We start from the raw sequence: 115,663 nt of genomic DNA, 5'->3' as shown, positions 1-115,663 counted from the left end.
GGGGGGGGGGGGGGGGAGGGTAGAAGAGCAGAGGCTGCGAGGGGCAGTCCTGGGCCACTGAAGATCTCCCAACACCCTCCTTCCAGACACCAGGAGTACTCACCCATTGCCATCCATGGGCTCAGGCCGCTGAGCAGGGGTCCCTAGCTCCTCCTCCAACACTAGCCCGGCTCCCATTTCCGTCTCCAGCAGAGGCTGTGCCTCCTCGGCCTTGCCCTCCGCTCCCTCCCCAGCCCTGGCCCTTGGGCCCAATTGCTCCTCCAGGCGGCCTGCACGACCTGCCCAGAGCAGCAAGGGTCAGGGGGAACCCAGCTTAGGGTCTGACCCCTCCTTCAAACTAACTCTGCCTCAATAAAAGCCAGAGCCCACCCCTTACTGAAGGTCAATTTCCCTTCCAGGGGCCTAAGTCTGGAACAAGAATCCCCACCCTTAAACCCATGACCTTCAGGGGTTCAGCTAGGCCACACACCGATAGATATCTCAAAGCTGATGGGCTGGGAGGCCAAGGCAGGGTCAATCATGGTGGCCTCAAAAAGCACACCGAAGAGCAGGAAATCTTGCAAGGGCGCCAGGGCATTCTGAGGAAGGAGGGTCAGACGGCAGTCAGCCCCCACCCACCCAGGTTGCAATCCGAACTTTGCTTGGCCACAATGCTGATAGAAAGACTGCAACCAAGACCTAGAAATACCACTACAAGTATCCTACCTCTCAGTGCTCAGCCCCCCCCCCCCCCCCACATATGTATATACACAAGAGCACATGTATACACACATTGCATTCTTTATCCAGGCCCAGAAATTCAGACTCCACCCCTGTGTTTAACGCCAGGGAGCCAGTTACTCCAGAGCTGAGAGTGACCCCCTCCCTTTGCTAAAACCCCAGCTCCCACCTCTGGCAGAGGCAGCAAGTCCTCCACCTCCACCTCCATGGCACCAGGAATCTCAGGACCATCACCACTGGGACTGGCATCCAGGTGCTGTGGGATCCCGGTTGGGGTCTGGCCCCCCCTGGCTTTCTTCTTCTTTCTCATGAGCCTGGACAATCTGGGTCCCTGTGGGGCCTGGGGAGGCTCAGGTTCAGCTCTCCCTTCCGATACTTCCATGGACACAGCAACCAGCAGGCGGCCGCGGAACCAAATGCCTTGGCCAAGTCCTTCATTGAGACTTTGAAGACCATCCCGGAGTCCCCCACTGGGGGGAGAGCCATAGAGAGGCACCCATGCCGGGCCGAAAGTGGGGTTAAACCCCGCTGTGGGGGACAAGAACAGCGTTTTGGAGGGAAGCACGGGGCAGATGGGTACTAGGTCAGTCTATGCAGCATACTCTTATCTCCTGCAAGTCCAAGGGGGCAGGGAGTCGGATTGGGCTTTGGCAGCTCTGAGAGGGAAGTCTGAGAACAGCTGCGGACCGACAGCTACGGACCAAAACCCGAGAGCACATCTAATCTACCCCGGCTCCCAAAGGCCCTTGGGACAAACAACCCGTAGCTCTACTGCGGAAGCCCGAGTTCTGGGGGTGGAGTCACGATTGGGGCGGAGCTATAGGTGATCCCGTGAGGGGCGGGGTGAACGCAAGATGTGAGTGGGTTTATTTTCTCTGCGTGCAAATCTTCAGGGAGAGCACAGCTGGCGCGGCTACTGGATATGCGGCTGTCCTTAGGTTTTTGTCAACAGAGGCAAACCGAGAGTGGGGTTTGTAGTCTGGGGACGACAGGTGAGGCCCCGAAGGGCGGGGACGGCTTGGTGCTGGGTGGAGGGGCGGAGCGGGATAGCAGGGCTGGAGTTTGCGGCCAGGGGAGGGACCCAGGGCGGGCAGGACCAGGCGGAGGCAGCAAACGCTGGCCGCAGGCGCTCACCCGTGCGGCCCGGGTGTGAGATCTGCCTCAGGTCTAGCACGTGCGTGGCGACGGCCATATCGACCAAGGGTGCGTCGTCCCGCAGCTGCAGACGGAGGCCGCGCGTCAGCGGCGGGAAGAGCTCCACGAAGCTCAGCTGCTCGTTCCACTCGGGCGCCGCCGCCTCGCCGCGCACAGACGTCTCGCCCTGGGGGCCGCGGCGGAGTGGGGTCAGCACGGCACCGGGGCCCGCGCCTCGGCCGAGTGGGGACGGGAGGGACTTACCTGCTGCCCCAGGAAAGACACCCGCACGTACGGGTCCATGAGGACGCGCTGGTCCTGCAGGGCGCGGGCCAGACTGCCTAGCAGCCCCGGGCGCAGCGCGGGCAGCCCCTCGGCCCGGTACACGCGCACGCGCAGCCGCGCCCACGGCCTCGCGGCCGGCACCCCGCGTGGCAGGAGCAGGTTCCTAAGGGAGTGGGGCGCTGAGGCCGCGGAACGCCGCGGTGTCGGGCTTCACCCCCCCCCTACGGCGTCCCGGAGGCCACGCCCCGTCTTATTCTTACCCCCACCCTCACCCCAGCTCACTTCTCGATGTCGGAACTGTGACCTGGGCCCGGGGCTGGTAGCGGAGGAGGCAGGTCCCCGCGCGCCCGCACGGACATAGTGACTTTGACGAAGCCTTTGGTCCCAGCACGGGTGTCCCGAGGGTCGTGCAGCGGAGCCCATTTCTGGTAGAAGTGGCCATCTGGGGGCGGAGGGGCAGGCCACGGGTCAGAGGAGACCGGCGGGCTGCACTGACCCGCATTCGTGTCGGACTCGGTAGGGAGGAGAGGCAGTACATGGAAGTCCACCTTCCCAAGAGGCTTCTCTCTCCGAAGTTAGTATCTGGGGATCAGTGTCCGGAGGGTCAGTTCCCCTTGGTGCAGGTGAGTCTAAAGCAGGAGAGGGTTCGCTACCTGGCTGGTCGAAGATAATGCCCAGGTCCATCCTGAAGGTGCCTATCTGGGAGGCCATAAAGGGGAGGGCCTGCGAATGGAAAGCCTGGGGGAAAATGGTGTTAGTTTTGGAGCTTCGGTATCCTCCGTTCTCTGGCGGAAACCCCTCATCCCTACCCGCCTTACCGTGATCTCCAGCAGTAAGTCTTGGAGGTGAAGCCGGGTCTCATGAAATTCGAACAAGAAGTACTAGGTTGAAGTGGGGAAACAAGAGAGGCGAAAGAACATTGGTTATATGCGAAGGGTTCACGCCAGCTGGCCCCTGCCTCTTGCAAAAAGAACGCCCTCCTTCCCCTGCTGGCGCCTCTTTGTACCCTCTCCTTCATCAAGCCCCTCTTGACCGCAGGCACTTGCTCAATTCCACCTAGGCCGCGTCCCCTCCGCGGACTGGGTACATGCTGGGTCTTTCCCATTCTCTTGTCAAGCCCCATTCTTCCTTGGTCGCACACACCTCGTTGTAGAAGGGGCAATTAGTCCCGCGTTGCGTGGCGGTCACTCGGCGCTGGTCCCCCACACGCACTGCCACATAGGGGTTAATGTTGACTCCAACCAGCTTCTGGGCCTCCAGCACTGTAACCCCTACCTGAAGGGTGCAGAAGGAGGAGAAAAGGAAGCCATCCCTGCCAAGTAAGGAGGAGGGCGGGGGAACCACGTGTGTGGAGAGTGAGTGGTATTCACCAACGGCTAGGGTCTAGAGGAAGAGTGGTACCTGGAAGTCCTGAGCTCTGGACATCTGGAAAGGATCCCCTCGAGCCAGGCCCCGGGTGCGACTGCCAGAAGTACAAGGTAAGCTCTCACTTCACTTCCTCTCCCCTATCACCTACGTACTTTTGCTCAGTGCTAGGGATAAGATCTCCTCTCTTCTGGATTCTGAATCCTTCCAGTCTGTCTTGCATCCATCTCAACCCTACACCCAGAATGTGACTCATTCCTGGAGCCCTGAAACCATTCATTCATTCAACAAAGATTTGTTGGGCACCTACTATGTACCAACAAACACTATTCTAGGTCCTGGGACACTGCAGTGAACAAAAGAGACAAAATTCCCTACCCTCCTCAAGCTTTCATCCCCTACATGGGCTCCAGAAGCTCCTATGTGTGCCAGTGTAACTGTGTGTGTGAATGTGGCAGTGTCTATGCCTTAACTCCAGGACATCCACTCCTCACCCATACCCTGGGGCTGTTTGTGAGTGTGGATGAGCATGGGCCTACACGAATAAGCGCCTGAGGTTGACACACTGGTGGGTATGGGAGCAGGTGTGGGTACAAGTTACCTCCTGAGGTGGCTGAACACAACTCCAGAAAGCTCCACATCAGGCTCATCCTCCAGCTCCAGCTCCAGCTCCAGCTCACCATCTTCATTGTCCTGCTGAGCTAGGCCTCGAACTAGCTTGTGGCCCAATGCCACTGCCTGCCGCTCCAGCCGGGCCTCCCCAGGCCTGATAGGAAAGGCCTTCAAGGGACATGTCTGGAACCTGTCCCTCATCTCTGGGCACCCTTGATTTCCCTGACCCTAGGACTGACCTCTGACCCTTAGGCTGACCCCACTATTTCCAGGACTGACCCCTAATCTGGGATCCCTAATTCCGGAATTGACCCCTGATTCTAGGACTGACTTCTCACCCTGGAATTGATCCAATACTGATCCCAGACGGTGGGACTGACCCCATATCACTGACTCCTAAATCCCAACCAAGACTGACTTGGTAACCCCAGACCATCCCCACATACTTACTCCAGCTCCTGGAAGCCCACGTTGGGGATGATCAGCTCTGAGCTAGAAGGAGGATAAATGAAAGGAGTGAGGGGCCAGCCTTGACTACAGAGCTGCAACCCAGGCAGCACAGGGCCAAGGGTCACCACATCCAGCAGATCCAGAGAGGAATTAGGTACCACTTCTGCCTTCCCAAGGCCTACCTGGGCTGGGACAATCAGGCCTTGCTTAGATTGCAGGGGGCAAGAGGTGGGGTACCTGTCCCGGATGGATGCTCCAAAGTCCTCCTCTGCCCAGGCTCCAGCTGCACCCTCTGGGGGCTGATACTTCAGGTCAAGTTCCACCTGGATCTGAAAACAGACACACAATGTGCCCTAGAGCCCCCCGAACTGTCTCGGGCTAAGAGAAGTCCAAGGACAATGCCTTTTACTCCACCTATAAACAGAGACCCTCCTGGCCTGCATCCGTGGTGACTTTGTGGTTCCTCTCTGGTCATTAATAATATTGACTAACCACAACCTATGAAAAACTTAGCATGAGCAAGTTACCTCTTGAAGAGGCCAAACATGACTCCAAAATTCTCTCGTTGCTCTTGGAAATTCATTACTGTGGCCCTCATAGCTCTGCATGGTCTGACTCCTGCCAACCCTTCCAGTCCTATCTAATATGGGGTCTGCTCCTGCCCTGCACCCCAGTTATGCTCTCTCAGAGCACTGGGATTTTGCATATGCCAGTTCTTCTGCCTGAAACCTTCTCCCCTCCCACTTAGTTAACTCCTGTCATCCTTCCATTCCAAGTTCAACCAGTACTTCCTCAGGGAATTTTTGCTGACCCCCATATAGGTTACATCCCTTGGTTATACCCTTTCCCAGGGTCCTACCAGCTCTTTTGTAACACACATCTGTGACAATTTTGCATTTATTTGTGTGAATATTTGTTTAATATTTGCCTCTCTCTTTAGATACAGAACTCTAAGAGGGCAAATCCTTATCTGGTTTTGCTCACCATTCAATCCTTATTGCCCAACACAACACACACGGCACAGCTTATAATCAGAGCTCAACAAACAACAGACTGATTGAAAAGTTCAACATTTCCTATGACTCCATATAAGGTAAATGAGGAAACAGTTTGGTGAAGCTAAATAGCTTGTTCAGGTTATCAGTAGGGAAATGGTGGATCTGAGATTTGAACCCAGGTCCATTCCTACCAGGTTAGATGACCTTCCATGAAACACTAGGAAAATTCAGTCAGGTTCATCTCTGCCTCCCACAAGAACGGAGTCTATACCGGGTAGGGAGCAGCACAGAATGGCTCTTGGCCCATGTGGGACTAAGGCAGGGGCTACAATGAAAGGAGCCCTGGCTGGGAGGCCTTGTTACCACTCCTGTCTGGATCTGGGTTTTCCTCTCTGAAAAATGGAACTCTCTATCTAGAAGGACACTCAAGCTTGAGGGTGGCAGGCTGAGGACTGGTGAGACTCACCGGGGATACCCGCAGATTCTCATCCACTAGGGCCTCCCGTAGCACCAAATGCCCAGTATGCTGTAGCTGCTGCAGGGAGATCACCAGGGTCCCCAGAGACCTGGGGATGTGGCATGGGGGTAAAAGAATGACCTAGGGGAATATCCCCTCTTACTATGTCCAGCCCCACCTGCATCCTTGGCTTCCCCAGGCCTACTCACCTGGGGCTGAACACACGGCTGCAGTTAACCACCTGCACAGACAGACATTCCGCAGCCAGCGGAGCCCCGTAGTGTGGCCAGTGGAACAGCTGGAGATAAGAGGAATCTTGTGACACACAATGCTGGACTTACCCTGACCCCCAATCCAGAGCCTATCCTAGCCAGGAGATAGGATCCAGCCCTCCAAAGTTGGAGCTTACTTGATGAGCAATGTCCCAAACCTGGAACAACCCCTCCCCCCAACACAGGATTGACTGCAAACTAGGGCTGATCTGAGGGTAACTACCAATCAAGAACTAATCCCCCCAGTCTTGGCTTCTCAAGCCTGAGAGACTAACCCCACTTCCTGAGAGCACAGCCCCCCAAAACCAGGAATATGCCCCCCAACTCATCTGAGGAGGGACTTACATGAGCACAGATCAATGTCTCCCTATCCAGGACCCAACCCCACTCACCTCACCAATATCTGCTTCTTGACCACAGTGAATTTTCCTTGTTTTCTGGGTGAAGCCTGCTCAGAATCAAAACTAGTCAGTTATCAGCCCCTTCCCACAAATCACACACATACACACCCAGCACAGGGTCCAGTCCCCCTGGGCTGGGCTTACCCATGGAGAAAGGTAGTAGATGGAGGGGAGAGAGGCAGAGAAATGGGCTAGAGGAGAGAAGAGACAGGCTGGAGAGATGCCTAGGCACTGGATTGGGGGACCTAAGGAGGAGGAATGGGAACCCTCCAGTTGCAAAAATCCTTAGAGCACCCCTACAAGCCTCACCCCGAAAGCTGAGCCTCACTTGTCGGTCATGGCTGCCTGGCAGCCCCATCAGTCGCCGCACACGCACAATCAGAGCCATTGTCCCAGGGCCACTGGCTCTCCCTCTGCCCGTCTGCCCTCCTGCCAACCTGCCTGTTCACCTGAATCACCTCTGACTCACTGGACTCACCCAGCAAGTTCAGCAATCCCTGCCCTTTAGTCAAACACACAGGCAGGCTTGGGGGGTCATGGGTGAAGAGAGAGCTGAAGGACTGAGAGAAGGAGGTAAGGTTGCTGTGGTCTGCTCTGTCCTCCCTGCCTCTTCCAGCTTCAGCCTCCACCCTGCATCCACCCTTGTGAAGTGGGAGCTGGGATAGGGTGGGGATGGAACCAAGGGGAAAGACAGGACCCTAGTTTGTCCCCACTAGCCAATGAGGCCTCAAGGGCACGGGTCTCATGGTGCTCCTTTTTCATCTCTCTGTCCTCAATGCCAAGCTCAGGGTCTGGTGCATGGTAGACCCTCAAAAAGCTTTTTAAATAAATGGGCGGATTGATAAATGAATCCCCGAGCCCCCAGCATTAGTACTACAGGCATTCAACACATTTGAAATAATGAGTGGTTGAATGTGTGTCCCTAGCTTGCACATAGCAGGTATTCAAAACACTTCCTAACCAGAAAACAGAGGTCCTTAACTTGGGGTCTTACATAGATAGGCTGCAGGGAGTCTGCAAACTCTTGAACTTGCCTATAAAATATTGAGTAATTGTGCATGCTGCGCATTAAGCTCCTCCCATATCCTTAAACAGATGCGCAATATTTTTACTGAATGAAGGAATGAATGTATCTGATAGTTTGAACCCATGTGTGATTGTAACTATGTGTTGAGTGTGTATCCTGGCCATCTATTTAGTTATTCTATTTAATGACACCTCCTATATGTAGGACTTGTGCTATGCTACCCTGTGGGGGAAGGGGTGCAGCCACAGCAGTGAATTGGACATGTTCTCTGTCTTCCAGTAGCTTCATGGACTCCAACATCAAACAAGGCCTAGAAAGACTGTAATTCCCATCAGAGCAGGAAAGGGTCAGGACTCAGGAGCTCAAGAAGAGGGAGGCCAGGGGTGCTTAAAATGGGCTTTGAGGGGGCACCTGTTTGGCTCAGTCAGTACAGCATACGACTCTTGATCCAGGGTGATGAGTTCAAGCCCCATACTGGGCATGGAGCCTACTTTAAAAAAGAGATAATAAAAGAAATAAAATGGACTTTAAGGACAGGAGTTGAGCAGAGAAGGACATCCAGGCAGTGGGAAGGAATGCAGGGTGTGTTTTGGGACCTGTGATTTGTCATTTTGACCTGTGTACGAGGAATGTATTAGGTGGCAGCAGACATAAAATTTAGACCATCAGAGGAGCTAGACCATCTTGTTGTGTGGCCTTAAGCCAGACATGATGCCTCCTTGTGCTTCAGCTTCTTCAACTCAATAGTGGGGTTGGAAAGCCCTGTTCTGTGTCCCAGGTGTTAGCTGCTCAATTGAGTTTTGAGGTCTATAAAACACCAAACAGGCATAGGTTGTTCTGTTTCTAAGCAAGGTCCAGGTTAGACCTCAAGATTCCAGATGTTGGGGGAGGGCTTCCCCTCCTCCGCTGATGTATGGGGGCACTGAGATCCAAAGGAGGCCAAAAGGGGGACCAGAATTCTTAGTTCACAGTGCCCTGGCCTTTCCCTCCCTTTACCCCTGAACTCTGTGACATCTAATCAAGCAAGGTATTGAAGCCACCCCTTCTGGAAACTAATGCAGGCACCTCCCCTTCTGGGCAGGAACACAACCTGGCAAGTTCTCGCTCCCCCCCCCCCCCCAAGAACTGACACTTCACTTCCTAACATTCCAAAGAAGATGGGATGTGGCAGAAAGAGTACTAGGCTCTAGGGCAGGATTTTGGAATTCTAATCTCTATCATGCACTGTGTGGTGTCTGGAAAGTCCTTTCCCCTTTCTGGACCTATTTGCCTAGCTATAAATGTGCATATGCACTGCATTACTTTCCCTCCCTCCCTCCCTCCCTCCCTCCCTTCCTTCCTTCCTTCCTTCCTTCCTTCTTCCTTTCTCTCTCTTTCTTTCTGCATTGCTTTTCAAAGTGTGGTCCTTAATGAGGATCACACATGTGGTTGTTAAAAATGCACATTCCTGCACCCACTCAAGAAATGCTAAAGTAGATTCTTAAATTGTACCTGCAAACCTGAATTTCTGTTCTGTTGCAGGAGTTCTGGGAACTCTGGTCTCCTGTCTGTGACTTTCTGTGATTCCTCATTGCATTTTCAGTATCTCAGATGGTTGGTTTGAGTGTGGGTATGGTGTTTGGTGCATACTGAATGAAGTCTTAGCCCACAGACCTTTGGTGAATATGGGTCTGGGAGAGGGAACCACGGATCCTAAGGTCAGAGTTTCCTAGCCTGATGACAAGGATGAAAAGAGGGGCCTGAAGGGTTTGCAGAGCAAAAGAAACTGAGTATTTTCTTAGATGTGCCCTGGGTGACATTCATTCATTAGGCCTATCTAGGTCCTGGGTATACACTAGTGAACAAAACAAAAATACCTGCCTTCATAAGTTTTTATGTTCTAGTGAGTGTGATAGGCAATGAAGAAATATATAAGTAAAATATATAGCATGTTGGTGATATGAGCTGAGGAGAAAAACAAAGCAGGAAGGGGGATAGAAATTCTTTCACGCCAAGTGCAGAAGATAGGAAGTTCTGGGAAGTGATGTGATGTCATCACTTGCTTTTTTTTTTTTTAATTTTCTTTTTTTTAACGTTTATTTATTTTTGAGACAGAGAGAGACAGAGCGTGAACAGGGGAGGGTCAGAGAGAGGGAGACACAGAATCTGAAACAGGCTCCAGGCTCTGAGCTGTCAGCACAGAACCCGATGCGGGGCTCGAACCCACGGACCGCGAGATCATGACCTGAGCCAAAGTCGGACGCTCAACCGACTGAGCCACCCAGGCGCCCCTGTCATCACTTGCTTTAACATGGGAAAGAATGAGACTGCCAGGCTCCCAGGGACGTCACGACTAGCTCTGTGACGCATCGTCAGGGAGTTCCGTAGAGATCACGGGCTCCTTTATGACGTCAGCAGCCGGGCCCAGATAACAGAGGAGGTTAGATCCCGCCGGGGGGCCCGCCGGCTGCACGCAGGGTCCGTGAGGTCTCCGCGGCGCACATTAGCTGAAGGAGGGCTGAGAGCCTTGGCAGCTGCGGCGGCGACTTTGGTGTCCGTGACAGGGTGCCCCGGGGTCAGGATGCGGCGGAGCCCCCGCCCGGGCTCGGCGGCGTCCCCGCATAAGCGCACGCCCAACTTCTACAGCGACAACAGCAACAGCTCAGTGAGCGTCACCTCGGGGGACAGCAGCGGGCACCGGTCAGCTGGGCCGGGGCCCGGGGAGCCCGAGGGCAGAAGAGCCCGGGGCTCGAGCTGCGGTGAGCCCATCTTGAGCGCAGGAGTGCCCGGAGGAACCACATGGGCTGGAAGCCCTCGGCAGAAGCCTGCGCCTCGGAGCTACAAAGGGCCGACCGCCTGTGGCGCGGCAACCGTGAGGGGCGGGGCCTCGGGTGCGGGCGGGGTCGAACCCGGGAGAGCTGAGGGAGGGGGCAGGTCATAAGGGGCGGGGCTTGGCACGGAATGGGGATAAATATCTGGGCACCTCCTAAGGGGCGGGGCCTATGGGGTGAAGAGGGGAGACACCAAATAAAATTCTCTAAGGGGCGGGATCTAGGTGTGATGGACGGTCCTGGGAAGGGGCGGGGAAAGTTTTGATTGGACAATACTGAGAAAGCGCGGCCTTGGTGTTAACATAAGTGGCTACCAGAGAAATGGGGCAGCACCAACACTTGTCTGGGGGCGGGGCCTCCGTTTGGCCGGGGGACTGATGTCTTGACCGAGCATCCCAGAGGGGCGGGCTCAGAGTGCTGAGCACACCTGGGGTGTGCATGCAGTGGGACCAATGCCGGTTGGGGGGTGCTGCCCCGCTTCTGGGCTGGGGAACCTGCGGCCTGGTCCCGCGGAAAGAGTGGACCTGCCTTGCGCAAGGCCCCAATGGCGCCCTTGGGCTCCCGCAGAACCGGCTGGCTCTCCCGTAGTCTCTGAGGAGCAGTTCGACCTTCTCCCGACCCTGGATCTGAGGCAGGAGATGCCTCCACCGCGCGTGTCCAAGAGCTTCTTGAGTACGGGCCAGATCAGCCCGGAAACTCTCTGACCTTCCAGCTGCCCTCTCTGAACTCCGGTTCTCATTTCTGAGACCCTGTTCGTTTTGAGTCCTTGGCCCATGTCAGTCTCCAGCCCCTTCCCTGAGCCCGATCCACCTTCTCTGAGCCTGAACTCATTCTCCGTGCCCCCATCTAATGCTCCTAGCCCACTCCCCTCTTCCTGAGCCTCTTCTGAACCTCGAACCCCACGCTTACCGAGCCCTTCTTCACCTCTTCCCCCTCTGAGGCCCCTCTCCTCTCCCCAGGCCTGCTGCTTCGGGTGCTGAGCGTGTTGTTGTCCCTGGTAGGAGACGTGCTGGTCATTGTGTACAGGTCAGAGGGAGGGAATGGGGAGCTCCAGGGACTGCTTTTTGGAGGGGATAGGGAGCAGAGCCGGGCCAGCAAAGGCTTGACCCTGACCCAGATCTGGCTGTTGAGTCTGACTCAGATCTGGCTGAGTCCTGTCGGCGGGAGCTGGGTCTAGTACCTTGGCGTGAGGGCTGTGGGGTTCACGAGGGTCTGGGTCCTCAGCTTCCCTCCGGTTCTTCAGGGAGGTCTGTTCCATCCGCTTCCTGCTCACGGCCCTGTCACTGCTGAGCCTCTTTCTGGCAGGTGAGGGGGTGGCGAATCCCCTGGGGCCCCCGCCCTGGATGCTTTGGAGCCAAACCCGGCACATTTTCTCCTGTATCCCTCAACACCCTGAGCACCTTCAACTGCTCACGGTCCCCTTCAGAGCCCCCTCAAGGCTTTTCTCTCCTCACTGTCCCTTTATGCCAAGGAAACCCTCTCCCTTGGCTCCCCCTGAGACTACCCCTCTTTCCCCAGCACTCTGGTGGGGGCTGCTGTATCTGGTCCCTCCTTTGGAGAATGTGAGTCAGGGCGTCTGTATCCTAGGGTGGGTGCGTGGCAGGGTGCGTGAACCTGGAGGTTTTGTGGGTCCCCTGGCCTGGTGGGAGGGGGACAAGTGCTGGAGGGTCGAATCCTAAGGAAGGGCTGGATATAGACAGATCCCTGAGGGATTGTGCCCAGAGGCAGCTGGGGGTCTCTGAGGGGTCCTGGCAGGTCGGGGGGTGGGGACAGTCCTCAAAAAGAAGGCCCTTTGAGTCCGGCTGCTCCCAGGCTGAAGTGGGAGAAGGGAGTGGGTGGGACTGAGCTGTGCTGTCTTTTGTGCCTCCCTCCCTCCATAGGAACCTAAGGAGATGCTGACTCTAAGGTGAAAGTGGGCACCTGGGGTGGGGAATTAGGGGGCGCAAAGGTGTTTCTGTGCGGGGCCTTACGGGAAGCGCCCAGGGGGACCGGGAGCCAACCCCACCCGTGCCGACCTCCCGCCTGCAGCGAGTATCACGAGCGCGTGCGCTCCCAGGGGCAGCAGCTGCAGCAGCTCCAGGCCCAGCTGGATAAACTACACAAGGAGGTGTCCAGCGTTCGCGCAGCCAACAGCGAGGTGAGCCCCGCAGCCCGCGGCTGTCCAGCGCACCGCCCCGTGTCTCGGCCCGCCGCTCAGTCCACCTCGGAAGCCCCCTGCGGAGCGCCGCTCCCTGGGTCGCAAGCCGTAAACCCCGCCGCCCCGGAGTCCCTACTTCGGAGTTTCTCCCAGGACCCACAAAGTCTATAGCAGAGAACCTAGCCCCAGAACTTTGCCTCCCTGTAAACCTGCCCGCTAGCTCCGTCCCTCCAGGCCCTGTCCTCCCTCTTTTCAGAGAGTGGCCAAGCTCGTATTCCAGAGGTTGAATGAAGACTTTGTGAGGAAACCTGACTATGCGCTGAGCTCTGTGGGTAAGACCCAGAGACACTGCGAGACTGAGACTCAGAGACACCGGAAGAGACGGAGACCTTGACACAGACAGACCTACGCACATGACCGGTCCGAAGAGACCGACCTCAGAGACCCTGCCCCACCTGTCGGTCAGGCCTGGGAGCCTGAATGATTGCTTCTCCCTGCTCCAGGGGCCTCCATCGACCTAGAGAAGACATCACACGACTATGAGGATGCGAACACTGCCTACTTCTGGAATCGCTTCAGCTTCTGGAACTACGCTCGGCCGCCAACAGTTATCCTGGAGGTGGGCCTGGAACTTGGATCCCAGAACGGGGCAAGGGACGGGTTGCTGGGGAAAGGACTCAACAGCTCGCTGGAGGTGGGACCCGGCTGAGCTGGGGGCGTGGCGATGGGCGGGGCCCTGCCTGAGGGAGGATGGGCCCGGCTGGAGGCGGGGCCTGGCGGTGCGAGGGGCTGGGACACCGGACAGGATCTGGCTGCATATAGACCCGGGTGGAGGACTGGGCGGGGCCGATGGAGGGGTTGAGCTGAGGGCGGGGCCTATCAGAACCAATGGCCAGGCTGGGAAGGGCCGCAGTCGCTCGGTACGTGGGTTCTGAAGGTCTACCTGCTCGCCTGCAGCCAGATGTGTTCCCTGGGAATTGCTGGGCTTTTGAGGGCGACCAGGGTCAGGTGGTAATCCGGCTACCGGGTCGCGTGCAACTGAGTGACATCACCCTGCAGCACCCACCGCCCAGTGTGGCACACACCGGGGGAGCCAACAGCGCCCCCCCGCGACTTCGCAGTCTATGTGAGTGAGGCTAGGGCTACGGGAGGTGGGGCGGATTTTGCCTAGTAAGCACCAGTCATGAAAATTGGTGTCACTGAGTCTTCGCTTGCTCATCTACATAATGGAGATACTACCACTCGCCTCTCAGGCCTACAGGTTATAAATAATTATAACCATATCCAAACTTTAGTTATGGCTTTATTGAGCCCTTAGTCTGTACTGAGTACTTTACATGGATCATCTTGCATCCACTCAACAACCTATGAAGTGCCCTCATCTCCCCCATCACTGATGAGAAAAGTAATGATCAGAAAGGCAATCTTATTTGCCAAGGTCACACAGCTAACAATTGGCCAGACTAAACTTTGCAACCTGGTTTCTTGGAGCCCACATTCCACACTACACTATCCTAAAACCAAAAAATAAAGGAGAGAGTGCAGCTATTGCACACCATAGTAGGTCCTCGATAAAGTTGCTTTCTCCCTCTTCCACCTGTGCCTCACTGTCCCCCCCCCCCCCCCCCCCGCTCACTCTTCACCTACCAGGGCCTCCAGGCTGATGATGAGACTGAAGTTTTCTTGGGGAAATTCACCTTCGATGTGGAGAAATCAGAGATTCAGACTTTCCACCTACAGGTGTGTGTCTCTGGGGGTGAGGGTGCTAAAGGAATAGGACAGTGAGGGAAGACTGGGGAGGAAGGCAGCCCTTGGGACAGCAGGCCTTGGCATGATCCATTTGTCTCCCCAGAATGACCCCCCAACTGCCTTTCCCAAGGTGAAGATCCAGATTCTAAGCAACTGGGGCCACCCCCGTTTCACATGCTTGTATCGAGTCCGAGCCCATGGCATGCGAACTTCAGAGGGAGCAGGGGACAGTGCCACGGGGGAACCCCATTAAACATGCTGATTGTTGGAGTAGAGTGCAGGTCTGTGCTGAAAGAAGCTGGAATCATACTGAGGTGTTTCTTGGGGGAAATCTGATTGCCTTTGGCCTATTGGTTGGGGGAGTCTACTTTCCAATGCACTCTCTTATTGGAGAAGTTCAGATCAATACAGTAGCAGCAGCTCATGTTTATGGAGTACTTACCACATGCAAGAGATGGTGCTCTGGATATTTTACACATCGTCTAACTAATCCTCACAACCGTGGAAGGGGAAACCACTCGGGTCAGGGAATGCTCAAGAACATACAGTTAGTGAGGAACAGTGGCACAGGATTCAAATCTACCTTCCCCCAGAGGCCACCCTCTTTAACTCAGAGCTGCCAGTCAGCCTGAAGCCATGTTTGTACAGCTCAATTCCTACCCCCAACCTCTGGGAAAGTCCCCTCAACTCCTGCTAGGTGCAGGTGGAGAGGTTAACTACTTTTTTTAGGTTAACACTCAAAAACTAAGGAGACCTGAGAACCTCTAGGAAGCATCTGAGAGTAGATGCAGGCCTGGTACCCCTACTCAGGTTGTCTTTACTGCTAGGCACAGGCAGTCTAGTGTTCAATCTGTCCCTGCCCTCAGGGAGCCCGGTAGGGGAGAGTGTTAACCTAAAAAAAGCCTATAAACAGGCTATTCAGAAGAAATATAACCATAAACACATGAATGATATCTAGCCTTCAAAATTAAATAGATCCAAGCTAAAAATGACAAATTTTTTTTTGCCTGTCAGATTAACAGAAAAGGGGTAAAAAAATTTAAAAAATTAAAAAAACCTGTTATGGAGAGCATTTTACAATATCTATTAAAATTTTAAATATTCTTATCCTTTGATCTAGCATTTCTACTTCCAGGAACCAATCCTTCAGAAATATTGCTGCACAGATAACTGTACAAGGATATTCATTACAGCACTTTGTAGCAGAACAAAATCGGATGGGACCCAAATCTCAATAATGGACTGGCTAAATAAGCTACAATACGCTCATACAAATAATACATAGGCATTAAAAAGAATAAGGTCACCAAAAGTTCTAATGGGCAAGACACCCAATATAACAAAAACAAGGTACAAAGAGTATGTATAATATCCTACTTAGAAAAAAAACGTCAGACTTAGGAAACACATGAACCTTCACCTCTCATTATCTATTTTTATATTTCAAATAATTTTGTAGTAACTAGCATACATTTTAAAGCATGTTAAAATAGTATACACGATATGATCCCATTTTTGTAAAATAAAAAACATGTATACATTATAAATCTGCATTATGGACTAAAAAATCTGTACCAAATACTTTATTGGCACATTGGAGTTTAGATGATAATATTTTTTGTGTATTTTTTCTCTTACAATGAATACACATATTAATTTTCTAGTAAGAAAAAAATAGCTGTTAAACATTTCAGGCTTGTGGTCTATCTTTAGGATTAGAACCACCACTGCTCTCTCCTGCAGGAAGTCTAGCATGATCCATGCACCATCATAAAACTCCTCCCTCCCCTCGCACTTTCCACCTTGTCTTCGTTCCCAGCTCAGCTCTGTCCTAAGGCAGTGCAGGCTGGGTGTTTGGCTTACACTTGATCCTTGTATTTTTTAAAAACAGAGTCAGTGTCTCTACACATCTAGCGAGGAATATCCAATTTCTTTGATTGGGGCTATGCTGTCAGAGGTATCCTTCATTCAACAACCCCTAAGGTGGACAAACTGAGGCTCAGGAGAAATAAACATGGTTAACAGCAGATTTCCACTTAAAAACACAGAGTGGTGGCAAAGCAGTGATCTTCATTGATTTTTATTGAATAAAGGACTCCAGGGGCAAGCAGGAGAGATCAAAAGCAACAATAGCAGGAACAAATATAAAAATATAAAATGTAAAGTGCAAGCACTGGGGAATGTGTGCAGGGTTGAGTTGTGTCCTTGGGGGACACAAGGCTGAGGACTAGCCACAGCCTACCCCCTAAAGGAATCTAGGTCTGAGCGGCCTGTGCAGGGCCCTTGGCTGGGGGTGGAAGTGGCTTGAATGGGGCCCAACCTTGGGCCTTGAAGTAGGAGACCAGTTGTATAGGTACCTCTGCGAGCACAGTCTGTGCCAGTGCCTCCCGAGGGGCCTGCCAGGAGAAGAAGGGCAAGGTCAGTGGTGGCCCCCTAAAAGCATCCCATAGTTTACATTTCATAGCAAAGAAAGGATACAAATCCCAACACCCAAACTTGCCCAGACTTAGATGAAAGGGTAAGTATCCCCACTCAGACAGAGGTGGAGGGGTAAGCTCCCAGATCTGATCTGCCCCCAAACTTGCCCCACTCACATTCTGGAAGCGACGGTAGGGCACAAACTGCACTATATCACGGGCAGCTGCCTCCCCGGAGCGCGTATGCAGGGGTCCACCATCAGCATCCAGCTGCTCCATGGCCTCAAAGTCAGCACCACCCACACCCACGATGATCACCGACATGGGAAGGTGTGAGGCACGCACCACAGCCTCACGTGTAGCCTCCACATCTGTCACAGCACCGTCGGTCAGCAGCAGCAGCACAAAGTATTGCTGGAGATAAGCCCATTCATAAACTGAGGCAGACCCTCCAAACACCCCAGCTACACATCCCCACATTGACAAGAAGTCCCTTGTTACATAGTCCTAAAGGGAGCCCTTGACCAAGACTGCCCACCACTACCTCTACCTCTCATGATCCTCACCGAGGCAGTCCTCTGATGTGCAGCCTGGGTTGCAAACCTGGCCACATGGTTGATAATGGGTGCAAAGTTGGTGGGGCCATAGAGGCGAACTTGGGGCAGGGCTTGGCGATAGGCATCCACAATGCCCTGGATGCCTAGAAAAGGAGGGCAAAAAAAAAAAAACCACACTAAAATACTGAGCCTCTTCAGGGTTGAGTCAGTCCTGACATCACCCCATCCTGGCCAAGGAGATTTGAGAACCTGGGTGCATTTCGTTTGGCCACCCCTATAACCCAAGGTACTTAACCTTATCCTACAGATGGAAAAATTAAGACCAAAGAGAAAAAGAGCACTTGCCCTAAATCACAACTTGAGTTAACACTAATTAAGGGGTCTCCTAAACAAATCTAGGACAGTTGAGCATCAGATTACAACCCACTTAATAATGAATTATAATCTAATTACTAAAATAAGAATCTATGTATATTAAATAATTACCGGGAAGGAAGAAGCTCTTAATTTTTTTTTCCAACCTCCCTCCTCCCCCCATAACTCAGTCTAAGAAGCTCTTAATAAATGTAGGAGGAATTACAAAATCATTTGGCAATCTTAGAGATAACTGATTCACGCAAAGATCAATATGAGCTAAACCCAGAGAATCCTAGTTAATGAGTAACTGGATATTTATATAGCCTCAAAGTATCTTCCCAAAAGATATTTATTAATCACAAATAGTGGAGAAACCTGGTAGTAGACTCTACCTTAACCAAGTGATCAAAGTTAACATGATTGGTAGTAGGATAAATCAACATCATGGGCCTTCTGACATGGTGTACTGAGAAGAACGCCCACCACAAGTACATAATTTGGATCTATCATAAGGAAATACCAGGTAAACCCAAACTGTGAGACATTCTACAAATTACCTAGCCTATAATCTTAAAAAATTTCAATTATCATGACAGACATGAAGAATTCTGGAAGACAAAACAAGTGAATGCATTACACGATCTGAGATTTTCTTTATGCTGTAAAAGACAACTGGCAAAACATGAATAAATTCTAGACTTGATAATAGTATTGATGTTAACTTGCTGATTTTGGGAATTGTACTGTAGTTACATAAGAGAATATCTTTGACTTTAGGAAACACACACTTAACTATTTAGGGATAAAGGGAGCAAAGTTGGTGGGGTCTCAGAGGCAAACTTGGGATAGGACTTATTCACTATAATTCTCAAAACATTTCAGGAAAAAAAATATGTGTGTGTTTATATATACAGACCACTTTAGTTTGTTGTCCATGTTGGGGGAGCCACGAGGTTTGGAACCTCTCTAGACAAAAGAGTTTGGGTAAAAGTATCCTAAAAAGAGCTGAACGAAGGCTTCCACTGATGCCCAGATAAGTACCAGTGAGCTTCCAGGCAAAGATGATAATAGAGAGCACTTGGTATTTGCCGAGGCTTACTTCTTCAAACTTGACATATATCTTCTCCTTAAATATTCAATATCTTATAGTATTTATCCTTTTTATGAAGCCAAAGCACACTGGCCCCAAGTCACATGGTTTTAGCAAGACGCAAGAGACCTAGCTCTAAAATCCACTCCTCTGGACAACAGGATCAGATACCTGCCTCTATTACCCCACACTCCCTTGTCTGCACAGGCTTGGCCCTCTAGGTGTGGACAGATCTGCCTTATGTTGGAGGTTGGAGGAACTTACCTGTGCAGTAGGGGTTATTGGGGTTGAAGTTCAAGGCAAATTCATGGGAGACCTGAAGGCAAGAATGAAAATGAGGTTCTTTCTCTATGGTCATATTTGTGTAAAGAAACAGGACATTATGGTATATGCCAAGCATTGTATAGGAACTATTTAGTCCTGAGTACTTGTTGTGCATATGCCTATAGGGATATATCCCTGCATCTCCACATAAAGCTGGGTGCCAGACAGCAAATCTACGTCATCCCCCCAAATCAGGACCCTGACACTGAAAATAGAGGAGTTGGGGAGCAGTGCTCACCTGCCAATCAGGGGGCACCTGGGCCCCAAATCCAAATGCTGGGAAAAGCTTGTCCCTGTGGAAAGACAGTGAGTTGGAGAAGAGGCAGAGAGGGGACTGTGACCCTAGAGGCTGAAACATCTGCAGGGAGGAGGGCGGGCAAGAGAACAAGTTACTCACGAATCATAGTCCTGAATCACGCTGCCCACACTCCACAGTGCTGTCAGGTACTCGTTGACCCCTGCTGGGCTCAGGTAGTGCAGGGAGTCCGGGGAGGAAGGGTCTCCATTGGAGCCTGTGAAGTCTATACCAACCTGGGAGGAAGGGAGGAGGGGAGCTGAAGGCCACTTTGAGCTCCAGATCTGTTCTGTTGCCCCTGATAAAGCAACTTACAGTGAAGTTGATTTGACAGCCTCCCATCACATAGTCCAGGAAGGAATACTGTGTTTCTACCTGTAGATGAAACCAGGGTCACAGCTGAGGTGAGGAAATTGGGGCTATGGAGCACAGGGGTCAGTGCCTGGGTCACATGGGCTAGTGTCTCACCTGGCAAATCTTGACACAGACAGTCCCAGAGTTCTTGTAGCTTTTCTTTTTCTGCTGTTTCTCAGGGTGGATGCATTCAAAATTGGCCTGGTGAGGAAAGAAAAACTAGGGTAGGAAACTCCCAGAGCATCAGCCAGAACTAGAGCTGCTCTGCCCTCCCTCCCTCCCTCCCTGGGGCTGCAGTCCTTTAGGCCCACCTCAACACCCTTGAGCTGGGCTGGCACTCACCGGGACTGCTTGCAGCTGGGCCAAGCTGGTGTAGAAGGTACCAATGAGATCATGTGAACCATCACTGTCATAGTCTGAGCATCGCACCTGAGGCAGGGGGAGGAGGGGGAGGTGAGTATGTATATATAGTGAGAATAAATCCCTCCCCAGGCTCTCTGCCCCTGGTCGGTCCATTCAGGAGGCAAACTCCTCACCTGGATGGGTATGCTGGGGTCTCCCCCACAGAAATGCTGAAGGGGAACAGAGAAGCGCTTCCATGTAGGGTTCAAGTTGTTCTTGATTACCTGAAGGTGGAGGGCAAAGCCTCTAGTAAGTTCTGGGCTGGCATATGGGGAGCTGTCATCCTTCCTTATCCATGTACAGTCTTGCTCTCCCTATGTTCCAAACCTTGATAATCACAAGCCCCAGGGATTCTCTCATAACCCACTCAGTCCAACACCAGGGGTCTCACACCTCAGATCTGTATACCAGGTGCCATTTCCCATCACTCTGACGGAAGAACTCCAAGAATGGATCTGATTTTCCCAGGAAGTCCTGTCAATGCCACAGAGACCCCAGTGTAAGACTAAGGGAGAGACAACTATACCAGTCCTCACCCCTGCCCCCCAACATACCATCCCTGTCCCCTTAATTCTTAAATCCCCAAGGCTGCCTCCTTCCAGACACACCTTCTTATCTAGGTTTCTGGCCTCCACCTCCATGGTCACTACACGACTATCCTTCATCTCCTGAGCTGATACCTAGGAAAGGGAGGCAGGAGACTGTATCACCTCATGAATTCCTCTTTGACGTAACCCCCTTCCCCCAGAGTTCTTCCTTACCGTGATGGTCCCCCGTCCAGCAGGTTTTCCAGGCTTCAGCATCAAGGGCAGAGTTATTATCTGGCTGGACACAATCTGGGGCAGAGCAGGGGTGGGTGAGAGAGCAAAATCTCAGACAGGGTTAGGTCTTGCTTGACCCCCACCTCCTCCATGTTCCAGACAGTCTGGGTGGTCTGTTAGGGCTCTTACTGAACATGTGTCTGAAAGATTTTAATCCCTAGCCCTACATACCTGTCCTAGGGAACACTCAGCCCCTCCTAGGAAGTCATCATCCCCCAGCTCAGGTGTCTTGTTGTCTATGTCATAGATGCCAAATCGGAGCTTCTGAACTGTTTCAAAGTGGTACTCAAGCTGCAGAGTCTTGGAGAACTCGGGGCTCGAGCAGTTCCGTACTCGCTCAGTTCGGCCAAGCTGTGGGCAGAGGCCAATTAGCGTAACAGTCATACACTCTTCAACCCCCAAAATAGTTCTAGCCTCCCTCCACAACCTTAAACCCACAGTCCTTCTCACCTCAGCCCAGTTGCCCCCTCCCACATCCTGTAAAAGGACGCAGAGTGGGTCAGACTTAGAGCCGATGTCCTTGTCAATGAGATGGTCACAGGAAATGGACAGCTGAACCAAGGTCACACAGTGGGCCATCTGGGAAGAAAGGACCTAAGTCAAGCACTGAGGGCCCTTTCCACCCTTCCCTGACTACAGGTCCCAGTTTAGGAAGGCCAGCAGGCTTCACCCAGGCAGGGCTGAGCCTGTATCCAGCTCCATGACACCCAAGGAAGAGAAGATCCTAGAGCCTCCATACTCCTCTAATTCCTTAGGTGAACTCCACGGGACAGGACATGGTGGGTACAACCAACCCTGGTATGATGGGAAGATGCAGAAAAAGTATACTGGCCTCCATCAACAACTTTGACCCCAAACTTGTCCTCACCCTAAAATCACTATAATGCTCCTAAGACCCAGAATCCAACCCTGATCTTCTCAGAGACCAATGAATCTCACTCTGACCCTCTTACTGGCCCCAGATCAGATCCTAATCCAAGTTCCAGTCCCAACATTGTCTCAAACATGACCATGATCCAGATACTACTCCCCAAAAAGTTTCTTCCTCCAATGATTTCTCACGAACTGTGGGGCCCTGCATCTTGCGATGGTGTTAGGATCCCCCCCAACTCAATCTCCTAGCCTAAAATCAGCTGCTCATGTCCAACTCCTCACTACTCTCACTGCCGCTACCCAGTCCAAGCCATCATTTGTCACCAGGCTTATCGCATTAGCCTCTTTAACTTGTCTCCCTTATCCTATGCCATCCCCACCTCCACCTCCATCCTCACGTTAACAGACTATTCCCAATACGGCAACCAGGGTGATTCTGTTAAGTCAGGTCATGTCACACCTCTGCCCAAACCCTCTAATGATTTCCTATTATTTAGAAAACATCCAAACTCTACCATGGTCTACAAGGTCTTGAAAGATCTAGATCTCTCTAACCTAATTTCCTAACATCTCTCTTGCTCATTCCATTCTGTTCACACAGGTCTGCTTGCCTGCTATTCCTCAAATAAGCTTGTTTCTTCCCTCATATTATCCACATGACTTGTTTCCTCACTCCCTCTAGGTCTTCATTCAAAATCATCATCTCCATTATGAAGAAAAAGGCTCTCCTTTTCTAGGTACTTAAAATTTTAACCCTACTAATACTGACATTGCATACCCTTTTCCTGCTTTTTCTCTTTAGCATTTATCAGTGTCTAATATACTATATATAATGTTTTCCCAACTAGAATGGAAACTGAGGGAATATAAACATGAGGGAAGGGATATTTGTTTGTTCTGTTCACTGCTGTATCCCAAGCACCTGGATAATAAATATTTGCTGAATGAAATCCAAAAGGCTACCTCCAGCCTTAGCTCCCAGCCCAGCCACCTCCAAACTGACTGGCAATCAAGGACCAAGTTTCTCCAATCCATCCATTTCCTCAGCTGAAACATTATCTTCTTGCATGGATCACCATGACTCCCAAGGAACCCCCTCCTCCTACAGTCCCCATAATAATTACCCTCAGACTTGTTACTACCTCTGTGTCCTTGCTGACCCATACACCTGCAGACCATCTGTACCAGCACTATACCCCAGGATGCCTCCAGCCTTAGCCTCCCCTAAACTGACCCTCAGTCAATTCTTCCCCCAACCTAGTTCACAGATAGTGCTGTTCCCATCTTGGTGCCCTGTGTTCTCCATCTGGAGTGCTATTATCAACTGATGTTGGAACAATTATTACACTTTAGCTTGCGTCACAAAGTGCCTGCCTATTCATATCATCTCAGTCCCTACTTGAAAGCATCCAATGATGGAAAACCCACCACTTTCCTAATCTATTTTTAAAAAATATTTTAGAGAAAGAGGCAGGGGCGGGGGGCGGGGGGAGAAAATCTTAAGTAGGCTCTAAGCTCAGTGCAGAGCCCAGTGTGGGGCTCAATCCCACGACCCTGGTATCATGACCTGAGCTGAACTCAAGACTCATATGCTCAACTGACTGAGCCACCCAGGCGCTCCTCTCTTAATCCATTTAGATAGTCCTGTTCCATAAAGTCCCACCCAAACCAACTCAAGTCTGCTGAATCCTCATTTCTACATATTTGTCCTGTATCTCCCCAGTCTAAATTTCCACAGGAAAGCCTTATTCCATCTCTCTCTGAGAACCCATCTGACCTGGAAGCAGTGAAACCCCCAGCTAATATCTGGAAAAAGAGCCCCAGTTCTTTTGAATGTTGCCCCTAGAATGTGGCTTGTAGACTCTGAGCAACCTGATCTTCCCTTTGAAATTTCCCCAAGGAAAACACACAGAGAACACATTCTCCCAAAGGAGTGGGACCACAACTTCCCCAAATCACAGTCTGACTCCATGCTTCTCACTTTACATGTTCTCTGCAGAGCAGAAACAAATGAAGGATGTTCATTTCACTATTGCTAAGAATAGTAAAACACCTGAGACAGCTTAAAGGTCTATTATGTACTAAGTAAACTATGATACATTAAAACAATGGAATGTTGAGCAGCAGCGGGTAAAATATAAGGCAGAACTATATTATATTGGTATTATATGAAAAAATGGTAAGAAAAGTAGGACTCCATGTTAAACTTCAATTGTATGTGTATATACAATAGATTTGAATATGTTGATAAAATACACACACACACACACACACACACACACACACACACATACACACACACGGAAAAGTGGACAACACACCAAAGAAATGCAACTTTTAGGTGTACCTCAGAGAAGTGGGATGAAGGTAAGGATTTTACATGATCCTTACACTTCTGTAATACACTTCTGTATTGTTTCCATATTTTAGTTTATTTTGTAATTTTTAAAGGGCTTCATTATTTTTTTTCCCCAAACCACAACTCAAGTCCTCTTCACTATTCAAAGCCCAAAGCCTCTACCTCCGGTTCAACAACTTGTACCTAAATCCAGAGTTCTCTTGCCTCCTCTCTGGCTTCTCCTAAAGCACTGCCTCAGCTAGTCTTCCTTGATGTCAGCTTCCAGAGTCTCCACCTTAATTAGAAGCCTTGCATAGCTGCCCACGGCCCTTAGATTCAGAGCCAAAATTCCTAGCAAGGTCACCTTAAGGCACAACTCCAGAGGGCACATCTACACAGAATGCAGTAGTTGTAACAATATGGTGCCCCTGCATCCCTAAAAATTCAACCTTCAAACCCCTTCCCAGTCTGCTCTACCTCCTACCATTCTACCACCCAACCAAGTAGTAATCCAAAGCTATTTCTGGTTCCTCAAACACACGCACAAGCTGATACCTCTGAGTTTCTGCCTAAAAAAATGTATTGTCATCCAAAGTTCTGCTATGACATCATTGCTTTATGAAGCCTCACCCACAATCCCAAAGTAAAATTTATCATCTCTCCTCTGGATGATTACATGGCTTCATCATCTTCCTGCAAGCAAACACACACACACACACACACACACACACACACACACACACACACACAGTGTTTTATTAACCAAACAGAAACTAGGTCATACCACTTCTCTGCTCAAAACTCTGGAATGGCATCACAAAACACTCAAAGTCCAAAGTTCTTACAATGGTCTATAAGGCTCTCCCTGCAAGACCTGACACTTATCTAACTAATCATCTAGCCACATAAGTATGTTCCAATCAGGTTTCACTTCTGACACACATACACATCAATCTCATTCCCTGTATCAAAGCTTTTGCATGGTCTTCATCCATATACAGAAAATAAGAAAGTAAGCTGTATTAGAGTAGGAACCACATCTGGTTTGCCTATTTCCAGTACCTACAACAGGACCTACCCTATGGTGGGTATTCAGTAAATTAAATATTAGTGATTTAACACTGAAACTGCCACCAAAATTTCGATTTTTGTCTGTCTACCCTCATAATCTATGGGCTCCTTGGAACTAGGACTGGGTATTATTTCTGTATCCCTAATATCAGTGGCTTAGTACATGGTACTTATAACCATTTGTTGAATAAATGGTAACATGCTTTTGCTCAACTCAAACTTTCAGGCCTTTTCCATTTGAACTACTGTCCAGCAGTAAATCTTCTCTATTCTTATCTTGTACAACTGAGCTTTAAAATTTAAATGCAGGACCCCTGGAACTCAAAACTAAGTGACAATTTAAAAATGGGCAAAGAATTTGATCAGATATTTCGTAAAAGAAAATATATGGATTGGAAATATACAAAGGAAGAGTGATCGACAGCACTAGTCATCAGGGGAATGCAAATTAAAACCACAATGAGATACTATCACATATCCACCACAACAGTTAAAAGTAGAAAAACTGACAATACCAAATGTTGTCAAGGATGTGGAGATCTCATACATCGCTAGTGAAAGCATTAAATATACCACTTTGGAAACAATTTGGCAGCTTATTAGAAAACCAAATACACATCTAGTCAAACAGCAATTCCACCCCCAGATTTTTATCCAAAAGAAAACGTTATGTCCACAAAAAGATTTATACAAGAATGTTCATAGCTGCTTTATTTATAATAGCCAAAATTTTGAAACAGCCCAAGTGTCCATCAATATGAGAATGAATAAACCTTAATATTTATACATGTAAGAGAAAACTACGCAATAACAAAAAGAAACTATTAATATCTGTAACATGGATGAATCTGAAGCATAAAATACATAGACTCCACTTACAAAGTTTTAAGGCAAGCGAAACTAATTTATAATGAAAAAATTCAGAATAGTGGTTATTCTTCCCATGTCCCCCAGGGGAGGGGCAGGTATTAACTGAAGAGAGAACTCTAGAGGGAATCGAAAAGTTCCTCATCTTGATAGGAATGTGAACCACAAATGCATTTTTCATTGCCATCTAATGATACACTTAAGATGTATACATCTTACTGTATGTAAATGTTACCACCCCCCCCCCAAAAAACCTATAAGAAATGATGAACTCAAGACATGAAGTGTGCTGATACTTGCAATTTCTTTTAAATCCACAATAAATAAATAAATAAATAAATAAATAAATAAATGGTATGTTGAATGGATATGTGGTAAAACAAATATAGAAACATTTAAATTGTAGAACTTAAATAGTAGATATATGGATATTTACTGTATAATTTTTTCAACTTTTCTGTATACTCAATGTTTTCACAATAAAATGTTGAGGAAAAGTTTAAGTGGAGGACTTATATTGGAGAACTACGGGTTTATCCCTGATACTTTGTTGAGAACTACAAAGTATTAGCAGTAATTATCTGTGGTGGTGAAGTTACAGGCAACTGGAGCTGCGGCCTTTTCCCTCCCTCCAGGGCTTCTCTAAGATCCCAGAGACAAAGAGGCTTTGGGGAAGACACTTTGGCAGTGGGACAGGCGCTTCTTCTTGTGCTAGGCCTCAATTTCTGGCAGATTAGAGCATTCTTTCCTAGTCTATTACCATTTGCACCCCTTCCCCACAGCTAGTCCTATTCTATCTTTTCTTAAGTTTCTTCTCTGACCAGACTAAAACCCCAATCAGAATTCTGTGGACCTACATGTGCAAATGGGATGGGATTCCATTTCTGAGAGTCAGAGCTTCCTGTGCTACCACAGTTGTTTTTCACAAATCCGCCCCCTTGGCTTCTCGTTGGAATAAGCAAATCCTTATAATGTGCCGTTTTCTATCCTTTGAATCACATTCCCTTTACATTATCTAATGCCTGGGAGTAGTATTCTCTCCCAAATCCTGTTGATCTCCTTTAAAATCTAGCTCCAAGCCTACCTGTTTGGAAATCTTACATAATTAAAACTCCTAGTTCATGTCACTCTTCTATTCCATATCCTTTGAACAGCTACATCCTTAAGCCAGACTCCTTTACTTTTCATCTGGTGCCATTATAATTAATCCCATAGGACTTTCAGCATCCTTTATAGGACTGAAATTTTATAAAACCATATTAAATATCACATTTAAGTGAGTCAATAAAAGCCTCTAAAACTTTCTCATTTATTTTTGTAAAAGAGGTCTAATATTTGCCAATATTCTGAACCAGCATATCTTGCCTGGATGTCTATAAGAGTCTGCATTTCTTAACTGGTCTCATTTCCACTCTCAGTTCAACAAAGTCAGAGACCTTCCCTGACTCCAACCCAACAATACCCAGCTTCTCATAAACCTATCAAAATGTGTAACTTGTTTATTTACTTGCTTATTATCTATTACCTCTAGTAGACTATAAATTCAACATGGGAAGAAACCAAATCTGTCTTGTTCCTATTCTAGTGACTCACACATAGCAGGTACTTTGTAAATATCTGTTGAATTAATACTAGGAAAGGAGTGATAATCCAGGGATCCTCAGAAACGACCCAAATCTAGTCCTAGCCTACTGCTTGAAACCATCAAGAAGAAATGAGCTTTCTAGAACACTCAACACAAGACTAGCTTATTTCTATGTGCCCCCAGCACCCCCAAGCCTTCCATTCTGTGCTAGTCAGGAACTGCAAACAGAAACAACTAAGTATATATAGCACCAATCTTTTCTTCCTTTGTCTTCTACCACTTGAAGCCTCCTTCTCTTGTGCTCTCCCCTGTAGGCTGCTTTCTTCTATTGACAGAAATAAAAAAGAACTGAGTGAGCATCTAATCCAAGTCCCTCAATTCAAGGCGGAGAGGTAAAATGTGATTTAGATAAGGCCACACACATCAGGTTCAACAAAATGAGGACCAAACTCAAATATTCTGACTTCTACATCGTCTAGAACTTTGATTTTTTTTTAACATTTATTTATTTTTGAGACAGAGTGTGAGCGGGGGAGGTGCAGAGAGGGAGACATAGAATCCGAAGCAGGCTCCAGGCTCTGAGCTGTCAGCACAGAGCCGGATGCAGGGCTCAAACCCACAGATCATGAGATCATGACATGAGCCGAAGTCGGATGCTTAACCAACTGAGCCACCCCGGTGCTCCTCTCCTCTAGAACTTTGGACTATAGTCATATCCTTCTCTTCTGAAGAACTTTCCTTCTTGTATCCAACAGCAACATGATGTAGTGGGCAAGAGTATGGGTTCTGCAGTCAAGAGACCAGGCTCCAAATACTGGCCTTACTCCTCTCCCTGGCCACAATGAGGTACTACTAATGCACCCACCAGAACAATGTCCTACCTATGTAATTTGGGCAAAATACTCTCTAAGGCTCAGGTTCTTCGAGAGTAAAGTGGGGGGTATAATCTTTTTCTAAAGCTGTATATAATGTATGCAAGGTGCTTATCACATCCTGCAACTATTATTACCAATAACTATTAGCTATTATTTATCCTTCAAGTCTACCTCTTATATGTTCTCTTTTTCACAATATTTCGATCACTCAACAACTTCTCACCCTGGACTACTATACTCAATCTACACCATAACTGTCAATGTTTCCAGCTCCTTGACTGTCCATAAAATAACAAACATCTGTAGAACAAACACTGCTTCAGCATCTCCTATTTCACACAGCACAGACCTAAGCACAGGACAGCAATTCAAAACACCTTGAGGGAGGCTTGTAGCAGTGTGCTGGAGCAGGCCTGTATGGTTTGCAAGAGATGAGTGGTACATATGACATAATTTTGTAAGTGAATTTGGTAAAGGTTTAGGTTTAAGCCACAGAGATGGGGCAAATCTTAAAAATCAGGGCTTCCCTTCCCGCAGCTAGCCAGTTTATTATTGTTGATAGGGAATCCCACTTTGCCAATAGGGAGTAACTTGTCCTTTGTTTTCTATGGCATCCCCTGCCCTGCCTTGGAGATTCTAACTCTGCCCTTCAAAATTCCAAGAACAGATCTGTTCTCCTGGATCCACCTGGATCCATTCAGTGCCAGTTGAGCACTCCTTCATGTTTAGGAACTACACTGCCCTCTTCCCTTCCCAAAGTCCTAACAAAGAAAAAAAAAAAAAACAGATTTCAATCCCATTTTCGGGCTTCGAAGAGGAGAATAGAGCACCAAAATGTATGGGTGGCAGGATCACTCCAACAAACCAAAGCCATGCTCACACTCCTGTTGCCTACCTTGGCATGCTGGAGCAGCTCAGATGCTAGATCAAGTCCTGAAAGCCAATCAGGAAATTCTCCACAGGCTCCCAATGGGCAGAACACCACGGATGGAATACTCCTTTCCCTTCAGATTAAAAAGACAAACTATGCCCACCACCACTGTTCCTTTCCTTCTCTGCCTCATCAAGAGACATGGATACAGTAGACAAGTTTTTCTTTAACCCCTGCTTCTCCTTCTGTATAACACAGAGATTTCCCAAATTTAAATTAGCAGCCCCAAAGACAGCCTCACAGGTCACAAACTGAACAAAATATGTAAATCCTTACTTAAAAATCCTTACTATAAAACTACACAGTCTTTATTAATACATATGACCATAGGCTACTCAAATTGTGTTTAAAACTAAAATGTTAAGCAATAATTTGGTTTAGATCCATATGATACTTAGAAGTCTGGTTGCCACTGTATTTGGCAATACTATAAAGCTTAAAATGTGAATGCCACACAAAAAGTGAAAAGGGGGGAAAATATGGTACAATAAACAGTCACAGGGTTTCTCCTGTGACTATATTCTGTGACAGTCAAAAAAGTTTGAAAGTCAAACTACATCAATATCCCCAAAAGACTTATCAAAAGTTGAACAAATACAACTGGTGTCCAACTATTCAAAAAGAACCTAGCTTGAGGAGTGAATTTGATAGGGGGGAAAGAAGCAAACTGAGGAAGAACACGTAGCCTTCAAGCAAAATAGGACTGTACTGGTGGGAGTTCTGTGCCCTAGGACTCTGATGTGTTTACACAAAGCCTCCAACTGCCTACTTCAAAATAAAGAGTATTGGAGCAAGGTCAGAGTCCCTTCCCCAGCAAGCTCAAGACCCCTGACAGAAGGGTGCTGCCAGTGGCCCTTCACATCTCCCAAAATAAGGGACAGGCACTAGTTAAAGGAGGAGCTCTGCCTCTGGAGTCATGCAGACAGCTTATGATTGAATATTATCTGCTTATCCTTACTATTAATGAAACTGAGCAAGTCACTTTGCTTCTTTTCCCCTGGATTTCCCCCAATTGTAAGGTGGGGATAATAACAATAGTGCCAACTTTACAGGGTTATTTTGAGGATTAAATGAGGCCAACGATGGAAAAGTATGCCCTGCCTGACACTAATACAGTAAGTGCCCAATAATGTGTTAACTGATCCTATTCTCAGTACTCATAAATGGATCCTTTTGTGGCATCATCATCAAACTTGTCGGTTCATGGGACAACCAAGAAAAATGTTGCTGGTCCACCTGCCCCAGAGGACCTAACTGGCAGGAATGAAGGCCCTCCCTACTTTTCTCTCCTAATGAAATTCTCAAGCTGCAGTGTGAGACTGCTGTCACACTCAGAAAAAGCAGCAGAGCCATCACCAGACCAAAATTTTGAGTTCCACTGGCCTTTCTTCAGTTTTAAGGTTCATATTACCTACAAACTTCCAGAAACAGAAAGGCTGGGTACACAGGCTCACAGAAGCTTGAAACTGGGTATAATCAGATTATCTAGCTTAATCTAATTTTCTAAAACACTAAGACCAGAGAAAGGAAATGATTAGCCCTGGGACACACGATAACTAATGAACCACAACCAAACTGCCTAAAAATGTGTTCTTTTCCACCCATTTTAGCAACAGCTCACACCTTGCAATCCAGTCCAATCTGAAATCCACCTGGCCACTCCACATGAGCAGTGAGACTCATGTGGTCTCTTCCCATGACCTGTACCAACTAGACTTATACACTGATGGAAAATAATTCTGCATCTACCACATGTTCTATTTGTCCATCAGGGCAGGAATACAGGAACTGCTAGACTCCACGTTTATAGGACTTATCAAAGAAATAAACTTTAAATAACAAGCACAAATTCTGCAAGGTAGAACTCAGGAAAATGTGATTTATACCAAAATTTACATAGAACACCTACTAGGCCGCCAATTCTGCCCACCAGCCCACAATGCTGGAATCTACATTCTTTTAATCTACCTTCTTTTAACGAGACTCCTGCCTATTGCCTGCATAGTGTAGAAGACAACAGTACTGGACCACCTTCCTGAGCAACTCCAGGAAAAGGGTATTGGTAAGAGCGAGTGCATTTCCAGTGTGCAATGTGAGGTATGGTATAAAGAAGCCGAGTGAACAGCAGCAGACCAGAGCCTTAGAAAAAGAAACCTACCTACTGTTCATAATGCAAGCACCCCTTACTGGAATAAATCCACTTGGGATACACAGGAGGTCTTAAAATGGGTTATTCTTCAGAATTTGTATGTTAGAGAAGTTGGGAAATAAAAGAGAGGACTTGAACAATAAGGAAACCACATTACAGACACACACTGATCTGCCCACTTGCCACTGTAGATGGGATGTAGGATGGGGTGGGGTGGGGAGAAGGGAAAAGATTCTACTTCTGCTGCTGGATTCTGATGCAGGATTAATAAGTTTATAATGTAAGACCTAGTTAGTCAGTGAAAAAGGTAACTGTAGCCCATAAAAATGTTAACTGAGGCAAATAAACTGCCTCAAAAAAACATGCCAACATAAGAGGAAGGGGAAAGGTTAGGAGGAACACAACAAAATTCAAATACTCAAAAGTAAACACACAGCTGAAAGAGGCAGCACAGCTAAGAGAAATGACAGGGGATAACTTTTCTTATATTCTAAATCTGTACTGTCCAAAAGGATGGCCTCCTACCCACAAGCGGATATTGAGCACCTGAAATATGCTTAGTTCAAATCACAATATGCTATAAAATACACATTAAAAATTTGGTAAAAAAACTCAATAATTTTTAGAGTATATACTGAAATGGTAACATTTCAGGATATACTGAGTTAAATAAAATGTATTATTAACTTGTTTTTTTTGTTTTGTTTTACCTTTTTCGTGGCTACTAGAAAAATTTAATTAGTGTAAGTGACTCTTATTTCTATTGGACAGTGTTGCCTAACATGGGGAATCTCCAAAGATCAGACATGGAAAAGCAAATTTTCTGTTGTTCTGTGAACGTAGAATTGTGCTGTTTGATACAGTAGCCACTAGCCACATGTGGCTTATTAAATTTAATACTAGCTACTACAGGGGCACCTGGGTGGCTCAGTCAGTTAAGTGGTCCAACTCTTGATTTCAGCTCAGGTCATAATCTCATGGTTGGTGGGATGGAGCCCCATGTCTCGCTCTGCACTGTCAGTGGAGCCTACTTGGAATTCACTCTCCCTCTCTCTCAAAATAAATAAACTTTTTTAAAAAAAAGTAGCTACTACAGTGGCTAATAATCAGCATATGAATGCAGATGAGAACATTTCCATTGGACAAAACTCTACTGGACAGTGCTGATCTGGAATAACAAGAACAAAGTAGTGGACATCTCATTCAGAAAAGCTAAAAATATCAAATCAATGTAAAACTAGAAAAGAATGAATTTCAGATAGTCAACTATATACAACTGGTTAAATTGATGGAGGAATTCACTTAATTCTGGACCATTTATGAATGTCTTATTAGGCCATTTGTTTATAAGAAGTGGTATACGGCAGCTAGTCAAAAGGTCATTAAAAAGATAAAAGATTCTATCCCTCTGCTAGGTCAGGACACTCCTAGTACCAACCCTTACCTGCCTGCCTTACTCACCATTCAGCTCAGTCACACCACTCAGGCTACACTGTTATGGAACAATTTTAAGAGCCTCCAGAACAAATACCATTTTAGGTAGTGCCACTGTGTTCCCGCACACAATTAATCATTTCGTTTTACTAAATTAATATTACGTCCCCAAGAACCTTGGTTAGAGATCATGCCTTCCCTCAGCTTACACACAAGGCTTCCATTACACTTGTTCTGTCTGACCATTTAGCAACTGGCCAGGAAACCCTTTATCCATTTCCTGTGGGACATGAGTGTACCCTGTACATGCACAAGTACAATGGAGCACTTACTTGTATAATTTAAGACCTTAGGTCTTTAAGAACAGGCATTTTATTTTGTTTCCTTTTCTACCACAGCATGGAAGTACTGGGCGCATAACACTGCTCAAAAAATTTAGTTAGCATGGGTTACTGCTAGGGCTAAGCTGATTATCCATGTGAAACGGTCTTAAAAGCTTAGAGGCAAAAGACATTTCCAATTCCAACCTGTCAATTCAATGATCATCAAAGCAAGGTAACTGGAAGCATCTACTTCAGAAAGAGCTGCATTAGTCTTTCCACTTTAGCCAGATTTATAGCAGAGGGACCCTGATGGTCCCATAGGCCCACACCACAGAAAGCGAGTTCTGTATAAAGGACATGACCATCTCTGTACAGCAACACTGTATGTGGGGGAGTGTAGTGGAGGATGGCATTAACTCACTTCCAAGTGGAACAAAAGGAAAATGAAATCAGCAACAGCACCAGTTAGTATGATTTAAGATCCCTTAATAAAGTAGCTGAATTTCTTTACCCTTAAACCTTCCCCACTCTGCAAGGACTAACAGGTGACTTATGGTAGCACAATGTGGTTGTTACATTTGGTATGTAGCACAAATGCTTAAATGACAAATCTTATTTATGAAGAATGGTGAGTGAGGTCACATCTCCCCCCCCCCAGCCCCCCACCATTAAGAGTCTAGACTACAGAGATAGCAGTGAGAAACTCATGGCCCTGGTTACCAGCAGATTTAGTATTGTAAGCAGGTAAAAGGCGGGAAACAGGCAGTATCAGAATGTAGAGAGAATCAAACACTAAGGGCAGCCTGTTTGAATATAGCACAACTTACTCCTGGGACTGTTACAATTCTTCAACATCTGACTCTGTCCATATTGAATTATGTTCCACTGCTGGTCATACCTCTATTTTCCCCAAATAGTCACCTCCTCCTTCTCTCAACATGAAACAGCCTTTGGCTGACTGGGAAAAATGACTTGAAATATTAAGTTACTAAAATCAGAATCCAGATGTCTGGTTCAGCTGGGATGCCAATTCCAATGTCTGTTGTGTCATTTAGCCACTTCTCTACAACTTTTCTTAGTATCTATGATTTAACTATCAACATTTTCACTAGGGAAAGGTTCCTGGGCCTCTTAAAAGAATTCAAAGATAACAGCTAATGAGATTTGCCTCAGCACTATTTCCTGCCACCAGATTTCTGCCCCTGGGGCTAGAATGCTTTCATCAAGTGGCTTTATTTTTTTTTGCCCCTTCTGTACTCTTCAGTAGTAGAGCAATATGTAGAAAAGCAGTGCCACCTTAGTTGCTCATTGTTAGTTACGCTGATCCAGAAAAGGAGCCATATTCTAAGAAGCTTCTGAGATCATCTGGCATAAAGTAGCTCAAGGCAACAAGAATAAATCCAGGAAGCACAGTAAAGAATTAACATTTACATGAACAGGTACAAACAGAAGGGGTTTTCCAGAAAAGTCACTATAGCATCAAAGAATTGTGCCACCACCAGAGTATACTCTTTCCAGAACATTTTAGATAAGTCAATGCAATCTATCAGATTTTATACTAAAAAGACAAAACTGACACCAAACAATTTTTTAATTAAAAAGCATATTCTTAGATTCGGATTCTCATATCCCATAAAAGCTCTACTTTTGGGGGGTAAGGAGAATGGTGGCGATGCACAAACTGATAAACCACTTCTTGCTGTAAAACACTGGAAAGCAGACAACAATGAGTCAAAGTGAGGGCTCTCTCCTGAACAAGAAAACGAAATGTATTATTAGCATACGGTCTATCCCTTTAAGATGGTAAAGGCCATTCTGGGTATCTGTAGGCAGCTGATTTCACCCTGTGATTTTTCAAATGCTTAGTCAAACCGTCATAATTTTAGAACAGTTCAGCAACCACCTGGAATTAAGTATGTTTAAGTCTAAACCCCTCTAAAACAACTTCAGTATTGAAACTCAAAACAGACTAAAAACTTTCGTGATAAAGGTAAAAGTTATATTATTCAAGAGCTTTGGTTAAAGAAATAGCCCACTAGTTTATCTGCAACTCCAATCCAGATTTTTTTAAGGCCTCTGGAGTTTATGGAAACTTTTCATTTGCTAATTTTTTTTAGCAGTTGAACAAATGTGGAAGGGACAAAACCAGAGCATCAATGTCAGAAAGCAGCAGTATTTTTGATTCCTCTCCCACACCTCAAAACACCTCACATACTCATACAAGAATAAGTAAACAAAAAAGAAAAAGCTTTAGAAGTATGTGCAACTGACAATGCATTCTGAAGATTTTTTTCCATTTCTTAATCAGTTTTTTAAAAAGACAATTCACAGCCCCCTTTAAGACTCCCTCTGTAAAAAGATCTGGTTTCTCATACTTTCTGAGTCCACATAACGAAGTGGCTTGCTAGCAAAGCACACAAGATAAAAGTCTGAAAAGGTGGATACCACAGATTTGACCTAGAATCAAGTTTCCTCCCTGCCGTTCCAGGTATCTTCTTTCCACACTTCAGCATTAGCAGACAAGGATAAGCAACAATGGTTACCTCCAAGATCACCAAATCCATCTTTCCAAAGGCACAAAGTATTTGTAGGAGTTAAAAACAAAACAAAACAAATAAACAAAAAACCCTGATGGTATAGCTCAATAGAGTACTCTTGTGTAAAGCATTAAAAGCATCAGCCTCTTTTATTTTGTGACAAGTTTATTGAACAGTATTCAAGACTTCATCTTTATAAACAAAAACCTCTGCTGAATGATGCCAAGGCAGTATTTGCTGGCAATGTTGTGGCCATACTGGCAATGAATCGTTTTATTGTGTTTGGTTTCTAAAGCTTGGACTACTGTAGAACTGCCGGTAAAACTACTTAAATGTGGTAATTTTGCAAGAGTGGGAAAGTTTTAAAAGTGATCACTGCCAGGAATTCTTACAGAAGATTTAACTAGCAGCAACTTTACAGTTTCTTTACTCATTTTTAAATGTTCTTGAAATTGATGAGTGGATTTATTTTTAAACACTTGACCCACGCCTGTACACAATGACAGAATCCAATAAAAAGGACTTTGAGTTTGATTAAGGCTTTCATGGATCCTTATTTTATCCAAGGTATGTTTGCTTACGTACATACACGGCCCTAGATTTTCATCCAGTGTGTTAAGACTGACCTAATTACACTGAACATTACTCTCTGAAATTGTGAATAAAAAGTTTCCTAATGCAATTTTCACGGTTGATGCTTTGACAACTTGGAGCACAAAGCTAGGAACTACATTTCACTTAACAGTGTTGCGTTAAAAAAACAAAAAAAAACAAAACAAACAAACAAAAAAAAAAACACCACTAATAATTATACATCCAAACTACAGTATTAAACACAGAATACACCTCCAAATTTTGCTTGTGAACTAAACGTTTCACCCGAGTTCAGAAAAAGTTTACAAAATTGCTTATTTATAAAATACATTTTGTAGATTTCTCTAATCCTTTAAACTAAAAAAACCAAAACACCCCAGCAAGGGGGTGGGGAGGGAATTAATCCTAAAGGAAAAGATTCTCTTCCGTTCATGTCACCAAAAACAGACAAAATTTACACAGAAAATTGAAAATATCATGATAGTGTTTACAAATGCACACAACTTTAAGCAAAGCTTTACAAATCCTTCATACCATACAAAGCAAATGAGAAAGAAATTCATTTTTACCCCAAACCTAGTTATAAGAAAATTTGCAGGAAGAGAGGTATGAATAATTTCACAGAGCATATTTTCAAGAATTTTTTAAAACTCAAACTCCAATGCCCAGAACAAGATGAACAGTATGCTTAGCAGTTAGCACTATATTAATAAGTCTCAGATACACAAAAATCAAGTTCCAGAGGGCAAAGCATTTAATTACATTTCACAACGAGAAGCACTGTTGTGACTCAACCAAATATGAAACACAGTTCTCTCCAATTTCTACACAAACCACTATTTTCTTAATTTATTTAATTTGATGAACAATGAAATCAAGTTTTCCTTTTCAGCATTTATCTGAGATGTAGAAATAACAAAGTAGTTGCAATAAAGTATATGAAATATTTAATAAGATTGTACGAACATATAACCAAAATAAACTGTGGAAAAAAGATAAAAGGCTTTCATCTTCAAACAACCCATTTTTCTAAAATGAAAATAGTCAGCTCTCCAATGGGGAAAATAAACTGCAGTTGAAATAAGACTCCCAAGCAGCGCTGAAGTTTTCTGCACTTGGTCTTTGGAATGAGAAATGATTACTTAATAGAAAACTTAAATTGAACAGCATATATAAACATCATATTGCTTTTTTAGTTGAGGAGGCAGTATCTAGTGATCTGTCAAAGCGAATATGCATTCATGAATTGTCAAAAGACCCACAACACAGCCATGTCTTCTTTGAAAGTCTAAATAATCCTCTCCCTAAACAAAAAATCCTGTACTGTCAATCCTCTAAGATTGTAGTGATGAAAAGTCTCTCCAAATCTTATCACACAAATGAAACTGTTACCACTCTTAACTCTAAATTATACGAGACTCTGTATTTCAGTGTTCCACTGACTTGCAACACCAAAAAGGCACTATTTTTTTTTTTTAACAGGAAATACTTCTTTTAAAAGGCTGACCCCTTTGTAAGTACATTGATTTGCAAGAAATGTTGGGAATGTTTCAAACCAAGACAGAGGCCCAAGTAAGACAAAATTTGTTTTTCATGATATCTCACCAATCTCCCATTCCATATGTTTATAATATAATGTGACACATCTTTAGAGCATTTTAACTAAGAAGGAAAGTAACCATAAGTAGAGCCTTTTGTATCAGTGAGCAGGATGTTGTAAGGCAAATGTTTTCATGACAAGGACACTTACCAACCAGAACCCATGTGGTCCTCCTGCCTTAGTGTCCTGAATGCCAAAGAAAAGAGTATGAAAGGGCAAAGAGTCTCAATTCTCTCCCCTCTGGCAGCTGCACTTGTACTCTGCACTTGTACTCCTTATGAAGAATCTTTATAAATAGGCTCCTGATCAAACAACTAGACCAAAAAGCCCCCAAAGTAACAGGATTAAATGCACATCTATGGAACCACTTATGGATCTTTTATTCTATAACACTATTGCTAACAAAGCTAACAATTTCAACTTCAGTTAAAAAAAAAACAAAACTAGATATAATAATGCTCTTTCTTATAAATGGACCCTCTTTGTTTAGTTACAGGCCAAAATTTCACACAAATTTGGGACAGAACAAAATTGCCAGAATATCAGTCCATCATGGAAAGGACTTCAAATCCAGCATCTTAAGCAATGATTATTACAAGTGGTTTCGGGTTTTTGATGCCATCCAAACAACATGAACAATTTTTAAACTGACTAAACTAAAACGTGGCGGTCAAACCAAAAAGGCTCTGGTAGGTAGAGGACTCCATATTTTATTTTTGTGGCAAAAGTACTTATTTCACACAGTTTTAAGTGTGACATTAGAAATCAAAGTTCAAGGTTATAGCACAAACCAAGTGTGGAATTTTATATTAAAACAACAACAACAAGAACAGTTCTGCTCATTTACAAATGAGTCAATTAGGCAAACAAAAAAGCAGCAACTTCAGAAGCAGGACTGTCTATACAGCAAGAACCCTCAAGAAGCAATAAAGGTACATACAGTGAATCTGTATACAGAGATTTTATTCAATTTTAAAAGAAAATGAGGACTTTAGACAAAGCTTTGACCCTATAACAAAGCAAATCTGTCCAGCTTTAAACCAAATTCCAAGAGTAGCCAACTTCTATTTTTCAGCAGCTGGCAAGAGCACCCTTAATGAGCTCTATTGACATTTCTATTTTCTTCATCTCATATGATATAAAACAAAACCAATCTAGAGACTCCTTGATAAGCTTTATATGGTCATTTGTGTTTTACAAATGGTTTCTCTAATGGTATGCCAAAATCATTTTTGTGTTCTCTCCAGATAGCTTTACTGTAACATACAGCAATATTTATACTGGTAGTGAATCTTCTGTAAACAGTCAACCAATGCTCTATGTTATAGAAACCAATCTATATGCAATTGAAACAATCCACAGGTTCTAACCTGGAAATACTAGGAAAACAATCTGGATGCATTAATCACAGCACTATGAAGATCTACCCTATAAAGAATTGATGTGAACAGCTACCCTAAGACAAGTTTTACTTTCCTTGAGCCTATAGGTCTGTCATTTAAGTCAATGACAGCGGCTGTGGCTTCATCCCGAGATTCAAAGGCCACCATGGCTTCGCCTGTGGGCATACCTTTTTCATTGTATTTTAAACACACTGAGCCTGGGATCACTTGATAGCCATAAAAGAAATCTAAAATCTCATCAATAGACACAGTAAAGGGCATATTCTGCACTTTAATTACTGTTGGTCCTGGTTTTCCAGAACTAGATCCAAAGCCAGGGGGTCCACCAATGTGAATTGGGCCAGGCCCAGGCCCAGGGCCAGGCCCAAAGGCTGGCGGCCCACTCAAATGCCCAGGTGCACTTCCAAGACCAGGAGGGCCACTTCCAAAACCTGGGGGGCCACCTAAACTACCAGGGCCATTTCCAAAATTCTGAGGGCCTCCTGCAAATCCTGGCCCACTTAAATTATTTGGTCCACCTCCAAAACCTGGAACATCCAGTCCTAGACCAGGCAAACCACTATTTCCAACTGAAGGCATACCAGGCCTAGCATCACCAAAGGCCCCTCCTAATCCTGGAGGAGGGAGTGGTGGCCCAAAGGCATTCGACCCGCCAAAATTACCAGGAAAGTTAAATGGAGGCCCATTGTTGGCCTCCTTAGATCCTACAGTCAGGAAGGCATGTTCTTCACCTCCTGCACCAGGCATTCCTCCACCGGGCATTCCCGCACCAGGCATTCCGGCACCGGGCATTCCGGCACCAGGCATTCCAGCACCGGGCATTCCTGTACCAGGCATTCCCGCACCGGGCATTCCCGTACCGGGCATTCCTGTACTGGGCATTCCCGCATTGGGCATTCCCACACTGGGCACTCCTGGAACTGCAGGATTACCTGGCACAGGTATCTTTAACCCTTTTTTTCCTTGGGCAGGGGGATTTTTCTCAATTTCTCTCATATCTTCTAGAGTAACTACATGAACAAAAGCTTCTCTCCCGTTAAGTTTTTTACGGTGTAAGCGTTCAGACTTACGTGCATCATCTTCATTTTTAAACTGAACCAATGCCTGTCCTAGACCTTGCCCATTGTTATCAACAAGAACATGTACAGCATTTTCATCCACTGGGATTCCTTCTAGGAACTGAAGAACATCCATCTTGGTAATGCTGAATGGAATATTTGTTATGTGAGCACAGACTTTGGCAGAGCTGACATCCCCCTCCGGATTTAACATCATTTCCCTCTGGTCATAGCTGAAGTTCTGCAGTCTTTTACGAATCATATCTATCTTTTCTAGCATACCTTTCTTAGTAATTGGATGAACTTGAATAAAGCGATTGCCCATGTATTGTTTATGACGACACAGAGCAGCCTTATAGTCAGCCTCATTTCTGAATTCTACGAAGCCTTCACCAGTTGCTTTCCCATTGGGTCCATAAGCGATATAAATACTATCTTCCACAATATCCAACTTTTTAAAAAAATCAATGACATGTTTGTTTTCTGCTTCAAATGGTAGCCCTTTCAAGTAAACACAAAAACCAGCCTCATGTGGTGATCTTGACCTCGACCTTTTCTGCCCACTGGGCGATTTTGACCTGGGAAGTGTCTGAGGTGGGGGATGGGTTTGTCCAGAAGGTCCTATACTTTGCTTAAAAGTGATATGGCCTCCAGCAGCTACCCACTGTCTCTCTGTGGCAGGACTAACTTCCACATAGCGTTGAATCATCAGCATTCTGTTTCTTTTCAAAGCTTCAAATGTATCTTGAGGGGAGAGAAATTTAACCAATCCGTTCCCATTATTTCGACCTACATGATCTTTCAACAAATGCACTGCATCAACACGGAGCCCATGGAAAAAATCTCTGACATCATTTTCCATTGCAGAAAAGGGCATACCATGTACACTGACATACAGATCATCGGGGTTGATGGGAAGTGGTTTCACACTGCTTTGAGAGTTCATCTGGATAGGGTTAACAGGATTCAATGGACCCAGAAACACAGGGTTCAGGTTATTGTTCAGATTCATAGGTGCTCCAGAGCCATTCATTCCAGCAGGTAGAGGTGCCACAGGTGGCGGGTTCAAGGGTGGCATGCCTGACATGGGTGGCAGTGGGGTCATGGGTGGCACAGAAGGGACTGGGGGGATTGGGGGCACAGGAGGCACAGGAGGCAATGTAGGTACCGGAGGAGGAACTGGTATTGGGGGAATGGACGGCATTGGTGGCAAAGATGGCATCGCTGGGATTGGAGGAATTGGTGGTGGTGGGACTGTGTTCATTGGAGACGCTGTGCTTGGAATGGTTGAGCTAAACGTTGGGCTCCCAAAAGAAGCCCCCATATTTGGAGGAGCCGTTCCTATGCTGGCTGTGGAAAATGTCTGTATGTTTTTGTTGCTTTCATGAACCGATGTAGCGGCAGTAACTACACTGGGTGAAGGATTATTAAAGTTAGGTACTGTTGTAGGCAAGTTTACCCTGCCACCCATTCCTGAGCTAGGTGGCGGTCCTGATCTACTAGCATTTGCTGGTGGTATATCTAAGTTGGCAGTTTCAAAACGCCTACGACTCAGTTCAATCATATTCTGCATTTCCGTTTTACTACTCAACAAAAGTGTTACTTTTGACCCTTTAATTGTACCACCTGTGCGCATCATACCAAGCCTTGCATCTTCATCAGTGGCAAAAACGATGAAAGCCTCACCCAGTTCACCCCCTACAATATGCACGCCCCCATCAGGGATGGTCAATCCAGAGAAGAAGTGGCGAATGTCCATGGTCCCCGCCACAATTGGGAGACCTTGCAAACGGATGACCACAGCCATGCTGCGCTGAAACCACACACACCTGCAGATGAGAAAAGGCAACGGCCAGGTCAGACTCCTGTTCATCACACCAAGTTTTTAGCTACAAGAATGACCAGCTACCTTATTAGGCCCTCAAACTATCTCAAGCAATGTAGGGTTTGTTTTTTTTTTTTAATTTGAATATTCTAAAAACTGAATATTATGTGCCGTTTACAATGTAAAACCTAGACAATTTCAACTTCCAAAAGACATTAATTCTGTAAACAGTTAGAAGTTCAGTCCTATGACTCAAAAGTTTCAGGAAAAAAAACCACCATAATGAAAGTAAAATCACCAATTATATCACTCAGACCACTAATTATTCAGTAAGATTTAAAAGAAATGCGTAAGTCAGATCAGGACACAAAGTTTAACAGTCTGCAGGGGGAAAGCATGCAAAGGATGTATCAAAGTTAATATTTAAAAGTGACTTAGCATTTTCCTTTATAAACTTGACAACTTTGTAGAATTATCAGTGTCATTTTATATGACTCAATCTCAAAATGCAAAAGAGAAACAGAAAACTGGAATACTAATGAATTACAAATAATTAACACTAAAGTAGATTCAAGTCTCAAATGAGAACTGATTCCATATTTCATCCTAAAACTCTTCAATCTGCATTACAGCTCTATTTATTAAAGAAAACTACATATGGAATTAGTTACTACAAACAAGGTTAATACATACTAAGAATCCAAAGAACTACTGAATAAAATAGCCAAAATCTTAGTTATCCATAGTCGTCACTCCAAAAAATAGAACCTAGTTACAGTGCCATTCACCAAAGCTATTTTAATTAAAACTCAGATCCAATGACTCATTCCCAAACCTACCAATACACACACACACACATTCATTTTTCTCACAGAAGGCTGATAATTTAAAAAAAAAAAAAAAGGGTATTTTTTTGTTTTAAAAAGAACTAGGGTATATAAACTTTATTCAGTGATTGTTATAGTCTCCTACCCAATGTAATTACTGTGGAATTTCTGGGAGCTCACTGATCTCCTTAGATGTCTCATGTTTAACTAGTCGAAAAGAAAAGTTTCTCCCAGATTTAAGTAAAATTTCACTATTTCAGTTCTTACGGCTTTCAAGTGTAAATGCAAGGGCAGCCCTTTGTAAACTGATACAAAACAAATTCTTCGGACTAGAAAAAAATATTAATTTGAAATTTATGTGGTCAATAACATAGGGTATTTTCCAATCCATCTTAAATATCAACTTTTAAATATAAATCTATTAGAGGCACCTGGGTGGCTCTGTCAGTTGGTTAAGGGTCTGACTTTTACTCAGGTCATGATCTCACAGTTTGTAAATTTGAGCCCCATGATCAGTCTTCGCGCTGACAACATGGAGCCTGTTTAGGATTCTCTCTCTCTGGTCCTCCCCGACTCTCTCTCAAAATAAATAACTTTAAAAAACATATACATATATAACTAGCTCTGTGACCTCAGGAAAATTATAAATGACTTGAGTTTTTTTTTTTTTTTTTTTTTAAAGGGAGGGAAGGAGAGGGAAAAACAAAAACTACAAACAAAACAAAAACAAACCGACTTGAGTTTGGTTTTAACACTTTTCAAACAGGAACATTAAAAGACCAAAGTTTCCTGCTGCAAGCTCTAAGAATCCTGTAAACCTCATGAAAAGAGTTTTTCATGTCAAATATTATATGAATATCAATTTGATGAAATAAAATCTGTAATTATATTTCAACCATTATGACTGCTGTACACAAAACAGAAATATACTGTTTGGCTTTGACAGTTTTCTCACACACATACACAAAAATAAAAGCTACTTTCAAATTTAATCCAGAAAGATGGACTGGCAAACAGAAAATGCTCTTATGAGACCATTATAAAACACTAGAAATCTGGGTGAGGAGGGAAGCCTTTCGTTTTTTGTTTGCAAGAGTCAGCAAGAAAAATTAATACTAAAAAAATTAATCACACCAACAAACTCTTTTCTCTTATTTACTACTTAGCAATCTATATGAAAGCTCATCAAGACAACTCCAAGTCATTAAATTCTCATTCCTTACTATCTCTAGCATATTAGCTATATGCAAAATTAAGACAGTATTCCCGTTCAACTTTAAAAAAAGCTTTATCATTTAATCACTATATGGGGGAAACATCATGGATAAGTAGTCTAGGCACCCAAAAAGACTTGAGAGAGAGAGATGTTAGTTTACACTGGGACAGTAAAATGGGAATTTGATATGGTCCCAAGAACAGAAAAATTAAACACAGGGCTAAAGTGACACACACAGCAACTCTTCAAAAGCCATCTGCTACTAAGAGAAGGGATGTAGTGAAAGTCTGCGCAAAGTACATACGAAAACATGACACTGAAAATCTGCCCAGATTACCAGCTAGAAAAAGGGCTGAGGATTAAACCAAAGTAGAGCATAAGACTTACTCATAAAGCCATCTAAAGTGAAAAACAGTTTCCAGGTTCCAAAAAAATATGAAGATCTGCTATTCTGCTACTAAGCGCCTGTTTGACAGGTAAGTCATTTCAACTACCTTGAGCCTACCTTTGTTATTTAACAAGAGGGTTAGATTCCAATTACTAAAGTTCCATCTAAAGTCAAAATATGTACTCTAAAACATATGACCCATTATCTATACCTATACCTCAAAGGAATATTAAAAAGCCATACCAATAACAAGCACCTATATTTGTAATTAGTCTAGAATGCTACAATGAGGGAAAAAAACAGCTACTTACTGCCTAATAATCAGGAATTCAGCAGGAGAAATGCATCTAAATAAGACTGACCCCCAAAGAAAGCAACAACTGTTCAAAGCACCCAGTCCACCCCACCCCCATCCCTCAGATAAGACTGTTAAAAAAAAGCAAAAGAAAATCCCCCACAATTCAGCTGCTACACAAATTTTCATGTTACTAAATAAGCTATCTCATTTTAATTTGTATAAAAACAAACCCTCTATTCAAAATCTCTTACCTGATAAAACAAGAGATGTATTTTCTTAACAAGAAGTAGAGGCCAAGTCAATCCTGTGGGCAACCAATTAAAACCAACTTTTAGACTGCAATAGAGAATAAATGGAGGCAAAAATCAATGCAGGAAACACAAAACAACACGCACAGGCCACACTGAACTGTACATTATGAAGGCGAGTCTGAAACCACCAGAGTACTTCATTAGAATGCATATAAAAAAAAAAAAAAGAAGAAAGAAAGAAACACATGTACCAAAATCCCACACATGCTTCTTACTTGGTATTGCTTTCAAATTTGAGTATCTCTCAAAACATAATATATTTACATACATTAAGAATGTGCCATAAATTAGTCCAAGAATGAATCAATTAAAAACGAAAACAATCATAAAGCTCAGATTCACAGTTGATAATTACTTTTATTACTTGATGATTAAACCAGTCCAGAAAATTCCATCAACACAAGTCCAACTACGACCTATTTCCTTAGGTCCCACCAAATGTTTGATGAAGAAGCACAAGTTTGCACAATAACAGTTCCAAGACAAATGACAGTCATCAATTCAAGTGTACTTATAGAAATTCTTGGAATTACTTTCAAAATATTTTCCTTTGCACCAAAATAGTATCAAGAACCAAGAAATATAAATGAAGAGAAAGTTCAGGCTCTAAGGACTAATTCCTATTTAAAACCAGTGGGGTTCAAAATCTTAAAAGTGCTTTTTCCTTCTAACACCAAAACTGTTCCAAGAAACTCATAAAAACAAAAAACAAACAAAAAAACTAAACTAAAAATGTCTGGCATATTAAGAATACCTCCCAAAGTAAAAACGAGTCACTTACTGGAATTTCTCCCAAACCATGAAGTTATAAACAATTCACAAGCAACACAGAAGACCAAATGATCAATTACTTTCAAAAGATCATTTTTTAATTTAGAGAAACAGAGAAAAAAATTGTCACTGTTAAGTATTAAGATTACCAATAGAACACTACTTAGAATGATGCACATTTTTAACTATCTTTCAAGATACCACCAGTGCTTAATATTCATCACCAAAAAGTAAAACTTTAAAAACTTTTAGTGTTACTCTAAACTTTTTCTAAAGGACGAGCTAAACATCTTGTAAACAATTACTCAAATTACTTAAGAATGAGATTTTTTTTTTCCACAAAAGCTATGCAAATGTCATTAACAATGCTTTCAAAAGCCCAGAGCACTGTACCATTCTTTTATATGTTGTACAAATCAGTTCTAATTATGTTTAAAGAGTTTTAAAACTCTTTATTTAAAAGCCACACCTAAAAGTTTATCTAACAGGTCACAAAGGGAAGCATGAAATAGAAAAAAGCCTGCTTTAGGTAAAGGCTGTGCTCAATGAGAAGAGCAAGAATTTCTGCAATATTATTTTCTAAATGTACTAGTTGGACTCTATGACCAACAGAACCAGAGTAATTTTCTAGTTAAGCATTTGTGATTAACAGATGATCTCCTACTGGAGATTCCAATTCAAAATGTCTGGTATGGGGCCAGGACATGTGCCCTGAAGATAATAAGGGAAACAGGTTCCCCAGCTTCTTCCCTTCCAGACCCAACAAGGTTCCATATGTCCATCTGGAGAGGAACAAGATCAGAGTCAGCCAGTTAAGCCCAAAGGAACACACCAGGCCTACATTCAAAAAATTTCTAAAGGGTTGCCAGAAATTACTGTAACAAAGAAATGTCTCATTCCACAAGAAAAAGTTGAAAGCCCCAGGTGAATTTGGCAGATGCCTCGTTCAAATTTTACATTGTTCAATTTAAATTCCAAAATCAGGGGGGCGCCTGGGTGGCTCAGCTGATTAAGCATCCAACTCCAGCTCAGGTCACGATCTCATGGCTTGTGGGTTTCAAGGCTTGTGGGTTTGAGCCCCGTTTGGATCCTCTGTACCCCCCTCTCTCTCTGCCCCTCCCTTGCTTGAGCTCTCTCTCTCAAAATAAATAAACATTTAAAAATAAATAATAAAATAAAATACAAAATCAATCTAGGCATAAATTTGTGAATCTTTTCTATTTAAGCAAAGGGGAAGGCCCATATCCATATCAATCCATACCAAGGAAACGTATGCAGAAAAGTTCAGGCTAGAAGCTAGAAGCTCACAACTCTTGGTGTTCCACCTCTTCCTTCAAATGGACAAAGTAAATCAAAACTGAGAACTGAGTGCTTTTGTTTTCAACACCTCACTTTGTAAAGAGCACAACAATTTAAGAGGCACCACTGTTTTCCAAGAACCTACTCATCCCTGGGTTCTAAATTATCAGCTAGCAATGGAATGAAGGATCCCAACATGAAAAATCCACTCCAACCAGCTTAAGCTTTCGTGAATTTTAGAAGGGTAAGACTGAAAACAATTCTATGAAACAAAACATCTAAAGCACATATTTTTTTAACCTATTCATAAAGCATAAAGATAGGAAGGAGAAAATGGGCCCAAAGTGCCATTAAATTCACTTGTATCAGAAGATCTAAAACAAGAAGATTGCTCTAGTATATTTTTCTGCTTTATGTTAGGAATTAATCCTAACATAGTGGCTTTACTTCAGCTTTACAAATACCAGAAACATGAACAAATTACAAATACTTGCTATGAACATTTAGCATATTATGACACGACATATTTTCTTATTTACTAGCCATTTCAACCATTTGAGATTTCAGAATAAAATGACAACAATCCTCTTTATCAGGAAGTCAAGGTACAAACCAGAACTTAACCATTTCCACTCTTCATCTGGTGATAAACATCAAAAAGTGAATTTTAACTTTGTTCAGTAATCAGATACAGAAGAGCCAAAGTTCTTTAGATTCAAAAAATACAAAAAGCAGCACCCCTCAAATGTCACCTCAGACATGAGCAACAGAGAACCAATCATAATGGGTACAATGCCATAAGCCGAATAATCACAGTATGGTAGGCATTACAGAAAAAAAAAAAAAAAAAAAAAAAAAAAAAAAAAAAAAAAACCCAACAGCTTCATCCACTTGATTGTGTTCCCAACCCCAAATGGATCACACTTCAGATTCTGGAATCATTCTTAACGAAACAATTCTTCTGACACTGAGGGACATGAATCCTTTAGATAGCTCAACTTTCCCATTAGCCTGCAGTCAGTTATCAAAAGCAGCAAACCAAAAGACATTTCTAAATAAGAGATATATTCCTCCTGCCAAAACGACTATATTATTTTTCAATCCCCCCCATGCCAATAAATATGTCCATCATCTTACTTGATTTAAACTTAAAAGCAACAATATTACTTCTAACCTAGCCAACCATGTAAACCCTCCCTATCGGTCTTAAGACTTGAAAGGTGGCTTGAAATTTAATAAACTCTTTGCAAACCAGAAGGTATATGAGCGATGGTAGTAAAGTGTGTTAAACTATCAATTAGGTGAAGTTATTTTTCTGTTTAGCTGACCTAAAATATTTAACATTCATTTATATCACGAACATTTATTAAGCACTTGTGGCCGGGGCAGAAGATACAGAAATGGACGACAGTCTCTAGATTTTAGGGATAGATATCTAAAAAGCATCTTTTGTGCAACCATTACTGACTCTTAGAAGTTCTTTCTACAACATCTACGGAGGGAAACATTCATTCAAGCTGAAAGATGAAGTGGCTCTCTACAAAATGGAATAAAAACAGTATGAACATGGTCACCAAATTCCAGGAACACACTGGCTGACAAAATCAAGTTTCACATCTCAAAATTGTATCAATAACCCCCAAACTCTCAATATGCAACCACTGAAACATATGGCATGTCACAAGAAAGTGAAAGAAGCCAGAAGTATACTGATATTAGCACATAACAATATGTCCCAAGTAATCACCACAATGGTTTCTCAACCTTCACATTTTTCACCTAACAGATATCATAAGAAAAATACAAATGATGCATTACAATCCATAAAATACTTAATTGAGCATATAAAGATAATATAAATGCATTCCCTGTTACGTTAAAAAAAATTTCCAGTAATAATACTGAGCACATCCCTCAACCTTTATACAAACAGGGCAAACATTTCATTGTCTTAAAAAATTACCATAAAATTATTATTAACCACCTGTAACAGTTCTTTCAACTTTTTATAATCTTGGAAGATGCCTGAACACAATTACTTCCCACAAAGTCCAGAAATCCTCCTTTCGTTCAAAACCACCAAATTTCAAAAACAAGTACAACCCAGTCTTGTATATTTCTGTAATTAAACAAACAAACACGAAACAATAAGCCTGTATGTGCAGACTTGTAGGACACTTTTCAACTGCAAACGCTCTGAAATACATTAACAATAGAAACTAGATTACAAAGTCCAAGGCAATACATGTTACTAACACTGCATTTTACAAAAATCACACCATTTTAAACCATTCAATCAAGAAGCTGTAAGAGAAATACTCCAGTCATAAGTCTCTCCTTCAACAGTCCTTCAGTTGCAATTACTTTTTCTCTCGGGTTATATTGAGCGGAATTACACTATTCTTGAATAATACAGAATGGTTCCGAACAACTACCACAATTTACATTAGGTCACCTCTGGAAATCCAGGGTTTTAGGACGGTTCTAGGGTCCAGAAACCTCTCCTACGGAGCCTGCAACACAGTATACAAAACTCCCAGCATGTTTTGTGCTGAATAACCCAAAGTAACCTTCACCGTAGCCGCTTAGATTTTTCACTATAAAGCACACATTACAGGCACACATAAAGTCCATGCATTTGCAATCTGGCAGCTAAGCCTCCTGCACTGGAATCCAACCCCAACACTAACCTGTAGATCCTCAAAGCCCCTCCCACCTATTTCACGTGGCTGCCAACTAGCACCTCCAGCTTCCGCTAGACAAACTCAACTCACTCATCAAAAGCACCCAACCTCCATTCTATTGCACCTCCTCCTCTTTCAGGGCGGGAGGCTCTCTCCCAGGGGATATGTAAAGGTGGTCCTCACTGCAGCCCCTTCCCTACTTGGGGACCAAAGATCTGGTACCTCACTACAATTCTCAGAGGCCTGGGAGGCGTACTCACCCCCACTTTTCTCGCTACAGAGGCCGGCTTCTCAAATTGCCGACACCCTCGAGGGTAAGCCCCGCCCAGCGCTGAGCCTGGGAAGCATTTCCCTGCAACCCCCTCCACCTTCAGGCCACGAAGGCGACCAGTTTTGACTTCCTTCCTAGACTCAGAGGAGTGTAACGACTACAGCTTCCTCTCCATACATGTGTCCTGACTGTAGTCCCCTTTTCCTGTTAGGCCACCGGGGCCTCCTTTCCACTTCGGAAGAAGGGAGTGTCCTCACTACGTTTATCTCCTCAGTTCGGGACACAGAGATGGAGTTACAATCTCTGTCTCTTTTGGGAGGCGCAGAAAATCTGGCTAATTCGGGATGTAGGTGTGTTTTCACTGCAATCCCCGTTAGTTCGCAGGCCGCTGGGCCACCCAGCTGTGGCCTCCTCCCTCAGACCACGGGGGCGTCCTCACTATGGCCTCGTCCCCACTTCGGTATGCAGGCTTATCCTCTCTTGCGTCCTTCCTGCATCCTCTCAGGCTTCAAAGGCGCACACGGCGCCCCAAGCCCCCCGCAGCCATGCCGCGACCCTTTTGTGTGGGGCGCTCGCTGCGGCGGGCTCGGAGGCCTCCGAAGGCCCCGCCCCGGGCCACCAAGGGGCGGCTCGAGCCCCGCACAGCCCCGCCCGTTCCGGGCTGCGGGAGTCTTACCGGGGAGAGCTGCGCGGCACCCGAACCCAGACCCGAGTTACCCCCCGCGCGAGTGCCTCCGCCCCGCGGCCGACAGCCCCAGCCCGAACGGCTTCCCGGAGCCCACAGCAGCCACCACCTCTTTCGCCGCTTCACAAAATGGCCGACAGCCCGCTCGGCAGCTCCGCGTTCCAGCAGGGGCGGGACGGAGTGGTGACATCACGGGGCGGCGCGGCGCAAGCGCCGGGAGGTTCTTGAGCAATCTCCCGGAAGTTACAGGTATTTGTGGCGAGGGGAGCTTTGAGTCCGTACGTCCGACGTTTGCGCACTAGCCCCGCCTTAGGAGAAAGGCGCTGCTCGGTGAGATGGGAAAGAGTACCTGGGTGGCCCGTTCACTGCGGAACGTTGTGCAAATTGCTTCACTTCTTCGAGCTCTACGAAAGGGAAGAAATAATGCCTTCTTCGCGCAGTGTGTCGAGGATGAAATGGACCACAAAGTAGTGCCCGGTTCTGTTGGCGATGCCCTAACAAAAGAACCAAAACCTAATTTTTTTTTTCCCATTTAAAAATGTAAATCCAGGGAGCCTTACCTACTAGTGTTCATTAACGGACTGCATCTTAGTATTCAGTATTGTATTTAGTATTTAGTATTACTATATTATAGAAAAAATTATTCTCATGCTGTGCACTCCCCCTGCCTATACTCAATTATCGTGATTGAAACCATTATAGAAATGTAAAGATGGATAGAAATTAAGATGGATACATTCATGCTTCAGCAAGGCTTGACTTTGAACAATATTTTCCCTCTCTTCCTCATTCTTAAAGCTTCTGCCTACCCTCTTTTTGTTTTGTTTTTGTTTTTGTTTTTTTGTTTTGGTAGAATCATTTGTTCCAGGAACTCCGCATCAATGTTGACCTCTCGCTTACCTCAATGTATGTCTAGTAATGAGACTCAGATGGCCATTGCCAGCGCTAGTCATGAGACCACGATGAAGACCTAACCAATACGGCTCGAGTGCTACCAGGTTCCTATCCAAACCACCCAGATCCTGTATTTTCCTATAAAACTCCTTAGCCTTTTATCCAGAGCGGGTCTGCAGTTTTGAAGGCATTAAGTCTGCTGCAACCTCCTTTGCCTGGAAGTAATAAAACTACCTTTCCTCTTTATCCCCAAACTCTGTCTTCCTGTTATATTACAGCTCTGGAGTACAGAGGCTAGTTTTCAACATGATGACTATTACCAAAATTGAACTAATCTTCCAAATCAGCAAGTGAGAAGTCAACTGAGTAAAAAAATCAGGGACTAAATTTCCACAGCTCCAACAAGCTTTTGGGAAGATTTGCGTGGCAAACTTGCCTGGTGCTAGCTCAGTATGCCAAAAACACAAATTAGAAAACCCTGTCTCACTTTTATTTATTTATTTATTTATTTATTTATTTAATTTTTTTAATGTTTATTTATTTATGAAAGAGAGAGAGAGAGCGTGAGCAGGGGAGGGGCAGAGAGAGAGGGAGACACAGAATCTGAAGCAGGCTCTAGGCTCTGAGCTGTCAGCACAGAGCCTGATGTGGGGCTCGAACTCAGGAACCGTGAGATCATGACCCCAGCCGAAGTCAGACACCCACTGACTAAGCCACCCAGGAGCCCCCCTGTCTCACTTTTAAACCAAACCTATTCTTCATTATATATCCTCTTTGTAGCTATAATATAGTGCATTAAAAATGAAACCTACTAAATGCAATTTGGTATCCAGAATTGGTTTCTGGAATAGAAATAGGGCATTAGTGGGAAAGTTGGTGAAATCTGAATAAAATCTGAAGTTTAGTTAATACTAATGTACAGATGTTAATAATCCCTTAGTTTTGACAAATATGCCAAGTTTTATACTAGATGTTAAAATTAGAGGATATTGGGTAATGGACATCTAACTGTACTATCTTTGCAAACTTTCTCTAAATCTAAAACTATTCAAAATGGTGTCTCCTGGGTAGCTCAATCACTTAAGCACCAGACTCTTCATTTTGGCCTGGGTCAAGATCTCACAGTTTGTGAGATTGAGCCACGTGTCAGGCTTTGTGCTGACAGTGTGAAGCCTGCTTGGGATTCTCTCTCTCTCTGCCTCTCCTTCGTTTGAGTGCTCTCTCTCAAAATAAATAAACTTTAAAGAAATTATTCATAGTGAAAAATTTATTTAAAATTTTCCTCCTCCTGTCTACCTGTATTTACCATACTTCTAGCTAGTAGCTTTCAAACTTTTTTGACCATCACTCACATAATACATTTGCAACCAGGTATACACATTCAAATATATAATACAAATAAAATACTTAAGGGTTACCAGGCTGGCTCAGTCATGAGCATGAGACTATTGATCTCCAGGTTGTATTTCTAGCCCCACATGGGTGTAGAGATTACTTAAAAATAAATAAACTTTTTTTAAAAAGTAAAAAACAAAAAAATACTTAAAATATGCCAATGTAATCTATTTTTTCTCTTGATTTTTTAGTGCTGGTAACTATCCACCTACAGTGTCAGACCCACAAATGGAAACTGCATTTGCCCTCTACAGGTTTCTCAAACACATCATGCTTTTTCATACCTCAGGCCCTTTGCTCTTCCAGTTGCTTCTAATTTCTCATTCATCTCTAGTTCATGGCTGGAAATCAGGTTTTTGCTTAAGTAACATTCCTTAGAAAAGGTTTCCTAGCATACCTAGCATAGTAGTTTCTCCCTGTTATTTCCTCTTACCATTATATTTCTTCTATAGCACCCATCACAATCAATAATAGCTTTATTTGTTTATTTATTTTTTGTTTCTCTACTAGAATGAAAGCTCAATGAGGGCAGGGTCTTTTGGTCCAATACTCCGAAGAATGTTAGGCTCCTGACAGCCACTCAAATAACTGATGAATGAAGAGCTATACAAGCAGACAGTCATCTACGGAAATCAAGTGGAGTGGTAGTCTGCTCCATGATTCCCAAGCACGGCATGGAATTTTCCCTGAGACTTTCATAAAGTCACAAATTAAATGGAGGAAGGTTATTTTATTTCTCTAATCTGCAAATTAACAATTTTTAAAAAAGAAACATAAATTATTAGAAGAGTAGATGGAGGCATATAGATATTTTTAGCTTCATTAGGTCAAAAGAAATGAAGGACAAGAACAGGAGACAAGCCTTCTAAGAAACTTGCTGTTCAGTCTACAACATGAAGAGGTGGCCTTTGGGACCAAAAAAGAAATTAAATAGTTGATTATGCTTGCTCCTGAAGGAATCAGTCTTGCTGAGCAGTAGTAAGCAACATTCAAAAGTCCACATAGATCACTGAGGCCCCTGAACAAAGAAACTTCTTCTAGTTCCTCGGGCTCTCCCCACCAAGAATATCCATTCACTGTAAGACCAGAGAAGGACTCCTGAAGAGAAATGTTGAGTGTTCTCCAACAAAGGAGGTGAGGCTCAGGAAAGATAGTTTTCTTGTTGTTTCTATCTTGGAGGTGGACAAATGCTGAAGTCAACTGGGCTACACCAATTGTGGTTTGAACATGAAGCGCCCACTGGGTGTAACAAGATACCCAGGTGAGCATGGGTTGGTGAGGCAGAAGCCAGGTCAGCACAAAGTCAGAGGCCTACTCTTCTAGTGTTGTGTCCACTTGATGCTCTTGAGGTCAATGCCATCCTGTACCATCTCCCAGAGAGGGCTGCCAAAGAAAAGAGAAACTGAGTGAGTTAGGGCTTAGATAGGAAATAGCCAACATTGGTCTCTGACCCCTGAGCCCTGACTTGTCTCCATCTCTTCTTGTCTCTCCACTTCCTTGCCCTGACAGACCCAAGGTTAGCAAGTGTTTCCCAGCTCTCTCTAAATCCTTGTCAGCTCTAACATCTCCACAGCTGCCAGCAAACAATAACTGGGTACCCTAGACTCAGCTCCAGTGGGGCCAAGCCAATGGCATCAGGTTGTGGTCACATTCAAGAAGCTCTCATCCCATTCATGAGAGACTATGGACACAGTCTCCCTGTGGAACCAAGACCCTTAGGACCTGTGTAAGCAAGTTTCAGCCTCTCTATTCATCCCCACCACACATGGATCACTTTTCAATACTTCTTTCTGGGTTTTACTCTATTTCTCAGGTGGGGCTAGAGCTTAGCCTTAATTTATCTGGGTATATAGCACTCTTATCCAATTCCTACCAGCCTCATCGTCCCAGAGTTTGACTGTGATTCCAATTCAAAAGTAACTCTTCGATCTTAGACCTGAGCATTCCATCTCATACAAGAACTACTGCTGAGAAATAACTACTAAGCTCTGATTCCCTTCAGCTTGAATGCCTTAGACAATATTCCCAGACCAGATATTACTTCAATGTATTTTGACCATGGAATGTGTGGTTTGTATTTCCCCAGTTACTTTTTTTCTATGCAATTTCATTCTATTCTTGACTTATCCCTCTCCTTTACACCATGCATTCCCAGCATACCTTTCTATGTATGACATTTTTCATGGCTCCTTAAAGTTAGCAACCTCCTTCCTGTCTTTTTTTTTTTTTAATGTTTATTTATTTTTGAGAGAGAGAGAGAGAGAGAGAGAGAGAGAGACAGAGCACAAGTGGGGGAAGGGCAGAGAGAGAAGGAGACACAGAATCTGAAGCAGGCTCCAGGCTCTGAACTGTCAGCACAGAGTCCGATGCGGGGCTTGAACTCATGAACCGTGAGATCATGACCTGAGCCAAAGTCCGACGCTTAACCGACTGAGCCACCCAAATGCCCCTGTCTTTTGTTTTTAGAGGTCTCTTATTGTCATAGACTCACAAAATAAAGCTTTAGGGGTGCTTGGGTGTCTCAGCTGGTTAAGTGTCCGACTTGATTTTGGTTCAGGTCATGATCTCACAGTTGTGAGATTGAGTCCTACATAGGCTCTGCACTGAGCACGGAGCTGCTTGAGATTCTCTCCCTCTCTCCCTTTGCCCCTCTCCCCTCCTCGTGCTCTCTATCTCTAAAATAAAATAAATTAAAACAAAATAAAGCTTTAGCTGAGGGCTAATGAAACTAGGTTCAATTCAGTTTGTAAAGGTCACAAGGAATAGGGGGAAGATGCTGAAGCCACACAGATAAGAAGAATAAGGCTTTGCGGCATGGTCTAGTAGAAATGCCCTTTGAGTGTGCCAGAGTACCAAAAAATCAAGCCAAGGAGGAATCTTGAGCCTAAGAAAATTAAGGAAGCAGTAGATATTTAAGCAATACAACTAGACCCTGGGAAGGAAAATTGAGAGCCCAGAAAGGCCTCAGAAAGTTTGTCAAAGGAAGAAGAGTATATATATATGAACTTTTTCACTCTCAATAACTAGACCAAGAGAATCTTGAAAGTTGAATTTAACCAGGACAGAGCTCTGAAAAAATCCAGAGGCCTCAATGTCTCCAGGAAGAAGTGGAGCTCTATGGCTACTAAGGGAAGCCCTAGTGGCAGTTGGCTGACAAAGCATCTCTTGACCTTACTTATAAAGACTTTTACAAAGAACACTCTGAGTAGTAGTTCTTAATCTTTGAGAATTTGATGAAAACTATGGACTTTCTTTCAAAGAAAATGCACAACAAAACAACACTTAGCATACAATTTCAGGGCTATCATATACCTCCTGAAGTCTAGTCACAGAACCCAAAGTAAGAATCTCTATCTTAACGGGAGATTTTTCTCTAGTTAGTCTACAAATCCCTAATTTTGTATTGATATTGCTGCAATGACAACTATTAATACTATAATAATGAAAAACATCTGAATTTATGTAGTTGTTTAGTTTTTTTTTAAATGTTTATTTATTTTGATAGAGAAAGTGCACACACAGGAGTAGGGGCAGAAAGAGAGGGAGAGAGAGAATCCCAAGGAGGCTCCACACTAATAGTGCAAAGCCTGATGCAGGGCTCGATTCTCATGAACCACAAGATCATGACCTGAGCCTCAATCAAGATTCGGATGCTTAACCAACTGAGCCATGCAGGCACCCCAGTTCTTTAGTTTTTAAAAGTACTTTGTCATATTCTGAAAACAAGTAGCCAAGGAGATTCACCTTCTTGCTTTGTGGAACTTTTTTTTTTTGTTTTGTTTTGTTTTTAAGTAAGCTCTACACCCAACATGGGGCTTGAACTCATAACCCCAAGATCAAGAGTCACATGTTCTACCAACTGAGCCAGCCAGCAGCCCCAATTTTGTGGAACTTCTAAATCCTAAGATCCATGTGTTCTCAAAGGCTGGTTTCTGTCAGTGTGAACACATAGCCTGAGAGCAAGAGAAGGGTCAGCACTTCAATTTCTTCCACAGGGTCTCTGGGGCATACTGCATACCTCATTTCTCGAAGACGCTTCACATGGTGAATGCACTTTTCCACTGTATAGTCTACTTCCTCCTCTGTAGTGAAACGGCCAATGCCAAACCTGAAAAAAGGCGTAAGAGAAGAGCTCCACATCTGAACTCTGAACTCATTCAGCAAATACTCAATGAAAATCTATTCCACAAAAAACATGGGAAAAGAACATGGTCAGAGTTTCTCAGAACATGGGTTTGTGGATCACCTATATTAGAGTCACCGAGAGGTTTCCTATTTCTCTTCCAGTCCTAGTGAGTCAGAATCTCTGAGTGTGAGACTCAGAAATCTTCAACTTTCCTATATGCTAACTAACTTGGATGTAAATTAAAAAAATAAATAAAAGTCAAAAAATAAATAAATAAAAATAAATTATTACAAACTGAAATAAATAAATAAATAAATAAAAGAAATCTTCAACTTGCACAAACTTCCAGAGGATACTCAATAAGGTCTGAGAATTGCTGCTGTAGGAACTTTCAAGAAGAATCAAGAAGGGATAAGAAAAACAAGTATGAGGAGACTATAACAGGAAGTGAAGAATACAAAAGAGGATGCTTTCATACATGTTGCAGCTCAACCGACTGACCTGATAGAAGAGTGAGCTAAATCCTCATCAGTGCCAATTGCTCGAAGGACATAAGAGGGCTCCAGGGATGCAGACGTGCAGGCACTGAGAAGAAAGACAAGGAGTCTTGCTCAATTCGTCATCAGCATCTGCTTTTAGCCACAAATCTCTCATCTTGCTCCCACCCCAGGTCCCTGAAGTCATTATATGGAGATACAAGAGACATTCTAATCTGGTAGAGCTAAAGGGCCCAATGCTGCCTGCATTTTCTGGGATGCGACCCTAGCTCCTCTGACCCTTCAGCAAGGACACTGCCAAAGCATGACAGAGCACGATACCACATAAACTGGAACTGACAACCACAGGCAGCAGAGAACCAGGTGCTCACTCTCCTATTGTTGAACACACCATCAGTACCAGCCTAGATGGCAGCTAAACCCTTGGTGGCCTTTGGAGCATCCTTCAATTCTGGGGTTCTGCAACAGAACTGCTAGTATAACATTAGAGCAGACGCATGCATCTCCTGGGACCACAAAAGGCACAAAGTCCTACCCCAGGAAGCCCTCCTAAGATCACCAACTTCAGCGAGTGCCAAGCCAGCTAAAAAACAGGCACTTACAAGATGACCAGGAGCTCTTGTGCCTGACATCTCCACACTAGGAAGCCTAATAATGTCTTATACCACTTAGAGGCCAGGCTGATGAGCCCTTCCTGTCTATCCAGTCCAACTCACCTCCCCGAGGATAAGGCAACATCCTTGAGTGCCATCAGCAGACTCTCCCCTTCCACGTATGCAAAGGAGAGGTTGATACAGCCTGGAGAGAGAATCACTGTGAGAGGAGTTGCAAAGTCTCAGGCTCTTCCAGAATGGAGATAGAAAGGGCATGTCCATACCTGGGTAATGGTGCTCAGGGTCCCCATTCATCACCACATCGGGAAGGCTATTCATTATTTTCTTTGTCAGTCGCTCTGCTAACTTTGAGATCCACTTATGGTCATACTGAGGAGCAGGCAAGGGAGGACTAAGCATAGTGACCATTAGCAGCTCAGAAATACACAAGACAAGGAGTCCTATTCCAGTGCCCAGAAGTGACTATGCATCAGACCCACCTATCATCCTGTGTTACTCATGGAGACCACTGTATCCCCAGCACTGAGCACAGCACCTGGCATGCAAAGGTGCTCAATAACTGGACACATGGTTCCAATAAGCTACCAATAAGTGAGCCAATAATTTCTGAAAAGGCCTGGATTTTGGAGCCCATAACACCTCCCTCCGAACAAGATGTCAGCAGCACTGGGACAAGGAAGGATTTCTTAAACCTCCTCTTCCGGCAGAAGTCTGACTCAGTTGTGCTGAGAACCCTCTAAGTGGAGACCCAGCACAGGGGAAGAAGTTGAGGAAGGGAACTGCTCTCCCCATACCTCCATCTCTTGCTGTGCCACCTCACATGCGGCCCCCAGCCCCACCACCAAGGGTGTGGGCACTGTCCCAGACCGCATACCCCGCTCCTGCCCCCCTCCACTCTGCAGGGCCTCCACACGTACACGGGGTCGGCGGCGAATGTAGATGGCACCAACCCCTGGGAAACAAAGTTTGTTACAAAAGAGAAAAAAAGAAAAAGGCAGATGAAACAAAATCTCACTTTCAAAAGCGGTCAAAATATTCTTTCAACTTTTCCGTAAGCTTGAAATTTTTCAAAATAAAAAAAGTTAGAGGAAAAGGAGAAATAGAAGTAAAAGCATGATATTTATCAAAATTATTTAACATCATGAGGTAACTACCAGGAGTCATGACCGAATGGTTTAAAGTAGCTTCCTATGCATGTCTGAAATAACATCATGAAATACAGCATTAGTCATAATAGCAAAATACCAGAAACAACTCACATATTCATCATCAAGGCAATGGGCAAATAAATTATGATACCGTCAACACAATGGATTACAAAGTTGGTATATAAAACAAAAAGGAAGCTCCTTTTGTATTGCCACTTTAAAATCTCCAAGATACACTGTTGGAAAACTAGTGAAATCTGAATAAAATTTGTACTTTACTTAAAAAAAAGGCGGGGGTTGGTGCCTGGGTGGCTCAGTTGATTAAGCATCTGACTCATGATTTTGGCTCAGGTCATGATCTCAGGGTTCATGAGTTCGAGCCCCATGTTGGGCTCCACACTGACAGCACAGAGCCTGCTTGGAATTCTCTCTCTCACTCTCTCTGCCCCTCCCTAGCATGCTTGCTCGTTCGCTCTCTCACTCTCTTTCAAAACAAATAAGTAAATAAACATTTAAAAAATAATTAGGTGGAAAAAAAGGAAGAAATAGAACAATGAGTATAATAAGCTATTTTCTGAGTAAAAACAGAGGAGGAGGAGGGGGAAAAATACATATATATATATATATATATATATATATATATATATATATATATCTCCTTGTAAATGCATAGAATAATCCTAGAAAAATATTCAAAAAATAGCTTCCCCAGAGGAGAACTACATGAGACAGAAGTAGACAGAAGTGAGAGACTTTCTGGCCTTGTACTTTTTTGTAGCTTTTGAATTTAGAACTTTGTAAATATACTACCTTGTCTAAATAGAATAAAATTGTTAAAAAGCGGGTGGGGGCATGGCTGGCTCAGTCAGTGGAGCATGCGAGTCTCGATCTAGGGGATGTTCAAATTTGAGCCTACGCTGGGTATACAGAGTACTTAAAAATAAAATCGTAAAAAAAAGAAAAAAAACTTTGAGGCAAATACAGGGATAGATCAGAATAGAATTAAAAATTAGTACAATCTCCCAGTGTATCAAAGTTTAAAAATGTATGTAACTTAAGGGGCACCTGGGTAGCTCAGTTGGTTAAACATCCAACTTTGGCTCAAGTCATGATCTCCTGGTTCGTGGGTTTGAGCCCTGCATCAGGCTCTCTGCTGTCAGCATAGAGCCCACTTTGGATCTCCTGTTACCCTCTCTCTCTGCCCCTCCCCTGCGCGTGCATGCTCTCTCTCTCAAAAATAAATAGACATTAAAAAAATGTATATAACTTAATAGCCATCAAACCCACTTACAGGAATTTCATGCCAAATATGAGCATGAATGTGCAAAGATACTCACAAAGTAGTCAAAGGTTTTAAACAGTGTGGCCACTCGGTAAAGTTCATCTTCTTCCACAAAGAACAATTCCTTAGGCAGAGATTGTAGGTACTATCAAAACTAAGGCAGTACTTCCCAAATTTATTACCAAGGACCCCAGTTTTGAAATAATTTATGTAACAAATGATACTTAATCAAGAAATATTTCATTTCCTCATCAAATTCAAATATCCTTACTATGTGAATCTCTGTGGTTCCCAAGTTCAGAGAGCATATGCACAGACCCCTGTCTGCATAGTGAAGGACATAATGTTATCTAAATCAACTGAGTCCCCTTCTTTCTGAAAGCATAAGTTTGGGTAGTGAGAGACCTCTACACATTTAATTGCTGATCAGAGCTTCTGCTCAATTGGTTTTGTCAAAATAGATACATCTACAATAAAAGCCAATAAAGGCAACATTTTAATAAAAGATAGAATGCCTGTTATACTTTTTATTACTTTTTATAATGTTTATTTCTTTTTGAGAGAGAGAGAGAGAGAGAGAGAGAGAGAGAGTGAGTGTGCACATATGCACAAGCAGGGGAGGGGAGAGAAAGGGGAAGTGGACACAGGGTCTGAAGCAGGCTCTGCGCTGACAGCAGTGAGCCCCATGCAGGGCTAGAACTCACAAACCGTGAAATCACGGCCTGAGCCAAAGCTGGACGCTCAACGTGCCCCAACCTGTTGTGCTTTTAAAATAATAGCTCATACGGCGACTGGGTGGCTCAGTCGGTTGAGCGCCCAACTCTTGATTTCCTCACAAGTCATGATCTCATGAGATCATGATCTCAGGAGCCCACTAAGGCTGGGTGCTGACAGAAGGGAGCCTGCTTGGGATTCTCTATCTGCCCCTCTCCCACTCCTGTGCAAGCTCATTCACAAGCTCTCTCTCTCTCTCAAAATAAATAAACTTAAAAAAAAAATAAATAATAGCTCACAAGGGACGCCCGGGTGGCTCAGTTGGTTAAGTGTCCGACTTCGGCTTAGGTCATGATCTCAGTTTGTGAGTTTGAGCCCCACATCGGGCTCTGTGCTGACAACTCAGAGCCTGGAGCCTGCTTCAGATTCTGTGTCTCCCTCTCGCTCTGCCCCTCCCCCGCTCATGCTCTCTCAAAAAATAAATAAACGTTAAAAAAAATTTTTTTTTCAATAATAGCTCACAAAAACATTCTTTATAACCTCTGGGAACCTTGAAAAGAAGGTATCTTACATACTTCCAGGAGCTATCACAGCTTTTTCCTCAGGGTGTGCAGCTCAGGGTGTACACAGAATGTGTACCAGCATTATCAACCCCATAGGCCCTCACCCCAGAGACAGAGGAGTTGTTGTTTGTTTTTATGGCTACCTCCATAAAATAGAAAACAAAAGTCTCTTCCCAAAGACTGGAGTGACAAGACAGAATTCTAGCTAGGAAACATTCCTAGGCCAATAGGACCAAAGGAAACACACTCTTGAGAGGCTAACAGGAATACAGACTATTAAATCTAGGAATAAACACCAAGAGGGGCGCCTGGGTGGCTCAGTCAGCTGAGTGTCCGACTTTGGCTCAGGTCATGATCTTGTGGTTTGTGAGTTTGAGCCCAGTGTCAGGCTCTGTGCTGACAGCTCAGAGCCTGGAGCCTACTTCAGATTTTGTGTCTTCCTCTCTCTCTGCCCCTCCCCGGCTCTCTCTCTCCCTCTCTCTCTTAAAAATAAACAAACATTAAAAAAAAATAAAAAATAAAAAAAGTAATAAATACTAAGAGATATAAAAGTGCAATCTTCCTCAGGCTACAGAAACACATAGGGAATAAAGGACTCAAAGAACATTGCTATCACAGTGGGGAAGACAAGACAGCTGGACTTATTTAGCTTAATTTGATATGACAAAACCCTTTGTTCCTCAACCAAATTAAACTACTTGCCTTCTAAGGATTTTCTAAAGAGACCATGCAATAATAGACTGCTATACACAGTTAGCTGCAAGAGTCTACAAATAGGCAAGCATTCTTGGTTATTGTTAAAGGACACTTGCATTAGCAATTCTGCATTCTGCAAAGCACTATGAATGTACAGCTTCCTCTGACAGCAATGGTAATTCCAAATGAGTTCAAGGAACATCTGTCTAGGGTTTTAATAGGAGGTCTGAGAAAAGGAACTCAAGGAGGGGCTGGTACCTTTGGGACCATAGATTTTATGACCACTGATGCTCATGAGATCAATTTTCATGTCATTGACGTCAAGTGGGATTTTTCCAACAGCCTGGGCTGCATCGGTATGGAAATATACCCTTCTGGAACTGCAAATCTGTCCTGAGGAAACAACAAAGGGGAAATCATAGCACAATGCTGGAAAGTCACCTGGCAGTGATCCTACAATGTACCATGAGTTCTAAAGCAAAACTGCATCTGGCATTAGCCTCTAGCCATATAGTAACTTCTCTCTTTCTCTTCCTCTCTCTTTCCCTCTCTCCCTCTCACTCTGTCATTCTCAGCTAGCTTCCTTGATTAAATAAGGGCAAATACAAATCACCAAATCAAAACATGCCTGATATCCTGATGCATAAAACTCTTCCTACCTTGTTAACACTGGTCTTTCAATACATCAAATTGACTTTTACATCCTTTTTAATTTCCAGGAAGCAAAGATTAGCAGATCTTTTCCTAATGTGTCCTAGGAGTTACAGTGAGTCTCTGACTCTAAGTGAGCACAATAACAAGATGTTCTAAAGTAACAAAGGTGAAAGAGGAAGAGAAAAAAACGGTAGTGTTTTGTTTCGGCACCAACTGCAGTTAAATGAAAAGAACATAAAGGATACTAGACCTGGATTCAAATACTGGCTATGCCATATACAATAGGTCTTTAAACAAGGAACTGAAACTCCCTTTCCCTTGATCTCCCTCCCACTCCCAGGAGACCACTCCTGCTCCTCAGATGGATCCCAGAGGTGGGCAAGCATCAAGGTCCACCCAAGATACTCACCTATTTCTGCAATGGGCTGCTTCACTCCAATCTCATTGTTCACAGTCATGACTGAGACCAGGCTGGTATCTGGCTGGATGGCAGCCTCTAATTCCTAAGAGTATCAGGAGCAAGAAGACTATATAGTACCAACAAAATCCTCCCTAACTCAGAACACGGGCAAGCTCAGTCTTAAAACGGGGCCTTTTACTAAACACCTATCAGAGTGGTTAAAAAAAAAAATAGTGACAACACAATGCTGGCAAGGATTCAAAGAAACTACATCATTGAAACACTTGGTTATTACTACTAATACAAACCTAAAATGATACAGCCATACCGGAAAACAGTCTGGCAGTTTTTGCATCTTATAAAACTAAACATGAGATTACCTATGATGTAGTAATTGCACTGTTGTGCATTTATCTCAGGGAAATGAAAACAGATTCACACAAAAAACCTATACATAAATGTTCATACCAGCTTTCGGCATAACAGCCAAAACCCAGAAACAACCCAGATGTCCTTCAATGGGTGACTGGCTAAACAAACTGGTGCCTCCATACCACGGAATACGACTAACTGATAGAAAGGAACAAACTACTGAGACACGTAACAAACTAAATGGCTTGCCAGACTTACCCTAAGTGAAAAAAGCCAGTCCCGAAAGGTTACATACTTTATGATTCCATTTATGTAACATTATTGAAATGACAAATTAAAGAAATGGAGATCAAATTAGTGGTTTTAACAGAACATGAAGCATCACTGCAGTGAGGAAACTATAATTTGACAGTGATGGTAGTTACACAAACCTACACATGACGAATAAGCACAAGTGAAACTGGGAAAATGAGAACAAGATTGGCAGACTCTATCCAAGTCATTACCCTGTGTGAGAAATAAGGGAGATGATTCATTTTCAGAAATACCAAATAAAAGTTCTGCTATCTAATTAACAATAGGATTACAACACACTGGAAATATACGAAACCCACCCCTCCACAATGGAGTCCCAAACCTTTAGACACTTCACTTTCTGGTTCTTCTTCCCCTCTCTGTTTCGTGGGCTTATTTTTGCGGGCTTTGCAATGAGTATGCACCAAAGAACAAAGGGAGGAGGGACTGAAAGTCTCTGCGTCACCTCAGGGAATGTACATTTGTTGCAACCAGACTACTTTTTGCCTTACGTGTGCATAGGCAATGTCCAGATAAGGCAGTAACCTCTGTAGTATTCAGCCAATGAGGAACCAGGGGAGGGACTTGCATGCTACGAGATAAATTGTCTGCTGTAACTGCCCTAAGTATGACTGTCCATCAGATACCTGCTCTTGGAAGAACACTGATAAAAGCCTCACATCACTGTGCCCTGAGTCTCTGCATCCCTCCTTTGATAGAGTCGATGGGCTTATTTTTAACACCTGGTTGGATACTGGATTATACTTTTGCAAGATATTATCATGGGGGAAACTGGGTAAAGGGTACATGAGATCTCATTGTATTATTTCTTAAAACCACATGTGAATCTACAATTATTTAAAAAGTTTAGGGGCAAGACCCGTGTCCTCCCCTACCCCGGGAGTGGAGCCTGCTTAAGATTCTCTCTCTCCCTTTCCTTCTGTCATTACCTTCCACCCCTCTCTCTCTCAAAAAAAATAAAATAAAACAAATAAATAAAAACAGCCTGGGTGGCTCAGCCAGCTGAGCATCTGGCTCTGTATTTCAGCTGAGGTCATGATCCCAGAATTGTGGGATCGAGCCCCACATCAGACTCTGTGCTGAGGGTGGAACCTACTTGAGATTCTCTCTCTCCCTTTGCCCTTCTCCCCCATTTGTGCTCTCTCTCTCTAAAATAAAAAAAAAATAATAAAAACTATCTTTATTAAAAATTACAAGTTTAATTAAAAAAGGGACAGCCTTTCCTATATAAGGTGGTCAGAGTAAGCTGCAAACAACAAAGTAAGTAGCAAAAAACAAGGTTACTGGTAACAGCACTGAGGCAGGGACCTCATCTGACTAAAACGTTATCTTAAAGGAATTATTAATCAGCCTACCAACATCCTGCTTTCCCGGACACTGGTCTAATAGAGGTTCTCAATGTCATGTTTCTCTCAGTTTCTTGTTTGCTTCCTTCATAGCAGTTATCCCAATTTGTAATTATTTCATTTGTTTCTATGTTAACTGTCCTCTTCACTAGAATGTAAGCTCCCTGAAGGCAGGGACTGAGCTTGTCTTGTTAATCCTTGTGTCCCTAGTGCCAGACGCTAAGGCATAATAAATACTATGAGGTGGAAAAAGACACATGTGAAGTATTATGAGAAATAAAAAGGCAGAAAAAAAGTGCTCCTAGCATTCAAGAGACTTAATCTAGTGGAGAGATAGGCATAAACATACAACAGAGCACAGAAGTAAAAAGCCATTAAGGAATTTAAGGAATCTGGAAAAAAAAAAAAAAAAAAAAAAAAAAAACTAACGTATTTAAAGGGGTTGGAGCATCCAAAAAGACTTCAGCGAAGAAGTGAGCCTGAGCTAACTTTTTTAAAAGAGGGAGAAAATTAAGGTATGTGCAAAGAAAAGGACAACAGATCAAAGGTGAGGGGATATGTGAGACAGGCCCACAGCAGGACTGACCAGGGCATATCAAGGAGTTGTGCAGGCAGTGTGGCTGAAATGGAGGGTTGTATGAAGGGTGCAGTGGTCATCAATACTGAAACAGTAGGTTAGAACCAACATGTCTATTCTGAGACCAGTATTACCCTGATATCAACACCAGACAAAGATATCACACAACTACAGATCAATATCCCTAATGAATACAGATATACAAAAATCTTTAACAAAATACTAGGAAACCAAATCCAGCAACCTATCAATGTATACACCATATTAATAGAGAAAAAAAACATATGACTACCTCAATAAGCACCAAAAAAAATTCATAAAACCAAAATGCTTTCATGATAACAACACCAACAATATCAAAATCAAAAAACTTGGAAGAGAACTTCTTCAGTCTAACAAAGGACATTTATGCAAGAGCAACTATGAAAAATCCAGTTAACATCATATTTATGGGGAAAGCTTTCATCCAAGATCAGGAGCAAAACAGGGTGTCTATTCTCACCACTTCTATTCAACTTTGTACTAGTAGGTTTTGCCAGGGCAACTGGGCAAGAAGAAAAAAAGGCATCCAGGTTGGCAACAAAGAAATGAAACTATCTCTACTTGCATATGACAGGACTCTGTCCACAAACTGTATCTTAGGATTTGACTAGGGATGCTGGTATCCAAAATCTGGTGGACAAGATGCATGACCTCACTACCCAAAATGTACATATAAGGATATGGGCCACAAAGGGAAATATTCTTCACAAAAACTACAGCTCTTCTTTAGAGGGATGAGAAACTAAGTACAGGGAAGGAGGAGGCCAGAGCTTTGCCATGGTGAGTGTTGAGTCCCTGGCATCCTGCACAGACACCCAGTGGTCCTCATATAAACCAGGAAGCACTGACCAAGCTGAGAAATCCTCCAGAGAAAAGGAAGACAATACACACTCAAGGGGAAACATATGCTCAGTTTCTCTCCCAGGCCTATTGCTCTAAGTTCCCCCTCACCATTAGGTCTAGTCCTTCAAGCTCTGACTGAGGCTAAAAACACAAATTTACAGGCTGAAACCAAGCCCCTCCTATGTTGCCCCTTCTGCCAGTAGCCACTCCTACCTTCAGGTCGATGATCCCACTCTTCTTCACCGGGAGGTATGTGACCTGAAAGCCCTCAGCTTCCAGTGAACGGCAGGAGTCCAAGACACATTTGTGCTCTGTCTGAGTGGTGATCAAGTGTTTTTTCCGTGACCTATAGAACCTGGCCACCCCCTAGAGATTGGTGGTGGTGGTGAAAGGAAGGAGAATATGCTCAGAGAGACAGCAAGCACTTCAATCCCACTTGAAAGAAAAAGTAGGCAAGGGTTCTGTGCTCCAACATTAACTCTGTGACACCAAGTATATATCCTACAATTCAACTTAATTCTGACACTAACTACCCTAAGTTAGTGCAAGCCCCACAGATGAAGGGACTCATGTCCACAAGACTAACCCCACTTCAGATGTCAGCCACAAGGCCCAGGTGTCACAAGCCACTCCCCAGGACTTTTGCCTAGCTGGCTACAAATTCAGGACTTCCCACAGCCCCCTAAGGTTCAATAATTCACCAGAATGACTCCCAGAACTCACTGAAAGCACTACACTATTAGAGTTTTATTATAAAGGATATAATTCAGGAACAGACAAATGGAAGAGATGCATAGGTGAGGTCTGAGGAGGGGAAGGGCACAAAGTTTCCATGCCCTGTCTTTGTAAATCCAGGCATGCCACCTGCCCAGCACATCCATGAGTTCACCAACCTGGAAGATCCTCCGAGCCTTATTGTCCAGAGTTTTTATGGGGGTTTTGTTACAGAGACATGACTGATTAAATCACTGGCCACAGGACTGAACTCAATCTCGAGTCCCCCTCTCTTGCCCTGAGGAAAGTAGAGCTGAAAGTTCCAATCCTCTAATCACATGCTTTGTCCTTCTGGAGTGGCAGCCTGTCCTTTGCAACTAAGGGGCCACCATGAGTCACTTCGTTACTATAACGTTAGATTATGGTCCAAAGGGGTTTGTAATAAATAACAAAAGACATTTCTATTATTCAGGAAACTCCAAGGATTTTTGAGGCTCTGTGCCAGGAACAGAAGAAAGACCAAATATATTTATTGTACCACAGGTAGAAAATATCCCACAGGTTGGGGCACCTGGGTGGCTCAGTCAGTTAAGCGTCCAACTTCAGCTCACGTCATGATCTCATGGTCCGTGAGTTAGAGCCCCGTGTTGGGCTCTGTGCTGTCAGTTCAGAGCCTGGAGCTTGCTTGGGATTATGTGTCTCCCTCTCTCTCTGCCCCTCCCCCACTCATGCTCTATCAAAAAATGAATAAACATCAAAAAAAATTAAAAAAAGAAAATATACCCCTGGTAGATTTCCTCGCATCCCAGGAAAAAGCCCCTCTCTTTATTTCTACTTAAATAGCAAAACATGCAAATATGTTGATACTGATACCCAAAGCTGTCAGTGTAAAAGTGAAACTCATGAACTCATTCCTTGCTAATGGCAGTATTTATGCTACAATCTTTTCAGAAAATCATTTAGAAAGATGTCTTAAAAGCTGTATTCACACTGTTTAACTGTGATTCCTCTTTTGGAAATTTACCTTAGGGGAATATTTCAAAAGACAGATCAAGCCATAAAGATGAAATATGTTCTCATATTTACAATCTTTAAAAAAATGGAAAAATTAAACACATCCAACAATAAAGTAGTGAATAGTAAACGATGATAACACAACTCCATGAAAAAGAATGTAGTTATATCAAAAATTATGGAGTTTGAAATGGAAGAACATAGGGTATGTTATCAATAGTTACAAAAGAATAGGGGTGCTTGGGAGGCTCAGTTGGTTGAGTGTCAGACTCCTGACTTTGGTTCAGGTCATGATCTCATGGTTCATTAGATGGAGCCCCACATCGGGCTCTGCACTGAGATTCTCTCTCCCTCTTTCTCTCTCTCTGCCCCTCACCCACTTGCACATGCTCACTCTCTCTCACAAAATAAATATTTTTTAAAAATGGTTACAGAAGAGGGCACCTGGGTGGCTTAGTCGGTTAAGCATCTGATTTTGGCTCAGGTCATGATCTCACAGTCCATGAGTTCACACCCCACATCAGGCTCTATGCTGACAGCTTGGGGCCTGGAGCGTGCTTCAAATTCTGCGTCTCCTTCTCTCTCTGCCCCTCCCCCGCTTGCACTCTGTCTTTCAAAAATAAATAAACATTAAAAAATAAATTTTTAAAAGAGCATAAAAGCTCAATTTGTAAAAAAAAAAAAAAAAAAAAGCTCAATTTGTTTTAAAAAAATGGTTACGGGGCGCCTGGGTGGCTCAGTTGGTTAAGCGGCCGACTTCGGCTCAGGTCATGATCTCGCGGTCCGTGAGTTTGAGCCCCGAGTCGGGCTCTGTGCTGACAGCTCAGAGCCTGGAGCCTGTTTCAGATTCTGTGTCTCCCTCTCTCTGACCCTCCCCCGTTCATGCTCTGTCTCTCTCTATCGCAAAAATAAATAAACGTTAAAAAAAAATTAAAAAAAAAAAACTGGTTACAGAAGAATAAATATGGCATGCTACAGTTTGTGAAAATATTAAAATTACATATGTATGGATAATGATTAAATTATTAAATATTAAAATACAATATATGTATGTATAATTCTTTTTCTTGGAACAATACTAAACAGAATTAGTTTAGAATTAACTTTGCAGAACAGGATTCAGGGCCAGAATAAGAGGGAAAGAAGAGGAAGACTTACACTTTTTTTTAATTATTATTTCTTTTTAAATTATTTTCTAATGTTTATTTATTTTTCAGACACAGAGAGAGAGAATCCTAAACAGGCCCCGTGCTCAGCACAGAACCCAACAGGCGCTCAATCCCAATCTAAGCTGAAATCAAGAGTTGCAGATGCTTAAGTGACTGAGCCGCCCAGGCTCTAGATACTTTATGTTAAACTTTTCTATAGGGTTAAAAAAATCTCATCACATATACACTGATTACCTTTATTTTTTTATTTTTATTTTTTTAAGATGTATTTATTCACTTATTTTACCTCCACATCTAATGTGGGGCTTGAACTCATGACCCCACAATCAAGAGTTGCAGGCTCTAAGGACTGAGCCAGCCAGGAGCATCCCTGCACAGATTACCTTTAAAAGTTAAGGAGAGGCCCCTGGGTGGTTCAGTCAGTTGAGTGTCCATCTGACTTTGGCTCAGGTCATGATTTCACAGGTCATGGATTCGAGCTCTGTGTCAGGCTCTATGCTGACAGTTTGGAGCCTGGAGCCTGGAGCCTGCTTCAGATTCCGGGTCTCCCTCTCCCTCTCTCTGTCCCTCCCCAGCTTGTGCTCTCTCTCAAAAATAAATAAACAAACACTGAAAAAAAAAGTGAAAGGAGGGGTGCCTAGTGGCTCAGTCGGTTAAGCGTCCGACTTTGGCTCAGGTCATGATCTCACATTTCATGAGTTCAAATCCCGCATTGGGCTCTGTGCGGACAGCCCAGAGCCGGGAGCCTGCTTTGGATTCTGTGTGTGTGTCTCTCTCTCTCTGCCCCTCCCCTGCTCGCACTCTCTCTCACTCTCTCTCTCTCTCTCTCTCTCAAAAATAAATTAAAAAAACACTTAAAAATTTTAAAAAAGGAGTTAAAAGAAATAAAATGTGCCACCCCATTACCCCCACAAGCTTATAGAATACTACCTTAAAAGCAGAATATAAAACTAATTAGGCCAAAATTATAACTACATGAAAACTATGTTCTTGAGGATAAGGAACATAAAAAGGAAACATTTAAAAGTTCCCCACCTCCTTCCACTCTCTCCTATCTGTTACCCACAGTGTCAAATCCTCTGTCTAAACAGACAGACAGAATAGTCTCCTATTCAGGAGACTAAGGGGAAAACTCACAACTATTCTTAGCAATCCCTCACCTCTAGGTTTGGGAACAGCAGAGACTTTCAAAGCAAACATTTTCAAAGTTTTAAAAAATATTCCCCATTCCAGAAATCATCCCCATTTTTGGAAGGATCTCCACTTTGGGTCTGGTTTCTGCATTCCAAAGGAAGGACACCTTCCTGCTAACAGAATCAGGCAGAGTACTGATGACTCTGGAGCCTGTCCCAGGCCTCCTACACCCAATCTAAGCTCAGAAAAACCAATACTGGCAGCACAGTTGAGAGATAAAGGTGAGAAGTGAGGGAGACAGTTGAACCTACAGTAGCCCACACTTTCTCAGAGCCTTGGTATTTACACAAGTGGTCCTGGCAACCAAGCCCAGTCCAATATGATTAAGTTATATGAAACACCAGCATGACTATTGAGAGTTGAATTTTACTTTTGTTAGCACCACAAACCCAAGGATAGAGTGACTGATCTCAGAATGGGTGATGAATGAAGAGACCTCTTTTAGACAACAGGCTTGAGCAATAGAAACCTGATCCAGGCAAAAGGACCCACCATGACCACCTGGCTGAATACAGACAGGCCCATTAGGCGACCCACCTCGAAATATCCATAGGCCCTAACTAACAAAAGGGCTACTTCCAACAACGCATAGTTACCAAAAAAGGGAAAACTGCATAAGCGCCCCTAGCTCCTCACCTTCCCCCTTTAAAAACAGCCCCCACCCACTGCCTCCTTCTATCTCCTTTGTTCTGACTTGGGTGAATCCTTTCACTGCCTATGCCACCAGCTTCCATGGATTGGTTCCCCATCACCACATGTTGGGGGACCCATCTGATTGGGAGAGACACCACAATGAAGTGAATGCCTGCAGAGGCATAGCAACCAGTACTTCAAGATGGGAGCATCTAAATAAACAGGAGGGACACCTGGCTGGCTCAGTCAGTGGAGCATGCAATTTTTGATCTCAGGGTTGTAAGTTCGAGCCCCACATTGGGTGTAGAGATTATTTAAAAATAAAATCTAAGAAAGGTAGGAAGGGAGGGAGGGAAGAGAACTGTTGCAAACAGATCTCATTAGAAAAAAAAGGGAAGGCTGAGAGGAAGGCAGCCCTCAAATCACATATGTAAGGGTGTAGCTGGTAACCAGAAGCAGAGAAGCACTCCCAACTGCAAGTGGATGCTGGACTTCTCTGTGACTAAATCAGAAGGATGGGGAAAAAGTCTGAGTCACCATTATCTACTCCCCGAAATAGCTGCCATCCAAAACACCAGTGGTCAATGGCTAAAGAGCCACCTCCTTTCATGCCCAACTATCTCAATGAACTCAGTTCAACAGAAGCAAAGACTTAGATGGAGTAGATCACAAAGGGTTGAAGGAAGCAACAAATCGGAAAGAGCACATGTTTGTCTGTGTCTTTTATTCACAATAAGGTAGGCATGGGTGGCTGGGAAATACATATACGAGTCCAGATGATGGAGGGACACCATCTCCCAAGTCAGGAAAGCCCAGATATGCCCTCTGGTTCTCTTACCTTAACTGCTATGTTGTTAGATTCAGTAGCGCCACTGGTGAAAATGATCTCACGAGGATCAGCCCCAATCAGAGATGCTACTTGCTGCAAACCAAGAAACAGAGATAAATAACACCAGTTTCCCAGGCAAGAATGCAACTGCAGACACAGCTGGGACAGAGCTCTGGATCAAAAAGTATGCCACTACATTCTATCAACTGTCCAAGAAGCTCTGCACCCTCTAGGGTCAGAAAAGGGGTAGATTCGGGGCGCCTGGGTGGCTCAGTAGGTTAAGCGTCCGACTTCAGCTCAGGTCACGATCTCGCGGTCCGTGAGTTCGAGCCCTGCGTGGAGCTCTGGGCTGATGGCTCAGAGCCTGGAGCCTGCTTCCGATTCTGTCTCCTCTCTCTCTGCCCTTCCCCCATTCATGCTCTGTCTCTCTCTGTCTCAAAAATAAATAAACGTTAAAAAAAAAAAATTAAAAAAAAAGAAAAGGGGTAGATTCAGTTACATCCCAGATCTGAGGCTCTTTTCACATCTGATAAAAAATGATAATAGGGGTGCCTGGGTGGCTTAGTGGGTTAAGCTTCCAACTCTTGACTTCAGCTCAGATCCTGATCTTGTGGTTGTGGGATCAAGGCCCGAGTCGGGCTCCACACTGAGCAGGGAGCCTGCTTTGGATTCTCTCTCTCTTTCTCTGCCCCTCCTCCACTCATGCACAGGCTCTCTTTCTCTCTCTCAAAGATGAATAAATAAACTTAAAAAAAACACAAAATAATAATAATATTGATTTCTTAAAAATCACTTGTTGAGCTCCTAGTATGTATAAGCATTGTGGCATTGTGTTAATAAACACATCACCAGCAAGATCTCATTTAACCACACAATAATCCTAACAAGCAGGAACTATTACAATCTCCACTTCGACGTGAGGAAATTGAGGTTTAGAGAAATTAGGTAAAATTCCAAAGATCATTTAGTTAGGAAAAATAAAAACTAATAAAATGCTTTCAGGGGGACTCCAAGGCCTGCTCACTAAATCTCCTCCAGAAAGAGCCCCAAACCACTTCCACCTCCACCCAGAGTTACCAAGGAAATGCCTCCCACAGTCCACTGAACCTCTGACATCAGAATCTCTTAGAGTCTTCTATACCAACCTGGCGAGCACGTTCCATGGCTGCCTCACTCTCCCAGCCATAAGCATGTGTCCGGGAGTGTGGGTTTCCATAGTAGTTGACCAGGTAAGGGAGCATGGCATCCAACACCCGAGGGTCCTGAGCACGACAGAATATATCAGTGTCTTTGAGTCCATAGGTAACTCAAGCCCCACTCCATCCCCTCAGACTTGCCCAACCTACCTCAACACACTCCCAACCCTTCAGACACTGCTTAGACAAAGCCTCATTCTTCTATCCCCTTAGGTACTAAACAAACATCAGCCTAACATACTCCCACTCTCAACCCATCTTAAATCATTCTACCAGATGATTCTTCTACCATCTCCTCAGGTAATCTACAAACATTGCCTTGTCCTGATAGATATTTCTGCATGTTTCCATTCCTGCCAGGCTATGTGATCTACAAGGGCCAGGACATGACAAGAGTCCACATGTTGATGAAACCTTCCATTAATATCGAAGTGCTTATCATGTGCCAGGCTCTGTTTAAAGGGCTGCTTTATGTCTTTTAACCCACGTAATACTTGCCCAAATTCACACAGTTATTAGTAAGTGGCAATCCAGCTAATTCCAGAGCCTATGCATTTAACTACTACCAAAGTGCCTACATTGAAGTGATCTCACCAAGGTCAACAGCTGGTAAGTAGCAGAGCCATTTTTAGTGGATTACAAATTAAGCCTCCTGACTCCTGGCTCATTGCTTTTCCCAACACACACTTCTCAATGTCTCTCTCTTCTGCAGGATCCAGTCATTTATGTGCATTGTCACTTCTGCAACATGTTATAAATAGCCTTGGGGAAAGCTGCCCCTCTATCCTTACCAGAGGAGTTGTAGCTTGGACGTCCATATACAGAGGTCGCAGCACTGACTCCACGTCCGGAGCAGTGGCTGTATCTGAGGGAACAGCGGACTGGGGGGCATTATCTACAACTGACAACAAAACAAAAAAAAAAAAAAAAAAAAAAAGGTATGAAGTGGCCAAGCGTGGAAGAACGCAACTATGGCCACAGGGTATCCAAAACAGCAGGTGAACGTTGGATGTAGGTGAGATAAGCTAAAAGGATGCTGGGGTTGAATCTCAATGGAAAAGGAAACAAAACATCAGCGAACTTAAACAAACTGTAAAAGGAGGGAAGGGAGAGAGACCATGTTTTTGGAAGGGGATGCTGGGTCAATATTCGAATTGCCTGGTTGGGAGGGGGGGGGGTTCGAAAAGGGCAAAGCCATTTAGAAGGGGTGTGGAGACGGCGTAGCTAGGATCCCCTTCAAAGATGACTGGCTGGACGACTAGCATCTCCAAAAGTGCAGGAGAGATCTGAAGGCCGACGGAGCCTCCAAGCCTCCGAGGGCCTGTGGGGCAGAATCTGAAGGGTGACGCGGAGAAGTCAACCGTACTGAGGGCCGGCCTGAGAAAGTTTGAGGGGTGCAGCGAGGAAGCAGGGTCAGGGGGTCCGGGCAGCGGACGGAAGACGGAGACTCGGTAATATTCCGGTGCGTCGCCACGCCAAGGGGGAAGGTCCGCGCCAGTAGGGAGGGTGGCGGTGAGTGGGGCCCGGAGCGTACCGCGCAGGCGCAGCCCCCGAGCTGGCGCCTCGGACCTGGGTCCCGGAGCGGCCCGCACAGCCGCGGCCGCCCGCCTCCAAGCGGTTCGCAGCAGCATGGTCCCGCTAGCAGAGCCCCCCGCCCGAAGCAGCGGCACTACTCTGCTACACGCTCCCGGAAGTTCTGCCTCGCGCCCCGGAAGCAATTCCTCAGGCCGCGGGCGTGCTCCGCCTCGCGTTTGGTGTGAGACGTAGAACTGAGCGACCGAAGCCGCGAACGAGGTGAGATGGGGGCACAGCGGCGCGGGGACCCGAACGCTAAGAGGGTGATGGAGTCGGGTTACGCGCTTATTTTCCTCCCTGGACTTCCCCGAACCCTTGGATCCGCTCCCCACCCCGCCTCCTCCAGCCCCGGCTCGACTCGGGCTGGCGGCTAGGCCCACACTCCCTTAACCCTCGAACCCCGCAGATGCCGGTGGCCGTGGGGCCCTACGGACAGTCCCAGCCGAGCTGCTTCGACCGCGTGAAGATGGGCTTTGTGATGGGCTGCGCAGTGGGCATGGCGGCTGGGGCGCTCTTCGGCACCTTTTCCTGTCTCAGGTGAGGGGCGAGGGCGGTGATCTCTGGGCGGAACTACCGGACCTTTTCGTCCCGCGCCACTTGGCCTGCAGCCTGGATAGAACCTACTTCATTTCAGTTACCTCGCTTTTAATGAGTGAGACTGATTTCCTATCCACCTTCAGTCTGGATGGAAAGGTTGGAAGCCTTGGCGCTAGAGAATATGAGCTCTCACTCAAACTGAAAGTCTCTTTACTCCTTCTGTAACCTTAAGCAAATTGGAGTCTGGGTACCTAAGTGTAGAATGAGGTCAGTAACATCTACTTCATGGAGTTGTAAGGATCAAATCAGAGCACACTTCGCACAGAATGTAGCACATATTAAGTGCCCAATAAATGGTTGTTACTACTGTTGCTGCCGTTATTTCTAGTTCTGCATAGTGAAACTTATTGAGAGCAATTTTACTGTACTGGAAACAGGATATAGATACGAAGTAGATAAACTCTACACCCTGAATGTCATTTTCACATGTAATAGAGACTATTATTTCCATTTTTCCATATTGTAAATTACCATTTACTGAGCACTGTTCTAAATGTTGAATGTGTTACCAACAATCCTATGAACCTTTTGATCCCCATCTTACAGTTGACATAGCCTGTAAATTGCAGAGCTGGGACATAAACACGTCTGACCCCACATTCATTGCTTTAATGCCAGGAAACCATCAGAGGGTCAAATGTCTTTATATATACCAGAAAAAAACTAGTTTCTCTAGGTACTTTGCCTCAGCTGCCTCCCCCAAACTGAAGTCTGGTCATAATACTATTCCTCAGAAAAGCCCCAGAGACCAAGATGCATGCTTTTTTTGCTAGTCATTACCCATCTCAGGTGGAAAGAGATAACGTCCTGCCAGACTTCAAGAGACCTTGATTTACTACTCAAGTAATTTGGGAAAGGGCAGTTAATGCCATTTCTTGTATTTTTTGTTCCTGGTTTGCCGCATCTTGGTTTCCTCTTCTCTTAGGATTGGAATGCGGGGCCGGGAGCTGATGGGCGGCATCGGGAAAACCATGATGCAGAGTGGAGGCACCTTTGGCACGTTCATGGCCATTGGGATGGGCATCCGATGTTAATCAGGGCAATGGTTGTCCACTACAGCTACTCCTTCCCATCAGTGCCAGCTCATGTACTATAATAAAAGAAATCTTTGAGTAGTCTGAGTGTTTTTTCTGCCTATATTCAGCTTAGAGCTTCTAAGGTGGGCCAATGAGTAGGTTGCATGTTTTTCAAATCCTGTTAATCCAAAATTACAAAAATTTTCCATACATGAACTGTCCATAGATTCTAGTAAACTCTTGTTATTCAGCCTCATAAGGTTGATGTTACTGTCACCATTTTAAAGGTTAAAAACTAAGTCCAGATTTCCTCAAGGTCACACTGCAAAAGGTAGTGTTAACCCAAGTCTCATTTCCAAAGCTATGTTCATTCAAAAATTGTCCTTCAGGGCACCTGGGTGGCTCAGTCTGAGTGTCCCGACTTCAGCTCATGATCTCACAGCTTGTGAGTTCGAGCCCCACGTTGGGCTCTGTGCTGACAGCTCAGAGCCTGGAGCCTGCTTCGGATTGTGTCTCCCTCTCTCTCTGCCCCTAACCCAGTTGCATTCTGTCTCGGTCTCTCAAAAATAAACCTTAAAAAAAAAAAAAAATTGCCCTTCAAGGTTTGACTTAAGAAAAGAATAAATCATCCATGGGGAAACAAACTCAAACTATCAGACATTTCTGTAGCTTAACAGCACAAAATTCACATAATTTCCTAACCAGCCATCTGTGAGGATATCAATTGTGTAACACTGACCCCCGCCCCCAACACTGGTAATTGGTTTCATAAAATAGGTTCCTTGTAATAAGGCCAAGTGTCCCTCACCTACTCCTGCCACACAACCCTTGACAAACTGTGCTTTAAAACCGCACTGCCCCTTGGGGCACCTGAGCGGCTCAGTCGGTTAAATGTCTTGATCTCAAGTTCAAATCCTGCATTGGGCTCAACTCTGAACATGGAACCTACTTTAAAAAAGAATCATTACCCCTCAACGAAAACGGTAAGGTTATGACAGACATAAATTATTTTGGGAATATTTGGGTGTCATAAGGACACTCCTGCAGCTGCAACCAAGACACTACACTAACCAGAGTAACAACAGCAGCTAGATTTCCCAGAGTGGGATGCTGTCTCAGGAATGGATTACCTGAAGGATCTCACTTGAATTCATTGGACTATTTTCTGTCCCTCACACTATTCCAATTACTTGTACATTTCCCTTAACATCGTTTACAACATCTCATTCTGCAGCAGTGGGCAAATTTTTGCCACCTCTATCACCTATGAGGTTAATTAAATGCCTAAGTTGGCCCAGCTCCCAGAAAGGAATGATAGAACAAACCTGATAGGACATGAATCTAGAATAGAAATTATGAAGATACTAGATTTCAAATGAACATTGACAGAAGTCTGCCCCAAGGAACACTGCTGCCTAGAGTTGAAAAATAACTGAATCTTGAAAATTTCCTTTGGGTTAAGTAACTGAAGCAATCAAGGGAAGAAATTCTAAGTATCCATCAAAAGGACTGGTAGAAAATCATACCTCCAAACTGATTACTTGGATATCCAACTAAACCTATTAAAACTTGGGCCTTAACACTAACGAATCAATATAGTAGAAAGAAATAAGCAGGTGAAGAAATTGGTACTGGAAAGTAATCATTCCATTTGGGGCAACAACTCAAAGGTTCAAGGTAGATAAACTTGAAACATAATTCAGAATATAATGGTGATGGCTCATTCCAAGTTCAAATTCCTTTATAAAGTAACAAATGCAGTTAAACTGGGAAATCACTTAAATCTGTTTGAACTTACACCATTTTGTTCAGTGTTCAAATACAGAAACATTTCTCACAAAGACGCCCAGACACAAGAAAGAATTAAGACTACCCAGGTTTAAGGTGTGGGCAGATTTGGTTTTCTTGATGGAAAATCCCTAAAGTTTTGATGCATTACCCTAAGGAAGTACAGTGCTAAGATGGAGATATGGAGCAATGTAGAGACAACTTGAGGACAACAGTTTCCCCAGACTCTGCACACTAAGTATTTTCCCAAAGAAGCAAGTCTTCATTAACTACCAAAAGTCAAAGAAACTACTATGCTATTTTGAAGTTTCTATGACTTTAAAACATTTCAAAAATGAAGATTTCTTGTGGCCTTTTTAAGAGAATTTTATTTGAGTGGTTCTTACAAAGGTTGTTGCAATATGAAAGTCATTTGTTTGATAGAAATATCAAGCTGTCTTGTCAAACACACTGAAGTAACCCAAAAATATATTTCAGAGCTCACAGAGCTTAAAAAGAGCAAAGATTATATGCAACCAGACAAAACCTATTTCTGCATTTCCTATTTCTTGCTCAGACTGCTTTGCTTACCAGACTGCCACTAAACATTTTGAGGAAATGCAGGGATCATTTTGTTTGGAATCTTAAGACACACCAGAACACATAATATTTACAAAGAAACTTTTACAGATACATTAAATTGAAAAGATACCATCTGGAAATGTAATCTTGAAATCTCCTTTTCTTGCCAATTGATCATGATGCAAGATGAGATGTTAATCATACAGCCCTTTAGCTGTCTTGAATTCCCATACACTAAAAGTGTACTCCAGAAACCTCTGCCAAACCATTAGCCAAATATCAACATTAGTGAAACGTGAAATGTAACTGCTGTGTAAAAAGTTAGGCTTCTGAAACATTAAAAACATAATTACATCCCTGTCTGCCTTTTTACATTAAGCACATTTGTTCCCCCCTAGAGCTATTCCTATAGATCCTTAATGTAATTTTCTACATGTACATTTAAAAGGCAGAACAAGAGAACAGCTTTGTATACAGTGGGATTTGCTAGTTAGGGATAATGAGCACACTGCATTCCTGTTAACATTTTTATTTTTTCAAGGTAACAGGAATTGTATACAAATGACAGTAGACCCTTGCCTCTTTATTTTTATCTAAATAAAAGATAACTCAAGATGAATTCTCAAGAAAGAAAAAAAGCTATGTACATAAGGGACTATATCTTCCTTCATCGTCTACTTGGAACCAGTAGTTGCGTTGCTGTCATAGAATCAGGGAAGAGGTTGTGATAAGTTGGAAGAGGTACATATGCTGCTGTTATCATTTTACCTGTTGAAAGAAACAGATAGGGTTTAAGCATGTTCACTTAAATTACATCCTTCATCATAATAATCAAGCAGAAGAAAACACATCAAACTCACCAGCAAACCACCGGCCATGCAATGCATTGACAGCAGCAATGGCTGCAGCAATTGATGGGCACTTCACATACACATTGCCCTGAAAGACAACAAAAAAGGTTAAGGGCACGTAGGAAATAACATGAATTTGAATAGGTTTACTCAAATTGCCTGTAAAAATAACTGCTCTTCAACCAAATAATTGTTTCATTAGCTAGTATGTACACCTAGAGTTGCGTTGAAATATTTTAGCCTCCAAAAGACTTGTTCTACACTTTTTCTCTATCATTTCAAAGCAATTAAAGAATGAATCAAGAGGCCAGGATTTCATGGCAAGCTTTCAACACTAACCAGCAACACAGCTATAAAATGGCCTAGTCTACTCTTCAATTATTACAAACACACCCATATTTTGAAGGGTGTATATTTAGTATGTTAAAGTTTCTTTCAGAATTAAACAAAAACTTAAGACTGGGAATATGCCCCGAGTATATGTGAAGGCTAAGTCACAAAATATTAACAACATCTTATATTTATTAAGATCAAAATACCGGAGGCACTTAAAGGGCAGATTAAACTTCTTTCGCTCTAGGGAATAAAGAAAAAAATACCTGAGCTGAATTTTTGTCAACGTAAATATGAATAACTCCTCCATGTTTATTACATTCTTCAATCACATCATCCTTAATCTCTGTATCCCATCCAACTTCTTCTTCTCTGTAAGAAATTATTAAGCTCTATCAGACACCAACCTTGTAAAATGTTACATATGTAGGCTCACCTGTATAAAAATATTTGAAATATGAATTCTTTTATTTAAAAATCATTCATATTTAGCAGTGTAGTACACTGGAGAAAATAAAAACCAAGATATAAAGAACTGTTTGCAACAAAGCTTATGAATTTAACTCTATCTTTTACATTATTTATTGATATATATCAATTTATACTTATACCAAATATATACCAAAAATAGAATATACTTATACCAAATGTCTATAATCATTTCACAGATAAAGCTAAAATAAAGAATTTGATGTTACCAAAAGAACACAAGAATGAAGGGCTCCTTCTATGGTAAACCATGATTATAAACAATGCAAACAGCATGATACAAATTACTACTGTATAAAACAATGCTTCATAAAATAGGGTTATTAAATCAATTGAACAGGATATCTACATTTACCTTGGAGTGTATTATAAATGACTTATAAAACAAACAAGAGTTTGGACTGATAAATGAAATTCTAATCATTACCTAGGCATTAGGAAAGAGAAATTCCCTTTTTCTATTTCCCCGCCCCAAGATCAAGAGTCACATGCTCTACCAACTGAGCCACCAAGGCACCTCAGGAAAGAGAAATTCCTAATTTCCACCCTGCACTTATCTTTAGGAAGAAAATTTTTGAAGATCCTCTTCTCCTATGTAAGATTAAAATTTCAAAACCAGTAACTGGTAAGAGTAAACTAGCAATAGAAATAAACACAAATACACATATGAACAACCAAAAAAAAGTACAAACAGACCCATAAATACAGAGAACAAACAAGGTGATTGACAGAGGTGAGCAGGGTCCGGGGATGGGTAAAACAGATGAAGGGGAGTGGGAAGTACAGGTTTTCAGTTATGGAATAAGTCAACAGGGACGAAAAGTACAGGATAGGAAATATAGTCAACGGTACTGTAATAGAAGTGTATGTTGACAGATCTACACCTTTGGTGAACATAAGGTACAGAGCTGAAGAACTATCTTATGAGCCTGTAACTAATGTAACACATTATGTATAAACTACAATTAAAAAATAAACACTGATACAAAATATCATATAAAATTACTTAGATGTAATTGGAAAATAAAACCTACATACCTTTCAATTCAATTCCAATCTTACAAACACACCCAAAGGAATTAGTAATATAAAAGTTAGCATTAAAATACCCCAAAAGGATCAAAATCATTTTATTATTTCAACTATGAAATATACTAAACATCATAAAAGTTAACTTAGGAAAACGGAATATTGGGGTGCCTTGGAGGCTCAGTTGGTTAAACATCTGACTCTTAGTTTTGGCTTAAGTCATGATCTTGGCACTTTATGATTTCGAGCCCCATGTCGGGCTCTGCACCTACAGCCAGAAGCCTGCTTGGGATTCTCTTTCTCCTCTCTCTGCCCATCTCCTGTGTATGCACTGTTTGGTCTCTCAAAATAAAAACTTTTTTTAAAAGCTGAATACTAAACATTTCACAGTACAGCTGACCACCGAACAACAGTTTGAACTGCATGGGTCCACTTATACATGAATTTTTCTGAGAAAATACAATACAGTACTATAAATGTAGTTTCTCTTCCTTAGGCTTTTCTTTTCTCTAGCTTATTGTAAGAATGCACTATATAAGACTTATACAAAACATGTGTTATCAACTTTGGGTTACTATAAGGCTTTTAGTCAACATAAGGCTATTAGTAAACTTTTGGCAGATTCAGAAGTTACACCTGGATTTCGACTGTGCGGGCAGTTATCAGTGCCTTCTAATCCTTGCAACTGTTGAGTTGTCAATTGTATATACCATTTTCAATTTGACCAAAGTATATTACTTACGTTTGAGGGTTAAACATGTTAGAGAGTTGAAAACACTGTGTTGCAAGAGGCTGGACAGAGGCAGCTGCAGCTAAAGCTGAAGCTAAAAAAAAAAAACCCAAAAAAACAAAAAAAAAAAAAAAAAAAAAGAGAGAGAGAGAAATAAATTAGTTTCTTGGAAAATGCATGAGAATATCCCTAATGAATAAAACAAAACCAGGTAACGCCAACTTTGAAACTAGGATAGTCAGTCACTTCACTAATTTACTTAATAATACTATCAAAGTGTGGAACAGTACCCAATTTGAGTTGCCAGAATCGGGGGCAACCTAACATTTGAAATACCCAATCTTGAGTTGGAAAATTTTTTATTTTTAGAACGGAAACTTTACGTGTAATCAAAATCCGTTCACTTAGACAAATATCAATAGAAACCAATCCAGAAAGGTAAAGGATAATAAAACAGATTGATTCTGTAGAACTGCTGCTGGAGTTTATTCCCCAAGAAGCAGGAGATGATGAAAATGCAGCCTTTAAAATGCCAAATAAATCTATACCCTTTTGTATTCCTTAGGTTTCTGCCCATGATAATAGTTATATATTTTCTTTCAAATAAAACATTATAAAAGGATTGTTTAAAAATAAGATGCACAAAACAATCCAACCATTTAAAATCTAATATCCCAGAAATATAAACCCTATTACGAAATTAAATGAGGGTTTTAGTAGGCTCCATGCCCAATGTGGGGCTTAAACTCACAACCCTTAGCTCAAGGCCAGAGATCAAGAGTCGTACAACTTCACCGAGCCACCCAGTCACCCCTCAAATGAGAATTTTTTAATGATTAGGTGTGTTATAGCACAATAAACACTAAAGTAGCATATTACCTATAATATTCACTATTAAAAATGAAAAACTACTGGACACTAATATCCAGGAAGAACATTTAAAACTCACACTGGTTTGAAGTTTCAAGTGAGCACTGTCAAGACAAGTGCCCCACTGCTTTTATGATATTCACAAACATTACCAGTAGCTGTTACAGAACTCACCGTAATCATTATATTTGACCAAATTTCATTCCAATATATAACAACAAACAAAGCTAAGGATAAAACAGCGCATTAGAAATTAGGGTAATTAAAACGAACAATCACCTGAGAAGTATGAGAAATTATTTCACTGAATAGAACTTAGGGCCATGCATGAAATGCATCATTAAAGATTATTATTTTTGATAATTACAAGTGCTCTTTGCTCCTTTATTACTTTTCTTTCAAGAAGCTTCATATTAAAATAAATAAGCTAAAACAGCTTACAAATGTCAAACTCTATTCAGAAAAGTTACAGATGTAACCATGCTTATATGACAATGAAGATAGAAATGAGGCCCACTGTGTACCTGTACCATAAACAAATGGAAGTACTCTTGGAAATAAACACTAGGTCATTTATAAAACTGAAGAGTACTTTGTTTTCCATTTTCTCAAATGAAGTATATTATGAATACTGAAAAATATTTAGAAAATATATGATAGAAACATTCCAGCTCAATCTAGATGAATGCAAACACAATGAATTCAGCATAGAAATCTAATAGAAAAATTCACTAGTTCTACTTTTTAAAATCTGTAAACTCCTGAAACCAATATTGCACTGTATATTAAATAATATTTAAATTTAAAAATAGTAATAGAATCTGTTAAAAAAAAAAAGGGTGAGTGCAAATGTCTCACTTGCTGGAAAAGAATTAAAATATACATTTAATTCCTATCAAGGAACATGGTAGACCTTTTTCCATAAAGAATCATTCTCCAAAATAACTCGTAAATACAACCTATTAAAGATGGATACCGATTTTGCTCAGAAGTGAAATGCTCTAACAAATAGCAGAGATTTACTTGGTAATCAAAGCAAGAAAAAATACCCTACTTTAGAAATAATTTCAGCTCTTTGAAATACGCATGCAATTTTGTTCTGGGTAATTGTCTCATTGCTTGGCACTATTAATACAAATCATTAACATTAGAGTCCTTGACCTTATGTTAAGTTCAGACTCCTTAAAGATTTGTGTACTGAAACAATAAATTCTGTTTTCCAACTTTTAATTATACAAAACTAATAACAGGAACACAAAGATAAGCATATAAGGCTAAAAATAATTCTAAGCAGACTAAAGCAAAAAATACAGACATTTTCATTTTCTTTATCCATGGAATTGTAATGATTCGGATTAGCCCAACTGAAATACACATTAAACAGATGGGAATTTTATGTCATTCTCTAAAAACTGAATCCAAAATACAAAATGTAACAAATGATATATTAAATATAAACAAACAACTATGTCTGGCTACTACATTAACATCTATTTCAAAGACAAATAAAAAGCTCAACTCACCTTCAGTCTGTTGAGAAAGTCTTGTTTGCAAATCTATAACAAAAGAGAATTCTACAGCTCAGTGCAGGAACAATGAAGAGCCTCAACTAACAGGGTAAATGTCAGGAAAGTATTAATAAAAGAGGACTACAGTAGCAGGGTTTATCAAAATAAACTTATAGTAAAACCTGGCAGCCAAACCTCCTTCCCCATTCCTCATTGACAAGGCTTTGGGGCCTTTTTCTTTCCTCCTATGCTGGGAAACTTACTTATGCCTCTTTCTTCCTACTCCTACACTACTCTACCAAATCTCCAATGAATTCCACTATACTACTCTTCGTATGGGAATAATGGGAAATGGGGAAAGGGAAGCACACCAGTCAGAAAATACATGAAAACCCTGATCTTGAGAATTCAATTCCAAGTACTTGGGATATTTAGCCCAGAAGGTGACAGTTTAATTATGTCTGGTTTTCTGGCTTAGTCTGCAAACTTAATGAAGCAGGAATAAATTCTAACCAAGTTTACTATCATCTATGAAATACAAGACAAATTTAATCATCTAGTCACTATTAAAAATAAACAATGGGGATTTTTACCAGTGTATTTAATCATATAATCATTAAATTCTCCATTGGAAGGCAAGTTATTAGATAGAAAGCTGCTAGACAGTAAATCTAAATAATCTAAATAACAAAGAAAATGGCATTGTGTTGTAAAGCTATCTTGAAGCTTAAAAGTTTTAATACACAACATAAGAACTGTTCAGATACAGCAACCTAATTTTCATTAACATGTGATTCAATTGCAACACTTCATCTGGGTTTCTTGCTGAGTACAGAAAAACTTAAAAATGGACAAAAATGGGTGGGGGGGTTGGGTGGCTCAGTCGGTTAAGCATCTGACTTTTGGATTCAGCTCAGATCATGATCCTGTGGTTTCAGTTCAAGCCCCCAATTAGGCTCTGAACTGGCAGCAGGGAGCCTGCTTGAAGGATTCTCTCTCTATGCCCCTCCCCACTCGCACTCTCTCTCAAAATAGGGGGAAAAATGGGCAAAAACGGGGGGGCCTAGCTGGCTCAATCAGTGGAGTGGGTGACTCTTGAACTCAGGGTTGAGTTTGTGGCCCACACTAGGTATAATGATTACTTAGAAGTAAAAATTTAAAAAGCTGGGGCGGGCGGGGGGGGGGGGATGAGAAAGAATCTGCAGCCCAAGTTATACTGGGATCTTAAAAATACCTGGGTCCTAGGTGCTCAAAATTGGGACCTCAAGGAGTTTAAGTATCTGGTTTATACTGAAGAAACTTGAAGACAGGACCATAGGAACAGTGTCCAACAAAACACACAATGTCTTCTTCCCCCCTAAAATGGGAAAAAGTATGTAATCACAAATCCAAGCTATGGGGTGCCTGGCTGCTCTGTCAGAAGACCATGTAACTCTTGATCTCTGGGACGTGAGTTCAAGGCCCACGTTGGGTATAGATTACTTAAGTATTTGAAAAAGAGGGGAGCCTGGGTGGCTCAGTTGGTTGAGCATCCGACTTCAGCTCAGGTAATGATCTCCCAGTTCATGAGTCTGACCCTGCACAGGCCTTTGTGCTGACAGCTCAGAGCCTGGAGGCTCCTTAGGATTCTGTCTCTGCCTCTCTCTCAAAAATAAGCAAAGGTTAAAAGATAAATACATACATACACACACATACACAAAGAAGCCCATGCTATTTTAAGTGTATGTAAATCCCTATCAAAATGTCAAAAATCACTTTTAAGATCATTTGTGTTAGTAAGTTAGTAAACAAGGCATGGGTTTCATAAAGTTAAGGATTCCCATCTTAGAAACAACTAATTGTTAAACTTTCAAATAAGATCCTGGATAGAGTGCTGACTCACCCTTGGTTTCAAAGAGCAGTTCTAAAGAGCTTAGGGGAAAGGGCTTTAGACACATTAACACTCAGCAATTTATTTCATTTCAACAAGAAATGTGTAAGGTTTTAATGATGACTATCTGGAGAAAAATACCAAGTTATGTAAACATTTACCTAAAACTTGAGTGTTAATTACTAATTTGGTAGCAATAGCATTTTATATGTAGTTAAAGACAGAATCAAACTTGATAATCATCTCAATCAACAAAAAGGGGGAGGGTAACAAATACAGCTAAGTGGCTTTTTTAACCAATCCATATGGACATTTATAGTTTTAATTAATCACAATCAGCCCACCTTAAAATAAATCGCACAGTAAGTGTGCTCATACTTCCATGTATCGAGAAATAATGGCAAAGAATAGCAATGATGTCTAACTTTTGAAAATCTTCAATTAGGTTGCAATATTATTTATGAAAAACATAGAATCAACATATTTGATACTGCATCCAGATTATTACATAAGAATGTTTAGAAATGAATCATATGCATCAAATCCCGGAAGACAACGTATAAACCTTCACTAGCCTCTAATGAAACACTTAGAATATGGTAAACAATCAAGCATGTTCTAAATTAATAAAGAATGACCTGAACAATGAGAAGCAATATAAAAGTAGTTTTCAGATTAAATAGTAATTTTCAAACCATAGACTGGGTTACATTTCTAGAAGGGGTGGGTTCTCCTTTAATGTCTCTGATTACACCAAGTGGCATGCTAGGCCTCTTTCATCACTCAAGAAATTTAAAGTCTAATACTTGTTTATAAAGTCTAAACAACTTAGTGATCCCTGAGGGAGTTAACCAGTGACTCAAAATACAGAAATGTGTTAATGGTTGTAATTTTTCTTCACGTAAGGACAACGTTGGTAGGGTTTGGTCAGAAATTTTATAGAGCACCTATCAGATTTCAAAATAAGTAACAATCTGGCAGGAGATACACAAAAGGCAGACTTTCTAAAGGTACTTCAACTTGTGAACATCTACTAAACAGGAAAACACTGAAAAATCCCTTCTCTCTTAATACCAAGTATAATAGAAAAGCAAAAATAATCCTCTCCTTTAATTAATGATCTTTTGATTTAAACGGAAATCATGAATCAACTATATGGACTTTTAAGTGTATTTAGATGCAGTACTGTGGTCTTACTCTTACCTCTTACTTCACAGGGGAGATCAAAGGACCAATTCATAATACAAAGTGCTATACTTTCTTAGGATATAAATTTGTTCTTTTTAGATGCCCTAAGATAGCAAGGTCTTCCAACACTTCAAAATTAAATGCTATCCTAGCTCATGGATTTGGGTTAGCATCAAGGTTTATAAAAGCAAATCTGAGGTACTTAAGCCATAAAGAAAGAAAAAGAAGGTTTCATAACCTGAACTCTTTGTCACATAACTGTAATAAAACCACTCTTCTTTTCCTGCCCTCTTCGGAAGCTATTACCCTAACTCATTATCTCAAAATTGTATGTACTTTTTAAAGGAAAGCAGTTTTCTTTGCACTCTTGATACTGAAATTTTACATACAGCTTGATTTAAAGGCCTCTGACAGTTTTCTAAACTCAAACATTACAAAGAAACTTTTTTGAAACAATATAAACTTGCTGGTGTTCAAGAAAAGTCACATTTTAAAAAGTCTAATTTCTAGGCAATTTCAAACTAAAAATTGGTAGGTAGGGTACAAAAAAATGCCCTAACAGCCTGTTATGATTACTGAATAATTCTCTCCATTTCCTTGAAATTTATAGGCTAAAAGTACTTGATGAATTGAATTCTCAGTAAGTCCTTTTAAATGCAAAAATTTGGCAAATTTTCGAATTAGGTGAAAAAAACAATGATTTCAAATTAGAAAAGATTCAATTCCTACCTGCCACAGCACCAAATGCCAAAGAGCCACTCATTTGTAGAGCCTGCTGTGCTGCTGGTGGGATCTGCAAACCTGTACCTGTGTAAAAGAACAGATCTTGAAGTCCTTATGTTAAGGGAAGAAAAACACAGTTTTCCAGGTGCTCACTACTACCAAAGTCACTTCACTAAAAGTATTTACAAGCAGGGGTAACTGGGTGGCTCAGTGGGTAAGTGACTGGACTCAATTCATGATCTCAAGGTTCTTGAGTTCAAGCCCTACATCTGGCTCCACACTGGCAGTGTGCAACCCTGCTTAGGATTCTTGCTCTCTCCTCTCTCTGTCCCTTCCCTGCTCATGCTTTTTTTGCTCCTTCAAAAGCAAAATTTGGAAGGGGTGGGGGGAAGCCTGGGTGGCTCAGTCGGTTAAGCGTCTAAGTTTGACTCAGGTCATATCTCACAGCTTGGGAGTTCAAGCACTGCACTGGGCTCTGTGCTGACAGCTCAGGGCCTGGAGCCTGCCTGATTGTGTCTCCCTCTCTCGGTCTCAAAAATAAACCAACATTAAAAAATATTTTTAATTAAAAAAAAAAAGCATTTACAAGAAAAACATAGTATGATAGCTGGCACTACATTTATTAAGTATGAGGATATGATAATCATACAAAAGCAAAAGGATGGGGCGCCTGGGTGGCTCAGATGGTTGAACATCTGACTTCGGTTGTCATATCTCACAGCTTATGGGTTTGGGCCCTGTGTTGAGCTCTGTGCTGATAGCTCAGAGCCTGGAGCCTGCTTCTGATTCTGTGTCTCCCTCTCTCTCTCTGCCCTTCCCCTATGTGTACTCTCTCTCTCTCAAAAAAAAAAAAAAAGCAGCAGCAAGCAAAAAAAACCATACAATGTATGCTATGGTTCTCAAAAGGCACCACCATAAAGTAGATTCCATTAGAACTTTTAAGGCAATAACTTCACCTATAAAACTATATACACCACTCAAGAATAGATAATAAGCTTGACTCCAAAATAAGAAAAATATTTTTTCACTTATCAGTCTGTGTGGGTTACCTTTTTCATTACTATCCCAACAATAAATCATTCACAACACTAGGAAAAACTTACCCTCTGCGAGTCTTGCCATTAATTGGAGACGACCAGTTGTTCCCAAGTCAATTCCAGTCCTTTCCAGTTCATCACTGTCCAAAAATGAGCTAGCACTGGAAGCATCAGTACGTTCAGTAACATGACCAACTTTCATTGGTCTCCCTGCTAGTTCAAATCCATTAAGTTGTTCCAGAGCCTTCTTGGCACATTCTGAATCGGAAAACTGTATAATTGAGAGGGGGATTAAAAAGTCCTGTATGTAAGTTCGCATATATACCAAAGGTAAAGAAATGCTTATTAAATATAGTATATTTTATAATCACAGAACTGAATAGACAATAAAGTATAAATTTCTAACTTTAAGTAACATAATCTATATGATCAAACCACAAGCTCATGCGAATCAGTTTTGTTGATGTGATGGTTTCGACTCCAAGAAATTACCATGTAATGGCACCTATCCTTGGAAATAAGGAATCTTAGTAACAAAACGTGTGAAGTTATTTTTCAAACTTCAAATTTTAATGTGCCGAGATAAACACGGTGCTATCTTCTCTTTATAAAAAGAACTATTTAGAGGGGCGCCTGGGTGGCGCAGTCGGTTAAGCGTCCGACTTCAGCCAGGTCACGATCTCGCGGTCCGTGAGTTCGAGCCCCGCGTCAGGCTCTGGGCTGATTGCTCGGAGCCTGGAGCCTGTTTCCGATTCTGTGTCTCCCTCTCTCTCTGCCCCTCCCCCGTTCATGCTCTCTCTCTGTCCCAAAAATAAATAAAAAACGTTGAAAAAAAATTAAAAAAAAAAAAAAAAAAAAAAGAACTATTTAGAAAAATTAAAACATCACTCAAATGTTATTTTTAAAAAAAAATCCTGGGTCATTTTATTGCCAATAACATCATGAAAACTGTTAATTCCCAGGATGCAAACACAAACTGATTTGCACTCTGTATTTCACTTAATGGAAGAAAAATATACTCTCATGAATTCCATACCTTAATATTTTACCAGTATGTTGCAAAATAATTTTTTTTCTCTTTTATCAAGACAGGAAGAAATAATGGAGAGTCACAAAACAGAAAACATTTACCAATACAGCACCATATAGATTTACATAATCTAGCTTTGTACCAGATCTTAGTAAATAGCGTATGTATAGTTGATAATTAAAAATTTTTTGAGGAGCACTTGGGTGGCTCAGTTGGTTAAGCATCAGACTTCAGCTCAGGTCAAGATGTCATGGCTTGAAGTTTGAGCCCTGCATTGGGCTGTGTGTGGACAGCTCAGAGCCTGGAGCTGCCTCAGACTCTGTGTCTCCCTCTCTCTCTCTCTGCCCACCACCCCACAACTGGCATTTGGTCTCTGTCTCAAATATAAACATTAAAAAAAATTTTTTTAATAATAATAGGCCTGCATGTTTTATCTGACATTTAGTAAGATTTCTATGAAAAATGTGCCTGGCCACTAACCAAATATTCAAGCACCAAACCTATCACATAAAAAAAATATTTTAGGGAACACATGATGAAATACTCAATTTAGTAGAAGTGACACGTAAAATGTCTTGACCACACACAGAGGAAAATAACCACACTAATGTTATTAGAAGCAAAATAAAAAATTAGTTTAAAAAAAGTGACTTGGGGCGCCTGGGTGGCTCGGTCAGTTAAGCGTCCAACTTCGGCTCAGGTCATGATCTCACGGTCCGTGAGTTTGAGCCCCGAGTTGGGCTCTGTGCTGACAGCTCAGAGCCTGGAGCCTGTTTCAGATTCTGTGTTTCCCTCTCTCTCTGCCCCTCCCCTGTTCATGCTCTGTCTCAAAAATAAATAAACGTTAAAAAAAAAAATTTTTTTAAAGTGACTTAACAGCTATAATTTATAAGTAACTTTTCTCCTTTCACTAATACATATTGAGAAAGATAAAAATCCCAATTACCAATAAAACTTTATCACTAAAAAACATTTAAATTTTACTGAAATTTGAACACAATACAATTATAATTTCTTGATTAGAATTCAGACCTATTTGTATTTAAAAAATTTTTTTCAGGGTGCCTGGGTGGCTCAGTCAGTTAAGCATCCAACCTCAGCTCCGGTCTTGATCTCACTCACAGTCCATGTGTTTGAGCCCTGCATCAGGCTCTGTGCCTCCCTCTCTCTGCCCCTCCCCTGTGCTCAAGCTCTGTCTGTCTCTCTTTCAAAAACAAATAAGCCTTATTAAAAAAACTTTTTCTTTCTTTCTTTCTTTCTTTCTTTCTTTTTTTGCAATAGCAGCTATGGTGCCAATTCACATTTGCTCTAGAAATAGTTTCCAGAACCTCCTGAAGATATATGATGATGTAATTGAATTACATTGGGAAATACAGAAGAGAATTTACTTTTAAAGGGGCCCCTCCATTCAATTATCCCAAGTGCCACATCAAAACTCTATTCCCATCAGGGAATGGGCTATGCTGGTTAACCACAAACCCTTATAATAAAACAATTCTGACCATGGTTTTGAGGTGATGACACACAAAAAGAATTTTAAGTAAAACAGAATTTCAAGAGACTTTTCATTCAACTCACAAAAACACGTAATAAAACGTACTAAGAAACTGAAGAACTCATAATGGAATTATAGACTTCAATGACACAGAGATTTAGCTATGGAAATTAATGACCATATACAGAATAGGAAACTGGCTAAACATCAACATTTGGTAAACATGATGTTAATCATGGTAATTGCTTACCGTAATAAAACCATATCCCTTAGATCGACCTGTTTCACTATCCATCATGAGTTGGATACTTTCAATCTAAAAATGAAAATCATGATTATTATTGAAGCAAAAAGGAGGAAACAAAAGCATTTTATTCCTTGAAACATGATTTTTTAAAAAAATCTCATCCGGGGCGCCTGGGTGGCTCAGTCGGTTAAGTGTCTGACTTCCGCTCATATCATGATCTCGCAGTTTGTGGGTTAGAGTCCCGCGTCAGGCTTTATGCTGACAGCGCAGAGCCGGGAGCCCATTTAGGATTCTGTGTCTCCCTCTCTGCCCCTCCCACACTCACGCTCTGTCTCTACTTCAAAACTAAACAAACGTTAAAAAAAATTCCTCTTTAATAAAAAAAACTCATCCAGGGGCGCCTGGATGGCTCATTCAGTTAATCATCCGACTCTTGGTTTCAGCTCAGATTATGACCTTACAGTTTCATGAGTTTGAGCCCATCAGGCTCTGCACTACTAGTGGAGAGCCTGCTCTGAGACTCACTCTCTCCTTCTCCTTTTCTGTCCCTCCCTCCCTCACTCTCTCAAATTAAATAAACTTAAAAAAAAAGTCATCCCCACCCCCGAACTGAGGGGCTCCTGGGTGGCTCAGTCTGTTGAACAACTATTGATTTTGCCTTAGGCCGTCATCCCAGGTCAAGGGATTGAGCCCTGTGTCAGGCTCAAAGCTGGGTGCGAAGCCTGCTTAAGATTTTCTCTCTCTCCCTGTTCTGTTTGTGCTCTCTCAGATTTAGGAAAGAAAAAAAAAAACTTTTTTTTGAAAATACATCACAACCCTCATTTCCAAAATACCTTCTAAAAGCCTAGAAACGTCCCAAACAAGAAGTTATGCACTGTGGAACAAGGGGGAAAAAAAAAAAAAGTATGATCTTATTCTTTTGCTTCAAAAACAAACCACTAAAAACCAAAGTTCCTTTGTAAACCTACAATCAGGTATTAGAAATAATTAACAATTTGCTTCCTTTCCACCATTATGCTAAAAACACCAAACATTAATTCTCAGTAACACCACACATGATAAATTGCCCAAGATGCTGGAATAACTAAACTCAACGCTGAATGTAGTTGATCACTGCACAACTGTGAATACATGAAAAGGCAATGAATTGTATGAAGATACTGGGACTTACCCTTCCAAAAGGCTCAAAGATCCCCCGAAGCATATCTTCAGTTATGTTAAAGTGTAACGAGCCCACATAAAGCCTCATAGGTCCAGCACTTCCCTTTTGTAGATTGTTTGCCATTGCTGCAGCTCTGTTTTTTTCTGCCTACAAGTTGGACAGGACAAAATGCACATCACGCAGCACTAATTCAAATCATTTCAAAGTAAAATCCCATTCACTTTAGATTTGCTTAATGACAAGTGATGTCAAAGGATAGTGATGACATCATGATAAGGTGAGTCACACACAGAAGTATAAATATTGTATGATTCCACTTACCTGCCACTGTGATTAACAGCGCAGAGTTCAAATTAATTTTAAGAATATGGTTCAAATGCCCAATTTCTAAACAAAAACTGTAATATTTCATTCAAGAAGTTTTAAAACAAGTTTTAAGCCCCTATACAAGACATATACAAACCAACTATATGCTGTATTTCCTATGTAAGTTGAAATCAGTTCTAAAAGTACACTCTATCATCTAAATTAGATGCATGCTGACACCAAACATGCTAAATGTGGGAAATAAGACTTTCCTAGAATTTAGGTAAATACATTCATTATTCATTAAAATTGATGCACTCTCAAAATCACTGTTACTCAAAGTACAGTACACCAACTGGCTGGCTGTCATAAAGAGCATTTGTCAATATAAAATCCAATCAAGCAAACCATTCAGTTTGGCTGTCATTTTTTCTAAAAGTAGTCTTTCTCAAAGGTAATGATTATCAATTTATACTCTAACACATGTTCCTTTTCTTATTAATAAACTGGGGCACCATGAGCAGTAAATATCCCAAAGGAAGCTTAAAAGTTAAATGAATTCAAAACCTCATTTAATTTGAGGATTCTCAGCCCTCTGTCTACATGCTATTAAGTTTGTCCTTCATTACGGGAAATCAAGGAATTACTTTTACCCATTTCCCAATAATTGCCTATTTTTTTAAACAGACATTCAAGTGATAAATACCCACTATCAAGTTACTTCTAAAACATTAAATAGGATCTATTATTGCCTTTTAGATATGACGTAAGTGAATAACTTAGTTACAAACAACTTATTAGCAGTGAAACTGGATGGAATTTCATGTCAGATCTGGTTCCAAGGCTGGTGCCTTTTTTACTTATTTTATAAATAAAATCACTGAAGTTGATGAAGTAACTATATTATTTAGGAATTCCAGAGTATTAACTTCAGTGGTTCGAAAAGCAACCAACAGGACTTATTTTTTTTTAACACAAGTTTTATATTGCTCAAAGTATTTAATTTTTTTTCAGTGTTTATTTTTGAGAGACAGGGACAGAGGGTGAGCAGGGGAGGGGCAGAGAAAGAGGGAGACAGAATCTGAAGCAGGCTCTATGTTCTGAGCTGTCAGCACAGAGCCCAACACAGGGCTCGAACTCACGAACCGTGAGATCATGACATGAACAATCCAGATGCCCCTCAAAAATATTCTTTGAATTCTATATTCTCCATTAAAAAGAAAAAACTGAGCTACCAGTGACAGATATGTTTCTTAATAAAAGTAAGTATGGATATAGAATCCTAAAAATACTTTCATAATAGAATGATACATACCAATTTTTTCACATTTACTGTATTGCTAATGCTAATTTCATTTCCCAAAGGCATTACTCACTATAAAGTACCAGCAAAAAGGAACAAAAGACATTTTAACCAGAAGACTTTCTGAAAATTAGTTTGAAACATCTTACCTTCAAGAAATGCTAATAACTGATAGTTATTCAAACTACTCTTAACATTTTATAAAATCTTATACGTTATACATCGTAAGATGCATTATAAAACAATAAAAATATTAAAATTTATTAGAAGTGTCAAAATCACTCCATTTAAAAAAGCAGCGGTAAACATGCTCTTCAATGCTTCTATACTCAATGAATCACCACAAAGCAATAAAATTATAGACCACGGTCTCAAGTCTTTTTCATGAAATAGATATTCAAGACTTATATTAGAACAAGATGGGGGTGCCTGGATAGCTCAGTAAGTTAAGCATCTGACTCGGCTCAGGTCATGATTTCACGGTTTGTGAGTTCAAGCCCCACATTGGGCACTGTGCTGACAGAGCAGTCTGCTTGGGAATCTCTCTCTGCCCCTCTCTCAAAATTACATAAACAACAAAAAAAAACCACGAACAGAATATTGTTAAAATTATACTTTTATCAAAGTAATGAAGACAAAAAAGAAACAAACCTGTTCTGAGAACATCTAACTCAATAATTCATGATTATATAAGGTACTACAGCATAACATTAAGCAAGAGCAGGTTTCTTGTACTATCGCTAATCAAATTCCTAACCAAGAAAAAAATTACCTGTGACGCTTGTACTATGATTGGCACTCCTAAAACACGTTGGCCAGTTAATCCTATTGCTAGAGGCACCGAGCTAACATCAACAAACTCCACATATGCAATTCCTTTGGAACGTCTTGAATTTCTATCAGAAATCATTCTCACATCTCGAACCTAAAAAGAAAACAAACACTTAATACAAGGTTCTCTTTATGCAACCATCCACTATAAACCATTATTTTTTATTTTACTGACAATGTGGTTTTATTTGCTTACTTTTAAATAATCTCTACGCCCAATGTGGGGCAAGAATTGATGACCCTGCAATTAAGAGTCATATATCTTCTAGACTAAGTCAGCCAGGCACCCTCCCCTCCCCAACAATGGTTTAAAATAAGTAAAATTGTCAGTCCACTTCTACTTCTCATGAATGTGTGATAATGGTTATTATCTCCAATACTATTAACTTCCAAGTGAAGTAAAACAGAAATGCTGCGCAAAAAAATTCCCTAACTGAATTTCAAACAAATCAAAAGATTTGATGTTTAAATATTCTCTAGTTCAACCTAACATATTAAGGTTATTATTAAAATGTTTTTTTGGGGCGCCTGGGTGGCTCAGTCGGTTAAGCGTCCGACTTCGGCTCAGGTCAGGATCTCGCGGTCCGTGGGTTCGAGCCCCGTGTCGGGCTCTGTGCTGACAGCTCGGAGCCTGGAGCCTGTTTAGGATTCTGTGTCTCCCTCTTTCTCTGACCCTCCCCTGTTCATGCTGTCTCAAAAATAAATAAACGTTAAAAAAAAAAATTTGGGGGGCGCCTGGGTGGCTCAGTTGGTTAAGCGTCCAACTTCGGCTCAGGTCATGATCTCACAGTCCGTCAGTTCAAGCCCCGCATTGGGTTCTGTGCTGACAGCTCGGAGCCTGGAGCCTGTTTCAGATTCTGTGTCTCCCTCTCTCTGACTCTCCCCTGTTCGTGCTCTGTCTCAATAAATAAACGTTTAAAAAAAAAAAATTCTTTTTTTTAATAAATAAATAAAATTAAAAAAAAAATGTTTTTTTGTTGGGACACCTGGGTGGCTCAGTTGCTTGTGTCTGACTCTTGATTTTGGCTCAGGACATGATCCCAGGGTTGTGGGATCGAGCCCTGCATTGGAGATCAGAACTGAGTGTGCACCCTACGTAAGATTCTCTCTACCTCACCAGTGCTCTCTAAAAAGAAGTAATAAAAATATTGTTTGCACTTCTCACATACTTGATCTCCCCGAATAAACTAAAAACTTACCTTTCCTACTGTAGAGAAAAACTCTTCCAAATCCCTTGGGCGAATTCTTGCTGCCAGCTGCATGCAGAAAACTGTCCTTGCATCTCTTTCCTCAGGAGTTAGATTATCAATAGGTTCCCTAACAGGAATAAAAATTAATTTTATAACTTACGCTCTTATTTTTACTTTTTAAAATTCATTTTCAATAAATAGAATAAACTTTAACAAAAGTAGTTTGTCACTATTCACAAAATGAATATTTCACTAAGATTTATACAAAACATCCATAAAATAATTCACTGTGACTCAATTCCTTCAACAAGACGACAGTTACTAGATGTTTCTTCTGATAATACCTCACATGGTACCAGGACAGAAGTCCATTGGCCTGGCAATTTTACAAACAGTAATTTATACAGAATAATAAAAAAAACTATCAGAAACCCGAGTTTAATAAGAATCACTAAAAATAACTAACTACAAGTATCAGACTGTAGTGGAAGGAATGATTTCCCAAAACAAAATCATACAGTGAAATAGTCTGACAATCACAAATGCTGAACTCCAAGTTATGAGAACTATTTTATTCTGAAATTTTTTCCTGATTTTTTTATTTAACAAACTGAGATAAATATATGGAATAACGAACTGGTTGTTTATTAGATCAGTCTCGTAAGACTACAAATTTAGTATCCAAAAGAATGTTTCTTGACGGTTATAAAATACAGAAACAGTACCCATAAGCAAATCAAAAATGAAAAGCAGGAAATTATATAGACAAATTATCAGCAGTGGAATTCAACTTAATTATTTTTACATATAGCCTTGATAACTGACAGCATTTCTGATTATATGGAGGGAACTAAAGTGCCTGAGTTAAGTAAAAAAGCACAAAAGATGAAACTTAATTTCATGAATTTTGAGGAAGAAACACAAGCGTCTATTAACATTATTTATTAGAAAACATCACTAAGGTTAAGGTTCTAAGTGAATCCTTAGAGACATAAGCACAAATATGCTCTTATCCGCATTCTAAGCATTGTCAGGAAGTACTTTTGAAGTATTCTACCTACAAAATTCTGGCACATTTCCTTGAGGAATCAGCTAATTTTAAACATATAAAACAGAGGTACAAAGCTAGACTGCATCCATAAAATGAGAACTAAAGGGGATTTTCTTAGGAAAAGTAAATATTAAAGAGTGAAAAGCTCTGTGTTACAAAAAAGAGCTTTTAAAAATATTAAGGTTTTCATCAAATCTTAGGATTACAATATATCAAACAAATATAACAAGTAATAACCTCTAAGTTAAAAGGTGCCCTTTAAGGGAAGCCAGAATATCAGTAAAGAATAATGCTGCCATATACCAAAGTGTTCCTTGAGCCAAAATAAATAGAAGGTGTGATAGGGAGGTCTTATATTTAAGAGGAAAATTAACTCAAAGATTCGAGAACATTAAGATTACTACTTAGAAACAAACAAACCTGGCTAAAACTTTGGAAATGGAAGTACTTTATCTCAGTAAAGACAGCCAAATGATAAAACTTGTGATAGTTACAACCACTTTCCCATGAAGCTACGTTAGTAAAATTTATTAATTCCAAAGGTAAGCAAAGTCTACTTAAAATTTTCTATAGCTACCATTAAAAAAATTTACTTACAAGTGATTTAAGAACACATGTAAGATCTACACATTAATTACTGCTCCATTCTTAGTAATACGAAATTAAAATGAAAACTTACAAATCCACACTGATTTAACAGTATCCCAGTACTACCCACAGAAGATATAGTACAAATACTGTCCAAATTACAAAATGTTAATTAATAGTAACACACACTGTAAAAGCTTTATAAAAGCTTAAAGTGCTAAAGGGAAAAAAAAAAAATAGGGACAACAGCTACCTCACAGGGCTCTTGTCTTTTCTGAATGGACTTTTGCTTCGGGAGCGTCGTCTGCTGCAAAGTTAAAAAGTTTCAGAAATTACCCAAACAAGTACACCACATCAGTTCCTTGAAAAACAATTTAAACAATTCAGAAGTATGTTTAAAAACCTTAATTTGATGCTATGAGGCAACCCAATCTTTCCTCGGATGGCACTGTTAAATTTTGGTCCGGAGCTAAAAAGGAAACACAAAATTACACTAGTTACAGGGTTAGGGTCTTGCTAAGATCGCGTTCATGCGCTCTCCAGCAAGTTTAACATTGTTCAGGCTGATTCTTTTCCACCTCAATTATGAAGAGGAAATAGAGACTTTTTCTCTTAATTATCCCAGGCAAACTGCTCTTATATTTATCCATCCTGGACCACTGAGAGGTGCCGAGACCAAAGGTTACAGCCTCAAGATTGTTAAGAATCTAAAAAATCTCACCCTCATTTTCAGTCTATAATTCTTTTTACACTATGAATACATTCCTGAGAAGAAAAAAAAAAAAGCAGAAGTGAAAATAAGTCACCCTGAACTTCCCTCACACCAGAATAACTGCAGTTAACAATTTGGTGTGTATTTTTGCAGATCCTTTCTCAGGAATACATTTGTATGCACGTACATATACAATATTCATACGTGTTTTCTTGTTTGAGGAATGTTTAAAAACAAGGAACTAATTCTTTAACATCATGAAAACTTCTTTTCCATATAACAGTTAAGTCTCAGAGACTGCATGAAAGAAGTTTATGTGTCATACTTTTCTTTGTGGCAAAATATTCCATAGTAAAGATGTGAAGAAAGTTATTATTTCAAAAAATGTTTTAGGAACTTGACATAATAAAAGCATGTTTTCGAAAATATTATAAAGGTAACTGTTATAACACAATTTTATTCTGAATCTTAAAAAGGCCCAATAGTTTCTGGATCTTTTATTCTGAAAGACCAAACTAACTTAAAGGGACAGGTCAGATGTCCTTTAGTGCTCATCCTACTATCCTTTTCAGGAAGGGTAACAAAACAAAACAGTGGTATGTGATCCACATTTGGACTTGTTTTCATGGACTCTATGCACACCTGCAACATCCAAGCAGTTCCAAATAAAGTTATATGTTAAATGGGTCCTTTGCCATTCAGACTAATAACCAGAATTAAGAGTATACATTTAATGGATAAATTAAAGATCACATGAAAACAAATGTGAGAACTAAATCACTTTGAAGTCAGACTAGGATTACAGGCTGACTTCAAGCTTTCATTACTCTAGATAAACCATATTCAGAATTTATTAAAGTAATCCTCCCCCATTTAATTCATTCTGGTAAAAATGAATATGGTAATTTTTGATAAATTGGACAAAAAAACAAAGTACTTTTTAATACAGCATCTGGAATTAAAGCAACATTGTGTCCTCTTTCAGCTCTTAAATTGTTTATGAGATAAGCAGCTAGGAAGAAAGTAGAAAACAAGGAGTTCAATCCTTTTTATTTTAAAGGTTAAAGACCCAGAATCAGGATCCAAAGTGTTAATAACTTTAATGGCTTCAAATAATACTAAAACATTTCATGAATAGCAGTTAATGTGGGTGCTTTATTTTCATTCTCTTCTCAATTCAACTCATTAAATTTATCTGTCAGTTATTACCTCCTTCTTAAAAGATGAGAAAGCTCAAGCTTGGAGTGTTAACTTGCACAAGTGAAAGAGCCAAATGTCTTATTGAGGTCTGTTTGTCTTTGAATTCCATCTCCAACCATTCAAGAGTGTTAATTTTAAAATAACTCCCACAGTTTACAACAGTATGTTCATTAAGAGGAAAGAACATCTTAAAGCACTAAGAATTGCTAGCTAGAAGCAATCCTTAAGAGTTGTAGGTAGGTTCCTTCCAAACTTTATTAATATAGTTTTTAAAATGACCGTAATAAAATATATTTCCAACTTGTTACATAACCACATTCAAATTTCCAGAGTAATTTCAAAGCATTTTTATCAGCGTCTTACTATTTTTAAAAACCTTAAATATAAATGTGATGAGCCCCAAGTTGATCATTATCAAGGAGCATACACCAAATTCACAAATGGTCTGTCATTTCAGCTGAAAACAGCCAGACAAGATTAACTACATATTTGACTAATTACATTTATAACTTATCTATTTGAGCTTTAAAATTTTTAATTTATGTTCAGTAAAAAAAATTTAAATAGCTCACACACCTTTAAGCTTTCAAATATTTGGTACTACAATATCAAGTTTTTTAAGCACTGCAGTGCTTTGGTCTAGTTTACATGGCATACAGTTAAAATATTTTAGATGGAGTAACAGAAAATCTGTATGCTTAGTAATACAAATGTTATGTACTGGTCCACATGCTGTATTTCTACTTTGCTAGACTTTTCAATGCCAATACCTCATCTAATGCTTTTTAACTAGTCGTAATGAAAAACAAAATTTTACAATGCAAATTTTCCAGGTTAAATTGTTTTATGTACACCCAGAGAATGACTCTAAAACCAAAATCACCGTAACTATAGTTACATACTAAGGACTTCTGTAGCGGCCTCTGAATCTGCGATCTCGACTTCTTGAGCGGCTTCGTCTCCTTTCTTTGCTTCTACTTCGCTTCCTTTCACGGCTTTTACTCTTTTTCCTTTCTCTATCTCTACTTCGTTTCCGTTCCTTACTTTTGCTTCTTTTACGTTCATGACTACGACTTCTGCTCTTGCTTTTTTTCCTCCTGAGAAGAAAAAAATTACTATTATCTTGCTAGCTTAAAATTACTTCCTTTTATGGTCAGAAATCTTTTTAAAAATTTATCTTGCTATTTTTACTACTATGATACATAATCATACTTATGGAAAAATAATTCCTAGGTAAGGTAAATAGCACCCCACCTTTGCCTTCTTTCTACTACTTAAAATCAGCAGACAGTGACAATCATTTGAGAGAGCAGGGACTACTAATGATCTCTCTTGAGTCAGTTACAGCTTTAACAAGGAAATGATTTATTGGGAGGAAGAAGATCAAAACTTGAACTCTTAAAGTGTGACCAACATAACTGGCCAACAAAGAGATTTACTGTAATCTACAAGATACAGTAATAAAATCAAATTTACAATAGAATGTTAACATTGAAGAAACAGTGGGTCATACACAAAAATTTACATAAAAATAAACTTAATTTCCCTTACATGAGCCAAATTTGACCCAATTTACATGTATGAATACGAGTATTTTATACTCTCAAAGGGCCATACAAGCATCAATATTTTGGTTTTCCTGGGAAAATTACAAGTAATGACAAAGGACGATAGAACTAATGCAATAAAACGCATTCTGATACATCTAGACTTTAATGTGATCTTTCTCAGATTTTTTTAAAAAATATAATTTATTGTCAAATTGGTTTCCATACAACACCCAGTGCTCATCCCAACAAGTGCCCTCCTCCCTGTTTTTCAGATATTTCCTATTAAAAGTTATAATGAGTACACCAGAAAATGGGGAGGATGTCATTTTACACAAGCCTGTGGGGTGCAATCAAAAACAAGGATCAACACCTTTATCAGTCTTTATAAAATCTCAAACTCTGAAAGGTAAAAAAGCCAGTCAGTCATATCTGTCATTTCTGTGTTCTTCACAGTATACCAACCATTCGTTTCATAATTAAATCTTACCATCTGTACCTCTGTGTCATCACCCAAATTTTAGAGGTGCCTTCAGATATTTCAATATAAACCGAAAGACATTTCAAAATAAACTTATTCCGCTAAAATGTCAATTTGTAGTGGCTAAAAGATCATTAAAACATTTTGACAACTCTACATCATTTGGAAAATTTAATTAAACTGTTTAGTCCTTATCAAAGCAAAGTTAGCACAAGAGCAATTGAAGTCTGCCTCAGAGAACCTGTAAGCAGGTCATCTTAGAGTGCATTGAAAATAGAAAATGAAGACACCCACCTTCTGGAATCTTGAAACCCACACTCCAATCACAAGGAGATGTAGAGCTTTCCAAGGAGGCAGAAACTTTGTCTAAAATTTCAAGATAATCCACCTGACTGTCAGAAATGTATATGCTAGGTAGCACATGACAGAAAATTAGGCTACACTCATTATTTATATAGAAGTCATCAAAGCAATGCCCAGAAGAGCAACAGATAACATTCCAACTCTGTTGCCTGAAACACCTGACCCTATGTCTTAGCCTTAAGAATTCTGTGAGATAGCTATAATCAGAAGTCCTACATATAATCCATCAGGGGACAAAGTAAAAAGTAACTCCATCCCCCACAAAAAGGACAAATAAAGTTTTGCTCTGCTCCTAGATGGCCCATAACAGAGAGGCAGCCAACCTCCCAATCTACCTCTTTTTTTAGGCCCCAAACTTCCTCTGCCAAAGGAAAGGACTGGTAAATTGGAGAGCTAACTTCAACTAAAAGTCTTCCTAGAACTTTTTACAGATGAGTTCCCACCCACATCTGAAGGCAACCCCAGACAGGTAAAAAGACAACAACATACTAAGACATTCAGAAGCACGATCCTCTTCATAAAAGCCCAGACAAAAATTTAAGAAAGCAGTATACTTCTCCATAACAAACTGCAGCTTGAAAGAACATTAAGTTAACTAAAGAAGGGTTATCATAATCCACACTAATAGTCAAATCCTGTTACAACTTAAAAGGGACTTTCCAAAGTCTTTAGTGGCAGTGGAATTTTGTACTGAACATCATTGAAGTAAATGGTCCACTGGGCTGGGCCTTTGGACTTTTTGGTTATATGGCCTCTGCTGTAAAGGTGTTTTGCTATAACTGGATTTGACCTCTTCCATGTAAGAAGATCTAAAATTTAAATGCAAAGTACTCTGGAAAATAAGAAAAAAAATAGAAAAGTCATTTATTCCAAAATTTATAGATAATCCACACACAGTAGCCAATATATTTCAACTGTGTCATTTTATTGTTATCCTTTGAGTAATTCCTAAAGAGCTTAACTGAATGGACACTGGTTCAGACTTTCCAAAAATGATTACACTAGTAATATTCCCACGAAGGCAAGCTCAGGCATACTTTGAGATCTTGCCAAACTCAGGGGTATAGTTCTTCAGAAGGTAGGCTAATTGATAACCAGTTTGTGTTAAACTTAGTTCTTTTTACTACTACCAGAATACAACTGACTGTACAGACTGAAAATCAGAACTATTTTTTAAAAGAAAACATTTACTAGTTACTAGTCAAGTCTCAATTTCTCAAAAAGTGCATTTTCTTACTACCTTAAAATTGCATCCCAATACTCAATTGCTTTTAAGACAACGAAGTTTTAGGATGAAAAATGCAACATGGCACTTTCCTTTGATTAACAGAACTTACACATAACACTAAAGCACAGAACACTGTACTTGTTCTATATCTCATCTAACCTTACATAGAAAATTTTTTTTCTAAATAACTTCCAAATTAATTTGAAAGATTAATTCCCTTTAGAAAAATGGGTGCAAAGTTTCTGATTGAACAAAAAAGCCATTTATTTAAGCAGCTTAAACGGAGACTGAGAAGTCTGACAGAAATAACTTCTACATTTAAAAAAATACTAGATGGTAGTTGGGCTATTTTAAGAAGACATTCCCTTAAATTGGCTATCCTATAGCCAATGAAAGAAAATTACCCATTCTTCTATTCAGTGTCAGAAAACTCTTTAGATAAAGGTCATAAACCATTAGTCATGGAGAGCTTAATACTAAATGTCCTGTGTAAGCTTGGTAGCCTTAATGAGCTTAGATGCAGGATAAAAATAAGTATAAACTGCAGACTGAGTTAGAAGCAAGGAGTGACAGCTGAGAATGGTTGAACAAAGAAAGTCTGTGCCCTAAAGTACATTGTTCTCATCCTGCTGGCACTCAGGATGAGATCCTTACCCACACCTAGATTAGATAATTTAAATTTACATGGATACTCCTTCCTAGTTTTCATTATGAATTGAAGAACTGTGAATTAGAGTCATTAATTAGGAAACTGACTTTAGTAAAAGGTCTAAAAGTAGGCAACATTAAACCACACAAAGGTTGGTTGATTGCCTCAAACTATAAAAATTCAAGACTAAACCCAGTATGATTAATTCCCAAAATCTGTTGTGATTAGTGAGGAACTATAACAGATCCTCCACCTAACTTTGTACCAAAATATAAGACATTTTCCACAAATTGCATTTTAATTCAATGCATTACTATATTACTTTAGAGGAAGTGTAAGAATAAAAAAAAAAAAAAAAAAAAGAACAAAGCCTACATAATCCAAACTAAGAATTTTCTCATCTATTTTGCAAAACTCTATCAACCTACCAAATAAGAATTGTTGTGAGGATGGTAAGGTAGTGTACTATGAAGCACTCTGAGCTCTTACTAGGATAAGAGCCAAAGAAATCAAATAAACAGCTATGTTATCACTTTTTCTTTACGTATTATGAGGTCATGTACGTTCACAAAATAGGCTACTAAAACAATTTAATGCTTGTAACATGACCAAGTGATGTTAAGAATGATTAATTTTAAAGCTGAAAGAAAACTCCAAAAACAGGATCAAACCTTATAAACTGGTTCTGCTTACAATTTTATTGAAACTTATCCTATACTATATTCTGCACTATGGAGCACTGAGTTCCTGTTATGGGTTACTCATTTAACCTAGTAACTTGTATAAACAAATAAAACTTTAAAAAAACTCCATTCTATTTAAGGCTTAAAGTTTAAAAAGCTTAAGATAACAAAAACCATGTAAGAAGCACCTAAGAAGTACTTAACTATGCTATAACGTTACTATAAAAAGGGCCTTTAAGCAGCAAGGAGCATAAATAATTCACAGCTCTGATTCCTTCAGTGGTGATTTAGAGCAAATATTTTCCATGGCCTGGTTATTTATTACCTTTTCTTCTTCCTAACCCATCTTCAGTAGATTGTAACAGTTTTATTGATAACACACACCAAAATATTAAGCCAAAGTTAATAAATTTAAGACAGAAGACAAGCTGTAATACAGGAACTCTTATCCAGATTGTCATGGACAGACTTGGAAGGGAAGGTGTCCAAAAGGTCCCTGACACTATATCCTGAAATCTAGGAAAAGAGTCCATAGTTTCATATCCTCAAATAGTTTCTTGTCCCAGAAGGTAAAGAACAACTTTTCTAAAAGAGACAAAAGCTTTTGAAGAGAACTTTTAGTTTGATGCTATAGCCACAGGAACACAACTTAAGATCTCAATCACATAAAGGTCCCCCCCCCCCACCCCAGGTCCCTTGTTATAACTTACTTTTTGCTACGTTCTTCATGGCCGTTAGCACTGCTCAACTTGTTCTCATCCTAAGCAGGGTTGATAGAAGAACATCATGAGGACGAAGTGGTAACATTTCAAGTTGTCAAAGGGTAAAGGGAATAGGAATAAGAAAATACAAAACAATTTTAAAACTAATTACTTGCTTATAATTTAACATGGAAGGCTATAAAAAAATTTAGATGGGTATGTGTTTAACCACTTTGTTGCTTACAATTAAGTCATCGTGATACAAAAATAAAAATGCATATTAACATGTTAAATTTTACTTTCTTATATAGTTAGATATTAAGTTATCCAGATTTACAGTGTTCAAGTGGTTAAATAGAATTTCTATAAAACATGAATGAAGTCCTGTTTTGAGTTTTATTCCATGTGCTATGGTCCCTTTGGTCAGTACCATGGCTCTATTTCTGCCTAAGCCCCAAGTGGCCATGCTAGCAGCCAGCCACTATCGATTTCCTGTGACCGATGCCATTCCTGAGATCTTCGCCCATTTCCGTTGGAGGGTTGGGACTGTAAGAGCTTGATGCCACCTCTGTCACACATCTCGCCCTGAAGCAAACAGGGATTCACACTGCTTTAGTAATGTTGACTCCCAAGAACCCAAGAAAGTCAATTAATAATCCACCAGTCCAGCCTAAACATTTCCTACTTCCATACCTGTTTACATGGAACTACATCCATGTTAAACTAAGACACAAGAATCTTAACATTAAAATAGAAAGTTCTTCAAGAGTCTAAGCATTATAAAACTACATACACCATTTAAAGCTAGAAAGAATTCATCCATATTGGTACCACATGGTCGTGCTATACAATCCAAAACAGATGTATTATTTTTAAAAGGTTTAGTGCAATGTTTATTTTCAAAGTTTGATCACATCAGTTATAGAAGTATAAGTCCTAACTTACAAAGCTTACAGTTTGTGACACCAGTGATAATGCATGCATACTGCTATTTTCACCACCAACTGGTGAAAGAATGAAAAGACACTTTACTTTTACTGTGATACTGAAATGGGTCAAAGACTATACTATTAGCCAAAATAATTCCTCTGTAGCTTTTAGTGTGAAATATTATGGCAGGGACTAATTAAAAGTAAAATATGGAGAACAGTAAAAACAGTCATCAAGTGACTTTAAGTTTGTGATACTGCCTCCTTTGCTTTAAAAAAAAATTTCTATTCAGGGATCCAAGAATTTTAGTAATTTTTAACTGAGCAGATCATCACCTGCCTGTTTCAATATTTACTATCACCAGTCATATATATATGTATATATATAGAAGAAAATTTAAATCTCACCCATTTCTTCTTGTAAAACTTATTTAAAGATTTGCTTGCCACAGACTGGTTATGCTTTGTTATTCTTGGACCCCTGCTATTTTCCCAAACCACTACATTCACCTTTTTGCTATACCAAACTGGAGCTGGTAATTCTTAGTTGAGTCATTTTACCTAGGGGACCACGGTACAGCGATAAGTCACTCAATTACTACCTTATGATTGACAGTTCACACTGGAATCAAAGGTGAATTCATGGGAGTAGAGGTGAGATATCGTTAGGCAAGTCTACAAAGAGAGATAGATGGGCATTTATTCATCACGCTGAAGTGAAACTACTGCACAATATTATTACATCAATAGCATATATTTACTTTTGTAAGTTACACGTAATGCATCTCTGATAAGGTAAATCAAGAGGGCTCCGGGGAGGTTAGTTTACATTTCAGCAGTAGTTTCGTGATAATGCTAAATTAAGAAATAAATAAACCTCACCGACATGTTTTTTCTCACCTTCTTGTAAGGAGCCTCAAGCATTGCTTCAATATCAATATCGTCTGCCATTTTCTCTAAACGCCTAGAAAATAAAGGTAATTCAGTGAGTAAACATTTTTCAATTCTGCCCTATTTCCTTCTTACACGACAAACTCCGAAACTTCAGAAAATACTTCAAAAACCCTGGAATAACCAAAGGGGATGCACTTTACCAGTCTTGGTAACTAAATCTGAAATGCCTCCAAGACTGAACAGACAGAAATACATTAAACGTACATTCAAAAAGCAGCCTACAATTAACTCCAAAAACAACGCGCGCGACTCGAGCGAGAGCGCCTCTTTCCGCGCAAAACCCGCGCTGCCATTTTAGGGGCAAAGGGAAACTCCCTCGGTTGGGAGGGGTTGTGTGCCATGGTAGCGTTCGGCTGGCGCCATGTTGGGAGGTCGCGGCCGCCCCAGGCCTCTAAGGGACCAAGTCTCTATCCGCCCTAGGCCTCTCTGGGGTCCCTGCCACCCAAAAACCCTGAAATCTACACGACCGGAAAATAAGGGCGCGGTCGCCGAAATGGAGCCGATTTCTCGAGAACCTGCCCCCCCACCAAGTCGTTAAACACCGACTAAGGAGTGCCCCTCAACCCAGACGAAAACTAAACCTCTGAAAAGCTCTGACAATACTCAGGCCCGCGACACCTCCTTACCTGTGCGGGCTTTCGGGCCCCTGGGGTGCTTGTATTCGGAAAGACGGGGGCTGCTGCTGTTGCTGCCGCCGCTGTTGCTACTGTTAAGCCGCTAGGCCCAGGCCGCGGTACCGCCCAGCCCGAATTTCGGGCTCCGAGGGCGGATAGGCCCGAGCGAATCTAAAAGAAACAATGGGATTAGAGGAGCCCGCGCGGAAGTGCAGGACGGCGGCTTCGGCAGCTCAGGATCCACCCCTGCGACAGCTTCGACAAGCTCTCTGAAATGGCGGCCGCTGCTTCCTCGTACTCACATCCACCAACACACATACACACACACAAACACACGGGGTCTCACAGAGCCCTCAGCACGGGCTCTCGCGAGAAGTTGCCCGTAGTTCCAGACCGTACCGGCCGAAATATCGCGAGATGTAAGCATGGCCCGAGCGACTATGGCCCAATCTCGCGCAATGATTGCGCCACAGATATTCCCATCCCCCACTCAGAGAGGAGCCTTTGACACCCCCTCTACACGGACGTTCGTATCTCGCGAGACCGCGCAAGTAGCTAGAGCAAAGACAGTTGGTACACTTCCTGTCAATCTTTTTAAAAATTGAACGCTAAGTGGAGCTCTGTGGTTGCCTCCTCCCCGTGGCGTCTCCTCAACAGTTATCTGAAGGTTTTTCTCTCAGAGCTGACTGCCTCTCCCCTCCCCCGGGCTTCCCACCCTGGTGTCTGTCAAGGTCGCCATAAGGCAATCTAGTCCATATGGCGATAGAATAAAACAAAAAGCGTCATGTATAGATCATCCGCCAAAGGTGAAGAAGTGAAAGGCACGTGAGAAGAAAGGCAAGAAGAGACCGTACAGGGGTAGGGGCTAGAGAGATATGGGTGTAGAATAAAAACTAGGTTTTTCCGGCATTTTGGAGTCAGTGGGCTAGACACTGCTAACAAAACACGCTTGGAAATAGTGGAGAAAGGCAATGAGGAGGTGAAAAAAATAAACTTCCTTTGGCAATGAATCAGCTTTCTGCTCGGGATTTTACAGTCTGGCCTTGTGTCGGGGTTGCTATTTCTTCAAAAAAAAAAAAAAAAAAAAAGTCCCCCATTCCCCTGGGACTCGACTCCTCGCCCCTCAAGCTCCCCAGATACCTGGCAGTTACAGTGTAAAAGCACCACTTGCTCTTTGGTCAACGCTGTGAAAAAGAAGGCAGCAGAGAGGTCGTTGGCTCTAAGGCTTCCTCCTCTAAGATAAAAATGTTTGAAAAAAATCGAGGCATTAGAAGCAAAAAATCTTACAGATAAGTCTATTAATAGATTAATAATCGAGGGTAAGATTTGACATGAGATAATTTGGTTCGTGTAGCTGCTCCAACACTGTATGACCTTGGACTTGGACAAGTAAGTTAATCTCTTAGAGCCTATCCTCCCATCTCCTCTTGTGAAGAAGGGGGTAGTAATAATTACTAGGCTAAGCTTCTTGAGACTGCCCTAGGCTGATAATGCTCACCAACTGAATTCCCCCAGGGGGACCCTCGATAAATGAGTGCAGACCTAGTGGGGCTATAGTGAGGATTACATGAGATAATGTCTATAATGTGCCTGGCAAATATTTCATCCTCAGAAAAGTGAACTTCTGTTACTGCTAAACAATTATTTGAAGGAAATGTAGGTGTAAAGGGGCTTTACATTTCTGGTTAACCTCCCACACAGGTGTTTCTCTTAGAGGATTAGTAGATTTTACATAGTAATATTCCCTTACTCCTTTTCCTGGTAATTCATATCCTCTTAATTTTTTGTGTTGAAAATCCCAAAACACTGAATCATAATATGTTCAAGCTAACAAAGTTAACTTTTGCTTTCTCTTTTCCCGTTTGGTTTTCATTATTGTGACTTGTTAATTGTGCAAATATCAAAGTATAAAGGTGGCTGGCCCCTTATTAATTTGTTCGTTTAGGAACATGACAGCACAAAATTTGACTTGAACCTCTAGACTTCTTTGGGAATAGGAAGGCTGTAAGCCTTCAGTCACTTGATTATTGAATGTTTCTTAAATTGTTTTCTGTTCAAGGATGACCAGAGAGAACCTGGAAATTTAGAGCACAAACACCAGCTGGAAAACTCAGTCTCTAAAACAAATATATTTTTTATGTTTTAAAAGAAGATATTCGAAACAAAATATGCTTTTCATGCATTTTGCAAAACCTTTCTCTGTCTGGCTCACTGACTTTCTGTGTAAATTAATTCCCCTTTCATCATTTTTCCCCCTTTCATCATTTTATTCTCGAGTCATTTGAAGCAGAAGGTCATTGGTTTAAATCATCACCACCATCGAGAATATTATTATGTTCTATAATGTATAAAGAGGAGTACACAATAGCCAAAAGCTTGGGATACAGGATGTAATAGATACTAATCTTAGAGAATTTTAAAATTCAAAAAATTATTTTGCTGATGTCAGATGTCAGGGTGCCTGGCTGGCTCTGTCTGTGGAGCATGTGACTCTTTTTTTTTTTTTTTTTATGTTTATTTATATTTGAGAAAGAGAGAAAGAGAGACAGAGCATGAGTGGGGAAGGGGCAGAGAGCAGGAAAGAGACACAGAATTTGAAACAGTCTCCAGGCTCTTAGCTGTCAGCACACAGCCCAACTTGGGGCCCGAACTTGGGACTAGCAAAATCATGACCTGAGCCTTAGTCGGATGCTTAACCAACAGCCACCTAGGCTCCCTCGACTGACCATGCGACTCTTGATCTCAGGATTGTGAGATCAAGCTCCATATTGGATATAGAGATTACTTGAAAGTAAAATCTTTTGGGTGCGTGGGAGATAGGCTAGATGGGTGAGGGGTAACTAAAGAGAGCACTTTTTATGATGAGCACTGAGCGTTGAATATAAGGGATGAATCATTGAATTCTACTCCTGAAACCAATATTGCACTATATGTTAACCAAAATTTAAATAAATAAATGAATACTAAAATATTTTTGTATTACATAAAATCTTTTAAAAAATAGATTTTGCCTGGACACCTGGCAGTTAAGCATTTGACTCTTGGTTTCAGCTCAGGTAATGATCTCATGGTTTGTGAGTTCTAGCTCCAAGTCAGGCTCCATGATGACAGTGCAGGTGCCACTTGGGATTCTCTCTCTCTCTCTTTCTCTGCCCCTCCCACACGCATGTGCCTGAGCAGCACAGTCTCTCTCCCTCTCTCAAAAGTAAATAAACATTAAAAGTATATATATTTTGCAATGTGAGTTTTTTGATGTCAGTGTATGACTTTTATGGACAGAAAATGCTATTTTTAGGGCGCCTGGGTGGCTCAGTCAGTTAAGTGTCCAACTTCAGCTCAGGGCATAATCTCACAGTTTGTGGGTGCAAGCCCCGCGTCCGGCTCTGTGCTGACAGCTCAGGGCCTGGAACCATGCTTCAGACTCTGTGTCTCCTTCTCTCTCTGCCCCTCCCCAACTCACAACTCTGTCTTTCTCTTTCTAAAAAATAAATAAATAAATTTTTAATGCTATTTTTGATATTTGCATTTTTTAAGTAAATAAAATCTTTTTTTTTTTGTAAGTAAAATCTTTTTAAAAAAATAACAAGTATAAGAGCGCCTGGGTGGCTCAGTCAGTTAAGCATCTGACTTTAGCTCAGATCATGATCTCAAGGTTCGTGAGTTCAAGCCCCGCATTGGGCTCTGTGATGACAGCTCAGAGCCTAGAGCCTGCTTTGGATTCTATGTCTCCCTCTCTCTCTCTCTCTGTTCCTCCCCCGCTTGCACTCTGTCTCTCTCTCAAAAATAAATAAAGATTAAAAAAAATTTTTTTTTGATAACAAGTATAGTCAGTCTTAGTTTCTTAAAATTTTCTGGCATTAGGGAATCTACACCTGAAATCATTGTTGCACTATGTGCTAACTAATTTGGATGTAAATTTAAAAAATAAGATTAAAAATAGTATCCAAGAAAATTTTCTTTTTCTTAAAATTTTCTAATGTAGTCTCCTATACCTTTCCCATTAAAATCATAAGTCTCAACTCAATTACTCAATTACACATATTTAATTAGAATCTTAAATATGCAAAATTCTCTTAAACATTACAACTTAATTATACATACAAAGTATCCCTGGGGTGCCTGGGTGGCTCAGTCTGTTCAGCATTTGATTTTGGCTCAGGTCATGATCTCACTGTTCGTGGGATCAAGCCCCATGTTGAGCCCCAAATCCGGCTCCAAGCTGAAAACACAGCCTGCTTGGGATTCTCTCTCTCCCCTCTCTGCCCCACCCCCATCCACACATACACTCTTTCTAAATAAATAAATAAACTTAAAATTTTTAAGAATGGTTCAAAGTATCTCAAAACAACATAAATGTTTTAAGACATTATATATATATTTAAATTTAAACCTCTCTTTGTAAAAACACACCCATAAGAGAAGATTTTATTATCTCAAAAAACTTGAGATTGACATCCCAAAAGAATTCATACACTATCTCAGAAGACCAAGGTTCCTTTTTGGCCAGAGTTTTTGACCTGGACCAAAGACTGTGGTTGCATAACCTGCCTGATAGATTCCGGCAATATTCTTGAGCCACTGACAGGCATAATGAACCTTTTTGTTTTCTTTCCCAAGTCATTATGACATCAAGAATCTCAAGGCTCTTCATATAGATAGAAATAATTTTGCCACCCCTATGATTTTGCCTGATTTGGGTATATGAAACTATCAATCCTTCCCCTTAGTACTTTGTTATCTAATCAATTTACTGATTGAATTTGGCATTTGTTTCAAAGATTTGTCTGTCTACTGGCCATAATGTCAGGGACATTTTAGTGACATATCCTAAAGGAATGTTCATCAGCTTGAGAATGATTAGTCCTTCAAAGAAGAGATTTTTCAGGGGTACATTACTAACCATGTATTTCAGGTTGATGCCATGTACTCTCATAATAATCTTGCTTGGTATCACCAACAAAGAATCCTGTTCCTCAAACTTAAGATACAGTTTCTTAAGATCCTGTGTAAACTAGATAAGGAAGCAACAATCAATGTTTTTGCCAGAGTTTAATATTTGGTCACAAAAATACAGTGTTTTAAACTCCCATAGTTAAGGAAATCAAGAACATTAAGAGGCACTCATGAATAAGATGACAATACAGCCCATCTGTCCATCCCACGGGCAACAGGATTTCCCAAAACACTATTTTACCTTGAAAATAAAAATGAAAATATTCAATACACTATAACAAAATAGAATTTAGAACATTCTTTTGGAGTTTTATCAGTGAAATATGCCATTTACTGATTGATTCAATAAATATTTAGAACTCCAGTGCCTGGGTGGCTCACTCAGTTAAGTGTCCAACTTCAGCTCAAGTCATGGTCTCACTATTGATGATTTCGAGCCCTGCATCAGGCTCTGTGCTGACACTTCAGAGCCTGGAGCCTGTTTCAGATTCTGTGTCTCCTTCCTGCTCTCTGCCCCTCCCCCACTCACACTCTGTCTCTGTCTCTGTCTCTCTCTCAAAAATAAATAAACCTTAAAAAAATTTTTTTAGGGGCGCCTGGGTGGCGCAGTAGGTTAAGCGTCCGACTTCAGCCAGGTCACGATCTCGCGGTCCGTGAGTTCGAGCCCCGTGTCGGGCTCTGGGCTGATGGCTCGGAGCCTGGAGCCTGTTACCGATTCTGTGTCTCCCTCTCTCTCTGCCCCTCCCCCGTTCATGCTCTGTCTCTCTCTGTCCCAAAAATAAATAAAAAACGTTGAAAAAACAAAAA

The 115,663-nt window shown here is 41.7% G+C and overlaps 6 protein-coding genes and 1 long non-coding RNA gene across 26 annotated transcripts in view; 3 read left to right on the top strand and 4 right to left on the bottom strand.

Moving 5' to 3' along the window:
* LOC125936672 (fer-1-like protein 4) overlaps positions 1 to 7,142 on the bottom strand; it is a 33,720-nt gene extending 26,578 nt beyond the window's left edge. Inside the window, exons 1-17 of the mRNA XM_049650909.1 lie at positions 7,004 to 7,142; positions 6,686 to 6,741; positions 6,231 to 6,319; positions 6,031 to 6,130; positions 4,804 to 4,895; positions 4,567 to 4,608; positions 4,106 to 4,270; positions 3,541 to 3,601; positions 3,283 to 3,414; positions 2,958 to 3,020; positions 2,793 to 2,877; positions 2,422 to 2,581; positions 2,119 to 2,302; positions 1,855 to 2,041; positions 890 to 1,248; positions 470 to 578; positions 104 to 278 (exon numbers count right to left, since the gene is read on the bottom strand). Of these exons, the coding sequence (XP_049506866.1) occupies positions 104 to 278; positions 470 to 578; positions 890 to 1,248; positions 1,855 to 2,041; positions 2,119 to 2,302; positions 2,422 to 2,581; positions 2,793 to 2,877; positions 2,958 to 3,020; positions 3,283 to 3,414; positions 3,541 to 3,601; positions 4,106 to 4,270; positions 4,567 to 4,608; positions 4,804 to 4,895; positions 6,031 to 6,130; positions 6,231 to 6,319; positions 6,686 to 6,741; positions 7,004 to 7,082 (2,138 nt within the window). The 5' untranslated portion in view covers positions 7,083 to 7,142. The remainder of the gene's footprint in view (positions 1 to 103; positions 279 to 469; positions 579 to 889; positions 1,249 to 1,854; positions 2,042 to 2,118; positions 2,303 to 2,421; positions 2,582 to 2,792; positions 2,878 to 2,957; positions 3,021 to 3,282; positions 3,415 to 3,540; positions 3,602 to 4,105; positions 4,271 to 4,566; positions 4,609 to 4,803; positions 4,896 to 6,030; positions 6,131 to 6,230; positions 6,320 to 6,685; positions 6,742 to 7,003) is intronic.
* Positions 7,143 to 9,071: 1,929 nt separating this feature from the next.
* On the top strand, positions 9,072 to 14,767 carry SPAG4 (sperm associated antigen 4). Its single transcript, XM_049650902.1, is given in 13 exon segments — positions 9,072 to 10,591; positions 11,099 to 11,203; positions 11,491 to 11,557; positions 11,775 to 11,836; positions 12,050 to 12,093; positions 12,412 to 12,437; positions 12,560 to 12,668; positions 12,925 to 13,000; positions 13,172 to 13,287; positions 13,626 to 13,772; positions 13,774 to 13,794; positions 14,319 to 14,408; positions 14,521 to 14,767. Coding segments are annotated over 13 exon segments (1,323 nt in total). The 5' UTR covers positions 9,072 to 10,281; the 3' UTR covers positions 14,671 to 14,767.
* A 1,714-nt stretch (positions 14,768 to 16,481) lies between these two features.
* LOC125936663 (RNA-binding protein 12) lies at positions 16,482 to 51,445 on the bottom strand. 10 transcript variants are annotated; one of them, XM_049650888.1, is made up of 18 exons: positions 51,239 to 51,411; positions 45,478 to 45,562; positions 39,675 to 42,501; positions 21,485 to 21,613; positions 21,206 to 21,385; positions 20,975 to 21,049; positions 20,822 to 20,893; positions 20,607 to 20,687; positions 20,348 to 20,437; positions 20,154 to 20,240; positions 19,926 to 20,012; positions 19,773 to 19,832; positions 19,560 to 19,693; positions 19,401 to 19,455; positions 19,103 to 19,154; positions 17,401 to 17,534; positions 17,012 to 17,248; positions 16,482 to 16,813 (listed from the first exon to the last, which is right to left on the bottom strand). In XM_049650888.1, exons 3-18 carry the CDS (start codon positions 42,477 to 42,479, stop codon positions 16,673 to 16,675), a joined length of 4,419 nt encoding a protein of 1,472 aa, XP_049506845.1. In that variant the 5' UTR covers positions 42,480 to 42,501; positions 45,478 to 45,562; positions 51,239 to 51,411; the 3' UTR covers positions 16,482 to 16,672. The 10 variants fall into 10 exon arrangements, with proteins under 10 accessions (XP_049506845.1, XP_049506840.1, XP_049506841.1 ...); XM_049650883.1 differs by lacking the exon at positions 39,675 to 42,501 and having other exon boundaries at positions 51,239 to 51,405; XM_049650884.1 differs by lacking the exon at positions 39,675 to 42,501 and having other exon boundaries at positions 45,478 to 45,530; positions 51,239 to 51,405.
* Positions 51,446 to 54,251: 2,806 nt separating this feature from the next.
* On the bottom strand, positions 54,252 to 76,163 carry NFS1 (NFS1 cysteine desulfurase). Of its 2 annotated transcripts, XM_049650900.1 has the most exons (13): positions 76,009 to 76,163; positions 75,266 to 75,375; positions 74,424 to 74,540; positions 73,288 to 73,371; positions 67,939 to 68,091; positions 64,240 to 64,333; positions 63,435 to 63,569; positions 59,568 to 59,725; positions 59,037 to 59,142; positions 58,876 to 58,957; positions 58,164 to 58,247; positions 57,555 to 57,644; positions 54,252 to 54,919 (listed from the first exon to the last, which is right to left on the bottom strand). In XM_049650900.1, the coding sequence occupies exons 1-13, from the start codon at positions 76,103 to 76,105 to the stop codon at positions 54,856 to 54,858; spliced, it is 1,374 nt and encodes a 457-aa protein (XP_049506857.1). In that variant the 5' UTR covers positions 76,106 to 76,163; the 3' UTR covers positions 54,252 to 54,855. The 2 variants fall into 2 exon arrangements, with proteins under 2 accessions (XP_049506857.1, XP_049506858.1); XM_049650901.1 differs by lacking the exons at positions 75,266 to 75,375; positions 76,009 to 76,163 and adding an exon at positions 75,069 to 75,152.
* On the top strand, positions 74,426 to 75,415 carry LOC125936674 (uncharacterized). The gene is made up of 3 exons (XR_007462094.1): positions 74,426 to 74,507; positions 74,835 to 75,083; positions 75,187 to 75,415. It is a non-coding gene; the product is annotated as an uncharacterized LOC125936674 (long non-coding RNA).
* ROMO1 (reactive oxygen species modulator 1) lies at positions 76,163 to 77,761 on the top strand. Its single transcript, XM_049650908.1, has 3 exons — positions 76,163 to 76,268; positions 76,456 to 76,586; positions 77,572 to 77,761. Exons 2-3 carry the CDS (start codon positions 76,456 to 76,458, stop codon positions 77,678 to 77,680), a joined length of 240 nt encoding a protein of 79 aa, XP_049506865.1. The 5' UTR covers positions 76,163 to 76,268; the 3' UTR covers positions 77,681 to 77,761.
* Positions 77,762 to 80,011: 2,250 nt separating this feature from the next.
* On the bottom strand, positions 80,012 to 110,254 carry RBM39 (RNA binding motif protein 39). 10 transcript variants are annotated; one of them, XM_049650894.1, is made up of 18 exons: positions 109,916 to 110,254; positions 109,236 to 109,299; positions 108,938 to 109,010; positions 107,412 to 107,991; positions 102,657 to 102,848; positions 100,246 to 100,311; positions 100,096 to 100,149; positions 98,213 to 98,330; positions 96,955 to 97,107; positions 94,583 to 94,720; positions 93,415 to 93,480; positions 90,706 to 90,910; positions 89,609 to 89,686; positions 85,837 to 85,887; positions 83,456 to 83,537; positions 81,462 to 81,567; positions 80,872 to 80,950; positions 80,012 to 80,779 (listed from the first exon to the last, which is right to left on the bottom strand). In XM_049650894.1, exons 4-18 carry the CDS (start codon positions 107,432 to 107,434, stop codon positions 80,679 to 80,681), a joined length of 1,512 nt encoding a protein of 503 aa, XP_049506851.1. In that variant the 5' UTR covers positions 107,435 to 107,991; positions 108,938 to 109,010; positions 109,236 to 109,299; positions 109,916 to 110,254; the 3' UTR covers positions 80,012 to 80,678. The 10 variants fall into 10 exon arrangements, with proteins under 10 accessions (XP_049506851.1, XP_049506852.1, XP_049506850.1 ...); XM_049650895.1 differs by having other exon boundaries at positions 107,412 to 107,465; XM_049650893.1 differs by having other exon boundaries at positions 107,412 to 109,010.
* Between the last annotated feature and the right edge of the window lie 5,409 nt (positions 110,255 to 115,663).

The sequence above is a fragment of the Panthera uncia genome (genome assembly GCF_023721935.1).
Source record: "Panthera uncia isolate 11264 chromosome A3 unlocalized genomic scaffold, Puncia_PCG_1.0 HiC_scaffold_11, whole genome shotgun sequence".
In the NCBI taxonomy this organism is placed as follows: Eukaryota; Metazoa; Chordata; class Mammalia; order Carnivora; family Felidae; genus Panthera; species Panthera uncia.
Note: the sequence above shows the minus strand (reverse complement) of the source record. Positions and strands in the feature narration are given on the sequence as shown.

Excerpts from the sequence above, each read along its gene's own strand:
- LOC125936663 (XM_049650888.1), bottom strand. The coding sequence starts at position 42,479 with ATGGCTGTGGTCATCCGTTTGCAAGGTCTCCCAATTGTGGCGGGGACC. Across the intron at positions 20,013-20,153 it reads CCCAGCTGCAAGCAGTCCCG|GCCAATTTTGAATGCATCCA; the intron begins GTGAGTGCCAGC and ends TTTCCTCACCAG. Across the intron at positions 17,249-17,400 it reads CACATCAGAGGACTGCCTCG|CAATACTTTGTGCTGCTGCT; the intron begins GTGAGGATCATG and ends GCTTATCTCCAG.
- NFS1 (XM_049650900.1), bottom strand. The coding sequence starts at position 76,105 with ATGCTGCTGCGAACCGCTTGGAGGCGGGCGGCCGCGGCTGTGCGGGCC. Across the intron at positions 73,372-74,423 it reads CCATGGAACGTGCTCGCCAG|CAAGTAGCATCTCTGATTGG; the intron begins GTTGGTATAGAA and ends CTTGGTTTGCAG. Across the intron at positions 63,570-64,239 it reads GCAGCCCATTGCAGAAATAG|GACAGATTTGCAGTTCCAGA; the intron begins GTGAGTATCTTG and ends TTGTTTCCTCAG.
- RBM39 (XM_049650890.1), bottom strand. The coding sequence starts at position 109,286 with ATGGCAGACGATATTGATATTGAAGCAATGCTTGAGGCTCCTTACAAG. Across the intron at positions 102,852-107,415 it reads CATGAAGAACGTAGCAAAAA|GAGGAAAAAAAGCAAGAGCA; the intron begins GTAAGTTATAAC and ends TTTTCTTCTCAG. Across the intron at positions 81,568-83,455 it reads AACATGTTTAACCCTCAAAC|AGAAGAAGAAGTTGGATGGG; the intron begins GTAAGTAATATA and ends AATTTCTTACAG.
- ROMO1 (XM_049650908.1), top strand. The coding sequence starts at position 76,456 with ATGCCGGTGGCCGTGGGGCCCTACGGACAGTCCCAGCCGAGCTGCTTC. Across the intron at positions 76,587-77,571 it reads GGCACCTTTTCCTGTCTCAG|GATTGGAATGCGGGGCCGGG; the intron begins GTGAGGGGCGAG and ends CTCTTCTCTTAG.